This window comes from Adiantum capillus-veneris, chromosome 1, assembly GCF_014529385.1.
Source record: "Adiantum capillus-veneris isolate H3 chromosome 1, ASM1452938v2, whole genome shotgun sequence".
In the NCBI taxonomy this organism is placed as follows: Eukaryota; Viridiplantae; Streptophyta; class Polypodiopsida; order Polypodiales; family Pteridaceae; genus Adiantum; species Adiantum capillus-veneris.
Window position 1 is genome coordinate 100092274 of NC_140931.1, and position 144179 is coordinate 100236452.

At 43.1% G+C, this 144179-nt stretch overlaps 1 protein-coding gene and 1 pseudogene across 5 annotated transcripts; one reads left to right on the plus strand and one right to left on the minus strand.

Annotated features, from left to right (window-relative positions):
* Positions 1–47433: 47433 nt before the first annotated feature.
* LOC147465256 (serine/threonine-protein kinase CTR1-like) lies at positions 47434–113806 on the plus strand. Of its 5 annotated transcripts, XR_015189025.1 has the most exons (18): positions 47440–47757; positions 47987–48911; positions 49118–49419; positions 49528–49669; positions 76213–76316; positions 76394–76617; positions 76784–77158; positions 77239–77279; positions 108207–108275; positions 109197–109297; positions 109398–109482; positions 109580–109678; positions 109805–109873; positions 109959–110090; positions 111002–111096; positions 111449–111508; positions 111588–111663; positions 113476–113806. XR_015189025.1 is itself a non-coding variant. In XM_086519141.1 (17 exons), the coding sequence occupies exons 2-17, from the start codon at positions 48078–48080 to the stop codon at positions 111595–111597; spliced, it is 2742 nt and encodes a 913-aa protein (XP_086375267.1). In that variant the 5' UTR covers positions 47441–47757; positions 47987–48077; the 3' UTR covers positions 111598–111786. The 5 variants fall into 5 exon arrangements, 4 of the variants coding, with proteins under 4 accessions (XP_086375279.1, XP_086375277.1, XP_086375267.1 ...); XM_086519141.1 differs by lacking the exon at positions 113476–113806 and having other exon boundaries at positions 47441–47757; positions 111588–111786; XM_086519156.1 differs by lacking the exons at positions 47440–47757; positions 113476–113806 and having other exon boundaries at positions 48545–48911; positions 49147–49419; positions 111588–111786.
* Positions 113807–140607: 26801 nt separating this feature from the next.
* Positions 140608–142311, minus strand: LOC147465257 (uncharacterized; annotated as a pseudogene).
* Positions 142312–144179: the final 1868 nt, after the last annotated feature.

The following is a 144179-nucleotide window of genomic DNA, read 5'->3' on the forward strand; positions in this document are numbered from 1 at the left end:
ACTGTCAAGAGGATTTTCCGCTACCTTAGTGGCACTTTACATCTTGGCTTGTTTTATCCCAAGGGGGGATCATTGCCGCCAGACTTACATGCTTTTTCGGACTCAGATTGGGCTGGTTGTTTTGACACGCGAGTGTCCACAAGTGGTTTTTGTTTCATGCTTGGCAGTTCATGTATATCATGGTTGAGCAAGAAGCAACCTACTGTGGCCACTTCGAGTTGTGAGGCTGAGTACAGGGCAGTCTTCACAGCTACGGTTGAGTGTGTATGGCTGAGACGCCTTATGGCTAACTTGGGTGTTGGACAGGACACTGCCAACACTATCTACACTGACAGTCAGAGCGCATTGGCAATTGCGAGGAACCCAGTTTTTCATGCTCGCACAAAGCACATTGAGGTGCATTACCACTATGTCAGGGAGAGGCTCTCAGCAGGAGAGATCAGCTTGGCTTATGTGCCAACACAGGACAACCTTGCAGATCTTTTCACAAAGGCATTGTCTCGTGAGAAGCTTGAAGCTTTCCGCAAAGCTTTGGGCTTACTCCCCTTTGTGGACTGATCCTGTCCTCAGGGCATGGCACTTCCCTTTACTCATGTGCCAGCTCTCGTTCACCGCATCACTCCAGGGGGGATTTGTTACCATATACATGTGGTAGTGATGTGTGTGAACACACTAGGACCGCCGGGGCATTTTTTCCCTCTTTAGGAGGTTTTTTCCCCCGTGCATTGTATATACGCCCATCACTCTAGGGCTATCTATCTTTCCATTGCACACTAAGTAACACACTCTCTATTGTGTGCCTTGAGCTTCCTTCGTCTTCTCCAAGCTGTGTGTGTTTCTCTGCAACCCTAATTCCAACAGTGAAGATTCCAATTGATTATGAGAAGTGAGCGAGTAGGAGTAGAGAGCATCAATAATGTTCTTTAACTAATTAATGATAGTAACACCAATACGGCAAGGAAGCACATGTCTACAAATCATTGGATGCACTAATATGCATAGTGGGGTCATCGTTGATAAATTGCTACATGACATACATACATGCATGTGTATATCTCCATCTTTATCCATCTATCTACGTTCGAGTCCTTCGCTTCTAGATTGGCTTCAACATTGGGAATGTACTTGGCATTGACATCTTTGTTGTTCTCCTCTGATTTCTTGTAGATCTTTGTGCCTCTTTCTTGTGAGAAATTTGTGTTCTCTATAAGTTAGCCGTTCACGTTATCCAAAAATCTTTAGTAAAAACTTTTTGTGTAAGCGAGTATGATATGAAAAGATAAGGGTCTATAACCCCCAATGAAACCAATAAAGCTTTGATCAAAAGTTGGCTTGCTTCATGATTGGGACGCATTGGGCACTACATATTCATTGCTCTCTTTCACTTGCTCACACCTCCCTCACTCTTGCAAGCCAATATAGTAGCAATGCACATTTGTAGTAGATAGGTCATCCTCCCCTTAGTCTACTTAGGACAAAAATGCTACCAATCTAGTTGATACAAACTAACTATGTCAATAGGGTGTCAAAAGGTGAGGGCCCATATACACAAATTTGATCATAGAGGTTCTCGTGCCTAGGAGAGGAGTTTGTTCCAATCAGATCATAGAGTTGTGAGTTCTTGAGAGTGGAGTAAGCTTTCACAGTATAACATTGGCAATGAGCTTGGTCCTTAAACTCTCAGCTCTCTCAACCACTCCATGGACTCTCATTATCACCTCATATCCATAGTCCTCAAGCATTCAAAGTCATTGATCGACTCAACATAGAGCGTGAGACATGTTTTATTTGGTCTCATAGGTCACATTTGACCTTCAAGTATGATAATACAATCTCTCTCTCTCTCTCTCTCTCTCTCTCTCTCTCTCTCTCTCTCTCTCTCTCCAAAAAACGTAGTCGTTTTTGACATGGTAGACAAAAGTTTACTCTTTTGATCATAACTTCTTCATCCGAACTCCGATTTGGGCGATCTATAGCCTCAATCAAAGAGCACGATGCCCTCTGCGCATTGATGTAAAGGAAAAAAAAATCATAGTTATGAAAGGCGTTTTTGTAGTAGCATTTCTGAAGTGAACAGGTTCAAGAAAGTTGACTCTCATCTCTTATTTTACATACAATGTCTTCCGGCACTCGTAAGGGTTGTTCTTCTTCAACAAGGTCCACAACCATTTTGGAAAATGATCCAAAATCTCCTAAGCGTGGAGATAGCAACATAACCACCCAACCAACGATATCAAAACCCATGATCATGGCATACTTGGTATCGTTGCAAGAGATCGTAAATAAACAAGGCGAAGACTTACGGGCACTTGCAATGGAGAATGGCACGCTAAGGGTACTTGTGATTAAGAATGAGAATCTCAAGAGGACACTTGAGATGCAAACAACACGTTTGTTGCAAGTTGAAGAGGAAGTCAAGGAATGTAAACGCTCTCTTATGGACTTGAATGCTGTGAAGGAGCGCATGAGCAAAGTAGAGCATGACCATGTATTGAAAGAGGAGAAATTTGACACCATGAGCCGGGATGTATGCAACATGAAAAATGTGTGCACAAACAAGTCTTGGGTTGATGTATGTGGTAACAATGAGGTTCCTAATTCCTCACTCATGCAAGCTAGGGTTCAAACAAAGAATGTTGAGAATGTGGATGTGGAGGAGTTGAAGGAACGGGAGCGACGTTCCAAGAACATTGTTATTCGTGGAATTCCCGAAGAGAAGTTGGAGACACCTCCTTCTCTTGCCATTGTTATCAAAGATTTCTTTAAAACCCAATTTTGCATGTCCGGAGTTATGGTCTATGGAGCACATAGAGTGGGGAAGCAAGGAGCTCCTCGCTCGGGAGAACGGCCAATTGTATGCACCATGCCGGATGAGACCAAACGAAAGATTATCCTTGATAATAGTTGGATCTATTTGAGGGATACAAAATGCTTTGTATATGAAGATCTCACTATTAAGAAACAAAATATGCGTCGCAAGGCATATAAGAAAAATAATTAAAAGAACAAGGAGATCTCTCACAAAGAAAATGTACCCAAGGAGGAGGCAAGTCCCTCGAGCAAATAGGGATGCGTGACCTATGAGACCAAGTTACAATTGAAAATATGCTTTTGGAATTCTAATGGATATCCATGGAATGTGGAGTTGCATTTATGAACTAACAAGCAAAGCCGATGCTATACTTCTTGTTGAAACTTGGGAGCGTGATACACAAAGGATTAATGGCTTGGAGGATTACAATGTACATCCATTGATGTAGTCAAAGAATACCAAGCAACGAAGAGGGCAAGGAGGGGTAGCATGTATGGTTAAGAAAGGATTGGAGGATTCTATATCAATTGTGAAAGATGACAAGTACAAACGTTATGTATGGCTGAAAATTATGACACCAAAAAGAGCACCCATTTTTGTAGCCGATTGCTCCTCATCATGATTCCCCCTTTTATGCTTGCATAGATAGAGATCATCCATTTTTTGATTTAGAAGAGGACATTGCTTCTTTCAAAGGCGAAGGTGATGTTATTGTATTTGGGGATATGAATGCTCGCACAAAAACATTGCAACATGATACTCGACAATTTGTATGCCATACATTTCAAGGAAGTTGGAGGAAGTTCACTTGTATGATCGTACTTCAATGAATGAGAAAGATCCGGACCACCATGGAAAGTTACTTTTACACATTTGTAATAGCACGGGTATGCTCATTGCCAATGGTGTATCTTTGTGGAGTCGAACCAATGGATTTACATGTAGAAAACATAATGGGGATAGTGTGATTGAGTATATGCTACTCTCTAAAGCCATCATGTATCGCATAAAGAATTTTATGTTTGGCCAATGGACCCTGAAATCCGACCATCGGACCTTATGTATTGACCTTTATGTGGAGAAGCAACTAAGCATGATAATCTCAGCCACATGGAAGAGATTTCAAACGGGCACCAATGTACATTGGAATGGTTGAGCAAAAGTTATGGATGAAAAGCCTTCAATATGACGCACCATTGGAAACTAAATAGGAAGCTTTCAAGCAAGTTATATGTTATTGTGCCGAAGAATGCTTTGCCCAAAGCATCTCCATGGTATCGACAAAGATAGATCACGCAAAAGGTGGTTTCATAAAGAATGTAAAGATGCTCGAAAGTCCTTGATAAATCTTGATGCAACTATGGACAAGGACAACTATCAAAGTCATTTGCATACATACAATGCATTGATTTAAAAGAAGAGAAGAAGATGGGAAGTAAAGCAACAACTTTTTCAAGTCCAAGAAAAGGCACATGCATGTGGAGGATTTTGGAGAAACTTGAGAAGCAAGCGGGTTGAGAATTTTGGTAACTTGAGTTTTGTGAATATGTACACACATTGTAGGCAATTCTATGAGCGAGAAAATATTGAAAAAATATCATTTTATGGTTCACTCCCATATATGTCCTCTTTTTTTACTATTGAGATGTATGAGGTGAGCTTGAAAAGTTGGCCACTCGCAAAGCGAGAAATCTTCAAGGTATCAAGCCGGAGATGATCAAATGGACGAGAAATTTTACCCATGAGTGGATGTGTGATATGTTAGATCTTGTACTTCAACATGATATGCCTTATGATTAGTGTTAAGTATGGAGCCTGATTTACCCCTCGTAATTTTCTGTATTAAAAACGCACATTTGTAAGGCCCCATTATGAGGAGAAGCCATCGTCCATGAACAAAAATCACTCAATGAAAAACAAAAAGTTTTGTTCGTGAAGAAATATTTTTGCCGGAATATTATGGCCGAACGGCGGCCGGAAAGTGATCGAAAAACGGCCAGTCGTTTGGCCGGTTGGCCGGTGGCCGGGACCGGAGGTCGAAAGTCAATGGCCGATGGCTGATTTCAAAGGAGGACTTGTCTTCTCAAGGGCGGCCACACATGGGTAGATTGGAGGGTCTGATTAGGACTTATCTACACAAGGACGGCTACACATGGCTGCCTCTCATGAGAGAGGGCAACCCTTTTGGCCTATAAAAGGAGGCCATTCTACGCACATTTCACAGTGTGAAGTTGATGCAACTAGGTGGGTGTGAGGTGGTGAGAGTGAAGCAAGGTGGAAGCTCTATTAAGGGTACGATCCCTTTGTAACTTACTTCTTGTTTGAAGTACTAAAGCCATTAAGTGGCTGCTTTCTCATGGATGTAGCCACATTGGGTGAACCACGTATATCGTGTGCACTCTCTCTCTCTCTCTCTCTCTCTCTACTTCTCTCTACTCTATAATCTCTTGTGTGTGAAAATTATCTCTATCCATTAAGTAACCTACTCAATTATCTACTTAGCTACGTCATATTTCCTAACAATTAGTATCGAGCAAGATTTGCTCGTGGCTAAATTATCTCAACGAAAGAATTCCTTGAATTGAGTGGGAGTAATGGCAGAGGAAGGGAAGCTCAAGATCAAGAACTTTAACGGCAAAACCTACCAACATTGGAAGATGCAAATTGAAAACTATCTCTACCAAAAGGACCTCTATTTGCCACTAGGCGGTCTTGCAAAGAAGCCCGCAATGATGGCAGATGAAGCATGGATTGTATTTGATCAAAAGGCACTGGGAACAATCCAGTTAAGCTTGGCGTCAACGGTGGCCTTCGACTTTTCGGAGATCAAGACCACGAAGGACTTGATGAAGTCACTTGATGACTTCTACGAGAAACCATCGGCATCCAATAAGGTATTTCTCATGAAGCGCTTGTTCAATCTAAAGATGGCAGAGAGTGGTTTAGTTGCAAAAGACTTAAATGACTTTAACACCAACATAAGTCAACTTTGATCGGTGAAAATAAATTCCGATGACAAAGTGCGAGCTCTCCTTATACTATCATCTCTACCGGATAGTTGGGACAGCCTTGTGATGGCTGTAAGTAATTCTATTTCTCGCACAAGTACTCTTAAGTTTGATGATGCTGTGGGTGTTCTCCTAAGCAATGAAATGCAAAGGAAAAGCACAAGAGAATCATCAAGTGATGCACTATCAGTGGAAACAAGAGGAAGGCCTAAGGAGAGGTTCAAAAACCAAAAGGGTCGTGATCGCTCAAGACGAAGCAAGTCACGCACAAAGTCGGTTCTTGAATGTTGAAACTGCGGCAAGAAGGGTCACGTCAAGAAGGATTGATGGTCCAAGAAGAAGAAGGAGTCGGAGTCTCAAGACAACAAGCCAACATCGGACGCCAATGTGGCGGTAAATTAGAGCAAGACGCTCTAATTCTCTCATTAGACAATGTGTCTAATTCCTCGATAGTAGATTCTGGGGCTTCATTCCATGCGACACCACACAAGCAACATTTCCAAGATTACACCAAAGGTAATTTTGGGTATGTATACTTGGGAGATGATGAAGCTTTTGAAATTGTCGGCAAAGGTACAGTTTGTGTCAAAACTACTAACGAAAATGAATGGAAGCTGAAAGATGTTAGGCATGTTCCTTCTCTTTGCAAAATTTTGATCTCTACAGGACAATTGGACGATGAAGGTCACAACATTGCATTCGGAAGCAAACGGTGGAAGATCTCAAAGGGATCTTTGGTGGTTGCCAAGGGAGAAAAGGTCGGTACACTTTACTATGTACTGTTAGCATGCAATCTTCAACTTGTGCAATAGCTACGAAAGATGACAATGCAGTGTGGCACTATCGGCTTGGGCATATGAGTGCCAAAGGAATGCAGTTCCTTCAAACAAGAAGCTTCTACCAAGTTTGAAAGAAGTGGACTTAGAGTTCTGTGAAGATTGTGTTTATGGTAAACAAAAGAGGATAAAATTTCAAAATTCAAAAAATGAAAGAAAAAATAAAAAACTTGAGTTGGTTCATTCTGATGTTTGGGGTCCTGCAAGTACACCATCACTTGGTGGCTCATTATATTATGTAACATTCATCGATGATGCGACTAGGAAAACATGGGTTTATGTCATGAAGAATAATCCGATGTGTTTTCCATATTTCAAAGGTGAAAAGCCTTTGTGGAGAATGGAGTAGGTACCAAGGTTAAATACCTCAGATCCGACAATGGAGGTGATTATTGAAGCCAAGATTTTGAAAGCTTTTGTGCTAGCAATGGCATTAGAGTCAAAAGACAACCCCAAGGACACCTCAACAAAATGGGATTTCAGAAAGGATGAATAGGACAATCATGGAGCGAGCACAAAGCATGTGGCTACATGCAGGCCTATCGCTTAAACTTTGGGCGGAATCTATAAGTACGTCTATGTACTTAATCAGTCAGTCACCCTCAACGACATTGGATGGGGCAGTTATAGAAGAGGCATGGACAGATAAACCGGTGAATTATACATTTCTCAAAGTGTTTGGGTGTGAGGCTTTCATGCACATAGATAGAAGCCTAAGATCAAAGCTAGATGCAAAGCCCAAAAAGTGTTTCTTCATTGGCTATAGAGAAGGTGACTTTGTGTATCGCCTATGGAATCCTAAAGATGGTAAAATCTTTAGGAGTAGGGATGTAATTTTTAACGAACAAAATATGTACAAAGATTACTTGGAAAGAAAACAAACAAAAGAAACGGGTGATGAGTACATGGAGCTTGAGGACGGTAAAGACTCAAGGACTGCAAACGATGACAATATGCAACAACGTCAACCAAATAAAGAGCCTCAACCTATTCTCAAAAGATCTACAAGAGCAAGTAGACCTCCAGAAAGGTTCATTCCTTCCTTCAACCATCTCTTGATCTCAGATTTTGGAGAGCCAGAATCATACGAAGAAGCTATGCAACACGAATCCAAAGAAGAATGGATGAAGAGCACTCAAGTGGAGATGGACTCAGTACATCGCAACCAAACATGGGAGTTGGTTGAGTTGCCTAAAGGTAAGCGTACGCTTCAGAAGAAATGGGTGTATAAGCTGAAGGAAGAAGAAGGTGAGAAGAAAAGGTACAACTCTAGGCTTGTGGTAAAAGGGTTTTCTCAAAAGAAAGGTAATGACTCCAATGAAATATTCTCTCCTGTTGTAAAAATGAATTCAATTAGGCTTGTCTTAAGCCTTGTGGCTGCTCATGATCTAAATCTTGAGCAAATGAATGTAAATACGGCATTCCCTCACGGTGACTTAGAGGAGGAAATTTACATGGTTCAACCAAAGGGGGATGAAGTAAAAGGTAAGGAGAAAATGGTTCGCAAATTAAAGAAGAGCTTGTATGGTTTAAAGCAAACATCAAGACAATCGTACTTAAAGTTCGATTGATGGATGTCGGATCGTGGATTCACAAGATGCAACTCGGATCACTGCATCTACACAAAGAATTTGGGAGATAAGAAGTTCATCATCCTAATGTTGTATGTTGATGACATGCTGATTGCAAGTACCAACATGCAGGACATCAAAGATCTAAAAGAGAAGCTGTCTAAATCTTTTTCAATGAAAGATTTAGGTGCTGCAAATAGGATACTTAGTATGAAGATATGAAGGGACAGGACGAAGAAGACAATAAAGCTATTTCAAGAAGGTACTAGAAAGGTTTGCAATGCAAAATGCAAAAACGGTTTCTACACCTTTGGTTGGTCACTTTAAACTGACCAAGGATATGTGTCCAAAGACACGAGAGGAGATAGCCTATATATCTAAAGTTCCATATGCTGCAGTGGTAGGTTTTCTTATGTATGCTATGGTTTGGACAAGGCCAGACATTGCACATACAGTGGGAGTTGTAAGTAGGTTCATGGACAACCCAGGTAAAGAGCACTGGCAAGTTGTGAAGTGGATACTTAGGTATCTAAAAGGAACAACAACAAATGCTTCGTACTTTGGAGGAACTGATATTTTTCTAGAAGGGTATGCTGATGTAGATATAGCACGTGACAAAGATACTCGAAGGAGCACTAATGGCTATGTATTCACGGTTGGAGGCATAGTAGTAAGCTGGGCTTCAAAGCTACAGAAAATGGTTTCACTTTCTACCACGGAAGTAGAGTATGTAGCAATGATGGAAGCAAGCAAAGAGATTATGTGGTTTCACACGTTCTTAAAAGAGCTTGGAGTCAAACAAGACAATTGTGTCTTGTACAGTGATAGCCAAAGTGCTTTCCATCTTGCAAAGAACTCAGCCTTTCATTCAAGGACAAAGCACATTGAGGTGAGATATCACTTCATACGCACTCTTTTGGAAGAGGGACGACTAAAGCTAGGAAAGGTGCATACAAGTGAAAATCTTGCAGACATATTTACAAAGGTGGTCAATAAAGAGAAGTTGAGCTTTTTCTCATCTTCTATTGGCATTCAAGAATAAAAAGCCAGGATGGAAAGCAGTCACAGGTTTGGTTTGGAGATCAGTCTCCAAGTGGGAGATTGTTAAGTATGGAGCCTGATTTACCCCTCGTGATTTTTTGTATTAAAAGTGCACAGAAGCCATCGTGCGTGAAGAAAAATCACTCACCGAAAAACAATTTTTTTTGTGCGTGAATAAATTTTTTTGCCGGAATATTATGGTCAGATGACGGTCGAAAAGTGATCAGAAAACAGGCAGTCGTTTGGTCGGTTGGCCGGTGGCCGGTAGTCAATGGCCGGTGACCGGTTTCAAAGGAGGACTTGTCTTCTCAAGGGTGGCCACACATGGACGGATTGGAGGGTCTGATTTGGACTTATCTACACAAGGGTGGCTACACATGGCTGCCTCTTATGAGAGAGGGCAGCCCTTTTGGCCTATAAAAGGAGGCCATTTTTACACACATTTCACAGTGTGAAGTTGATGCAACAAGGTGGGTGTGAGGTGGTGAGAGTGAAGCAAGGTGGGAGCTCTATTAAGGGTATAATCCCTTTGTAACTTACTTCTTGTTTGAAGTACTAAAGCCATTAAGTGGTTGCTTTCCCGTGGATGTAGTCCACATTGGGTGAACCACGTATATCGTGTATACTCTCTCTTTCTCTCTCTCTCTCTCTCTCTCTCTCTCTCTAATCTCTTGTGTGTGAAAATTATCTATGCATTAAGTAATCTACTCAATTATCTACTTAGCTACGTCATATTTCCTAACAATTAGAGTACTAATTGGGTTAAGCCTTTGCATGGAGGAGATGTAAAGAATGTAAACAACTATCGGACTATAATGATCGGTTCTCTTATGGAAAAGTTGTTTGGGTGCATAATGGAGATGAAATTGAGTGATTGGACTGAAAAGAATGACAAGCGTGCAAAAGGACAAGCGGGTTTTTGTTGATGCCATAGCACCATTGATCATCTTGTCACTCTTCGTGTTCTTGTGGAGGAAAGCCAGTTGAAAGGCAAGCAATTGTATTGTTGTTTTGTGGACTTCAAGAAAGCCTTTGATATGATTCCATGTAACCATTTGTGGAGAAGGATGGAAGAACTCCATGTAACCATTTGTGGAGAAGGATGGAAGAACTCCAAGTGCGAAGTGAGTTTATGCTTGCGATTTCTCGAATCTATGAGAAGGTGATTTGTCAATTGCACATAGAAAGAGAAATTTCAAAAAACATTGTAAGCACTATTACGGTTGAACAAGGATGTCTGTTGTCACCAACTCTCTTTGGTCTTTGCATTGATCAATTGGAACAAATGGTACTTGACTTTATGCAAGAAGAAGGCATTGAAGAGGTCACTATTTGCAATGTGGTAATCATGCTTTTGTTGTATGCGGATGATGTAGTGCTTCTAGCACATACTTTAGAAGATGCACAAAAGCTTATGGTTGTCCTTTAGAACTTTTGTTTGCATAGTGGACTGATTGTTAATGAATCCAAAACAAAGGTTATGCGTGTGAAAACCAACCATAAGGCGAAGCCATGCATTGGGTAACAATAAGACACTTGAAGTTGTTGAGAGATTTAAGTACCTTGGCCTTGAGGTTACGTCCAATCACAAGTGGCATGAATGTACTATGCATCGTTTGGAATGGTTAAGAAAAAGTTATGGATGACAAAGCTTCAATATGACGCACCATTGGAAACTAAATGGGAAGCTTTCAAGAAAGTTATTTGTTCTTGTGCCGAAGAATGCTTTGCCATAAAGCATCTCCATGGTATCAACAAAGATAGATCATGAAAAAGTGGTTTAATAAAGAATGTCAAGATACTCAAAAGTACTTGGTAAAGTTTGATGTAACCATGAACAAAGATAATTATCAAAGTCATTTGCATACATACAAGGCATTGATTCAAAAGAAGAGAAGAAGATGGTAAGTAAAGCAACAACTTTTTTAAGTTCAAGAAAAGGCAGCTGCATGTGGAAGATTATGGAGAAACTTGAGGGGCAAGCAGGTTGAGAATTTTGGTAAGTTGAGTCTTATGGATATGTACACACATGTAAGCAATTATATGAGCAAGAAAATGCTGAAAAAATGACATTGTATGGTTCACTCCCATGTATGCCCTCTTTTTTTACTACTGAGGATGTATGCGGTGGGCTTGAAAAGTTGGCCACTCGCAAAGCGGGAGATCTTCAAGGTATCAAGACGGAGATGATCAAATGGACAAGAGATTTTACCCATGAGTGGATGTGTGATATGTTCAACCTTTGCACTTCAACATGGTATGCCTTATAATTGGAGTACTAATTGGGTTAAGCCTTTGCATAAAGGAGGGGATGTAAATAATGTAAACAACTACCGGACTATAATGATTGGTTTTCTTATGGAAAAGTTGTTTGGGTGCATAATGGAGATGAAATTGAGTGATTGGGCTGAAGAGAATGACAAGCGTGCAAAAGGACAAGCAAGTTTTTGTCGATGCCATAGCACCATTGATCATCTTGTCACTCTTCGTGTTCTCATGGAGGAAAGCTGGTTAAAAGGCAAGCGATTGTATTGTTGTTTTGTGGACTTCAAGAAAGCCTTTGATATGATTCCACGTAACAATTTGTGGAGAAGAATGGAAGAACTCGAAGTGCCAAGTGAGTTTATGCTTGCGGTTTCTCGAATCTATGAGAAGGTGATTTGTCAATTTCATATGGAAAGAGAAATTCCCAAAAAAAATTGTTAGCACTTTTGGGGTTAAACAAGAATGTCCGTTTTCACCAACTCTCTTTGGTCGATGCATTGATCAATTGGAACAAATGGTACTTGACTTTATGCAAGAAGAAGGCATTGAAAAGGTCACTATTTGCAATGCAATAATCATGCTTTTGTTATATGCAGATGATGTAGTGCTTCTACCACACACTTTAGAAGACACACAAAAGCTTATGGTTGTCCTTGAGAAATTTTTCTTGCATAGTGGGCTGATTGTGAATAAATCCAAAACAAAGGTTATGCTTATGAAAACCAACCATAAGGAGAAGCCATGATGTGTACAACAATGAGACACTTGAAGTTGTTGAGAGCTTTAAGTACATTGGCCTTGAGGTTCCGTCCAATCACAAGTGGCATGAATGTGCTCTGCATTGTTTGGAAGGGGGAAAGAGAGCATATTATGCATTTGAGAACATGTGTAATGCGGGCAACATCAAGTGTTGGGTTCTCAAGAAGTACATTTTTGATGCATTGGTGACATCGGTTCTTCTTTATGGAGTTGAAGTGTGGGGCGGGAGCATCTCAAAGTCTACTTGGAAAGAGTTTGAGAATGTCCAAAAGCGTTTTCTTACAAACTTTCTTCAAGTTAAAACACAAACACCATATATGCTCCTACTTCTTGAGTCGGGATCTCTTCCAATTGAGGTTATAGGCATGGAAAGGGTTGTGGAGTACATGATAAAGTTGCATCAAAACCTCTCTCATCAACTTCCTACAATTGCATTGGAAGCAAGCAAAAAAGTTCAAAAGATGCATAAAAGTAAGATCTTGAGCACGGGATGGATGCAAGACATAAAGAAGTGGTTTGGGAGATGGGATGCATTACACTTGCTACATGATGATTCAATTGACTCCCAAGTGAATGAAGCTTTTCTACAACTCCAATGTATTATGGCTTGGGAGAAATCTGGTGGGTCACGCTTCATATATTACACCACCCATACTTTCCCCAATTACAAAACCATGTTCTTCGTTGAAAGAGGAAACTGTACTCACACTTACATGCTTGAGCATATCCCCTTGTCGAAAATTTGCACTACCACAACCATTCGGCTTAGCTCCCATTCCTTTTGATGTAAGACAGGGCGTTGGGGCAATGGAGAAGACTCAATTTGACTGTGCACATTATGCTCATTGCAAGTTCGAGAGTCTATGTACCACATACTACTAGAGTGCTCAGCTTTTGGTAACAATCAAACTTGCTTCTCTCACATTTTCAACCATGACTTAGACCTACACACTTTCCTCTCCTAGCCACAGTGTGTAGGTCAATACATCCGAACTCACACTTACATGCTTGAGCATATCCCCTTGTCGGTGATTTGCATTGCCGCAGCCATTCGGGTTAATTCCCATTCCCTTTGATGCAAGACAGGGCATTGGGGCAATGGAGAAGACTCAAATTGACTGTGCACATTATGCTCACTGCAAGTTCGAGAGTCTGAGTACCACATACTACTAGAGTGCTCAGCTTTTGGTAACATCTGAAGTTGCTTCTCTCACATTTACAGCCATGACTTAGACCTACACACTTTCCTCTCCCAACCACAATTTTGGAGCATCGAGAGTCACTCATTAGCCATACACATACTTAAAATCTCTCTCTCTCTCTCTCTCTCTCTCTCTCTCTCTCTCTCTCTCTCTCTCTCTCTCTATATATATATATATATATATATATAAAAATAAAGTTTTGAGTTCACGAGTAGTTCTTTGTGCGGTTTATCGCACGTGTCGGAGACTAGGAACTTTCCAAATATCGTGTAAGAGCCACGAATGCCTACAAGAACACAACTAGACAATCCTAGAAAGATCAAAGAGGCAATGGTGTGTCACTCATCGCTCAATGCTTTTCATCGTAAAGGATCCTGTGCGGCGAAGAAGAAGGAGCCGCTATCGCTGTTGCAATGCTCTCTCTCTCTCTCTCTCTCTCTCTCTCTCTCTCTCTCTCTCTCTCTCTCTCTCTCTCTCTAGCATACACACACACACACACATCCATGAGCACACGAAGGAGAAAAAGATAGAGGTAGAGAAAGAACACTTCTTAGCATTCACCTCAAAGAATGAGGATTTCATGTCAAAATGGAACTTTTATAAGTGTCTGACCCATTCACACATGGGCATCCATAGTGGCCGATTATAGTAAAAATCATGTAAAAATGGGATAAGTGGTGCACCTCCCATCGGCGATCACCTACACACCTATTGGACCAACAAGCCCGGTCCATGACTCAAATAAATGATAAGGAATCCGTCGAAGGTGAGAGGGTGTCCGTGAGGGTTAACTTGCCACTCTTCCTAATGTAGATTCCATTCTCATAAGCTATTGAGATGAAGCCCGTTCTTCGAGGTGGAAGAGCATCTGAGATTGAATGTCCTTAGCCTTCTTTAAGCCCGAGGACTAACTAGAGCTTATAACTAGAAGACCTTCTAGTTAAGCTACGATAAAAGGAATTGCTTATGCAATCATCGCCTAAATATTCCCTTTGTTTGACCCCCCCAAGTGTTTTCCTTATTGATTCAATATTTGACGCGTGTGCTTATTTTGTATGTCTTGGGCTTTTTGCTTTTCAAAGAAAAGCGCCCACACTGGGAACCTCTAGGGCTCTAGTACCATAGGCAATACATGTGAGTGAAGTACCAAATTAAGATTTTACATTGTTGACACTTTGTTTTTTTCATTGCCTTTTAATTTTGTAACTTTGGGGGGTCATATTGACAGTGTTACCCTCCCAGTCTCATCACAATAGTAAACTCCTTTTATAATAGTTAAACTAAAGGTCAAGAGGGATTAAACCCACTAGAAAGCACTAGTACATTGCACACAATGTTGCTTAAATCGAATTAAGAACCTGAAGTAACCATTGACAAATATGAAGGCTTTTCCCATGGTATATAATAGAAGATCTCTAACGTCTATCTAGGTCAAACTAGCTTAGTCAGATTTCTTGATTCTTAAACCTAAATAAGAGATTATGACATAAAATTATATTGAATCTAATGTTTAATACTAAGAAAACGCGACAAATATTGTGTTACCAATCACAGTTAAAGCATACAGGCATGGATGCTCAAAAAGACAAGAGATAATGCTAATGGACAAGAAACACCTGATTGTGTTGATGATCACGTTCGATTCAAAGAGTGAACTAGAAAAGGATTGCACGAAGCTCAAAATCCCAACGACGGCAACACATTCCTGTACACACTAGAAAACATAAAGAATACCTATAGGAGGCACATTAGTGGGAAGAGGCATCAACCTTTATTGAACACAATTAAAACAACATAAGGAACCCTAATCTAATTATTTGCACCCCCCTAGAGAGTCAAGGGAACAGGATATTGAATAGATGGTGGGTAGCCCTAGGTCTAAACCCCTATCCTTGTTATCGTCGATAAAAACAAATTCATCATCCATGAGACCATACGTGCCATTCGTGTAATCATGTAAATCTTCCTCATCATTAGAGGTACAATTGTTCACTAAGAATGTCACTAGATGTCTATAGTCATCTTGGTCAAAAGGGTAAGGGTGTGCAATCGGAGAGATATTCTTTACTAAGTAGGGATCAGTCGTGGGTGGTCAAGAGGCGTATCAGCCATTCTAATTCCTCACAATTCTTGCCAAACGCTAGCGTATCTACCAAATCCCATTCACAGTCTAGCACCAGGTAGACTATGTGAAACACTTGTGAAAAGTAAAGAGGGTACCTCTCACGCAACGTAGGAGTGGATGACACTAGCATATTAGCCATATCTGTACGCACAGATAGATGTTGGTTAGTGTGAAAATATTATAAGAGTCATGTCAAAATGTCGTGTCCTTGTGCATAATGTGTTATTATGATTTTTGGGTCATGTACTAGAACTTGTAGGTTTTCCTTTTTTTGTTTGGTGGATCTTGCTCTTTTACTCTTTTTTTTCTCTTGAGTATAGGGATATATGTATACATTCCCTAAGATTGGGAGATTGAGAGGTCTTGGAGGAAGGTTAAGAGGGGAGCAAGTGAATGATGGATGTCAACAAACACTCCCCTCTTCCTTGGGTAGATCATACCTTTTGGAACGATGTTGTCACCTTTTGAAACCAATTGTTCCAAGTTGTTATGAGTGAAGACTTTGATCAATATTTTTTTACCACCCTAGGCGTTTTATCTAGTTGTACGGGTGGTAAGGTACTTTCCCATGATTTTACTTGCAACGTTGTTGTAGGTGGTGAACTTACAACGGGAGGTGCAAATTCTTTGTTGTTAGTATGGATATTTACAATGGTAGGTGGAGGTTGTGTCAAAGCTTGTATTTTCGTAGAAGAACTACATGAAGAGCAAGAAGCTCCATTTGTTTTTTCTATGTTTCAGCCGAGCGATACAAGTTGTTCTCGCTTGGGTACCCAATGTTGGGGTATAAAGCCCAATGTGGTCGCCCAGGTAAGTGGGCGGGCCGCCAGGTATGTACACATATTCTTTTGTAAAAACCTAATAAGAACTCACTATACTCTACACATTACAATAGAGCGAGTTCACCATATCGTCGTGATCTTCTTCTCGCACTCTCCCTCGTGTCGCACTTCCGCTCGTACTCCTTCAACTAGTATCAAGGCTCAGATCGAGGCTCGGGACAGCACTGCAAGAGGCTAGAGTCACCAGCTCAGATTGGAGTGAAATTCGACAGGCAAAGACACGGCCCAAAATCCTGTGGGCATGCCCGAAGCGCTCGGTGTTCTCAAAATTTCATTATGAGGTCATCTCGGCCACCGTTCGGCTTCGACAAAGTTCTGCATAAGCCATTTTCGACTATGTGGTCTCAGCAGGTGCAGATCCGACTCTGCAAATTTGGGGTTTTCTGCCTATGACTGCAGGTGCTGAGGATATCGACACTCCCAGAGTGTTGATTTGTGGATGTCTACACATCGAAGGATGGCTCACAGTTCTTGGAGGCGTGTCACATACGACACGGGCGCATCTACACACAGACTGTAGGCGACATCCACTAGTTCATCAGGTTGATATTGGTTCAGAGGTCAGTTTACACGGGGAACTCTGCCAAATTTTTCCCAGGAAAGTAAACTACTGTGAAGCGTACAATGGCTGGATCACAGGACACTGCTCTTTACAATATCAAGAAGCTGGATGGAACCAATTTCCCATTGTGGAAGAAGCAGATTTGGCACGTGTTGGTACAAAAGAAGCAGATAAAACCTATAAAGCTCAAGGGGATAAAACCAGAAGATATGGACAAAGATGAATGGAGCGAAATGGATGAATTGGCACTTTCTACCATTATGCTGACTTTGGCAGAAAGCGTTTACTTCAATGTAGCAGACGAGATGTCAGCTTATCAAGCATGGTTAAAGCTGAGTGATCTTTATGAGAAGCAGAGTGCAACTTCACAGGTATACTGGCTTAAGAAGCTTGTTGACTTGAAGATGAAAGAAGGGACACCTATGTCCAATCATCTGAATGAATTCAACACAATCTATAGTCAGTTGTCAGCTCAAGGTGTCAAGTTTGATGAACCTGTTAGAGCTATGTTCCTGTTGATCACATTGCCGGAAAGTTGGGACACTTTTCGCACAACTTTGAGTAATTCTGCACCTCCAGATGGTTTGAACATAGCACGTGTAGAAGGAAGTCTGCTTACTGAAGAAACCAATACAAAGACAATGGACAAAGGCAAAGGAATAGCCTTAGTTGTCAGGGGAAGGACCAAAGAAAAGTACAAAGGTGGAAAGAGGAATCAGTCTCGTAGCAAGTCCCGCAATGCTAAAGGCAAGAGTGACATAGAATGCTACCATTGTGGCAAGAAGGGTCACATGAAAAGAGACTGCAGAGAATGGAAAGCAGAAAAAGGCAAAGAGAAAGCTGAAGACCATGGTGAGAATAACAAGTCCTCAGTGAAGATTCAAGAAATAAATGTGACAAACACTGTTGCAGAGGATGACAGTCTAGTGTCAGGAGACATCTACTTCTTGAAGAATACAATGGACTCAGCTCTTCTTACAGCATCTGATGGAAATGCACTGAGTGACTCGATTATAGACTCAGGGGCATCACTTCATGTGTCTCCAAACAAGGAGTGGTTTACCTCTTATGTGACCACTAAAGATCATGTTCGGCTAGGCAATGGGCAGACATGTGAGATCTTAGGTGTTGCAGATGTTCAATTGAAGTTTCAGAATGGCTCTTCTTTTACGCTGAAGAATGTGAGACATGTTCCCGCAATTACAAAGAGCTTCATCAGCACAGGTGGAACATATCCAAGGGTTCTATGACAGTAAAGTCTGGAGGACTTTACATGATTTATGTATCAAATGTCTCTAAAAATGTAATCAATGTAACCAAGCAGCCGAACGTTTCTTTGTGGCATAGCCGGTTAGGACATATGTCCAAGAAGGGAATGGAAATCTTGTCTCGTTCTGGTTATTTGCCTGGCTTTTCATTTCATGATTTTGAATTCTGTGAACATTGTCTGTATGGTAAGCAAACACAGCAGCCACATAAGCATAGAAGCAGTAGAAGGGATACACAGTTGGCACTTGTTCATAGTGATTTGTGTGGACCTATGCCTAACCTATCTCTAGGGGGAGCTTCTTACTTTATGACATTTATAGATGATTACTCGAGGAAAGTATGGGTTTACTTTCTCAAGCACAAGAATGAAGCGTTTAGTGTTTTCAAAACGTTTGTGACACTTGTGGAGAATCATAGTGGCAAGAGGCTTAAATGCTTACGCACTGACAATGGTGGAGAGTATGTTTCAAAGGCCTTTCAAGACTTTTGTGAGTCAAAAGGTATAAAACGTGAACTTACTGCTCCTTACAATCCTCCTCAAAATGGTGTTGCTGAGAGGATGAATAGGACCATACAAGAGAAGTTCAGAAGTATGTTGTCTAATGCACAACTGCCAAATGGGTTTTGGGTTGAAGCTGTATCAACAATTGTTCATCTTATAAATAGATCTCCTAGCAAGGTTTTGCAGAAGGATTTAGTGGCAGAGATGGTATGATCAGGCAAGGTGCCCTCATACAAGCATCTCAGAGTCTTTGGCTGTGAGGCATATATTCACATTGCAAAGGAATTTAGGAACAAACTTGAGCCAAAGAGTAGAAAGTGCATCTTTCTAGGCTATGGTAATTCTGGTGAGATGGGGTACAGACTTTGGGATCTCAAATCCAGAAAGGTTATCCGCAGCAATGATGTTCACTTTAATGAAGCCAAATATCATTCTAAACCAGAGAGGGTTGAGGAGATTAGAAGAGAGTTCTTCCAAGAAGATGGACCTGCACATGCAAGACAAAATGTCAGGGCTCAAGAGGAGCAAGGACAGGATAGAGTGAAACCACAGGTTGTGGCTGAGCCTGAGCCACCTATTGTGCGTAGATCTGGACGTGTCACGCAACCTCCTGATAGGTTTGTTCCATCAATGAACTATGTCATGTTGATTGATTGCAATGAGCCTTCATGTTACAAGGAAGCAGTGCAAATGAAGGACTCCGGGAATTGGCAATTGGCCATGCAGTCAGAGATGACAGCTCTGCATAAAAACAAGACATGGAAGCTAGTTAAATTACCACAGGGCAAAAAGGCTCTACCTTGTAAATGGGTTTACAGGTATAAGATCACCGCTCATGATAGTCAGCCAAAGTACAAAGCAAGGCTTGTTGCCAAGGGCTTTAAGGCATTGAATTTGATTAAGTCTTCTCTTCGGTGGTCAAGATGAGTACATTGAGATGCTTTCTTGCATTGGTTACCATATTAGATTTGGTGTTGCACCAAATGGATGTCAAGACAGCGTTCTTGCATGGTGATTTAGATGTGGAAATTTACATACAGCAGCCAGAAGGGTTTGTTGAGAAAGGAAAGGAAGATTGGGTATGCCAGTTGTTAAAGAGTCTTTATGGCTTAAAACAATCACCGAGGGCATGGTACCATAAGTTCCACAAGTTTATGCTTTCTCAAGGCTACAAACGTAGTGAGTTCGATCATTGTCTATATACAAAGAGAGCTAAGGATGGCGGTTGGTTGATCCTTATTTTGTATGTGGATGACATGTTGATTGCTGGAAAGCACTTGGAAGAAATTTCAGCTTTGAAGTCAAAGATGGCAAAATCATTTGACATGAAAGACATGGGTGAGGCAAGTCATATACTTGGTATGCGCATTGAGAGAGACAGATCAAAGAAGTTGATTTGGTTATCTCAAATAGAGTATATTTACAAGGTTTTGCAACGTTTCAATATGGAGAAGGGAAAGGCATTGAGTGTTCCATTGCCACCATATGTGAAACTTAGCAAACAAGATTGTCCTGTGTCTGAGGAAGAACAGGCTGAAATGGATAAGATTCCATATGCTTCTGCAGTGGGTAGTTTGATGTATGCAATGATTGCTACTCGCCCAGACATTTCATTTGCAATGGGAGTAGTAAGTCGATACATGTCAAACCCAGGCAAGAAACATTGGGAGGCAGTGAAAGGAATATTGAGATACCTGAAAGCTACAAAGAGTATGCGCATATGCTATGGGAGTCAGGAGCTAAGTGTAAAGGTTTTTACAGACTCAGATTATGCAGGTGACTTAGACAACCGAAGGTCTACGTCAGGGTGTGTCTTTACATTGGCTGGTGGAGCAGTATCATGGCGTTCTAGATTACAAGATTGTGTTACTCAGTCTACTACAGAGGCTGAATATGTTGCAGCATCAGAGACATGCAAAGAATCAATTTGGGTTAATCGACTAGTAACAGATTTGGGAATCAAAGAAGAGATGCCTGTGTTATATTGTGATAGTCAAAGTGCTATACAATTGGCTCGCAATCCACTTTATCACTCAAAGACAAAGCATGTGGATGTGAAGTATCATTTCATCACGGAAATGCTCGAGGATAAGCAACTTCAGCTTGTCAAAGTTCACACCACAGAAAATCCTGCTGATCTACTTACAAAAGGACTTCCCTCATAGAGCTTTGCGCATTTTCGCAAGCAGTTAGGTGTAGGGTAGTACATCACTTCTCTACATCTCTTGTATATTAGCTTGTATAGTAGCTTCTCTCACACTTAAAGTACCACATTGGACTTTAAGTGGGAGGTTGTTGGGGTATAAAGCCCAATGTGGTCGCCCAGGTAAGTGGGCGGGCCGCCAGGTATGTACACATATTCTTTTGTGAAAACCTAATAAGAACTCACTATGCTCTACACATTACAGTAGAGCGAGTTCACCATATCGTCGTGCTCTTCTTCTCGCACTCTCTCTCGCGTCGCACTTCCGCACGTCCTCCTTCACCCAATTACATCTTATTAAAGTCACTCAACCATTTGAAAAATGGGGTTTAGAATTTGTAGACCCCATTAGTCCGACAGCTCGTAACACTCAATCTGGATATATTATTGTTGCCATTGACTATGTGACAAAGTGGGTGGAAGCCAAGGTGACACACAAGGCTAATGCAAGGTCAATTGCTAAGTTTCTCTTTGAGAACATTATTACGCGATTTTGTTCTCCCTTTGAAATTGTGAGCGACAATGGTACTCATTTTATAAATGGGGTGATAAAGGAACTCACGACAGACTTCATGATAGCCCACCATAAGTCTACACCTTATTATCCACAAGCAAATGGCAAAGCTGAGAGCACTAACAAGACTTTAATTTTTTATCTTGACCAAAATAGTGGAGGCTCATCTCACATATTGGGATTTGAAGCTAACATAAACTCTATGGGCTTATCATACTGCTTACAAAGTGGCTATCAATTGTACACCATTCAAAATGGTATATAGCCAAGAGCAGTTATGCTATGGGAGTTTGTAATTCCTAGTCTGTGGGTAGCTTCACAAGAAGGTTGGGATGGTAACCCTTTAGCTGAGCGTTTATATATCCTTGAGAGGTTAGACGAAGAAAGACAATTGGCTGTGCAAAATGCACTTGTGGAGAAAGATAGGAGGAAGAAATGGCTTGACCGTCATCTAAAGAACAAAGATATCAAGGTTGGGGATAAAGTCCTTATGTATGGAGTGTGTAACAAGAAGAAGGTACCGTTTGTGTGGAAACTCTTGATGGAGTTGAAACCATTGGACTCCTCAATGGGAGTAAATTTAAAAGATACTATGATCCTTTAATCTAAGAGGAGCTATGTGCCATCCATCAAAAAAAGGAAGCCAAGGCACAGGCACAATTGAAAAAGATATAAGCTCAAGCTGATGCTAAACAACTTATTAAACACCAACGAGAGGCCAACCTTAGAGTCACACACGTATTTCACATTGAAATAGAGGATGATTGGTTGGACTCTGACACACCTCTATGATACCCTATTGAGTTTAATATCACCTATGGAAAAGTGCTATATAACGCTTTATTGGACATGGGTGCTAAATATAATCTGTTGTCATATGGAGTGTGGTGTTAGTTAGGAAAGCCATCTCTATCTGAGAGTACCATCTAAGTCAAGGGTATCAATAAGAAAAAAACAAAGATTTTTGGAACCTGGCACACTTCTGTCAGCTATGACAATGGGGTTGTAGCTCAAGACTTTTTGGTCATGCCTGCTGGAACTATGGAAGGCAATATAAACCTAGGACGCACGTGGATGATAGCACTATTGATTGGGGGACTAGGAGTGTCACAACACAAAAATCAACTCTTAGCCCTGTCACTCAGGCAATAGTCCTTGAGATATCACCTCCTGAGGAAATACAACCTGAAACATTACATGTCCAAGAGGTTGAACCATCTGTACCTATGGCCCAACCTCCTAAAGCTTCAACTTCTGTAGCTAAAACAAAGCATGAGACACCCAAGACTCATCATAATATAACAAAGAAAACATACAAATGGGTCCCTAAAGCTTCTTTAGCAATTGTTTCTAATGCTAAAACACAGAAGCCTTGTAAGAAACGCCCCACTCGCTCCAAGAAATGTAAGAAAATGTTGCGTTGGATTCCTAAAAGACTATTGGAAGCCCAAAGCTACTACGAAGGGAATGATTTAATCTGGATGACTAAATGTAAATTGTGTTCTTACCTATCACCTATAGACCCATGTGAGTCAAATCCTGTGACGATAAAGTTGATTGAAGACCGTGGGAAGGGAAAGATCAAAGAACACTATACACCTGATCTTTCGTTGTGTGATCTTGTAACGTTGGTATTCATCACACCCTTTTGCAAAAAGTGATGCATCCTTGAATAAGGTAGGCCACCAATAGCCTGATTGCAACACCTTTCTAGCAATTAGTTCCCCTGAGAAATATCGTTCGGCTATACCCATGTGGGCTTCTTGCCGTATGTATAAATACTCGTCCTCCTGGGCACAACGTCTAAGAATATCATCCTTTCCTAGCTTGTAGAGAGTTCCTGCAATTAGAAAATAAGGTTCACGTTCCTTTAACAGTTTTTGAGCTATATCCTTACAAAGCTCTTTGGGTCGAAAACCATTAACTAAAAGGTTCACAATCTTCTCACTCCATTCAGGCATGGTCTCAACTAGGAACAGGGAAGTATCCGACAATTTCTCATTGACTCTAGTAGGGGGTTTACCATTGGGTATGCGAGACAAATGATCCGCCATGACATGTCTTTTACCAGGTCTCACCACAATAGTAAAATCGAACTCAAAAAGAATTAACAACCATCATATAATTCTTCGTGTGGAACAAGGTTTATTCACTAGATACAACAACACTTGATGATCCACATTTTAAAAAATCTTGTTGGCAAGAAGGTAGTAGCAAAATTTCTTTACTACATAAATCATAGCTAAACCTTCCCGCTCTGTAGTGGTGTAGTTCCTTTCAGCATCATTTAATTGACGACTTGCAAAGCTAATGGGGTAGTCCAATTTATGTTCTCCTGGTTGAGCTAGAACACACCCAATAGCAAAGTTCGATGCATCAATATGCACTTGGAAAATTACATTCCAATCGGGCACTTGTAGAATGGGAGCACTTGTCAAGGCCTTTTTTAATAACTCATAAGCATGGTCACACTCCGTTGTCCAATGGAACTCAATAAGAAGCTTGTACAATGGGCAAGCTATCTTGGCAAAGTTTAAAATAAACGGTCGATAATAACCAACATGGCCCATGAACCTTTGAACCCCCTTATAGTTTCTAGGTGGTGGAAAATTGGAAATGGCTTTAATTTTGCTCTCATCTGTGGAAATACCATTTTTGGACTCTATATGTCCTAAAACGGCTCCATGTTTAATCCAAAATTGGCATTTAAAAGGGTTTAATGAGATGCGATACAATCTGCACTATTCAAACACTTTTCGTAAACATGATAGATGTTCTTTCCAAGAGGAATAAACACAAAGGTCATCTAAGAAAGCTTCGCAAAACTCCCTCAAATATTCCCTAAAAGCGGTGTTTATCAATCTTTGGAAGGTAGCACGGGCATTGGTTAAGCCAAAAGCCATAACACAAAATGCGAACACTCCAAATTCGGTTGTAAAAGCAGTTTTAGCTTGGTCCTCTAGTGCAATTGTGATTTGACTGTAGCCAGAGTACCCATCTAAAAAAATCCTGCTAAAAACTGTCCAAAAAATGAACATTTAAAGCATCAAACACACTTTATACATTGTACATATAATCTCTCATCATCTTGCAAACTATTATCTTGCAAATTGTTATCTTGCAATGTGCTACATCGGATACTGAAGCCACTGTTGTTACTCCCCCCTTCCCATTTTGCGTCATCGTGGACGAAGGTTTTTGCGGTGTGCATGGGCAACAACAGCGTGTCTATGCATGGATGCGTAATGTGTCCCTATCATGCTTAGAGAAGAGATGCAATCGGAAACACTGTGCTATGTAAGATCTGGGTTCTAAACCAACTGTTCAGTGGCTTTTGCGGTTGAGGTTTCCTATTTTTTACATCATTCGAACAATAGTAGTTGAAGATGAGCTGACCGTTCCAAAATGGTTGGCCTGTTTGGTTTTTTTTGTATGGGTGTGTTCTCCACTCTTTGAGAAGGTTGTACTTTAGGGATCCACCAAGTTTTTGTTTTGGAGACTGCAGGATGGTTTGCGTATTTGGTGGTTTTGGTTTCCATTCCCATGTGACAGTCTTTGACTTGTTTTGCTTGTGGATTTTATTATTTGGAAGCCATTTGTAATCTTGATTGAAGTCCTTTCGGCAGTAATTTGAAGCTTTGCTGACTCTGTCACTAGGAAATTATTTGTACTTCGTAGTGAAGATTTTTTAGCCAACATTGTTTTTGGAATCCATATCTATTTTGGTTTTGATTCCAAAACTGATTTCGGATCCAAACTTTATGTACCCGTCCTTGATACTTACAGACATGTAGCTTTATTGTAGAAGTAAGCTATCCTTGCTTTGTTTTACTGTCACTTGAATTACTCTCAAGATGATGCGCTCGTTGAGATCTATATTAACCATAATATGGAACCTATGTGGGCATTGGTTTCCATCAATGTTAATTGAGACACTGACTTGTCCCAAATTAACCATGGTTTCCATGTTGGCCGCTTTTAGTTCAATCTTGATTGTTTCAAGCATGGATTCAAATAGTTTGAGGTATGTCAAATATTGCATAGTATTGACACGTGCTTCAGTATCCACAAGTGCTCTTTTGGTCGTGCCATTAGCTAGCCTGATGTTGATCCAAACATCTATTTCACCAAGCCAAGGTTGTTCGGCTTAAATTGTTGTGATAGGAGGTGGTGGTTGTTGTTTATTCTTTCTCTTCAAACTCCGTAATTTTGCTTCCTCTTGTGCCTAATATTTAACTGCTTGAACTTTCTTTTGTCGCTCCTTAGCTAAATGTATCCTTTCCAGCATGTCCAATGTGAGACGTTGGTGATACTTTTTCAATATGCACCTATTTATCCAGCTAGACATCACCTCTCCCTCTAATGTTGTGAGTTGGGCGGCTACACTTGGCGATATGTCATTGATCACAAAGGGGCCATCACCCCGCTTTTTAAGTTTCTTGGAATGTTGCTTAAGGGTATAGACTAACACATAGTTGCCCTTACAAAATTCCTTGTTTTTACCATGTTGGTCATGGTACTGTTTCAGCTGTCGTTTGTGAACATACATAGATCCAACAGATAGAAGTCTAGTCTCGTCTAACTGGATAAGTTGGTCCAATTTGTCAAACAACTCATGTCCCGTCCACTTCAAGTTTTGAGCTTTGTGTACTGTAGAAATCAAGAAATCAATTGGCACTATAACATTTATTCCAAACACTAAGTTGAAAGGAGCTGTATTTTGTGGTGTTTTATATGCTACCCAATATGCCCATATGGTTGAATATATCTTCAGTTCCCAATCTATCCTAGTTTCACTGACAATCTTTGTGAGTATTGTGCACAAAACTTTGTTGGTACTCTCAACCTGTCCATTAGCCTGCGAGTAATATTGAGCTGATTTAGAATGAATGATCATAAATTCATGCAATAGGAATTCAATCATGTCATTGAGGAAATGAGTGCCTCAATCACTCACAATTTTGATTGGAAGTCCATAGCACGTGAAAAGGTTCTCGTACAAGAATTGTGATTTGGTGCGAGCATCATTCCTTTTGGTTGCCTTAGCCTTGACCCAATTGGTCAGATAATTTGTTGCCACTATAATGTATTGAGCATGCACTCTACATGTTGGTGGAGAGATAGGCCCCACAAAGTCTAATCCCCACTTGGCAAAAGCGCATGCTCCCATCATTAGTCTTAGAGGCACATCATCTCGTCTTGTTGGTACTTTAGTACATTGTCACGAGTCACAATGTTTCACATAATTTTCCACATTGATAAATAGAGTAGGCCACCAAATTCCTACTAGGAGTATCGCTTTTATGATTTTTTCAATCGAAAAGTGTCCTCCTGCTAGACCAGCATGAGTCTACTGCAGTATGGGCAAGTACTCGACTTCCGTAGCACAAATTCTTAAGTTGTCATCCATCCCTCTCCGATAAAGTTGGTTTTCAATTATAGAATAATTTTTGGCTTCTTGTTGAATTGATTATACTTTGGCTCTGTTCAGGTTTTTTGGTAGAACTTCTTGTTTTAAGTACTCCACAGGTACTTCGCCCATTTGAGTGTTATTGCTATCCTGAACAATGTAGCATGCTCAATTGGCTTTTTGATTACGCAAACATTACATGAGCAAACATAGTCATGTACGATTTGTGCATGTTGGGCCAATATACCTCAAGTAGCATCAATATTTGATATGTTTGCTTTTTGGCTTTATGTATGCTTGTAATTTTCACATGAGCTTGTTTCAGATACAACTCTTTCTTGCATGGCTTGATGCATAACCTTAGTATGCCATTATATCCTCATTTATATAATTGTCATGTAATTAGCACTAGGTCACAAGATTTCTCAATGATTGATGATTGTTTCTCGATCTACAGTGAACCTATGGTGAGAAAAGGTATGACATGTTCGCTCCACCTTGGTACCATCTGGATGTTGAAAAGATAAGAGTTTGGCAAATCATTTTCAAATCCTACAAGAGCTTCCCCATGTAGCATTTGCGACAAATGATGTGCTCTCTGATGTGTAGTTTCTTTTTTTATCACCACTGTGAAATCAAATTCAAGCAATATTAGGAACCATCGGACAATGCGACTTGTATTGCAAGGTTTGTTGACAAGGTATCACAATGTCTGATAGTCCACAAAGAACACGAATTTGTTTGCGAGCAGGTAATGTCTAACTTTTTTACAGATTAGATCATTCCCAAGCCCTCTCTTTCTGTGGTAGTGTAATTTTGTTCCGCGCTGTTTAGTTGTTTGCTGGAGTAACAAATTGGAAAATCCATGTTGTTTTCTCTAGGTTAAGCCAAGATACAATCAATAGCATAAGCCGATGCATGAACATGGACATGAAAGATTTGGTTACAGACAGATCTTTCAAGATTGGAATAGAAATAATTCTTTGCTTTAATTGTTGAAATGCTTTCTCGCCCTCCTCATTCCACTCAAACTTAGTGATCAGTGCGTAGAGATGTTTCACAATGATTGCGTACATGTAAATGAGTCTGTGATAATACCCACAATGGCCCATGAAGGTTTTTACTTCTCTAACTTTTGTTGGTCGTGGAAAAAGCAACAATCACTTGTATCTTTTCAAGATAAGTAGAAATACCGTTTTGGACACAATATGTCCCACAATCTTGCCTTGTCTTACCATGAAAACACACTTTTCAGGGCTTAGACAAATATGATATGTCCTGCATTTCTCAAAGACTTTCTTTAGGTGCTCGACATGCTCATTTCTATGAAGAGAATGCATACACAGGTCATCCATATAAATCTCTAAGAGCTATCTTAGATATTCCTTGAATGCACGACTCATCAGCCTTTGAAATGTGACAGCCACATTGGTCAATCCAAATGGCATTACCCTATATGAAAATATGCGCCATTCTATAGCAAAGGCAGGTTTGTGTTGATCCTCTAGTTGATTGTGAGTTGATTATAGCCTAAGAAGCCATCTAGAAAGCTATAGGCTTCCTTTCCAACAACTCTTTCAATCACATGATCTGTGATGGGTAAGGGATAGTTGTCTTTGATTATAGCAGCATTGACTTGCTTCAGATTTACACACACTCGTAGTTTACTGTTCTTTTTAGATACAACAATTGGTGACACCCACTTCGTGTGTTCGATCTCATAGATAAACTCTACCTCTTTTAGTTTGTCAATCTCTTCCTTGATTTTCTTCTCAAAAGTTTATTGTAAGTGTATGGATGTTGTCGGTGCGGTTTTGTATCATTTTCCAGAGGTATCGTGTGTTGGAAAATACTAGGATCTACCCCTTTAAGATCCTTGTATGACCAAGCAAATACATATCTGTATTGTTTGAGGGTAGCTATCAATAGTTGTTCCTCTTCCTCAGTAAGGTTTGTAGCTATGTAAGCCGATTTTGGTTCTTCTCCTGGTTCTATCAAATCTATCTTCTTTGCGTTTGCAGGTCCAACATTTGATGTTCCCAGTTCTTTCGGCTCTTGCATCCATTGTTCTACCTTAATTCATCGATCCTGGATTGTTCATTTCTTGTAATGAGAGGGTGCGTCAAATTTTTCTAAGTTAGAGTTCCCCTCAGTTTCCATTTATGTAATCCAAACCTCCTTCAATGTTCATTTTCATTTCTGGTATTCGCTCTTGCGTTCTATTTTGGACATTTTTGGTGACTTTTTAGTTTTGTTTTTTGGTTGTTTCTTGTTCTGTTTTTTTTTTACTTTGCCTGAAAACTTATCAATTTCAATGGTTTTTGCGTTATTTTGTTTTGGACACAATCATCCGCTCCCACGAGCATAAGATATTGCGTTTTGGTCATCAACTTTGGTTTTTTTCCCTCAATTTTGATTTGTTGTTTCTTTGTTTGTTTTCTCTGATATCTCTCTTGTCTCAGTGTTTTTTGGTTAGGAAACTCGTAGAAAATTTCTCATCCTCCCTTTTCACAATTTTGTGTTTAGAATCACCCGAGCGTTCATCTTCTGCATCATTTTCTAATTCCTCGCTCCTCAAATCGTGGTATTCAACTTCATCATCACGTGAAAGGTCACATATAGAACCTCGTCCACTGTCTATTTACAGTTGCTTACCAATCCTGTTCCAGTAGTCTCCAAAAGGTTTTAGTTTTTTGGACCACCAAAACCATTAGAAAGGGTCTTATATCATAGCCATCTTTGTCGCAAAAGTATGGTGTTGGTTACCTTATTTACGCATACATCAAGAGTCGCCAATATTTGATCCCATCCAAAGGGTTCAAATAACTCCTCTGAAAATGGTCCCTTTATGTAGTGCTCGTCTTCTACTGCACACTCTACAGTGAAATCCTCCCTCTGAAGACTCCCACATTCTGATGCTCCACACATCCAAACATGAGCATCCTTCACTAGCCAAGCAGGTAATTGCGTTCCGTTGTCCGTAGTTACAACAAAGTCTTCTATCAGAGTTTGGTTTACGTCTCTGTAACTATGATCCTTGGTGTTCACCTTGGTGATAACTTCCTTGTGCCGGAACTAAAGATGGTCATAGCCCCAATCTTGAATCATTTTCAGTTGATGCATAAAAGGGTGCCCCAAAATAACTTCAAAGTTGTTGCCTTTTTCAAAATCTACGACTGCAAAGGTGTGCTCGTATTCTATCCCATATGAGGATACTATCACTTGTTCCAATATCCCCAAGGGTCTTTCCACATACCCATTAGCTGATTGCAATTTCATGCATGTTCTTTTGAGAGTTGGGGTCTTCCCCATGTCTCCTAGATTTCTTTTGTAGCGATGGCTATTCCCGCCCCATTGTCGAGTATTGCAACATTGACCACTCCCTTAAGTTTCAAAGGTAAGGTGGTGTTTCCATTTTCACCTTCACAATAATCACCTACCTTATTTATTGGTACAAGTTCTACTTTTGGTTTTTTCAGGATGGTTTGTTTTCTTGGTTTCTGCCATGAGTTTGTCTATTTACTAGACTTTTATCCCCATCTTCTCCAAGTTTTTGCTCATTTGTCCCCATAGGTAAGGGTTGATCTTCAACAGTTCCGCGAGAGTGATAGTGACCTTGATAGGAGAAGACAATAGATCGTGCAAGCTCTTTGTATCTGTCACCTATGGAATCAAATTCCACTTGGATGGCACAACCTTAATCTTGAATTTAATCTCATATTCCCCTACAAAGGACGGTGAGGTTCTTATGAATGCCGTTTGCTCTCTACTAGGACCTCCATTCTTGTGTCTCCATACAATGACTGAATATCTCCTGGATAAATCTCATGATCCATATTTATTTCAGGAATTGGTGTTGATATCAGAGTGGCACTTCCTTCTTTTCTGTTTTTGATCGTTTCCCATAATGATTGTGGCCATGGTTCGTCTACTTCTAGAATTGGTTGCATCTCCGGAGATCTATCCTCCTCTATTGTGTTTGCGACAATTCCTGTCATACGTGACTCCTCTTTGTGTGTTTCCACAAGTTTTATTTTTTAATCTAGATTATGAGCGCAATTCAGGAGTATTGATCTTTTTTGCATCAATCACAAAATCCTTAAATTTTGTTTTCTTCACCTGTGTTGGTTTCCCTATTTTTCTTGTGTTTTCTTTTCTCAACTCCTGCATTACCAGCTTAGAAGTTTTTGGAACTTCGGGTTGCAGTATGGCTTGAGCAGCTTCAACAAGTCTCCTGTATACTTCCACTCTCCTGGTTTCATCTTTTGGATGCGGGTAGGTCATCACCCTTTGCTCCAAAGTTTGGTTGTTATTGAGCCTTGTAGCATGTCCTTGAAATATTGCGTCTAAGTGCTCATTCACTTTCTCCACCAAGACCAAACCACCTGAGTCAGTCTTTGACTCTTCCGCTTCCCTTGCGTCTTTCTTGCTCATATTTAAGCCGTCCTTTAGTTTGGTTCAGTTCGGTTTCAAAACAATTTTCTCATGTAGCCTCTTCGCCTTCATTTTATCCCGTTTAGATTTCCAAGATTTTCTTTTAGTTTTGATTCATCTGTTCTCCAATTTGGTTTGTTCTGAAGTTTTAGATCATCTGCTATTGGTCAATTTTTTGCAGCTTCTTGAACTTGAGCTCTAGTCACCACTTTTACAAGAATTGTTGGTTCAAACTCTGATCCGCTCGTGCCTGATAATATCCCAATGACAGTAATATTTACTTTTCCAAAAAAGATGCTCTCTCCCACACCCATCGCAAAATCCAAAGATTGTCGTTCGTTGACCTTTAAAGGGGTGTCCCCTCGCCTAATGGGTAACCTCCACATTCATAACACGGGCCTTAAGTTTGACTGATGGTGGTGCTCATGAATTGGTTTCTAGATGTTTGAGCCACATACGAATGTTTAGTAGTTTCCTTGGCACTAGCCCAATATGGCCTTTCTTCTGGAGCGTAAGCTATTCTCTCTCTCTCACACACATGACTTTCAACTGGCTCTTTTTAATACACAATTGGTGGCATCATCGATTGAGTTACAAATGACTCTACAGGCTACGCATAATGCACAATAACTCGATTGTCGTGTGGTAAAATTGGTTGTTACCCCAATATTGGTCGCGGTTTGTCCCCTCCCTGTATCGCATTGTTATGTCCCATATGGTGCCTCGGAGGCGGCGATAATTTTTGCACTGGCAACGGTCCATACGGCCTTTCCCTCACATAGTGACAGTTAAAGAAACACTCGCTAGTGTCATGGTTTGTGTATTTTTGTTCTATGGCACACCACTTCAAAGTTCGTGGAGCATTAACTGCTTGTGGCTACTGCGGTCTCATAATAGGATTTTGCTTCTAGGTCTGACTCATTTTGTGGACCACTTCCTCGACTAACTGTTCCACATTTGTTGTGATTGCAGCAAGAGTACTCTGCTTTGCAGAGATCCCACTAGATGTAGAAGATGCACTGCTAGGATTGGTCTACGTCTTCCCTTACCTTGCCATAAGTCTTGCAATTGCCAACCAAGTATAAGGCTTCCTTGATGACGTGTTCAAACGTGGTATGCACGAAGTTTTGTTTGAGAACGATCAACAGTTGAGGGATTGGTCTGCAGATCAATTGAATTTTCACCGATGTGAAATCTCTCGTGTCCCAAAAGCAATGGCAATAACAATCAGCAAAATCATTTAATTTCTAGCGTAAAATTCAATTAATAGAATAGGCTTCCGTTATGTCAGTCAAATGTCATCTGGTATTATCTTCGATGAAGGAATGTTGATTGATAAGGTCCGCTCTAAAATTGTAATGGCGGTCGCCGAGAAAGCAAAGAATGGATGGCTGAGGGCTTTCGGAGATGGTCTGCAAGGATTGTAGATGATGGGCGAAAAAAAGTGGACATCGAAAGCTGTTGATGATGGCGACCAATTTTTTTATTTTTTATTTTGTTTTTACTGCTTGTATCTGCAGCAATTGGCCAAAGAGAGTGAAGGTGTGAATGGTTAAGGAGTGGCATTAAGGGTTCAAGGGGCAGTCGAATGATGTTGATGATAGGCAGCTTCTTGCGTTCGATGACCAACCAAGGAGTTTGAAGCTTTTTGTGGAAGGATGGGTGGGAACTGCCCCTAGAGGATATTTCTTTTTAACTTGTTGGGTGGGTGGCCGATCGAAGGTAGACCGAAGGTAATTTGTTTTTAGCCACACCTTTTTGAACTAAAAGTGTGTGAACTGTGAAGTCGACACACAGCGAGCAGGGAGGAGGACGACAACGCGAAGAAGGAAGTGGAAGATGGTGACCCAAAGAGAGTGCTTTGGCATGTGAGCATGAAGGCAAAAACTTTCCCAAGGCTAGGGCGCCTAGCTTGATGCAAGTTTTGCAAGGTTCTGTGACGATCAACTGAGTGGATTTTCTGCAACCAGGGCCGGTTCTCGCGGAGTATGGACTGTGGAGTTCCTAAGGGTTTCAATGTGCAGTAGTAGTTGGAAACCTTCGAGCTTCAAAGCCATTAAAATTCTTTGGAGCTTCAAGATATGTGAATCAAGTAGTAGCCATAGTGTTAATCCCGATTGAATAACTTTCTCGCTAGTCAATTTATTAAAAAAATTACCCTTCTTCTTTCTCTTTGTAAGCTAGAATCAGCCTTGCCGAACTTCTTGTTGAAAGCTGCTTCTTTCCTTCTCTCGTCCGTATAGCTTCACATATCCATTAAATTCAGCATTTATCTCAAATAAATGTTGCGCGCATACCCGTTTTTTACTGTTGTTAAGCCAAAATTTGATGGTCGATTGCCAATTAATTGCTTATTAATTCGTGGTTTGCAAATTGGATATTGCTGATTTGAAAATCTTTTGAAAATTTGAATTCCAGTGCCGATTAGCTTGAACCTGATTGCTCTGATACCACTGTTGGGAGAGGGGGAGACCGGTTGCTTGGACTATTCAACAATTCCTCACAGACATCACAATCAACATGTCACCTTCTCTCCCAAATCCAAGTACACACACACCTACACTAGACAACACACACACACACACACACACACACACACACACAAAGAGAATAGATTTGACAAAGACAGAGTGTAAGAGATTATAACAGATGTAGACTTGATTAGAGGGTACACAACATGATTTAGCATAGTTTAAGAGAGAAGAGCAGAGAATCTTGCAAGTGAATGGCCTAAAATCCTAGCCCCAAACTCCACTGGCTCCTCTTCTTGTGGACTTTGGTATTTAATTTAATATTTGAGTTTTGGGTGTCAAAATTAGAGGCCCCTCTTTTACATCTAATCCACTTTAGTGGAGCACATTGTCAGAATTTCATTCTGAGGTCATCTCGGCCACCGTTCGGCTTCGACAAAGGTCTGCGCAAGCCATTTTCGACTACGTGGTCTCGACGGGTGCAGATCCGACTCTGCAAATTTGGGGTTTTCGGCCTACGACTGCAGGTGTTGAGGATATCGACACTCCCAGAGTGTTGATTTGTGGCTGTCTACACATCAAAGGATGGCTCACAGTTCTTGGAGGCGTGTCACATACGACACGGGCGCATCTACACACAGACTGTAGGCGACATCCACTAGTTCATCAGGTAGCTTGTGTTTGCTGCTTGATATTCCAGATTTCATCCTGACATTGCAGGTACTTCCACATGGGATGTATTGTCAGAGATGATGTATGTCTGTTGAGGGTTTGCTGGCTGTGAGTCACACAGCAAACAACCGCCGCAGCGGTTACAGCATACAGTGGGAAATTTGTGGATGTATGACTTTGTGGGAAGTCTATGTACTGTCAGATTTACTGCAGCCTTTGTTCAGGGTCGAGTGAGGTTTTATTGAGCTGGGGGATTCTCGAATGTTGAGATCCTTTCGATGATACAGGTCTTGGAGCGATCCCTCGAGCACCCTTAGATAGGCAGCTGGGATGTATTGACTGTGAGTTAGACAGTTGGGATTGCATCTTTGCTTTACTGCCGTTGAGACATTGTCGCAGTCTATGCTTACAGGAAAGTGACAGGACAGTGAGAGACAGTACAGGTGCAGGACAGGTTTACCCGCAGCTTACAGTGTCAAAGAGACAGTGTTTTTTGGTCTGTTTTTTGAGTACACCAGAGCCATTTTACAAAGGAGACTCTGCCAAAATTTATGCAGAATCTGAAGCTTTCTTGGTTCATTTGACAGGTTGATATTGGTTCAGAGGTCAGTTTACAGGGGAAACTCTGCCGAATTTTTCCCAGGAAAGTAAACCACAGTGAAGCGTAGCTATGGCTGGATCACAGGACACTGCTCTTTACAATATCAAGAAGCTGGATGGAACCAATTTCCCATTGTGGAAGAAGCAGATTTGGCACATGTTGGTACAAAAGAAGCAGATAAAACCTATAAAGCTCAAGGGGATAAAACCAGAAGATATGGACGAAGATGAATGGAGCGAAATGGATGAATTGGCACTTTCTACCATTATGCTGACTTTGGCAGAAAGCGTTTACTTCAATGTAGCAGATGAGATGTCGGCTTATCAAGCATGGTTAAAGCTGAGTGATCTTTATGAGAAGCAGAGTGCAGCTTCACAGGTATACTGGCTTAAGAAGCTTGTTGACTTGAAGATGAAAGAAGGGACACCTATGTCCAATCATCTGAATGAATTCAACACAATCTATAGTCAGTTGTCAGCTCAAGGTGTCAAGTTTGATGAACCTGTTAGAGCTATGTTCCTGTTGATCACATTGCCGAAAAGTTGGGACACTTTTCGCACAACTTTGAGTAATTCTGCACCTCCAGATGGTTTGAACATAGCAGGTGTAGAAGGAAGTCTGCTTACTGAAGAAACCAATACAAAGACAATGGACAAAGGCAAAGGAACAGCCTTAGTTGTCAGGGGAAGGACCAAAGAAAAGTACAAAGGTGGAAAGAGGAATCAGTCTCGTAGCAAGTCCCGCAATGCTAAAGGCAAGAGTGACATAGAATGCTACCATTGTGGCAAGAAGGGTCACATGAAAAGAGACTACAGAGAATGGAAAGCAGAAAAAGGCAAAGAGAAAGCTGAAGACCATGGTGAGAATAACAAGTCCTCAGTGAAGATTCAAGAAATAAATGTGACAAACACTGTTGCAGAGGATGACAGTCTAGTGTCAAGAGACATCTACTTCTTGAAGAATACAATGGACTCAGCTCTTCTTACAGCATCTGATGGAAATGCACTGAGTGACTGGATTATAGACTCAGGGGCATCACTTCATGTGTCTCCAAACAAGGAGTGGTTTACCTCTTATGTGACCACTAAAGATCATGTTTGGCTAGGCAATGGGCAGACATGTGAGATCTTAGGTGTTGGAGATGTTCAATTGAAGTTTCAGAATGGCTCTTCTTTCACGCTGAAGAATGTGAGACATGTTCCCGCAATTACAAAGAGCTTGATCAACACAGGTTTACTTGATGATGTTGGCTACGTCACCATTTTTGGACAGAACATGTGGAAGATATCCAAGGGTTCTATGACAGTAGCACATGGAGTAAACTCTGGAGGACTTTACATGATTTATGTATCAAATGTCTCTAAACATGTAATCAATGTAACCGAGCAACCGAACGTTTCTTTGTGGCATAGCCGGTTAGGACATATGTCCAAGAAGGGAATGGAAATCTTGTCTCGTTCTGGTTATTTGCCTGGCTTTTCATTTCATGATTTTGAATTCTGTGAACATTGTCTGTATGGTAAGCAAACACAGCAGCCACATAAGCATAGAAGCAATAGAAGAGATACACACTTGGCACTTGTTCATAGTGATTTGTGTGGACCTATGCCTAACCTATCTCTAGCGGGAGCTTCTTACTTTATGACATTTATAGATGATTACTCGAGGAAAGTATGGGTTTACTTTCTCAAGCACAAGGATGAAGTGTTTAGTGTTTTCAAAACGTTTGTGACACTTGTGGAGAATCAGAGTGGCAAGAAGCTTAAATGCTTACGCACTGACAATGGTGGAGAGTATGTTTCAAAGGCCTTTCAGGACTTTTGTGAGTTAAAAGGTATAAAACGTGAACTTACTGCTCTTTACAATCCTCCTCAAAATGGTGTTGCTGAGAGGATGAATAGGACCATACAAGAAAAGGTCATAAGTATGTTGTCTAATGCACAGCTGCCAAATGGGTTTTTGGCTGAAGCTATATCAACAGCTGTTCATCTTGTAAATAGATCTCCTAGCAAGGTTTTGCAGAAGGATTCAGTGCCAGAGATGGTATGGTCAGGCAAAATGCCCTCATACAAGCATCTCAAAGTCTTTGGCTGTGAGGCATATACTCACGTTCCAAAGGAATTTAGGAACAAACTTGAGCCAAAGAGTAGAAAGTGCATCTTTCTAGGCTATGGTAATTCTGGTGAGATGGGGTACAGACTTTGGGATCCCGAATCCAGAAAGGTTGTCTGCAGCAATGATGTTCACTTTAATGAATCCAAATATCATTCTAAACCAGAGAGGGTTGAGGAGATTAGAAGAGTTGTCTTCCAAGTAGATGGACCTGCACGTGCAAGACAAAATGTCAGGGCTCAAGAGGAGCAAGGACAAGATAGAGTGGAACCCAGGTTATGGCTGAGCCTGAGCCACCTATTGTGCGCACATCTGGACGTGTCACGCGACCTCCTGATAGGTTTGTTCCATCTATGAATTATGTCATGTTGACTGATTGCGATGAGCCTTCATGTTACAAGGAAGCAGTGCAAATGAAGGACTCCGGGAATTGGCAATTGGCCATGCAGTCAGAGATGACAGCTCTGCATAAAAACCAGACATGAAAGCTAGTTAAATTACCACGGGGCAAAAAGGCTCTACCCTATAAATGGGTTTACAGGTATAAGATCACCGCTCATGATAGTCAGCCAAAGTACAAAGCAAGGCTTGTTGCCAAGGGCTTTAAGCAAGAACAAGGCATTGACTTTGATGAAGTCTTCTCTCCGGTGGTCAAGATGACTACATTGAGATGCTTTCTTGCATTGGTTGCCATATTAGATTTGGTGTTGCACCAAATGGATGTCAAGACAACGTTCTTGCATGGTGATTTAGATGTGGAAATTTACATGCAGCAGCCAGAAGGGTTTGTTGAGAAAGGCAAGGAAGATGGGGTATGCCAGTTGTTAAAGAGTCTTTATGGCTTAAAACAATCACTGAGGGCATGGTACCATAAATTCCACAAGTTTATGCTTTCTCAAGGCTACAAACGTAGTGAGTTCGATCACTGTCTATATACAAAGAAGGCTAAGGATGGTAGTTGGCTGATCCTTATTTTGTATGTGGATGACATGTTGATTGCTGGAAAGCACTTGGAAGAAATTTCAGCTTTGAAGTCAAAGATGGCAAAATCGTTTGACATGAAAGACATGGGTGAGGCAAGTCATATACTTGGTATGCGCATTGAGAGAGGCAGATCAAAGAAGTTGAAATGGTTATCTCAAACAGAGTATATTGACAAGGTTTTTCAACGTTTCAATATGGAGAAGGGAAAGGCACTGAGTGTTCCATTGCCACCATATGTGAAACTTAGCAAACAAGATTGTCCTATGTCTGAGGAAGAACAGGCTGAAATGGATAAGATTCCATATGCGTCTGCAGTGGGTAGTTTGATGTATGCAATGATTGCTACTCGCACAGACATTGCATTTGCAGTGGGAGTAGTAAGTCGATACATGTCAAACCCAGGCAAGAAACATTGGGAGGCAGTGAAAGGAATATTGAGATACCTGAAAGCTACAAAGAGTATGCGTATATGCTATGGGAGTTAGGAGCTAAGTGTAAAGGGTTTTACAGACTCATATTATGCAGGTGACTTAGACAACCGAAGGTCTACGTCAGGCTATGTCTTTACATTGACTGGTGGAGCAGTATCATGGCATTCTAGATTACAAGATTGTGTTACTCAGTCTACTACAGAGGCTGAATATGTTGCAGCATCAGAGGCATGCAAAGAATCAATTTGGCTTAATCGACTAGTAACAGATTTGGGAATCAAAGAAGAGATGCCTGTGTTATATTGTGATAGTCAAAGCGCTATACAATTGGCTCGCAATCCAGTTTATCACTCAAAGACAAAGCATGTGGATGTGAAGTATCATTTCATCAGGGAAATGCTCGAGGATAAGCAACTTCAGCTTGTCAAAGTTCACACCACAGAAAATCCTGCTGATCTACTTACAAAAGGACTTCCCTCAGAGAGCTTTGCGCATTTTCGCAAGCAGTTAGGTGTAGGGTAGTACATCACTTCTCTACATCTCTTGTATATTAGCTTGTATAGTAGCTTCTCTCACACTTAAAGTACCACATTGGACTTTAAGTGGGAGGTTGTTGGGGTATAAAGCCCAATGTGGTCGCCTAGGTAAGTGGGCGAGCCGCCAGTTATGTACACATATTCTTTTGTAAAAACCTAATAAGAACTCACTATGCTCGACACATTACAGTAGAGCAAGTTCACCATATCGTCGTGCTCTTCTTCTCGCACTCTCTCTCGCGTCGCACTTCCACTCGTACTCCTTCACCAAGTAGAAGTCAGATTTTCACTTCTTTGTTAATTTGGATACCAAAAAGTCAAAACCCCCCAACTTTAGTCTATTTCCAAGGTTTTGTGTATTTTTGCCTAATTTCTTGGATTTGATTGAGTTTTTGTGTCAATTTTTCCACCAAAAGTGTATTGTTGGAGCTTTGGAATCACTCTGTACCAATTCCTACCAAAAGTGTTACAGGAGGTCATGGATTGCGATCCATGTTCCTGCACCAATTTGCATGGAACTTTCCAGATTCACTCTCTGTGGTTTGGTTATGACTTTTTTACTCTTCTTTTTGAGTTTTGATCAGCTTTGGAGTTTTGACCATCAACTTTTTCAGTATTTCAGAGTTTTGGTTGTTTCATCTTTCGGAACAAATTTGATGGTGATAGTTTCTACTTACCCTACTCCTAAGTACTAAAATGAATCATGAAAGAAAAAAAGTCGAAATGGTACAATTTGAAGTTGAAACAAAAAACGGTACAACACTTTAAAAGTAATAAGAAAATCAGAGAATGAAATGCTTTTGGCTATCTCACTTACAACCCTCTTACCTCTCGAGAATAGATCTAGCAAGTCCTCGACTGCTAGACTCTACCAAGCACTAAACCTCGCATTTAGTTGGCTGACTACTAAAGTGTAAATGTAGTGGAAATCAAAATCGAAGTTTCTGAGTAAAAGCTATGACTCGGTCACTCACCACCTAAGGATCACTATCCCCAACAATAGTGCCAATGTTAGCGGGTCGTCAACGAGACGGGCGTCTGTAGCATAGCTTTCTGGCACTAACATAATGTAAATACTCGAGGAAACAACTCATATAGGGCACATAGACTCTTCAAAGGTGTTAATCTCGAGAAGTGAACCGACGTAATAACTCTATCTCTAACATATGCAAATATCTTTCTGTCAGTTCTGGCAATTTACCTATGTCCTATGTCACTCCACTCGGTCATCAACGTGTTTCGGCAATTGAAAAGAGTCCAAATGCTAGAAAACTTTACGAGGAGGTCAAGGACTACTCAGGGACACTAACCTACCAGGTTTGGTTGCATTTCAAGGAGGTACCAAAATCACGATCCATCATAATTTAAGTCTTAAAAACTGCAACATAACACATCAGAAAGGTCGCCCTAAGGCCTAGGAACACTCTCCTCTAGTTAGAATGTCAAAAACACTCATTAATGCACTCAAATCAGTAGATTTAGCCTACTAACACATATTCAAAAATCATAGCAAAATCGACAATGAGGATACTTGAATGAAAGAGTATCGAAGAAGGAACACATTACAAGTTTCAAAATTGAAATGTCATTACCAGAGCTCAAGATATGAGGATTACGAGTTGTAGGAAAGAAACCACTCTTAGCCGTACGCTTCAAACTTTTCAAAACTTGATAATGATCATAATGTGTTTTCCCACTTTACAACTTAGGCTTTATACCTAGGGCTCTCTTGGCTAGGGCCGACTATATAGGACTCATAATCGTTATAGACTTTATAACGCAACTTCTGAAAGCTTGTCCATCTTTTAATTAGAGATGATCAAAATAATTACAAGGCTTTCGAAAAAAGATGGGAATACATCAAAATTTTAGGCTCATGGAAGAAGGGATCGACTTGAAGGCAGCCTGTCTAACTTGATTGCCAACAGAGGCTTTTAGAGTAACGTCCAAATGGCCGACCGAACAACCCACACTCCCCTCTACTAACACTAAATCTGTTCTTTTTTATCAATAGAATAAGGAGTCAGTGAGCGATTGCTCACTATTGGACTCCACCCACATTGTGTGTCTCCCACTTCTCCATCGCACGCATTGCATGCACACTCCTTGCTCTCGCACACTCTTCGTGTGTAGAGCAACATGTGCATAAAATCAACATATGATATATATTAGAACCCACCTAAGACCACAAAGTGTTTAGTAGAGAAAAATTTGCATGATTAGAAATCTTGTAAAAAAGAAAAAAATGCTTGCATTATGTTGATTGTAGTAGAAATAGAGTCTAATCAAGGTTGGAGCGAGTTATTTCAAGTAAACAAAAAACTGAGCGAAAAAATTATATTTCTTAAGCAAAGTTTGAAGTGGAGGGGATCAAAAACTTGAGTTATCTATATGTGGATAAAAAGAAAGAGTAATCAAACACTAGTTTATATTAAGCCTATATCTATTCTTTAGTACACATTTATGTTATAAAAAAATGAGAATGTAATTATGAAACTTATAAGAATCACAAGGTGAAAAGGCAAGAAGGCCTGCTAAGGTAAGGCAGGAATGAGATTTATGGAAAGTAAGTTTAAATGAGTGCCTACAATCACATGAAATTTTTGTTGCGTTCTATATAATATTATATTATCCATTATACATATAATCACACATAATTTATATATTAGGAAAGGCCCCACTTAAATAATAAGGTGAAAGATGGACATTGCACATTATGATTTGAAAACAAAATTTAAAAGAAGAAATAAGTTAAAAATATACATTATATTATTTATTATACATACACAAGCTAGATTCACAAGAGCCTGCAACAAAAACCTCGCACTATTTCTTCAACCTCTCCCTTCATTCACAAGGGATAGAGTCAGCTCTATCAAATTTGTTCTGCAAAACTTTGACGTCCAATGAGCTCTAGTGTAGTGGTAGTGTTGTTGAGCACATAGCCGTTGGATTCAGTTCAATTAGACCGATCCATGTTTCGTTTTGAAAAGTGAAGAGTGACAACCTCTATGGTGGAGGCACGGTCCTTTTTTAATGTCTTTCGTCAGCTCTTGTCAACCCGACCATAATCATAGATGGTTTATATATTAGAAAAGGCTCCACTTAAATAATAAGGTGAAAGGTATACATTACACATTATCATTGAAAAACAAAATAAATTGAAAAAAAAGAATAAAAACAATTAAATAAACAAATACATTAAAAAACTAAAACAAAGGAATATATCAATACCTTCACAATAAAAGATAGATTTAATAAACATAGAGAATAATAAAACAATTTAACAATTTAATGGAATGAATCTTTGTTAAGTTTTTAAAAGGACTCTTGACAAATGAGAATATTAAAATAAAAATTGAATCAATACTTCACATCATGGATCAAATTCCTTTGAATACTCTTTAATACTTTGTTCTCTAAAGCCTTTTTCAGCATGCCACAAAAAGTGAAAGCAGCTTTGGGAAAGAGATTTAAAAGGAAATTATTTCTTTCTCTTCAACTTTCAAGGGACACATGTCAAGCAATTAGAATTGAACGACGTTCACCCATATGGATACTAAGGCCTTTAGCAGGCCAAAAATGTACAGCTCATATATTTACAATCACAAAATTGAAAATATAAACATGAAGGCCACCATACCATGAAATATAAAAATTGCAAGATCAACCTAATTACAAAGGTAGCCACTACAAAGCATGGTATTGCCTTTAACAAGTGAAAGGGTCATGGTGGCTTTCTAAAACAATAAGTAGGTGATAAAATCATTAGGTTGAGTTCGATTAGAAATTTAGTGTTCGGGAAAGGAATGCCTCAGCATAGCCTTGAGCCCTCTGAAATTCGAGACTAGCTGGTTGCAAACCATGGAAAGGGAAGAAAAATCGGTAAAATCTGTGAGAAAATAGTTCAACAATCATGTAAATTTTAAAATTTTGCTAGTATTTCTAGTTTACTTCTTTATGAGGAGGACACTCTGCCAAACGGTCACTTAATAAAGGGATTTTCTCAAATATTAACTAAAACTAAGTTATAGAATGCAAGAAAAGTCAAGCCTCACAAACAATTGCTTAATAAAAGGGATTTTCTTAAATATTAACTAAAACTAAGTTATAGAATGCAAGAAAAGTCAAGCCATGTGAGGCTGTGAAATGAAATGTGAAATAAAAAGAACTCATCAATATGTGTGTGTGTGTGAATATAAATATGTGTGTGTATGTATCTATAGAACTTACTAGAATTATGCAAGTTGAAGCTTCACTTTAACATTCTAAAACAATTGAATGCAAGAAAAGTCAAGACATGTCCGATGTGAAATGAAAGGTGAAATAAAAAGATCCATTTACTATTTTATAATTGAAATAACATTTAAAGTAAGTCTCAATTATCACTGAAAACATTGAAAGTATGCCTAACCCAACTCCCCTCTAAAGCTTCTTTTAGAAAGCCAAAAAGGTTGTAACAAGATTGAAACACGAGCAGTTATAGATGCAAGTAAAGAGATGTCCATATAATAACATGGAAGCCATCTCTATGCCTTGCTTGCAGGGCAAGTAAATACTGCATATAAGTCAATTTGCTATGCACACACACCTTGCAAGATGGAAGTTTGCTACGAGCAGAAACTCAACACTTGAGCTTGAGACAAAGATCTTGCACTTCCATCTCCACAAAGTACACCCAGAAGGTTTGATTCCTCTACCAAGCAACCCCCCACAATTCTCAGCCTATTGTAACGACCACCATTTGGGAGGTCGTTTTGTATAAATGCAAAACATGGAAAATTGTGAACTATATGAGGGATTTAATGGTTTTGTATTGCACTATTGCGTCCACAACAACCAAAAAGTTTAAAAGCGACCATCCATACGGGCCATTCTAACATTAGAGAGGGAGAAAAAGGCAAATTATCGACCCAAAAACCACTTGACACGGTGCGTGCCACCATGGAAACAACTATTGATTTGGGTTAATATTTTCTTTTTTCTCCCTCTCCCAAATCAATAGGGGTTAATAACCCCCTAAATCAATAGTCATTTGCTTGGTGACATGGATCGTTTTGGAGGGTTTTTGGGTTGATATTTTTCTTTTTTAATCCCTCTCTGGGTATGAATGCATAAACAACCCCACCAACATGCTTATGTGGCATTATCTCCCAAATGCCTTACAAGTCTTTACGGTGTCCTAAAAATTGTGGCGGGGTGTTTTGTAAAGGTGCCTTATGAATCGTTCATGATGTTGTACATATGCTCATGTATCTTTTCTATGTCTTCTTCAAGATCCTTAGCTTGACCTTCTATTTCCCACGAGTTATGCCGTAATTAGTGACCATACACACATCATCTTCACGCCTATCATGATTTTTGTGTTGACAACCTTTATGTGAAACCATTAACCAATTGAATGTTTTACGATCATCTATCATATTAAAAACATGTGGTATTGTTGAGATGTCGATGTCTGTGTTTTTCTTTTATTAACATAGTCCTGATTGTCCTCTATTTATTGAGAATTGAATTGGTTTGTTTTGAGCCGTTTAGGCAACATACTGCCTTGACTTTCTACAAAATAGGATTTTTATAAGACATTTTGAGGAATTTGTGTCTACTTGTTGAAATGAACACACACAACACATCTACATGACTGACCATAAGTTTTGTGCTTCTTTTGGTATGGCGTTCCCTTTCGTAGAACCTTGAGTGCAAGCGTTAGTCATGACAATGCTATATAATAATATAAAATATAGGAAAGTATGGTGTTGTTGGTATGTTTATGTCTGCATTTTGCTTTTTATTTACATAGTATTAATGTCCTTTCTTTGATATCAATTGAATGGATTTGTTTCAACAATATTTCATCTTTGCCTTTTAAGTGATCTTGGTGTAAGATAAGGTAGCTAAAGTCAACGTTAAATGATAGGAATACATTGGTGGGACTTGCTCGAAAGAGCTCGCTCACTTTATGAAACTCTTGTGGAAATGGAGGCCCAAATGAGTATGAAATAATTTTCTTTGAAAAAATTGAGCTCTATGAGCTCAGCTGAGGGATATGTTGCCCTATGAACGTTCATCACCAAATAACTCCTCAAAGTGAATAGGGAGGATGTTGGTATGTTTTCCAAGATCCCAAAGCATGCTTTGATACCAATTGTTGGAGATAGAGTTGTAGAATTGCACACAAAGATGGAGACGAAGAAGTAGCTCATGACACACAACACAAGAAGTGCTCTTAGTGAGTATGCTAATACATAGATGAAGGTTGCTTAAAATTGATGGGCACATATACAACTCAAGGGATAAAAACCTCCTAGCAAGGGAGAAAAGTGCCGCGATGGTTGTGAATGCGCTCACACACATCACTACCACATTGCTAATAGACTCACTACCTTCTCATCATCAAGTTAAAAACCATGATTGAAATAGTGAGAAGCTAATTAGCTGGTATTTTCTTAAAAATAAATTACCTATGACATGTCAAAATGATAAATGGCATCTTACCTATGAAAGCGAAAAGAAGCTAACTAGCTTGTATTTCCTTAAAAATAAGTTACCTATGACATGTCAAAATGATAATGGCATCTTACCTATACTAGTCTCCCACACTCATAATAGAGGCTAGAAGACCAAACCCTTGTTTTGGGGGGGGGCACCTTTAAGAACCCCCCTATATAACGTGCATTTTCAAGGTACTTAAAAAAACCTTCTGTTACAATGTTGACATGAATAGATTGACCCCTCTTTTTTAATGAATTAACTATTTTTTTCCAAAAAGGGTAAAAAACCCCCTCTTGTTATTGTATCTCTGTTGAATTGCTTAAATTTTAAAAAATAAAAAACCTCTCCTACTAAACTTAGGTGGTATATTAACATGATTATACAGTGGACCCCCTGAGACCAAACCTCTCCACATCTTAACTGATGACGTCAACATTGCTAGCAACTTATTGTACCAGTACACTTAAGTGTGTTTCTTCATGCTATATAGCACTCACCATGTATTGTAAATTGGAGTAAAAGTAAATTCAAAGCAAGGTTAGTAAATATAGGGTGGATGATTAGCTACCATGCCAAGGTCATCTACAATCGAGGCCTCCCCTTAGACCCGCTGCACATTGTTACGGCTATTCATAGAGAAGAGCCTCACTTTTGATCCACTAGTAGACTTTTCAATCAACCTACAAAAACATTCTGTGCCACAAGCATTGCTATGGTAAGAGACAACATAAGATTCATAATATGCCATTGGGTCCATCAAAGCACCTCGTATTCAAATTTCACAGAGTGGAACATGGGAAAAAGAACTTCCTCCACCACTAGTTCATAAGGGTTGAGTAGGAGTTGTAGTATAAGGCCATTGCTTTGGCATTGTAAATCATTACCACGTTGGCTAGGTGAAACAAGTTTGCTCCAATGGAGAGGCTTGGAAAGATTAAGGTTAGTGTGGATCCGACTACCTCTTTATCAACTTAGCATATGCCTTCATTGGAATGCAACCTTAGATAAGCCACAAGGTGCCTTTGTTATGTCCTCTCCTAAATTTACAATTTGTGCCAAATTTACCAATTCTATTGGAATTGACAAAGTGCAACGAATGGCCCTAATGCTCTCATTTGTTGATCCCATCCTCATGTGGCCCTTGTGATTTAGGAGGGGGGAGAGGAGCTACGTTCAAAGGTTTTGCAGAGATAGACAAAAAAGGACTTGGAACAACAACAAAATCACCATTTATTCATGGCTCGTTGCGTATTACATTCCTAGTCTTGGTAGCAAGGCGTAAACCAATCAGGAGTAAAGGGCATCGGATCATCGGCATGTCCAAACCTTGGCATCGACTTGGTGATGGTGGGCATGCATTTGAGCGTGTACAATTACACACTACCGAGAGGGTGCTCTGCACAACTAGAAATTGAAGCACGAATCTGAGTGGAGTTCGCTAGTGCTGCAGGCGCTGATTGGTTTTTGCAGCTTCTGCCATATTTGGGCAACCTAGAGGTGCCATCCAAAACCCTCGTAGCTTTGGGCGTGTGTTGTCTTCTAGGTAGGATATGACATCGACCTCTAGATGGCAGTGTGTTAGGTGAGGTAGCACCCAATTTGACGATTGGCTTGGCCAGTGGAGCCGACCGGGTAGTGTGTAATCAGCCTGACTCCTGAGCACGGAATTAGCAGCAGTTTACAGCCCAAAAAGTGTCATAGAGTAGCTGAGGCCTGAATTTCGAAACGGCAATTTTTTTTTTTTTTTTGCACGCGGTCCTTTTTGAACGGGAAAGGCTCCTGTCGCCATCGAAACAAGCACTACTTCCAAGTTCTCTCCTCTCAGTCCTCTGTCCAAGGCTTTACTTTCCTGGCTCGCCCTTCTCCTCCTCCTCCTCCTCCTCCTCCTCCATAGCCTCATCTACATGACAGAAGAAGGACTTCTCGTGTCCTGCTGGGGTCCTCCATCCGCTCTCGCAACGCGCAAAAGAAAGCCTTCGGGTACACATAAACTCGGAGCGGACTCAAAGCTCCATTCCTCCTGCAAAAAGCTCACATTTCGCTGGAGCTGAGGTCTTTATCAGGCAAGCAAAGCTCCATGTTCGACGGATGATCACGGTCATGGTAAAATTCTATGCTGTTTAATTGTACCTTTTGCTTGCACGCTCTCTCTCTCTCTCTCTCTCTCGATTATCAGCTTATTGTATCTAGCATTTTAGGAGTAAAGAACAGGTTTTATAAACTTTAGAGAATTTTCTAATTGCCTCTGTGAAGGCGTTGGTAGTTTCTGCTTTGTGCAATACTGCCCAATACGCTCACGATGACCAATCTCCACATCTTTTTCTTCATACAGGTTAATTGCCTTTGTGAGGAGTCCCACACCATGAGCTATCACGCTTCGTACTTGCATACTGAAATTGGCAGCTTCAAAGCAGTTTCTTGACATGCGTGCTCGAAGGGCAGACTACACAACATCTGTCCCGCTGAATGACATCCCTTACAGCTGTCTGGACTTAGATGAGCATCCAACAGCAGCAGGAACTAGGCCACCAACATTAAGACCTTCCATTGCAGTAGCTGAAAGCAGGAACCCTTATCTTGACAAAAGTTGGACAGCGAATTCCAAGGTTTCAGCATTAAGCAATCTTGCCAGCAGAAATTTGTGCCCAGAGAGAAAACCCCTTCTCGTGCCTGGAAATATTGTTTCTCCTATTTTGAAAAAGGAGCAAAATTCTCATTTCGACTGGAAATCTTGCGCTGGATTGGATAGGTTTGTTTCTAGTGACAAATATGATAGCAAATGTGGAGGGACGTTTGTTGCTGCTCATCCACCAGATCGCTTGCCGATTCGTGCAACAGGAGATTATGGGAAACCTCAGTGTTTTGAACAGAACGTAAAGGCAACAGATGGAAGTTTCTCTCTTCTGCAGAGGCAGTCTAGTGGCAGTAGCTTTGCAGACAGCCTGTTTTCCAGTGATATTCCATTGTCAACACGATCGCCTACCATCTCGCTTAGTGGTGGTGACTCAGGCCTACTGGGCACTTACTTAGATGATGTCTGGAGGCAGGATGAAGCTGCAGGCGCCATGCAAGCATGCTCTTGGGCTCAGCAAACCGAGCAAAGTTACAACTTGCAGCTGGCACTTGCTCTTCGGCTTGTCGCAGAGGCAGGACTCTCTGAAGAACCTCTTGTATTACCTTGCTTTTCAACAGAAAACAGGCAGGTCGTTTGTTCCACTGGCACCGATTCTGTTCAAGCAACAGCCTTCCGCTTTTGGGTGAGGATAAGGTTTTCATTATTTGCTATGGGTGTGGGAACTGATAAGTCTTTGTGCTTTTGTGCTGAAAATGCATGTTTAAATGGTATCTTTCCTTGCACAAAAGCATGAGAACTTACCTACAGGAATAACTGCATTGGGTTTTGCTGTATATGACTTTTGAGTGTAGATTAACCATATTGACTGCTCCACGAAAATATACACAGGTTAATGGTGGGCTAACTTATGCTGATAGATTAGATGATGGATTTTATCACATTTGGGGGATGCATCCACATGTTTGGGCTTTATGCAATCATCCTGCCGAAGGTGATGGTCGTATACCAACGCTGAACTCTCTAAAAAGGGTGAACCCTGTTCAGAATGCTATGGAAGTAGTGGTAGTGGACAAACATGGAGATTCTCGTTTATGTGATATGGAGAGTCAGGCCTTTAACCTTGCCTGTAAGGCAGCTGGTTCCAAGGAGCTTGCTGAACTATTGGGAAAACTTGTCTCGCAAAATATGGGGTGGGTATGCACTGCTTTATTTGCTTTCGTACTTATATTTTTCAAATGTCCAGAATTTTGCAAGATAGTATGTGCTGCTTCTTATACTCAATATATTCTTGCAATAAGGGGCACTGCTCCTGCAGAGCAGGAACTGATTTCCAAATGGCAAATGAGTAGTCTGGCACTTAAAGAGTGTCTTAACAGTGTAGTGCTTCCGATTGGTAGCATTTCTGTGGGGCTTTGCCGACATCGATCTCTGTTATTTAAGGTGAGCTTTATCGGATATCTTTGTGTTCTGGTGCTGTGTTTGTCAATTTATCTAACAGTACTGATTGAGAACGCTATTGTATAGAGTTTGTTTTAATCATGGAAGAAGATATCAAATGGAAAAAGTTATAATTAATGCTACTTGGGTGAAAAATACAATCACGTTAAGTTAGCGATACTACATAATTAATTAAAACATGCAATAATGAAGGCTTGCAATTATTGATGTGCATGTACTTTGTCAGCCTCATTCTAGTATGCATGTACAGAGACATCTAATTTCAACAAGTTTTGTATGGTAATTCCTTGTAAGGCCACAATCACAGTACAAGATATAGCACGTTTATTCATTAAGCACTGGTATTCCCTTTGTGGTTTTCTAAAGTCGACTGTATCAAATAGGGAGGCCAAGTTTACATCACATTTTTGGCAAGCACTCTTTTGAAAATTTTGGCACTAATTTGAATTTTTCTTCTGCATTTTATCCACAGTCCGGTGGTCAAACCGAGATCTACAATCTTAGCCTTCGATGTCTTGAAGTTATATGTGCATGATCAACAATCTCATTGGAAGCATTATCTCTCACTAGTTCAAGCAATTTTGAATGACTCCTATTCTAGTGCCATTGGTGGAACTCCGTATGAGGCAGCATTTTGCTGTCCATTCCAGTTTTTGTTTTTGTTGACTAGATCGATCAATTAGGAGCCAGTCCTTGGACGAGATTACTGAGAGTGTGAAGCTTCGGCTAAGCAAGGCTCATGAATCTTATTCACGACATGCTAATAAGCATCGTCAGGATGCTATTATCAAGGAAGGGTATTGGGTCTATCTTAGAATCATGAAGCAACATCTCAAGTAAGTAGGAAAGAAGTGTTCAAAGTAATCTTTTAGGATGTATGGTACATTTCTAGTTTTTAAAAAGATTAATAATGTGTCTGTGAAATTGCGGTTGCCTAATTCATGGTCAATGCACAACGTTTTCCATGTTTCTTGGTTGAAGTTGTTTCAGGGAGATCCTCCAAAGGACATTTGTGAAAAGGACGAACCTGAGATCATAGACAAAGCGGAAGTCATGGAGCCGGAGCAGATTTTGTTGCATCGTTTTCGCCATGGCTCAAAAAAGCAAGCACAACAATACTTTTTTAAGTTCAAGGATCGAGGCATCCACGAGGCAGTGTGGGTCGACGAAAATTTCTTCACAGATTATCGTGAGTTGTTGGCAGACTACAAGGAAGCCATTCAGCTCGATACCATTACCTCACCTTGAAAAGGGGGTGATGTCAGGTCCACATCTAACTCTATGTGTATGTGGACAAGCTAATTTCTATTTCCAGGGTTTAGGACAGCTTAGGAAGTGTTCTGGCACCCTTGTGAGCTTGTACGTAGGACGTGCATGTCCAGACACTTTAGAGTAGTTGCATGCCCTTTGATTGCACATGAGCACAACTGGTGTCTACTAGGTGTAGGCATTGGGGAGTGTTCCCATACAGTTGCATTAGAATTTAGTACCAAGCCTAGGTAATAGTTGCATGTGAACCACCGATTATTAGTAGTTTTCCAACTTATTATTAAGTGACATTTGAGCATCAACTTATAGAATCGTGGGACTCGGTATGGCACTGCTCGATCCAACTTTAATGTGATACATAAGTTACCTTAGGAGATCACCTCCAAGGCAAGTCAAGACCTGCAGGACCCGTACCAAGTCACCAGCGTTTCAGTACCGTCAGCACCCAAAAGAACCAGCCAGCATTTCCAACCTGAATCGCCAGCGTTTCTTTCCTTCAGATGTCAGTGTTTTCTGCCACCAGTAGGCACCGTTCTCAGCCTCAAAGCGCCAACATTTTCAGCCTCATCTCTCAGCGTTTTTTGCCCTCAACAGCCAATGTTTTTCCAGCTTTCCGTCCATTGCCTACAATGGTAGCAGAACCAGTCTGTGCTTTCAGCCCATAACCAGCGTTTGCCAATATTTAGCCTTAGTCTCAAAGTCTCAAACATTTATCGTAAGTACCTGTCAAACATCTCAACATTTAGGACCTTTGTAACAACATTTGTGCAATTTGAAGCAAATACCTCTCTAGCGATAGAGAGGGGGCTCCTTGGAGGGGGATTTGAGAACCCATTTGGTGCTAGTCTTCTCTCTCTCTCTCTCTCTCTCTCTCTCTCTCACGCACACAACCTTCACTCACAGTATCATACTCTTTTCTCTCTAGTCTATTGCACATCTCTCATGAAGTAAAAGGAACTCTCTCATTAATAAAAAGGAACTTTGAGTACGCACTGAGCATGCATCCTGAGCATACACCATCAATCACTTCAACTGCACATTACAAGTCTAGCTCTCTCAACGTCTTCTTGGAAGTGTCAAAGAAGGATGCATGATGGCATGTTGTCCTAGAATTGAAATCTCCGAGTAGGATGACATCTCCATCTCTCAGGAACTCCCGAATATCCTCATCTAGTATCATGTATGGTCATTGGATTGTATATTGATGAGATTTTTGACTATATTGAAATTGCAAGGAATAGAGGGGCACAATCGTCAAGTACATAGATATCTCTATTGCTTATGCTGATGATATTGTGCTTATTTCAGACTCTCCATGGGGTATGCCGAGACATCTAGATGCATTACATGCACATCACAGTGGGCTCTCCATCAACCAAGAGGTGATGGTATTTAATACTAAAGCACAATGGGTCAGGAGATCAACACCTATTTTTTAATTTGGACAAGAGATAGTGGAGTATGTAGACTCCTATACATATCTTGATGTTGTATTGAGTGGACCTCCTTTCTCCATGAGAGGTGTTGCATAGGCGAGATCGACAAGGGGATATGTAGCATTAGGAGGACTAGAGAGGATATGTTCACATGTGCAGTTTCAGGAGCCATGCACTAAGTTGCGGCTATTTCACACTTTGGTTATTTCTACCATGGTTTATGGAGTGCATATATGGGAGCCTAGCTTGGATCATCATAGTAGATTAGGGCGCACATATGACAAATGGAGATCCATGGAGAGACCACTTGTATCCATGATCTCTAGGTTGATTCAGGCGAAAGCCTCACTTCCACATGAGAGTATGAGAGCTGAGATGAGTGCACCACCAACTAATAAACTATGGAGGACATTGAGGCCATACTGTTGAGACCCGTAAGAGAGTTCATGAGATGATCACCATTGTATACTTTCTCCATTGTGCACCTCATTAGCACTCATGTGATTGTACCCCTTCGTGTATGTTTTGAGATGATGTATTTTGTGATGCTGCTACTACTGCTACCTACCCACTCTATGTACCCTCATTTATTTTTTGTTTTATTTTTATGTTCCCTCGACATTGTACTAGTTACACATGGATGTAAGCTTTTGGTTGCATAGGCCCCTCGGCCAGGATTTGCAAGTTGGCTCCGTTCTTCAGGGCTTTGACATGTCAACAGTTTGTGACATGTAGCCTGCCTGAAATCAAAATGTGGTCCTATAGGTCTTCATCAGTGATGAGTTCACCTGACACCACCTTCCCCTATGCAAAGACAGTTGCACGGATTCTGTGCAAGGAGAAGGCAAGCATGATTATCAACATTACCATCAGAATCTATTAGGGGAATTTTCCAGTGCATTAAACCTATTTTCCCTATTTTTGACATTTTTTCACTTATTTATTAAGTGACTTTGTTAGGAACTAGGTAAGGCAATTTTGCTAAGATAATATAAAAGCAAACCAAAGTTAGCACTTTCTGGCAGAAGAGGCATCAGGAGCGCTTGCTCATAGACAACTTCTCAGCAGGATCCCAAGTTTCTCTAGCGTTTTTGCATCACACTAGAAGAGTCACGTTTTTGGACAAGAACCCAGATCAGCCAGCGTTTTTGCATCTGTATCAGCTTGGCGACAGCAAAGGACAGATCAACACTAGCGTTAGTGGTTTGCACCGGCAGATCCACAAAGTGTTTGCAGCAGGACCCATTTTCAGTCCTAGCGTTTTTGGTTTGCATATCAACCCCCAACGTTTTTGCAGATCTTCGCGACAGAATCAGCCCTAGACTCAGCGTTTTCAGTTTTCAGCAGTTCCCGCAGTAGAACCCCCAAACCTTGCAAATCTCACCTTCCCGCAACAAATCTTCACTACACGGTCACATCCCGCGAAGTTTACAGTTTCAGCCCAGAAAACGCAGATTTCAGCATCTGCGTTTTCAACGCGTTGTCATCGTACTGTCGTCATCGACATCGTCACCGACATAGAGTCGGAATTCAGCAGATAAAGATTTGCAGATTTCAACCATTAGCGTTTTCAGATTTCAGCCCGTCTCGTCGTCGACCTCATCATTGGCAAGTCCAAGCATTGTAGAGATTTGTGTAATCATAAGTAGACCGCTCTCGCCATAGAGAGTGGGGCCTTCGGAGGAGGGTTTGTGTAGCGCGGATAATGTGTCGTGCTCTCTATAGTGGGTGGTCCTCAGTGCAACGTGCGTGACAATCTCACTCAAACAGACTGAAAAGAAAGGAAACAATAGACATTGACAGAGCTCACAAAGAGACAACAGCAGAACAGAACATATGGCTTGACTATCTCAAAGAACATGTACAGACTCTGGCGTGGCAGCACACTCAGCTCCAACCCAGGACTCACAGGTACAATGGGGGTGTCGAGGCTCAGATGTGTAGGGATGGTGAAGACGTGCTCTGTGTATAGACTCACTGCTCTCGACGACGATGCTAGACCAAAGGTGAAGAAGATGATAACGATCACCAACCGCTACTACTCATATGTACCACCATGAAGAGCCACCAACGGCTCATAAATGTCAGCCATGTGGTGACCTGGCCACGAGGTCCACTAGACCACCGTCGGTACCCTGCCACGTGTCACTCCCTAGGCCAGAGGGTCCAGAGGGTCCGCCTAGTGTGAACCAGCCTAGACCAACTGTACTAACTGTGTCCTGTGAAAGTGACATTGTAGTAGGCTACAGGTTGCCCGCCACAAGACCGCTCACCGTCTCGGTGAGAGGAATACTGAAAAAACTGTGAAAGAAAACCACTAGGTGCTGCATCCGTACATTTCTTGAAGCAGGTGCTAGGCCAAACCATGACCTTACATGCCTCAAAAGTGGAGTAAAACACTATCCTGCTTGCAACGCCTTAAGCCTTTGAATAGGCAAGAACCATAGTCCAAGAATCCCAACTGGAACAAGATGAGGCTCCACCACAGCAAAGTGATATGCTCACTAGGTAGCTAGGTAGGGGTGAGGGAGGGGGAGGAGAGACTAGGTAGGGGCGAGGGGTGGTTGGGGGGCTAGATAGGGGCGAGGGCAGAGAGAGGGTGGGTAGGGGCGAGTAGGGGGAGGGTAGGGGCGAGAGTGTGTGAGGGGGTGGGTAGGGGCGAGGGGAAGGGAGAGGGTGGGTAGGGGCGAGGGGGAGGGTAGGGGCGAGAGGGAGTGAGGGGGTGGGTAGGGGCGAGGGGAAGGTGAGGGGTTGGGCAAGGGAGGGTAGGGGCGAGGGGGAGGGACTAGGGCGAGGGGGAGAGGGGAAAGGAAGGGAGAGGGTGGGTAGGGGCGAGAGGGGGTGGGTAGGGGCGAGGGGGTGAGGGGGAGGGACTAGGGCGAGGGGGAGAGGGGAAAGGAACTAGGGCGAGGGCGAGGGGGTGAGGAGGAGGGACTAGGGCGAGGCGAGGGGGAAAGGGGGTAGGAGGCGAGGGAGTAGGACTAGGGCTAGGGGTAGTGCGGGGGGCGAGGGGAAGGGTAGGGCGAGGGCGAGGGGGAGGGTAGGGCGAGGGGTAGGGGGTGAGGTGGAGGGACTAGGGGCGAGGGTGAGGGACTAGGGCGAGTGGGTAGGTGAGGGGGCAAGGGCGAGTGGGTAGGTGGCGAGGGGGATAGACAAGCGATCATCATGCTTGTCCCTGTGGAAAGCGTGTCCCTGTGGAAAGCGACAATTTCATTTGCTGAACAACAGAATGCAGGAACCGGCACCAAGGGAGGATTCTGTATGAGCCAGCACCAATGGAGGGCCTTCCGCCAGGAGCCTACAGCAACAGGGGAGAACATTAGTGCCAGCTCTCTATTGTTTTGGTGACTCTCATGTAGATGATGGGAACAACAATGTTCGATGCTCTTGATGATCTCTTTGCCACAACTGTGAACCCGAAGGATGTGGGCATTTTGATTGTGGGTAAGGTCGAGGGGGTAAGGGTAGATAGGTACAAGTAAGGAGCAGACCGCTATCATGAGCAAGACAGCTATCAAGATCTTGGAGTTCATCTTGCAGGACGGGCTCTGAGAAAGGAGTTTGCTAGACACAGAGGAGAGCTTTCTTCTGGTCGAAGAAGAAAGAGACACCAAAGGGGTTGATCTTTGAGGGGGACTGAACTCCTGTAGAGGAGATTTTTTCCTGCTTCTTTGCTTCTTCAAAGGCTCAGGTGGCTCATTAAGTTTTGTAACTATGGAAACATTTGAAAAGGGTGCACCTTCAGGCAAACAGTGAATAGAGACTCCATAACAAGGCATAGACTTGGTAGCATCCAACCATTCCAACAGATCCTCATCCGACCTGTCAGGTGGAGTAGGCTGTTCATGTTCAGGGTTGGTTTCCATTGACAAAGAAACTTGCTGCACCACTGGATCCATACCTCCTCATCCGACCTGTCAGGTGGAGTAGGCTGTTCATGTTCAGGGTGTACCTTCAGGCAAACAGTGATTAGAGACTCCATAACAAGGCATAGACTTGGTAGCATCCAACCATTTCAACAGATCCTCATCCGACCTGTCAGGTGGAGTAGGCTGTTCATGTTCAGGGTTGGTTTCCATTGACAAAGAAACTTGCTGCACCACTGGATCCATACCTCCTTCTAAGAGAATCGGTTGCATTGGGGAGCCAGAAGTCTGTATCCACATTGCATTGTTTCCCCAATCGTGGAGTGCTTTAGTGTGTCGCAGCCATGGTCTTCCAATAAGCAAGGGAAATCCGCCCTCAACTAGGGAAGACGAACCACCACAAAATCCAAGTTAAAAGTAAAGTTTTGTACATGCAGAGGCACATTGTCCACGATGCCCACTGGGTATATTGTTCGTTGATCAACCAATGTAACTGTGAAGGGAGCAGGGCAAGTAGGCTGTAGACCTAGAGCTAACATAGTGAACTCGGGCATCAGGTTGATGCCAAATCCACCATCCACTATCACTCTTGAGAATTGCCGACCTAAAACAGACACTGTTAGGCGAGGGCTTCTATAATTAGTGAGTGGAGCAGTGGGATTTATCATATAGGACTCTGATGGTCACACTGGGAAGTGCCCGCCACTAGGACCTGCTCCAGGATAAAGTGACTGAATAACAACAAGGGTGTCACTTCTAAAATTTGCATCTAGCCGCAACATGTCATAAAGGGACACTTGTTGGAAAGTGTTCTTCAAGACTGTCTTTGCTGTAAGCTTCTCTTTTTCTACCTGTTGTTCCTTTGGTATCTTGATCTTCTGTAGATCGGAAATTGCTTCTAAGAAAGCTTCATCAATATCGGAGAGCAAAGATTTGGATTCATTCATGGCACTGGGGGATTGCTTGTTAACAGCTGCAGGCAGGGTATTCACTGGTGTGAGAATGTGTGGGGGAGTTGAACTTGATGGTATGCTAAGACCAAGAGCGGCTCTCTAGGCCCGGGTGAGGACGCCCGATGGCTCCTCTGCCAATTGCGGCGGCTTATTTTGAGGGGTAACCACGTGGGTAGAAGGGGGCGGCTGAGAAACAGTGCTAACTGCTATCAAATTGAGCTTGGGAAAGGCAAACTCATTCTGGCTTTGACTTGGGTTTGAAGCCGTGGATGCACGAATTTTATGGCAATCCTTATTGTAGTGATCCTTCGTTTCGGGGCAATGACGGCAGGGAGGGGACCCTTCTGGCAGGGGGCATTTACTTTGATAATGTCCATATTCCTCGCATCTGTAGCACAAAATGGGCCGATTCAAAGGGCGAGTCGAGGTGCGAGGTGGTCCTTGCTCCTGGTGCATTGAGTTGGAGGTGGAGGCATAGAAGCTTTGAGGAGATGAGGGAGCATGGGTATTATAAAAGCTCTGAGAGGAAAAAGTGCTCTGCATACCTTGCATAGGAGGGGCTGTCAGCAAAGGTGGCATATGGTGTGGATGGCCACAGGTAGAAACCATGTTGGATGCAGGTGCTGGCACTTGCTGAAGAGAAGGACCAAGACTTTGCTGTATTTGTCGCAATCCCTTGAGGTAGTAACAATCCTTATCCTCATGTCCAGATTTTTCACAGAAGTGGCAGTAAACCCGAAGGGGGCATTCCTGTGGAGGGTGCCCTGGAGAGCAGCATGAGCTACACCAAACCGTAGCCTTAGTCTCTTGTTGACACTTGAGCTCTTCTAGCTCGCGCTTAATCTGTTCCAATGCCTCGTGATGTGGAGGCTTCTCTTGTCTAAGAGAGAAGGACCTCTCCTCTTGAAGATCTCGCTGTAACTTTAGGGCTTCCAGTTCCGTGCGTAAAGAAGTTAAAGGATCAGAAGGACTTTCCAAAAACACAGAGGGGGTCTCTATGTGAGGGGGGTTGGTGAACAACTTCCTAGCCCCCTCTATCCTCGTAGCAGCTGCGATGAACTCCTCCAAAGTGGCGTCGTGTCGGAGACTCTCTCGTAGTTTTTGTTGAAAACTTTTGGGAAGCGCCTTCTCTACCCACTTCTTAACCATAAATTCACCTGGTTGCTGGGGAAGCTTGGCAACCAGAGACTTGGTTTTGGTCATAAGTTCTGCAAAAGTCTCCTTTGGCTGGAGCACCATGTTGGCTAACTCATCCAACACCTTCTCGTGGTAGTCACCGAGCTTGAAAGCTGCACGAAACTGTTGCCTTAAGGCTGTCCAGGTTGCAAAATGGTTCTCTGTAAACTGGTTGTACCATTTGTCAGCTAAGCCATCCATGGTGGATGGAAAGAGTACCAAATAAGCATCTTTCCTGTTAAGACCACAACCCCTACAGAGAGATACAAACCTCCTTGCATGGTCGTCAGCATCTTCTGAAGAGAGTCCTTTGATTGTAGGGAACTTGATGTTTACCTTAGCCAAAACGCTAGCCAACGCTCCATGGCCCCTTGCTGAGCCTGAGCCTGTTGCTCAGTAGCCTGCTGTAGCAGAACTGGAGAGAGCTTTACTGGAGAAGGTGTTTTGGAAGATGTGGAACTGGATGAAGGAATGGGTGATGTATGTGAAGGTATAGGTGATGAGGTTGATGGACTTCTAACAGGTTCCAAGGGTCGTCTTTTGTTGTAGTACTTCAGAGGACTCAGGAGTGCGCTTTGAGGCTCGACTGACCGCCTTGTATGGGTCATGCAGGGACCACCAAACCAAGCAAGCTTTGGGCAAGAAAACCTTGAACTGGTTGAAGACTAATCTACGCTCTACTAGACCAGGCAAGTGACTAGACCAGGCTGGACCAGGACGAGGAGGAGGAGGACTAGACCAGGGACGAGGAGGACTAGACTAGGGTCGAGGAGGTCTAGACCAGGGACGAGGGTAGGTTGGACCAATCCGAGAGGTGACTAGGGCTAGAGAGGACTAGACCAGTTGGACCAGGCGAGAGGAGAACAGTGCAAGGCAAGGTCGGCGAAGCTAGAGAGACCCAACTAGCTTCAAGATTTGCACCTCACAGAGTGAGATTTCAGTTGAGGTCCCACCGTGATCACCAAAATGAGAGCACCTGTAGCGCGGATAATGTGTCGTGCTCTCTATAGTGGGTGGTCCTCAGTGCAACGTGCGTGACAATCTCACTCAAACAGACTGAAAAGAAAGGAAACAATAGACATCAACAGAGCTCACAAGGAGACAACAGCAGACCAGAACATATGGCTCGACTATCTCAAAGAACAGGTACAGACTCTGGCGTGGCAGCACACTCAGCTCCAGCCCAGGACTCACAGGTACAATGGGGGTGTCGAGGCTCAGATGTGTAGGGATGGTGAAGACGTGCTCTGTGTATAGACTCACTGCTCTCGACGACGATGCTGAACCAAAGTTGAAGAAGATGATAACGATCACCAACCGCTACTACTCATATGTACCACCATGAAGAGCCACCAACGGCTCATAAATGTCAGCCATGTGGTGACCTGGCCACGAGGTCCACTAGACCACCGTCGGTACCCTGCCACGTGTCACTCCCTAGGCCAGAGGGTCCAGAGGGTCCGTCCAGTGTGAACCAGCCTAGACCAACTATACTAACTGTGTCCTGTGAAAGTGACACTGTAGCAGGCTACAATTTGACAACATTCTGGTGTCGTATTCTCTTCTCTCTATCCCTTAGTCTCAGCACCTTCATTCACAGTGTTCACTACTTTGTTTGTGTCCATTGCACTCTCTCACTAAAGGAACGGAAGGCTCTCCTTTCCGTAAGAAAAAGGAACCTTGAGCACAGTTCGGAGCACTCATCTTGAGCAAAGTTCAACATTCACTTCCGTTGCACCTTACATCGGTATCATAGCTTTGAGAGTGTTCTCTATCACTCAAGGAAAGAACCACAAGAACCACATAAATTTTTTTGCTTGTTGCGGTCGCACGTAACCCAAGTCTTCTTGGGCGTGTCGATTCCTAATCGTGTTTTTGAAGAGTGACAGGAAACCCAAGAAAGAAGGGCTTGTCCAGCCTCCCCTTGTCTCTCTTTTCACTCATTGAGAGCGGACCATGCACTTAGCGGCCGGCCAATCGACGTGAGATGGGAAAAAGCAGAACTCGGATGATGAGAAGATCCTTTTCTAACACATAGTGCAAGCGAAAGAAGAACCTCAAGAACCTCAAGAACTCGACCCCTAAGAACCCAAGAACCCAAGATCCACAAGAACCCAAGTTCCTCGTGAACTTAAAAACCACAGATCACAGTGTATGGTCATCACCCGAAGCGGAATGGATACTTCACATGGAGGTGATGGACATGAAAGTAGTGAAGAAGAATTTCCTCACCATGGAGGTTTTCCCGACCCTCCCCCTGTGCCATCTACGCAAGGGATTGCACCAATTCTTATGGAGGCTTTGGTGAAATCAATGATGGATATGATGGCACAACAAGAAGCGACTCGTATTGCCTTGAAACGCGAGCGCCATGCACGAAAAGAAAGAAAAGCACAAAGAAATAAGGCAGCCGAAGAAAGACGAGCAACTTTGGAGGCTGATCCTGAGGTTCAGAGAGACCTACGCACGCAAGAATTGGTTCGACCGATGACAGGTTCTCACCTCGAAGTCCGAGCCAGCCAAAGATGTTGGTAGTTCATCAAGTGTCGCAAGCCGAGATTTAGACTCCAACAACCCAGTCACAGAGAAGATCCAGTTCAGTAAGTATGATGGTAAGATGGATGCTACGGTTATTCATTCTTGGTTGCATCAATTTAATGCTTATTTTGCGACAACTAAGAAGACAGGAAATAGCAAGGTTTTGACGGGATCTATGTGCCTTGCCGATGATGCCATCAATTGGTACCACGCATGGCAAGAGGCAGTTAACCGCTCACCTAGAGGAAGCCGATGAATTCATGCCTCTTTCCTTCAATTTAGGCGTGGTTTATGCCACCTCAGTATCTCGCACGATTGAAGGACGATTGGCGCGATCTCAAGCAAAATGGTATGCTAGTTATGTCTTTCTCTAATCGTGTTTTGTAGCTCGGCACTCAATTACGCAAATCGGATGCGGAGCACAAGGAGGCATTCCTTTATGGATTAGACGAGTATATCAAGTACGATGTCGAGGTGCTCGATCCAATTGATCTCAACAAGGTGGTAGCGATTGCTCTCGCACAGGATATGAAGCATAACAAGGGATAGCCTAAGGAAAACAAGACTTTGACAAGTACCTCTCCGACTTCTCAGAACCCTCAGAACGGTAAGAATGGTAAGAAGGGCAACTCTTCTAACCAATCTTCCAATAGTCTCTCAAAAAAGAACTCTCAAAATGAACCTAAGGGTAAGGCTAACACAATTGCTAAACCTAAGCTCACTTCAGATGAAAAGGTAGCACAAGGAATTTTAGGAGGATACATCATGTCGGAAGAGCAAAGCACTTATTCTAAGGAAGGTCGTTGTTTTCATTGTCACATTAAGGGTCACATAAAAAGAACATGGCCTAAGCTTGACTCTAATGAATCTAAAGAATCCACAGAACCCACTTCCTCTGTCAATGCAATAAATGAGAACACGAGTGTGCCCCAAGTTGCTCATAACCCTCCCATTGATGAGTCTCTTATTAAATGTTATGGTCATATGACGGGGAGTGTTTTGTCATATTGTTTGATCTAGGTAGTATGATGTGATCAGTCCCTCTCTTGTTGAGAGAGCCCGCCTAGAGGTTAGTCAGAAATCTCCTCTCGAGGTCTTTGGCTTCGCTCCCGGTATGGACTCTCTCATCACGAAAGAGTGCCTTGATGTGTTGTTTACAATTTAACAAGCTGCTTTCCCTAGAAAATCTTTAGTCTCTTCTCTTTCAAGATGTAATATGCTTTTGGGCATTCGATGGTTTCGTGAGCATGATCCTCTCATTGATTGGGCAGAAAATACTTTCACTTTCAATGCCAAAAGTGACTCTCTCCTTGTCATTCGTGGAGAGCAAGTTGTTTATTCTTCATCTCTCATTTCTAATGTGCAAGGATTTAGGATTCAAGAGACTCTCTCAGTCTCTTTTTCTCCAAAACATGACACACAGGATTTGCATGATGATAAGCATGATGAATTGAATGATAATGATCCGCATGATGATTTGAATGGCAATGACAAGCATGATGATTTGCGTTGTTGGGGTAAAGCCCCATGTGGCCGATTAGGCCAGGTGCTCGTCCACTATACTTATTCATTATGTACATAATAGAATAAGGGGGCTCACATGTAGAGTGTGAGTTTCAGCCCCTGCAAACACAAGCTTCTCCTCTCTTCTCTGTCGCTGCACACACACACACACACACTCTCGCTCGCGCACTTCAACTAGTATCAGAGCTCAGGGATTGGTAGCACCATTGGAGCTCAGCGGGGAAGCAAGCAGAGAAGCAGCAAAAACTGCAGCACGTTTTTGCAGATTTGTTTTGGCCTATCAAAACGTCTTTATTCAAGCTGATTCTAGCTATTTCTGATCGGCTTTTTGTCCTCTTCAACTTTGCAGAACAAAGTTTTCTCAAAATCTTCACCAATTTTTAGATACGTCACTCAGACTGCCTGCACGTCTAGGGTACACAGGTGCAGATTTTCACAGATTTGTTTTGACCTGTATAAAGAGCCCATTTCAGGTCCATTCTCGCGCAGCCCAACCGTTTTCGCGTGGTCTACAACTTTGCAGAAGAAAGTTTCTGCAAATTCCGAGTGGTTTGGAAGATATCAGCTGACAGGCTGTAGGGTATTCGAAAAGTTGACGATTATGTATGCATATTGTGGTGGTTTGCTACATTCAGAGAGCTCGGATTGAGTTTTTAACATTCTCTTGTTTTACGCATTGATGTTTTATGCGCACACATTGAGAACACTTCGTGGATGTATGTATTCTTGTGGACTCTCAGGTTCGAGAGTGGCTTCATCACAGGTTATGTGCATTGACTTATGCGATTAAGCAGATTTCGGAAAGTGTGGTGCATAGATTTGCAGAGAGTTTTGCAAGTATTTTTGGCATGATTGTGAGCTGAATTTTTAGCTCATTTGGATGCTCTTTGATACACATTTGGTACATGCTTGATGCTAGTTTATATTGCCATGTGGATGCACATGATGTGCGCTTTTTGGCGGATGGTATTCTTCGCCATGCAATGGCATATGTGGGTCGATTTTCAGCTATTTTGAGCATCAATTTGTGTCATATTTTGGTTGGTTTGCATTCAAGTTTATGCTAGTATATGCTTCGCTTGTAGAGTGCGGTTGATGCACTTTGTGTTTTAAATTACATGATTGTTTTCCAAGTTTAAGGAGTTGAGACTTTGGGGCAGCTCATGTATGTTTGAGTGCGGATTTTGCGCATGATTTGCTCATGGTTTTGAGCATGTTTATGGCATGTATGGTTATTATGGTTAGATAGCCAAATACTGTCGAAACTCTGTCGGATTTTTCTTGCGAGTTTATTTGTTTATGCGCATGGTTTACAATCGTGTTTTGATTGCATTTGGCACTCAGTGGTTGCTTTGCCATAGTGTTTTGGCATCGCATTGTGAGAGTGTTTGCTCACCGGATTTTGTCATTTGACATACATGTGGTAATCTCTTCAGGAGGGAGATTGTTGATGATAGTTTCATAGATTACCACATAGTGCTCTTGGATTAGAGCGGGTGTTATGGCATCATTTGAGCGGTTTTGCTCACTTCTTTCGTTACATTGATCGCCATATTTGTTGACACTTCTCTTAGACAGCTTATGTTGTATTTTGACAGTACTTGGTGTATGAGTTAGCCAGGCTTTGGCTATTGTCAGTTGATCGATTTGGCATGTACATCATTGTCAGGGTTTGTGCTTTTCCATACAAAGTTTGATGGTTCAAACTTTGAGCATTGGAAAGCAGGTATGCATGATGCATTGACTCAGTTGAGCCAAGTGTTGCCACTACAGAGCATGGATGCTAGGCCAGAGTCTATGACTGACGATGAGTGGGAGGACTTGGATGAGCTTGCACGTTCGACGATCATGGTACACCTTGGTGAGTCTGTCTATCGCATTGGGTTGGATGCATGTACAACTAGAGAGTTATGACAAAGATTGTGCAATGCTTTTGGCACAAATGAGTCTAGAGAGATGCCTACAGTCAAAGGACGATCTTGTAGACATAGAGATGTTGTGTGTTGACATTGTGGTCATACAGGGCATGTACGTAGGCGTTGTTTTCAGCGGATGAGACAGCGTAGGAGACAACACAGGAGGGATGCTATCACTTTGGATGATGTTGGAGCAGATGTAGCGTATGTGGCTACACATGACGGAGATGTCGCATTTGCTTCCATGTTTACTCTTGACTTTCTTATGTCGATTTTTGACGACACATTACCTTCGCATTGGATACTAGATGTGAGTGCTATGTTTCACGTCACGCCGAGTCGTGAGTGGTTTAGCACATATGCTAGTGGTATGCTTGGACATGTGTGTCTAGCTGATGGTTCAGTGCATGACATAGTTGGTGCAGGAGATGTCGGACTATCGTTGCCGAGTGGTGCATCATATGTGTTGCGCGATGTACGCCATGTGCCAGGTTTGACACAGAGCTTGATCTCTGTGAGTCACTTACGAGACAGTGGATGCCAGGTAGTGCTGGATGAGCACAATTTCCGATTGCATCGTGGACAACTAGTCATAGCTAGAGGTGCTAGTGTTGGCACGATTCATGCGATGCGAGTACGTCATGTGCGAGACGGCACAGTTTTTGTGAGTACGCAGCCATGCAGAGAGACGAGGCATGTCTCCTTTGCGGATAGGTTGCATGATGCTCGAGTTTGTGAGCATGTTGAGCCAGTTGTGCAGCAGGGCATGTCATTCGTGGATACGATGACGGATATGGATAGCTTGAGTGCTGAGGATTCATTCAGTCATTCATGGATATGCTTAGGCCAGAGGTTGATGTATGTGAGTTAGAGCTAGGCATTGCTCTTACCACACAGGGTTCAGGACATACAAATGCTCTTGGTGCGCATGTGACATGCGATGGACACGAGGATGGATTCCAGGGATCGGAGTTCGGGTGTCAGGGTGATTTCCATGAGTAGAGTTCTGAGCCAGATTTGACTGAGATGGTCAGATTGACAGATATTGCTAGGATTGCATCAGCATTCGGTAGTCTCATGTACGAGATACTCATCTCGAGACCCGACATTGCATTTGCAGTAGGTGCATTTGCAGTGGGAGCAGTTAGTCGTGTAGTGACTGACGTTGGCCTTGAGCATAGGGGTACTTTGCAGCGTATGGTGAGATACCTGCAGGATGTGTGCGGCTTTGGTGAGGAGTATGGTGTCGATCGCTCTATACTTCCTCTACAATTAGAGCTGGATGCACACAGATTCAGTGAGCCAGTGGGCGTTGGATGAAATCATACTTGTGATGGCCTTGTACAAGTTTTGTACGGTTTTCTTTTCTCTCTCACGGCCACATTGGCCTTTACGTGGGAGGTTGTTGGGATAAAGCCCCATGTGGCCGGTTAGGCCAGGTGCCCGCCCACTATACTTATTCATTATGTACATAATCGAATAAGGGGGCTTACATGTAGAGTGTGAGTTTCAGCCCCTGCAAACACAAGGTCTCCTCTTCTCCTCTCTTCTCTGTCGCTACACACACACACACACACACACACACACACACACACACACGCTCTCGCTCGCGCACTTCATGCATGATGATCACGATGTGATTTCTCACAAGGATGATGATTTGTATGATCAAGACCGGATTGTTCGCAAGGATGATGGTTTAGTTGATGCTTTTTCTAGCGAAGCTAACCTCGTTGCAGATTTGATCAATCACGAAGAATTGATCTTGACTTTCGAGTCGAGGTCTACACCCCCCGAAGGCAGATTCAATCAAACACGACGAGCCGATCTTGGCTCTTGAGCCTAGGTCCAAAGAACCCTTACAGAAAGTACTATGTGTTCGGATGATTCGTCAGCACGCATTGTTCGAGTGTTTCATTCGTGATCGTTTTCTGTATTTTGGTCAGCGTCTTTATGTGATTCCTTTTTCTAGGCATGACATATTGTACATTGAGTACGTTTCACTCATGGATGAGCACGGATGTATGCGGATTATTCATGAAAAGCTGAAAAGTATGCTTTCAAGGAAGTCACATTCCATGTCTCTTCCTTGGCACGACACAGTTGTAGACAGAGCACAAGAAAGTATGTGGAGCACCAAGCATGGGCATTTGTGTTGTGAATTGCCACAGTTGATTGATTTAGATCAGCAAGACAAGATTCAATCTCATTGTTTGCGTGTGTGTGGTGAACGGTTTGGCACTCCGTCTATTTGTTCATCTACATTGCATGCACAGTCTTTGAGGAAGATGAGATTTTTTCCAGTCACTTTACATGAAATAGGTATGTTCATTTTTTGTATTGGAAGTGGTTTCAGGAATTTTCAGCCTTGGAGATTCTTGAAGAAGATGGACCTACGTCCATAGACAAAGTTGAAGCATTGAAGGAGCTACAGAAGACTGTGTGTCGCTTTCGACGTGGCCCAAAGAAGCAAGCGTTGCAGACCTTTATTAAGTTCAAGTATCGCACGATCCACACATAAGAGTGGGCCGGCGAAGAGTCCTTTTCAGGATTTCGGATGTTATTGGCGATCTCCCTCGACGCCATATAGTTCGGTACCAATACCTCACTTTGAAAAGGAGGGGATGTCACGTGACACATCCAAACCTATGTGTCCGTGGACAACCATCGGTTCAGTCAAGTCAGTTTAGAATAGGAAGTGATCTGACACTTTTGTGAGTCTGTTCGCAGACCATGCATGTCTCGATATTTTAGAGTAGGTGCATATCCTCCGGTTGCACACAGCATGACCATCAGCATTACCATCAGAATCCATCAGAATCCATCAAGGGAATTTTCCAGTGCATTAAACCTATTTTCCGTATTTTTGACATTTTTCACTTATTTATGAAGAGACTTTTGTTGGGAACTAGATAGGGCAATTTTGCTAAGATAATATAAAAGCAAACCAGAGTTAGCACTTTCTTGCAGAAGAGGCAGCAGGAGCGCTTGCTCACAGACAACTTCTCAGCAGGACCCCAAGTTTCTCTAGCGTTTTTGCATCATAGCAGAAGAGCTAGCGTTTTTAGACAAGAACCCATATCAGCGAGCGTTTTTGCAATCTGCATCAGCTTGGCGACAACAAAGGACAGATTAACACTAGCGTTAGTGGTTTGCACCGGCAGATCCCCAGCGTGTTTGCAGCAGGATCCATTTTCAGCCCTAGCGTTTTTGGTTTGCAGATCAACCTCAACGTTTTTGCAGATCTTCGCGACGGAATCAGCCCTAGACTCAGCGTTTTTAGTTTTCAGCAGTTTCCGCAGTAGAACCCCCAAACCTCGCAGATCTCACCTTCCCGCAGTAGATCTTCGCTGCATGGTCAGATCTCGCGAAGTTTACAGTTTCAGCCCGGAAAACGCAGATTTCAGCATCTGCGTTTTCAGCACGTCGTCGTCGGTACCGTCGTCGTTGACATCGTCACCGACACAGAGTCGGAATTCAACAGATAAAGATTTGTAGATTTCAACCATTAGCGTTTACAGATTTCAGCCCGTCTCGTCGTCGTCCTCATCGTTGGCAAGTCCAAGCATTGTAGAGATTTGTGCAATCATAAGTAGAACGCTCTCGCCATAAAGAGTGGGGCCTTCAGAGGAGGGTTTGACAACATTCTGGTGTCGTATTCTCTTCTCTCTATCTCTCAGTCTCAGCACCTTCATTCACAGTGTTCATCACTTTGTTTGTGTCCATTGCACTCTCTTACTAAAGGAACGGAAGGCTCTCCTTTCCGTAAGGAAAAGGAACCTTGAGCACAGTTCGGAGCACTCATCTTGAGCAAAGTTCAACATTCATTCCACTGCACCTTACATCGAGGGTGTTTGAAGAGAGTACTGGAAAGGGGGCAGCCTGTCCATGGTGAAGCCATGCATCTGAAACCATGATGTCATCTGTGCATACCAGCAAGAAGTCTCCCCCCTGAAGAGCTATCTGTCTGGAAGACTCAAGGGCCAGTCTAGCATATTTGTCTCTAGTAGTATCCCACAAGCTGTGCACAAAGCAGACTGATCTGGTAAGTGCCTCAATCTCCATAGGAGAGACAACTAGCTCTGCTTGAATGATAGCATGGGTACGGAGGCCTTGGCTCTGATCAGTCGAGAGATCATAGACACGAAGGGCCTCTCCATACGTCTCGAATTATCTTGGCCTACAGAAGGTCCCCATATCTGCACCGCATACAACATAGTTGAGGCTACTAAAGTATCAAAGAGCCATAACTTTGTCCGAGGTTCCTGGAATTGAACCTGCGAACACATTCTCTCCAAGCCTCCCAAGGCCGCATAAGCTCTAGTCAGCAGTCTAGTATTTGCTGCTCTCCCCAAAGAAAACCTCGGCCCAGTGAAGACAACCCCAAGGTAAGTGTATGCGTCTATATACTCTACAATCTCCTGACCATATGTGAAAGTCGGTGCTGATCTCCTGATCCATTGTGGTGTGGTGTTAAACACCATATAATCCACTATCCTTTGCAAAACTGTGTAATGCATCCAATTGTCGCTGCATACCCTCTGGTGAGTCAAAGATCAACACAATATCATCTGCATATAACAACAATGGGATCCACGTCCCTGCCAGCTAGGCACCTCTATCAGCCTCTGTCAATGTAATCGGACACCTCATCAACATACACACCAAATAGAGTAGGAGACAATGGGAAACCCTGTTTCACCCCAATGGTGGAGTGAACTAAATTAGATATCCCCTCCGGGGTGTGTACATGTCCCATCACTGATCTGTATAGAGCCATAATCCCCCAAATCAACACTATGGGTACCCCCATCTCCTGCAGTTTGCGCATCAATGGAGCTCTCGGTACCATGTCAAATGCTTTGTAGAAATCCACAAAGCTACAATAAACCCGTCTCCCATGTGACCTGCCCTCCTCAATGATGGCTCTGAGTGTCAGAATATGATCAAGAGTGGAGAAACCCCTCCTAAAACCAGCCTGGCTCTTTGCTCGTACGCCCTCACCCTCTGCCCAATTACTCAAGTGCTGCTCAAGAATGGATGCATACAACCGTGCCAATGTGTGCCCAACCATAATAGTGCAGTAATTCCCAGGCTCTGTAGGATCACCTGCCTTGAAGATAGGCTGTGTGAATGTGCCAGCTAATGCAAAAGGTGCCCAGTACAATGTGTAGAGCAATGAGAGAAGGGGGGGGGGGAGAAGATATGGTAGAGATCCATCCTCATTTGCACTCTGGACGTCGAGAAAGTATGGCTCGAATCCTTTGCTGTAGAGCAATGAGAGAAGGGGGGTGGGGGGGGGGGGGAGAAGATACGGTAGAGATCCATTCTCATTTGCACTCTGGATGTCAAGAAAGTATGGCTCGATATTGTGTAGCTTCTCTCCTCAATCGCGGTCGTCTAGATCTCCCTAGCTGCTCGGTCTACGAGAATGCCAGTAGTGGTAATATGAGTGCAGGCAGAGCTCTGCAATGGTGGCTGCTCCTCTCGTTGCTCCTCTGGGTGTCCAATATCTAGTGTAAAGAAATCTGTAATTTGTCTCTGGGACTGTCTCTCTCCAACTCTCCTCAGTAAAGTCCAGCTTGTAGTAGTTGTATTTTTTGTTTCAGTTCTTTTTTATTCCGGACATGGTATCAGATTCACTATGTTGTAGCAGCTTGGTCTTATAGGTCATTTTGGCCTTTTGAAAACGTTAATATATCATTTCATTTCATTCATTTCTCTCTCTCTCTCTCTCTCTCTCTCAGTTCCAGCTATCTGCTTAGTTTTGGCCTTTTGAAGACGTTTAATCTCTCTCTCTCTCTTTGGCTCTAGATGACATAAGCGGCATATCCTGCTATCTGTTGGTATCCCCCTGAATTTGCCAGTCTCAATCTCGAGCTGATGTGAGGATGTGCGTATCTGGCCAATGGCAGAACGCAAACCATGAGAAAGATGTGTGTCCATATAGCTAGGTCGAATCACAAACCCATCCCCTGTGAGGTGGAGACGATGCTCTCTATAGAAGATGCTCTCTCTCTCTCTCTCTCTCTATATATATATATATATATATATATATATATATATATATATATATATATATATATATATATATATATATATATATATATAGAGAGAGAGAGAGAGAGAGAGAGAGAGAGAGAGAGAGTATATATATATAGATAGATAGATAGATAGATAGAGAGAGAGAGAGAGAGAGAGAGAGAGAGAGAGAGAGAGAGAGAGAGAGAGAGAGAGAGAGAGAGAGAGAGAGAGAGAGAGAGAGATTAACGTCTTCAAAAGGCCAAAATGACCTATGAGACCAAAAAGTTACAACACGGTGAATCTGATGCAATGTGAGTATCAAAAATAAAAAAGGTACTGAAAAGTATGTATATAGATAGATAGATAGATAGATAGATAGATAGATAGATAGCGAGAGAGAGAGAGAGAGAGAGAGAGAGAGAGAGAGAGAGAGAGAGAGAGAGAGAGAGAGAGAGAGAGAGAGAGAGAGAGAGAGATTAACGTCTTCAAAAGGCCAAAATGACCTATGAGACCAAAAAGTTACAACACGGTGAATCTGATACAATGTGTGAGTAGGCAAAAATACAAAAGGTACTGAAAAAGGGGTACTATGGAATCCTAAAGTGTTAGATGTAAACTAAGCAGCTAGCTGGAACTGTGTAGGATATGAGTAGGTACTAGGGGGTCGAAAGTAGTGACTCAAGGCTAATACAACACAATGTGTGTGTGTGTGTGTGTGGGGATATAATGGGTAAGAGCTGATACAAAGGCTGATACAAGATGAGCAGGATGTACAATCCTCAAAAGAGCTAAATCACATGAGATCCATCATCGGTCGTTGGCGGATCTCATCAATCTCCTCCATGGTAAGTAGTTTGACTGAGCATCGTGCATGTCGGGCCAAAGTGATCCAAATCCTTTGATGCAGCCTTCGTCGATGCTGTGTAGTCCTTTGTGGTCGTGGGCGTCTAGATCTCCCTAGCTCGGTTGCTCGATCAATAAGCCTGCCTCTGGTGTGAGGAGAATGTGAGCTCTGTTGTGCTAGTCTCTCCTCTCATCAAGCTCTCTCTGTGTCTGCGTAGCTCGAGCAAAAACAGTCCCAGACATCTCTGGTCCTCATACCTCATGACTCTAGAGAGTGGCCAAAGCCTGGCTCCATGTGACATAGGGGACATGTCTTGGCCTGTGTTGGTACTTCCCTGTATCCACTAGTCTCGGCGTATATGTCCAATAGCACATCGTATCCCTTGAGATAAGTGGGTGTTCATGTATGTGGGCCTCGTCACAAAACCATCCTTAGTAAGCTGGGAGAAGATGCTCGCTATGGAAAGCCATTGTCGTGCCCAACTCCTGTGCCGCCTGTATCCAAGTCCTCCGGGTATCTAGGCGAGTCAGGTCCTGGCGGATGTGCTTGGTGATCTCGGACTGTGTAAGAGTCAAAGAGGGTGCATCCAATGAGTAGTGGAAGGGGGACAATCTGTCCATGCTGAACCCATCTACTTGAAACCATGATGTCATCTCCCCATACCAGCATGCTGTATCTCCCTACATAGCTATTTGTCGAGAGGACTCAAGTGCTAGGCGGGCATATCTATCTCTGGGGAGGTCCCACAAGCAGTGTAAGGAGATTGATTTGGTAAGCACCCTAAACACTAGTGGGGGGGGCAGCTAGCTCTGTTCGAATAATGTCATGTGGTATTGAAGCCTTGGCTCTAATAAGCCGTGAGATCATAGAGACCAGAGGCTTCTCCATGTCACCCCTTTGATCAGTGCGACCCGACCTCCCATGAGGGTCCAATGAAGGCCCCCATATATGAACTCCATAGAGCAATGTGGAAGCCACCAGAGTGTCAAAAATCCAGGGCTTCGTCCGAGGCTCCTAAAATTGAATCTGTGAACACATCCTCTCCAATCCACCCAGTGCTGCATATGCTCTGGTCAGTGACCAGTCTAGTCTCTGTTGCTCTCTTGAATGAAAATGCTGGTCGACTAAAGACCATCCCAAGGTAGGTGTAAGCATCTATATACTCCACTGTCTCATGGCCGTATGTGAATGCGGGTGCCGATCTCCTGGTCGAGTGTGGTGTGGTGTTAAACACCATAACCTTGGTTTTACCAAGGTTGACAGACAAACCATTGTCATGGGCAAACCTATGCAAAGCATCCAAGTGACATTGCATCCGACTCTGGAGAGTCAGAGATCAGCACAATATCATTAGCATATAACAACAATGGAATTCATGTCCCTGCAAGCTGTGCACCTTTATCACCCTCTCTCTCAATATAGTCAGAAACCTTGTCCACATACATACCAAATAGAGAAGGAGAGAGCGGGCAGCTCTGCTTCACCCCAATAATAGAGTGAACTAATGTAGATAACCCCTCTGGTGTGCGTACACGCCCCGCTAGTGATTTGTAAAATGCCATGATCCCCCAAATCAGCTCTGTGGGTACTCCCATCTCCTGTAGTCTGTGCATCTCTGTGGACAGCTATAGATCTGCTAAAGAGAACGGTAGATCTATGTATGTAGATAGTAGATCTAATATAGAGAGTCAAAGAGATGGTGGTAAAGATAGAGAGAGAGGGGGAGAGAAAAGGGTCCCAACCAACCCCCTTGCGGGCCCCTCACCTTGTTACTAGAGTAGTATTTGCTTTCAGTGCATAAACCAAATGTACAGAAGATGGTATATCTCAATGCATGGACTGATTGGACTCTTAGGAGATCACTACCGAGGCAATTCTTTGGAAAGAAGCACCTTCTTGTTTGATGTGAAGATGTCCGTATCTGACCAATGGCACATTGTAACCCATGAGATAGTGCATTGGGCTCAAAGACTGGCATCCCTTCCAGTATTTCTTTATTATTGCTTCACAGTGGTACAATCCCCGAGGGTCCAACTCTCCGCTACTTTGCGTCCAGATACCCTCAGAAGACTGGCCCCGGGGGCTCTTATAAACAGTACAAGGGATGCCCAAAAGCAGAGCCCCAAAAGCTCTCCTCCAAAAGCACTGGTTCAAAAACATCCGACCCCAGAAGCCTTGGGCAAAATTTGCATGCTATACAACACTGCCAGTTAGTGCAAATTACAAAACTGTACTTTCTTGCCACATCAGCAGTGAGTGCAATTTTCAGAATTTGCAGATCAGACTTTAGGGTTTTTGTCCTCTAGGGTTTAGGCCCCTCGGCCGGTGTATACGCCATGGATTTAGATAGAGAATCTTACAAGGAATAGAACGATGAGACGAATCAGATAAACAAGATTTTGGACAAGAATCTACCGATAAAGCAAAGGAGACTAACAGAGAAGCCAAAAAAGATCAAGTTGATCACGACAAGGATCAAGATGAGCATCAGGATGAAGATGATGAATTTGAGACCCAACATAGAACACCTGCATACGAGGGAACTCGTTGCAGGTGTTCTATGTACGAGGGAACTTGTACGGAGAACCGTGGTTTTGACTTGGCTATTGCACATTTCAAGCAGTAGCAAGCAAAAGTCCAAGCTTATACAAATCGACTTCTTAGTTTTACGAAGGATCCTTGTTATGCAAAGTGCATACAAAATACATTGCTAACAGAAGTTTACAAAAGGTTGCAGAATGTCAAACCCTAGTCTAAAGCGGGCAATGAAGGTCGGAGGAAAGTTGAAAGTTTTCAAGAATTCTCACACTCGCTTCTTAGTAGAGGACATTGAGAGGGAGGTAGAGCGCCAAGTGAGCAAGCTTATGAAGAGTTTGCGACATTCAACGACATGCAAGGGGCGTAAGTCTAAGTCCACGTTGGTTTTTGGCTATTTGGGCAAAAAATCTACTTTTCTCTATCTAGCAGAGAAGGGGTCAAGAAGAAAACACCATTGGCGGCCGCGGAAAAGAAGCATCGAAGAATTGACTCCTAGAGAACCAGAAGGCGTTGTAACAGTTCAAAAGAAGTGGATGATTGAGATGACAGATCCTCTACCTTTGGAAGAAAGCGGAGCCACATACTTCGACCAACCAAGTATGATGATTAAGAGCCACGGAAGGGCAAGAAAGAATTCAAGGATGGTGGTCAAATTGTCAAATTTGATACTTTGTCCGGATTTAAGGATACGAACAAAGCATTATTTTTCATCCAACATTTGACACTGCTTTTTTGGGATGCAGTTTATAGAGGCTTCCCAGGTTCGGAAGGTAGCATCCCACCTTAAGGGGAATGCATAGAGGTGGTGGTCAACTCTTTCTTGCATGGAAAGGCACCTTACCGTTGGGCGGGGTTTAAGAGATTGTTTTCATCTCATTGGTTGACACCATAGTATGAAGCGGAGATTTTGACTGCATGGAATCATGTGTAGATAAAGGAAGAAGATACTCTTTCTAGTTATTGTCAGAGATCTTGGGATATTTTCTATATGTAGCTTCCTTCCGGAAGGTCTCTCTTAAAGAATACATGGAGGGATATTGTTGCAGTCTACCGAAAGGACTTTAAAGATATTGCTTGAAACAAAAGTGTGTAATTTGCTATGAGTCTTTTGCCAAGAATCTAGTCTTTGAGCACACAGCACTCTCCTTGCATGGTTTGAGCCTCAACACCCGCATTGTACCTTGAGCACTTGGTCTAGAGCTCTGTGTGCTGCCGGTCAAATTCTGTAGTTGATACATTGAGAGTAGTCGATGCTTACACTGGGCTTGGAGTCTATCCTGTCTTGCTGTTTTGAGTACATTTATGTTCTATGTTTTATTCCGGTTATCCAGTTTGTGCTATGGAGCAAGGTTTCTTGCATACTGCACTGAGGAGCACCCACAATAGAGAGCATGGCATTGTTTTCGTGCGACACAGGAAGAAATCATTAGCTAAGTGAGCGACCTCTTAGAGAAAGGCTCGATTCAACGTAGTTCTTCCCCTTTTTGTCCACCAGTGCTACTCGTGTAGAAGAAAGACGGCTCTTGGAGGATGTGTGTTGATTAACGGTCTCATAATAAGATTACTATCAAGAATAGGTATGTGGCTGATTGCCCTTAGTGGTCTTTCAATTGAGACGTCAGACATGCCTTGCAGAGTTATGCAGGCCCGCTAGGTATGGTGAGCTGTCTGTTTGCTTTTGACAAGAGCTGGGAGGGAGTGGGTCGAAAACAAAGGATTACGGTCATGGGGCGACCAAACAATTTTCTTATGTGTAATCATGTAGTCTTGTTGAAGATTGCCCCAAAGCACCACAGGGATGAGAGTGTTTGGTCAAAGCAGAGATCAATCGTACCAGCCACAGGAGAATTGTAGCATTAGAAAGACAGCGGGGGTCAGAGCCAACATAGTCATATACATGGAAAGGTAGAGTCACTGAGCAGGCTCGGACATAGAGACAGGATCCTAGGTTCAACCTCTACTTAGACACACTATCAGCATCAAGTGTGACTCTCAAAGATGTGAAAGATTTTCAAGTATTAATTTTTGATTTGTGTTGTACAAGTTTTCAAGTTGAGAATGGTTGCCAGTTTATCACGTGACAAGGGAGAACCAGTGTAACCACAGCCTGCTGAAATGTTTTTCCAACGACTGCTTTCTATTTTTTAACCTGAGAAGTCGGTACTTTTTCCTTTATTGTCTGTAGGTACTAGGCTCTAACTAAAATGCACAAGGGGTTTTGCATTCGTTATGCTACAATTTCTGTTAACTTTTGTTAGTTGTTGCTTTTGCTGAAAGTATGTGACAGGTCATGGTAGCTTGCTGATTTCTTACTTATATCAATATTTGTTAGAACTTGAGTACGTTTAGGGAACCTCGATTGTTTTAGAAGGCAGTAGGAACAACCTCTAAGTTTATGAACATTAACCAGGAGTGCTTAGTTCTGGCTATCATTTTTCCAGGCACTAGCTGACAGCGTAAACCTTCCTTGTCGGATAACCCGTGGTTGTTTGCATTGTGGGAATGCTGATGGTTTCTCCTGCCTCGTCTTTTGTGAGGCTGAAAGGTGGTAATTCCTAAAGTATCCCAGTTGCAGTTTTCTAACTAGTGGTAATTACATTTATGACTTGAAGTTTTTCACAGGGAGCTACTCGTGGATCTAATCTGTAACCCTGGAGATTTGAGCAATCCATTCGTTTTTCTGAAGACCCAAAGTTTACCAACAATTACGTCACCCTTGCATCTACCAGAGTTGAATTTGGCTGGACAGAATGGACTGTGGTCATCAGGTTTCCCAAAGGAATTTGGAGCTGCTGATGGTTTTGGGTGTGAGCTTGATTGGCAGAGTCCGTCTGCTGTTGAACGAGGCAAGCCTTGATTGTTCAAGCCTTCTCCAGATGAAAGTTCTTTTAACATAATGTTTTGTGTTGAAAGGGTTTTAACTGCATGCACTGCTTTTTCTGTCAGCCTTTTCAAAGAACAAGCCTGACAGGTTTTGTCTTTGGAAGAACTCATCTAGCAATTTGTGTGCAGGAGGAAAGTTATATCAGCAAAATTGTGCAGTAGGTGGAAAAATGCCTTCTCAAGTTGTAGGGAAGATAGAAGGTGTTTATGGAGCACTCAACAGTGCATTTAGAGATCAAAATGCACACAAACATTTTCCTTCCGCAGTAATCAACATTGATTACATTTCACAAAATAGCACAATGCAAGATAAAAAATCTGGCCAAGCCCCATCTTTGCCTGATTCGTTTACAGAATTGGATATTTTGGATGAGAGGCAAAGAGAGTTGTCAGTGGAAAGTGGAGGAGCTATTATAAGAGCCAGGAATCTTGAACAGTCGTTGGCATTAGATGGTTTAGACATTGCCTGGGATGAACTTAAACTGAAGGAGCGCATTGGAGCAGGTGTCTTTTCACTCAGAACGCTTTCTCTTTATCACTTTTTGAGAATCATCATATAATTTCTTGAATGTGCAATATAACAGGGTCTTTTGGAACGGTGCATCGGGCTGATTGGAATGGTTCTGTAAGACAATTTTCCCCTTATCTCTTTTTCTTTTTACCTTGACAGTAGCAATGAACGTGAACATTTGGATTTTATGGTCAAAGATGATACTAAATGCCATCAGGATTTGCATTAACTTAGGCCTTATACATGTATATTGTACACAAATATGTCAACCGGAGGTGTGGGAAACGAAACGTGGAAGTGGAACGAAAACGGAAACGGAAACGCCAAAGTTTCTGAGAGTTGAAACGGGGAAACACCATGTCAGTAGGGGTGTGCTACTATCAATGTTTCAACAAGAAGAGATCTCTGTAATATGGTGGATAGTCCAATGAGGCATTCATCATTGTGAGAGCATCATAACAATAAGGAGTGAGTAGATTAGAGATAGTGTACTCAATACAATGAAATTATTTTGCTTGATTGATTAGGATAAGAGAGAGAGTACGAGTTTAGCATAGTTGCCTTATATAGGCTCAATGATGGAATGTGGAAATTAAGGCAAGAGGGATATGCACCACCGTTAGAAAGGGGCAAGTTGCATGTGGGCTACAATATGTAGCATGTGGTTGTAAAGTGTAACATGTGTGCATGGCATGAGAAGCACGTGTTAGAGATTCCTATGTAGGAGGTTGTATCCATGTACATGTAGCAGGAAAAGTATGTCGTGCTTTCTACTGTGGGTGCTCCTCAATGCAATATGCATGAAACCTCACTCCAATAGAATGAAAACACTATCAAGCAATGGAGCAAGCAATAAAACAATGGAACAACAAATTCAGAACTCAATGGAACTCAACTAACTCATGAAACTGATACAGACTCTGGTTGGCGGCACACTCAGCTCCAAGCCCAAGATTCACAGGTACAATGGGGGTGTCGAGGCTCCAACTGTGTGGGGAGAGCAAGGTGGAAAGGTACGGAGTGTACGGTACGTAATCAATACGTAAGGTACGTACTTTTGTATGGATCGGCCTTTAAGGTACGTGACCAGTACATAACATTTGTAACAACAAAAAGAATAGTGACTTTAGCCTTTTTCAGCCTATACATACTAGGAACTACATAGAGTCTAGACATAGATACTACTTCAAACATCCATTAGATACTGCTTCAATCTGGTTCCTAAAAACAATCTCAACGGCTGTGTAACGCACAACAACGTTTTCTTCATTAAGTAGCCATCCCGAATGGAATATCCCGCTACTACCTCCCCATTCTGTATTCGATTGAATACGTCTAAAATCTAGATACTAATGGCAAGATGTCCCTAAAAAACAAAAAAAACAAAAAAAAAAAAATTGTTGGGAGAAAGAAAAAAAAGAAAAAAGAAAAACGTACACTACCTATCCATACGTACAGAACCGTACCGTACGGTTGTACCGTACTGTACGGATCCGTACGTACGTACGGATGCAAGCTTTGGGGAGAGTGCAGATGTGCGGTGCTAGACTGAACACAAGACACAATACTCTAGACTAAATACAAGACACAAGACTCTAGACTCATAGAAAGTATGATGCCCCGACGACTAGAACCAACCAAGTATATATACAACCATAAAGAGCAGCCAACAGGTAACAAAATATCCTTGACAGTCCAGCTAGGCCTATCTCCAAACTGTGGTGGCGGTGAACTAGCCATGGTGTTCACTAGATCACCACTGCCGGTCTGTGCCACGTGTCACTACTTGGATTAGAGTCCATCCAATGTGAACCTAAGGATATCTACTGCCGTGATGCCGGATTTAGAGAATACTAAAGTGGAATTGTTCGAGCTTAAAGGAAGAGAAACACGTGTCAACATAAAGGCCACATCATAAGAGGTGTTTGCATCTTTAAGTGAGAAAAATGAAGCTAAATTGAATGAGCTGAAAGAGAGAGAAGCAATGGCATTGCTAAAGTAGAGGCTTTGAAATGGGAATTTTCATAACAAATCTGGTTTTTGAGGCAGCCTTAACACTAGAAAAGGTTGCAAGAGATGATGCAGACCAGCTCCACAGACCAGCTCCAGGCATCTTTTCAGTTCGAGACTCTTCCTGCAACTTGAGGTTTATTCAGAAGATAGCGCAGCGCATGATGATCTGTGATGATAGTGAAGTGAACCCCTAACAAGTAATGACGAAACTTTTGTAAAGAATACACCATAGCCAAACCTTCCCTTTTTGTGGTGCTCTAGTTGCGCTCAGCCTTTGTGAGCAGGCGACTGGCATAGTGGACTGGGCGATCTAGGTTGAACTCCTTGCTAGGCTGAGTCAAAACCGCGCCGACCGCAAATTTTCTAGCATCAGTATGGACATGAAAAGGAGTGGACCAATCAGGAGCAACGAAAATAGGTGCCTCAGTTAGGCGCTTTTTGAGATAGGCAAAAGCTTGGGATTCAGTTACAACAGCACTAGTCAGGCGAGTCAAGGGTTGGGCAACCTCTATATACATGCGAATGAACCTTTGATGATAGCATGTATGGCCTAGAAAGCTTTGAACACCTTTGGGATCAAGTGGAGGAGGCAATCTTAAAATGGCCACTATTTTCTCAGGGCCAGGTGCTAAACCTTCAACAGACACGACATGACCTAAAAGCGTACCTTGAGTCACCAAAAAGTGGCACTTGTTTGGATTGAGGTTAAGGCGCGCCTCGCGACACTTCGAGAAGACTGCAGAGAGTTGAGCTAGGTGCTCCTCCAAGTTTTCCACCGGTGTGGAACATTGGGCGCCAGAGAAGGTGGAAAAACTATCCATCTGAGATTGTCGTTGAGCAGGGGACGAAATACGATGTAGACAATACGATTGAATGAAGGAGGAGCGTTTTTCAGCCCAAAGGAAATTCTTTTGTACATAAAAATTTCCCATGGAGTGACAAAAGCTATCTTTCCCTGGTCGTCAAGATGTATTCCTAATTGATTGTAGCTGCTGAACGTGTCCATGAAACTGTACAGGACATGTCCAACGACATCTTCCATGACTCTCTCAGTGAAAGGGGTCGGAAATCCATCCGGGATTGTCACCTTATTCAGAGCCCGGTAGTCGACGCAAACTCGAATTTTGTTGGACTGCTTCTTGGGAGCGATAACCGTAGGTGACAACCATTCTGAGTGCTCCACTGGCACAATAATACCTGCTTCTTACATTTTTTCTAACTCGACTTTAACTGCTTCTGCATACTTGGGGTTGAGCTTGTAAGCTTGTCCTCTGACGGGCTTAGCCCCCTCAACCAGAGGGATTGTGTGGCCCTAACTTTGCTTGGATTCCTTCCAAATCGTGGTAAGACCAGGCAAACACATCCTTGAAAGAGTGCACGAAAGAGATTACTTGGTCGAGTAGCACGGGGTGGTCCCATAACCAAGCGACTAACAGGATGGGCTGATGGTTGTTAGGGGTGCCTATATTGACTTCTCTGACGGGGTCAGGCGGCGTAGTTGACGAGGATGTTTCAGGAGAGAAGACCTTGCCGTCTCTGTGAGCTTCGGAATATCATGAGCTGGCGTCTGATCGATATTGAAGTCGGCATACTCTTCTTGTAACCATCCCGGTGGAAGCCCGTTGAAGACATAGGATAGCTTGGACTTGGGTAGGGTATCAGACACAGGTGAGGCTGAGGGTGTGGCGTGGGTGAACTCTTGTAAAGGAGATTTCTTACCCCTTCGATGGTCTTTGATAGGCTCACCAAGTCCAAAGGCTTCTGCTGAGGGACCAGCTGAGCTATCAACCTCTGGGAGCAATGGAGTCGGTGCTTTGGGGTGAGCCATTGTAGCAACACTGGAAGATGGTGTATCCGCTGGCAAGGCTTGAATGGAGACCACATAGCAAGGCATAGAGTGGGTAGCCTCCAACCACTCCAGCAGGTCTGCTTCTGGTCCATCCGGTGGAGTAGGCTGGTTCAGTTGGGGAGTTGACTCCATTGATAGAGAACTATGATTCACCACCGGATCCATTTCCCCTTCAAGGCGAATAAGTTTCATTGGATAGCCCCGGCTACCTATCCACATTGAATCAGTTCCCCAATCATGTAATGCCTTTGTGTGTCGGAGCCAAGGTCTTCGAATGAGTAATGGAAATCCGTTCTCTATCTCAGGGAGGCAAACCACAACAAAATCTAGGTTGAATGTGAAGTCCTGTACCTGCAGAGGGAGCTTGTCTACTATTCACACAGGATAGACAGTCCTTTGGTCTGCCAAAGTCACTGTAAAGGGAGCGGGCCAGGTAGGCTGGAGACCCAATGCCAACATAGTGAATTCGAGCATCAAGTTGATATCCGACCCACCATCCACTATGACACCGGAGAAGTCGCTCCCTAGAATAGATGCGGTGAGACGAGGACTCCTATAATCAGTGAGCGGAGCAGCGGGAAATGATATCATATAGAACTCTAAGGGCTGCACTGGTAGGTGCCCGCCACTAGACCGTGCATCAAGATACAGAGATGGAATGACGGAAAGGGTGTCACTTCGAAAATATGCATCAAGTCGAAGCACGTCGTACAATGACACTTGCTGAAAGGTGTTTTTCAAGATAGTCTCTGTTGTAGGCTTCTCTCTTTTGGTCAGTGCTTGCTCTGGTATCTTGAGCTTCTGCAAGTCCTCTACTGCTTCCATGAAGGCACCATCAATATCTTAGAGAAGAGAGGTAGGTTGACTCTTGGCACTACGTGCTGGTTTGTCAGCTAATAGGGGAGGTTGACTCATTGGTGTGATTGGAGATGAAAAAGTTGGACCGTCAGGGAGGCTAAGACCAAGAGCTGCTCTTTGTGCCCGTGTGAGCACACCAGCAAGCTCTTCCACCTGCTTAAACCCATTTTGAGAGGCAACTACAAGAGTGGAAGGCGGGGCCTGTGGAATGGTCTTACTGTGACTAGGTTGATCTTTGGGAATGTAAACTCCTGCTGGTTCTGGCTTGTGCTTGCAGATGTGGGTGCGTGTTGTTTTGGGCAGTCCTTACTATAGTGATCCTTAGCTTCATGGCAGTGTTGGCAAGGAGGGGACCCTTATGGCAACGCACATTTGCTATGATAATGTCCATATTCCCCGCACATGTAGCATAAAATTGGCCTATTGGAGGGGCGAGGTGGTCTCGGCCCTTGTTGCATGGGAACGGATGCTGATGTGTAGAAGCTTTGGGGAACTGAAGGAGCATTAGCATGATAAAAGCTGGGAGGTGCAAAGTTGTTGTGCATACCTTGCATAGGAGGTGTTGTCAGCTGAGGTGGCATAGTGTTTTGATGACCATAGGGTGAAACCATGTTGGATGCAGGCGTCAACCATTGTTGAAGGTTGGGGGTGAGGCGCTGTTGTAGTTGTCGCATTCCCTTCAGATAATAGCACTCTTTGTCATCATGGCTAGTTTCTCGCAGAAATGGCAGTAAGCTCGAAGTGGGTAGTCCTGAGGAGGATGCCCTGGAGAGCGACAAGAGGTACACCACACCATCGGCAACTCAGTGTCTTGCTGTGCTTGGAGCTCTTCTAGCTCCTGCTTGATTTGTTCTAAAGCCTCTTGCTGTGGGAATTTTTCCGGTCTACGAGAGAAGGACCTCTCCTCTTGAAGTGCTCTTTGTAACTGCAATGCTTCGAACTCCTTGCGTAAAGAAAGCAAGGGGTAAGAGGGATTTTCTGTGAGTGTTGAGGCAGTCTCCACCTGAAGGGGGTCCTTGAATAGGCTCCTTGCTCCTCCTATTCTGGTAGCGGCCGCTATAAACTCCTCCAGAGATGCTTCAGGTCGAAGACTTTCGCGTAGTTTCTGCTGAGATGTCTTTGGAAGAGCTTTCTCTACCCAGTTCTTGACCATAACCCTAGTGGCTGAGGAAGCTTGGCAACCGGAGACTTGGTTTTAGGCATGAGATTTGCAAAAGTCTCCTCTGGCTGGAGCACCATGTTGGCCAACTGATCCAAAACCTTTTGCTGGAAGTCACCTGGCCTGAATGCTGCACATAATTGTTTTCTTAAAGCTGCCCAAGTGGGAAAGTGATTCTCTGCAAACTGACTGTACCACTTGTTTGCTAAACCATCCAAGGTTGATGGAAACAACACCAAATAAGCATCTTCTCTATTAAGAGCACGACCTCTACAGAGAGATACAAACCTCCTTGCATGGTCGTCTGCATCTTCTGAGGAGAGTCCCTTGAAAGTAGGAAATTTGATGTTTACCTTGGCCAAAACAATAGTCAACTCCTCCATAGCCTCTTGCTGAGGCGCCTGTTGCCCAATAGCTTGCTGTAAGAAAATGGGAGAGGGCTTTACTGGGGAAGGTGACCTAGAAGATGTAGAACCGTGGAGGAATGGATGATGCCGTATGTGGAGGTATGGGTGATGAGGTTGGTGGACTTCTACGGACTTCTACTCGGTACCAAGGGTTGACGCCTTTTGTTGTACTTCAGAGGATTCAATAGTGCGCTTTGACGCTCTAATAACCGCCTTGTATGTGTCATGCAGTGACCACAAACCCAACCAAGCTTTGGGCAAGAAGACCTTTAATTGGCTGAACACCGGTCTAGACTCTACTAGACCAAGGCGAGTGACTAGACCACATGGCTGGACCAGGGACGAGGAAGGACTAGATCAGGACGAGAGTTGGTTGGATCGGGGCGAGAGAGGACCAAACGAGCAGGGCGAGAGACTAGGTCAGCTAGACTAAGCTGTCTAGGGTGAACTGGACCAGACTAGCAGGCTGCACGGTGCAAGGTGAAGTAGGCGAGGCTAGGTAAAAACCAGCTAGCTCCTCGATTTGTACTCAATAGAGAGTGAGACTTCAATTGAGGTCCCACTGGGCGTGCCAAAAATGAGAGTATCTGTAGCGAGGATAGTATGTCGTGCTCTCTTGCTCCTCAGTGCAATGTTCGTGACATCTCACTCAAAACAGAATTGAAACACAGGAAACAACAGATAACAACAAATAAACACAGAGACACAGCAACATACCAGAACATATGGACTCGACTATCTGAAAGGAACCAATACAGACTCTGGCGTGGCAACACACTCAGCTCCAACCCAAAACTCACGGGTACAATGGGGGTGTCGAGGCTCAGATGTGCAGGGATGGTGCAGACGTGCTGTGTGTATAGACTCACTACTCTAGACGACGACGTTGGACCATATATGAAGACGATGATCTGTATGACCCAACAACTACTACTCATATGTACAACCATAAAGAGCCACCAACGGCTCATAAATTTAGTCATCTAAGTCTATCTCCAAACTGAGTGGTGGTGATGACCTGGCTTTGATGTCCACTAGACCACCGTCCGTATCCCTGCCACGTGTCAATGCCCAACCCAGAGAGTCTGTCCAGTGTGAAACAGACCAGACCAACTGTACCAACTGTGTGTCCTATGAAAGTGACACTGTAGCCTGCTACAGATAGAGTCACTGATGTTCCTTTGGGTTTCTTCAGGGATACTGATGGGCTGACAGTATTCTGCAGTTTGACTTTATGAACTGGAATTCCCAAAAATGAAACTGATTGATTTGTACTCGACTTGTTTGAGTGTAGGAACTGAAAGACGAAATGACTGCAACATTTCAGTCTCATAAATCTCTATAGACATGATTGCAATAAGGATTAGTTAATCGGGCATCTAGATGCAATTACTAAATACGTTGCCGATTAATCATGGTTTGAGATTTGGAATGAATTTGAATGTGATTTGTCATGTGATGCCATGTGATGTCTGGTGATGTGATTGTCGATTTGTACAAGTGCTAGATGTGTCGTGTCTAGTGCGTCGGTACTAACAATCAGTGTTTACTAAGACAGTTTATGGCCTCTGTCTGTATTGCAGGCGTAATCGAGGGCGATTACAATTCTTTCAAGAGGGGGGTATGTCACAAACTGGTGACGTGGTAACCATATAAGTTGTCCCAACTTATGGCCAAGTGACGAGGGGACCAAGGGGACACATTAAAATAAAGCAAAGGAACTTGCTGACGTGGCTGCCTTACAGATATCCGCGAATCACGTTGGCTGTACGGACCTCTGCGTTTTACATTGACTGTACGGACGGCCGCAAAACGCGCTGCATTCTCTGCAAATTACGCTGGCAGCTTTTGGAGGCTCTTGCTTTTGAGTTTGAGAAGCTTTTGGGGGCTTTGCTTTTAGCAACCCCATGTAACCTTTATAAGTGGCCTTAGGGGCTCACTTCTCAGAGCATCTGGACGTAGAGTTGAGAGTGAGTACCCGTGGGCCCTCTTTGTACTTTGAACACAGATTAATATAAAAAGAAATACCGAAAGGGGCGCCAGTCTTTGGGGCCAATACCTCTTGGCACAGAACTACGCTGGGCCGTGTCGTTTTTGTGAACTTTTTTGAAGTGAATCTTTGTTGTGTCGCGGTAGAATCTTGACTTGGGGTGTCCAAGTTTGTTACATAGAGACATCATGAGTTGGTGTTTGATGATTGATCAATGTTGAAATCTGCGTACGCTTCTTGTAGCCATTCTCAGGGAAGCTTGTCAAAGGATAGTTCATCAGACAGAGGTGAGCTTTGCCTTGGTCGAAGAGCTAGATATGGAGGAGGTTGAGATTTGGGCGAGCTTCTGTAAAGGAGACTTATGTCCTCTTCTATGGTCCTTTATAGGCTCACCAAACCCGAAGGCTTTCACTATAGGAGCAGCCGAGTCATCAACCTCTATGACCTTGACACTTGCTTCTGAGCTAGGTGGCACACTGGAGCCAGCTACTGTAAGTACATTGGAAGTTTGGGAATCCTCATGCAAACATTGAATAGAGACTACATAACAAGGCATAGACTTGTTAGCTTTCACCACTCAAGCAGATCCTCTAATCCGTTAGGTGGAGTGGGATGTTCCAATTCAGGGTTGGGCTCCATGGACAAGGAACTATGATGCCCCATGGATCCACCCCTTCTTCAAATGGTCCATGTCAAGAGAGCATGATCCACTGCTATGCCAGTGGGCTTGGGTCCAATCGTGAAATTCTGTTTATATGGGATAAAGCTTAGTTGAGCCATGACATAGTCCATTGTGCTAGCTCCATGTCTATGTGGGAAGCAAGTAAACCCAACTGTTGCAGAAAATTGTTGTAGGCCATTAAGTATGGCCAATCCATGTGTGGCCCCCATCTCCATCAGATATCTCTCGTACTCAGTGTACTCATGTGGTATATGCTGTCGTGGTGCCTAGTGTGTCTCTGAGTAAAAGACGATGTCTCTCCTTGTAAAGCTGTCCTCAAATGCCCCTACATCAAGATGAAGAGACCCATTACAATTGAATGCTGCCAATTTCGTCCCATAGATCTCGCACCGTCATGCAGAGCGTTGCTCCAATATCACCACCCTTCCATCTCGGTAAAATGTAATTTTACTTTGTTCCCTTGTTGCTCTAATATACGGCATTACCTCCTACAAATGAGCAATCTGCGAGAGCGTGAGGTCATCTCCAATAAACATACCCTCTTCTTCAGAATTGGTCTCTTCTTCAAAAAGTCCTTTACTTCTATGGAGGGAAAACGAAGGATAAGTGCCCTTACCTTTGAGGTTTCTCCCTTGCTTCCACTTTTCTTATTACCCACTCTCCAAGCCCTCATATGGGTCGGCTCATTAACCCCCATCGTAGTCATGAGTTCTTTTACCTCTTCATCAACATTATCTTGGTCTTTGAGGCCACAAATCCTCACATGTAAGGCATGCACACACCTCCTTTGCTCCTCTTCTAGTGCCAAGTTAATGATGGTGGGTGTGGGGGTTGTTTCCTTGCCTTTGCCTTTCCATTTCTCATCCTCGTGCACTTTGTGTTGGGTCTTTGTAATAACATCCACCCAAGAAGTCGTCATTTCTTTGTGTTGCTCCTCCCCTTCTTTGATGGCCCGCACTTGTTCTTTTAATCATGTTGAGTTCTTCAATTAGTGAGGATTGAAGCTCTCGGAGCTCTTCGAGTGTGTTTCGTGATCGCACCTTTGCAAGCTCCTTCTTGAATAACACGATCTCCTCATCTTGGGCCGTCACATGATCCTCAAGTGTGTTTATGGTGCTTTCTTGGATCGACATGTGTTCTTCGAGTGTCTTTATTGTGCCTAGGAGGTTGCGATTAATCTTGCTAATTGTCTCATGCATTTCTTCTTTGCATTTTTGAACGGCATCCTCGAGAGGGTCATCCTTGTCATTTTGCTTCTTCATGTTTGAGAACTACAATAGGAGAGGGAGAGGGAGAAATTCTGAAATTTCTGCACCGTTTCCCGATTTTTGCACTTAATTAAAAATTTTTCAATTCGTGTTTCTGCTTCCTGCAGAGCTCGTTGCTTAATCAGATCGTTATTTTGCTGTGTAAAGAGAGATCACATTGTTATTACTTCTTTTTGGTGTGTGGAGACTTTGGAAGAGATCATTGAAGTCAAAAAGCTGTGGACTGTGCAGCGCGAGAGAGAGAGAGAGAGAGAGAGAGAGAGAGAGAGAGAGAGAGAGAGAGAGAGAGAGAGAGAGAGAGAGAGAGAGAGAGAGAAATGAAATGTTATATTAACGTCTTCAAAAGGCCAAAGTGACCTATGAGACCAGAAAGTTACAATGTGGTGGATCTGATACAAAGTCAGAGTCAGAGTGACAAGATGACAACAATGGCAAAAATGAAATGACAAAGTCACTATGGAATCCTAAACTACTAGGTGTGAACTAAGCAGCTAGCTGGGATAGCTAGATCACAAGAGATCCAGCATCAATCTCCTCCATGGTCAGTAGTCTGATCGGGCGTCGTGCACGTCGAGCCAAAGTGATCCGAATCCTCTGATGCAGCCTTCGTCGATGTTGTGTAGTCCTCCGCGGTCGTGGGTGTCTGGATCTTCCCAGCTCAGTCGCTCGATCGATCAGTGTGCCTCTGGTGTGAGACGACGAGCTCTGCTGTGGTAGTAACTCCTCCGGGTGTCCAGTGGCAACTCTAAAGAAATCTGTGATCTGTCTCTGGGACTGGCTAGCCTCTCCTCTCGTCAGGCTCTCTCTGTGTCTGCGTAGCTCGAGCAAAAACAAACCCAAGCATCTCTTATCCTCGTACTGCATGACTCTGGAGAATGGTCCAAAGCCCTCTCTGAACAAAGCAACGGAAGCGGCCTCGTATCTCGTAGTAGACGGGACAGTGGCATGTGTAGTGCAACTGTGTCTCAGGCTCGATGTCACACAGGGGGCATGTCCTAGCCTTTGCTGGTACTCCGATGTATCTCCCAGTCTCGATCCGTAGCTGGTGTGAAGATGTACGTATTTGGCCGATAGCACATCGTATCCCATGAGACAAGTGGGTGTCCATGTATCTGGGCCTCGTCACAAAACCATCAATCGTAAGTTGGAGGAGATGCTCTCTGTAGAGAGCCATCTTCGTGGCCAGCTCCTGTGCTGGTTGTATCCATGTCCTCCTGGTGTCTAGCTGAGTCAAGTCCTGGTGGATGAGCCCGGTGATCTCGGACTGTGTAAGAGTCAGAGAGGGTGCATCCAGTGAGTACTGGAAGGAAGGCAATCTGTCTATGCTGAACCCATGCGCCTGAAACCATGATGTCATCTCCCCATACCAGCATGCTGTATCTCCTTGCATGGCTAACTGTCGAGAGGACTCAAGTGCAAGGCGGGCATATCTGTCTCTGGGAAGTTCCCACATGCGGTGTATGAAGGAGACCGATTTGGTGAGCGCCTCAACCACTAGTGGGGGGGCAGCTAGCTCTGCTCAAACAATAGCATGTGGTACTGAGGCCTTGGCTCTAATGAGCCGTGAGATCATATAGAGACCATAGGCTTCTCCATGTCCCCCCATCCATCACTGTGGCTTGTCCTCCCGTGATGATCTAACGAAGGTCCCCAAATCTCAGCTCCATAAAGCAATGCAGAAGCCACCAGAGTGTCAAAGAGCCAGAGCTTCGTCCGAGGCTCCTGAAACTGAACCTGAGAGAGAGAGAGAGAGAGAGAGAGAGAGAGAGAGAGAGAGAGAGAGAGAGAGAGAGAGAGAGAGAGAGGCCCGTGGGGCGGTAGACGTTAGCTTTCACCCGATTCTTTAACACTTGACTATATGACACAAAGCAATGACTTAAAACGAACCTGTAACTGGGAATGGGATTACACTTCAAAACAAAAGCACGGCTAGGAAGCTAGAATGTAGGGCCCAAAGGTTCGCGCCCCTTTCGGTATTTCTTTATTCTTTAACAGAGGAAATAAAACCTGTGATTTACTACAAGCTGTCCCGCACAATCTGGGCTGAATTCCATCTGTTCTGGCCCGATTTCAGCAGCATAACTGTACTAGGACGCTTCACAGTCAGTATCCCCACGCAATAGATGACTTCCCCGACGCATACGGACACTTTGCAAAACCTGGCGAGAATCTGCAGCACGCTGAATTCTCTGTTTTCTGCCCTGAAAATGCGGCAGATCACCTCTACAACAGTCCCCTCGTGTCCCCGAACCTCCTGGGGTATTGGGGACCGTTTAGGGCCGAAACTCTAACCTGCAAAAATACACAGCAGGCTGTAATTCCCTGTGTCGGGCTTCGTTTCGGGTGCCGGTCGCATCCGTAGCAAGTCCTCGAGCTCCCGCACATGTAGGGCTACTTGCCCTATGAATCGGACGAGATTTCTTACGTGAAACCTCTCTGAATTCACTTGTACCTGCGGGGATTAGCACTAGCTAATCCAGTACTTGTGCAAGAGGCTCTTGCCTCGGCAATCGCGCATGAACCCACACAATTGTACATTGGTCAAATGAGAAGCCCACTTGAGGGGCATAACATAACTACTCCTGGCACGCATTTTACATAAGAGGGAAAGGAAGCACTCCATAGCTCTTAACTTGTTGACAGAGACTTCAAAAATGAGCCTTCCAGCTATAAATTCAGCGCTACCTTCTCTTGCATGAGGAAAGTTAAACCAAAGGCTTCAAGGTAAAGCTGCAATACATTTGGTGACTCTACAGTTCACTCTCTTCCATCCACTTTGCATCCATAGGTGGATAGTTCTTGAACTTCACCAAATATCGCCTTATAACCTTGCCTTTGACTTTTCTTTCCTTGTGTGCCATGATCTGTTATGGGACCAAAATTTCATCAAGCTCTTCAACTTCTGGCTGCTCTTCAACTGGCATATCCTCTGGCACATCACCAATAAATGGTCTGAGAAGACTCATGTGAAAAGCATTGTGAATCTTCCAGTTCTCAGGCAGTTTCAGCCTATAACTAACGTCACTGATCTTCTCTGTTACTTGAAAAGGCCCATAGTAACGCATACTAAGCTTTGTTAAGAGACTTTCTTTACCTTTCGCTTCTTTAAGCGTGCCTTTTCAAACCGCAACAGTATCCAATCACCAAGTGAAAACAGCAATTCACGACGGTGGAGATCAGTAGCTTTCTTTTGCTTTGCTTGTGTCCTTTGAAGGGCATGCTTTATCTTCTGGTACATTTCATCCATATTCTGTACATATTGATTTGCCTAAAAGATCTTTTCCTTGGTATGCAAAATGGGAGGAACTTTCACATGACCTTCGACAGTTCCAAAAGGTGCTTTGCCTGTTGAAGAATGCACTGTGTTATTGTACGCATATTCAACCAACGGCAAATACTGCTCCCACTTCGCCTTGTGCTCTGACACATAGCACTTAAGCAGATCCAAGACAATAGAATTTGCCTCTTCTGACTGCCCATCTGTCTGTGGATGAAACGACAATGAGAACTTAAGCATAGTGTCCATATTCTCAAATATGCCTCTCCAGAATAGACTTGTTATCCGTGGGTCATTGTCATTGACAATCGATTGTGGCATACCATGGTACTTAAAGATATTGCACATAAAGAGACGTGCCATCTGATCTGGTTTTATCTTCTTCCTAACATGAATGAAATGAGCTTGTTTGCTGAATCTGCAAATAATGGTCCAGATCCCATCATTTCCTGTCTGTGTTCTGGGAAGATCAAAGATAAAATCCATAGCTATGCTTTTCCATGGTTTATTTGGAATCGGCAATGGCTGTAATAGTCCTGGTGCCTTTTGCCTGTCAAACTTGACCTTTTGGCAAATCACGCATGCTCGCACAAAGGCATCCACATCTCTCCTCAAGGTAGGCCAATAAAAGAATGTCTCAACCGCTTTCAGTGTAGCATCTATACCACGATGCCCTGCATACGGTGGGACATGACTCTCTACCATGACCTTATGTCGCAATGGCCTAGTGACACAGAGTCTGCCATGCATCATCATAAAACCATCTCTGAGGAGGTAGTGCTCATGACGTTGTCCTTCCTGTAGCTGTTTGAAGATCCTTGCAAAATCTTCGTCACTCGCATACTGTTCCTTCATGTCATCAAGCTCATGATGATAAGGAATTGACACAGCTGTGGCTTTCTTGATAACGCATCAGCCACAACATTCTTCTTGCCTTCCACATGCACAATCGGGAAGTGAAACATGGAGAGAATGTTTGCCCATCACATATGCTTTTTCGATAGCTTTGACTGTGTCAGAAAGTATCGCAAGGTCTGATGATCGGTTTAGACAACAAAATCAGCACCTAGCAGATAGTGTTTCCACCTTAAGAGGGCATGAATCACAGCCAATAGCTCTTCTTCATAGACCTGCATGGTCATCTCTGACCCTTGCAAGATTCTGCTCTCATAGGCTACTACCCTGCCATCTTGCGTTAGCACTGCACCAATGCTACTGCCACAAGCATCACACTAGTCCACAAATGACTTCCTGAGATCTGGCAAAGCAATGATTGGATCTGAAGTCATCTTTTCCTTTAAGAGATTAAAAGCTGAAATCTCTTTTTGGGTCCATCTGAAAGTGGCCTCTTTCTTTTGCAAAGCATGTAAAAATGAGGAACCGTGAAACCGGCCCATGGGGTGGTAGACGTTAGCTTTCACCCGATTCTTTAACACTTGACTATACGACACAAAGCAATGACTTAAAAGAACCTGTAACTGGGAATGGGATTACACTTCAAAACAAAAGCACGGCCATGTCTTGATTGCTTCCACGTTCGCAGAATCCATTCGGACACCATCCTTTGACACAATGTGTCCGAGAAAGTGGATCTCTTCCAAGAAGAACTTGCTTTTCTTGCATTGACGAGCAATCTGTTCATGCGCAACTCTTCGAACACAGTGGTCAAGTGATGCCTATGCTCCTGTTCATTCTTTGAATAGACTATTATGTCATCAAAGAATGTGCCAACAAAGTTCTGATATGGACGGAAGATCCTATCCATCATCCTATTGGACATAGCAGGAGCATTCGTAAGACCAAATGGCATCACTAAGAACTCATAGAGACCAAATGTCGTTCTAAACGCAGTCTTATGCACATCCTCATGCCTAATTCGAATCAGATGGTACCCACTTTGAAGGCCGATCCTACTGAAAATCACTGCACCCTCTAGGCGGTCAAGAATATCATCAATCCTTGGAATAGGAAACCTATTCTTGATGGTATTCTTATTCAGCGCGCACGGTAGTCAATACACATGCACCACGAGCCATCCTTTTTCTGTACTAAGAGCACTGGATAGCAATAGGGTGATGAGCTAGGCTGAATCAACCCTTTCTCTAAGAGCTCCTCCACTTGGCTCATAATCTCTTTCCGCTGCACCTCACTAACCCTATACGGTGGCCTATTTGGTGGGCTACAACCTGGCACCAAATCAATCGCACGATCCTCGGGCCTCTTCAACGGTAGTTGAGACGGTAATGAATCAAAAAAACAGCCATTAAACTTTTGCAAAAATGCTAATCTGTTTTTATGTAACACAGATTAATTTGACTGACAACTATCTGAAACATCACGTGCAAAAACCAAGTACGCAGAAAGATGATTCTTTATTAGCAAAAGTGATAGCAGAAGCAGATACAATAGGGATTGACTCTCCTTTTAGCTTACATCCAAGATGTGAGTTTTGCCCCTATGCTTTACAGTGATCTTTTTCTTGTAGGCATCCAAGACTCCATGCACTCGGCACATCCACGGGATCCCCAACAAGACATCACATCCTTCCAGCGTCATGATGTAGAACTCTTCTGTGTCCACATACAACTGAATATGCAGACGCAGCTTTCCAATGATGGGAGTCACGCACTCTGAATGACCAGGACTTGCCAATCTTGCCTCTGCGGTATACCCCATCTCTTCAGCTCTGATGCCCAACTTCATAGCTAATTCTGGCGTGATAAAGTTCGCTTTGACACCTGGATCAAAGAAGATAAGTGCCATCTGGTCTCTAACTTTACCCCACGCTCTGCATAACTCACTGGCATCTGTACTAGGCCTGTCGCCCAACATGTCTGGCACTAAACTTGCCGAGGGCATAGGCTTCTTTCCTTTCCTGTCCTCTTTGTCATCTGAGTCAGCTGGCCTTTTCTTTTGTGGACAATTGGTTGCAAAATGACCAGTTTGCTCGCATATAAAGCACTCGTTTTCAGCCATCAAAACCTTCTTTTCCTCGGGCGTCTTACGCATAAAAGGCTTCCTTTTCTGCTTCCTTGCCTGCGCTCTAGAAGTCTCGGCTGAACCCTTGCCTTTATTGAATTTCGCTGGCCCGTGGGACGCTTCAGGAGCCGCTTTCGTAAAGGGTTGCTTTGATGAATTTTTCTTTTGCTGCCCTCCTTTCTCGTTGCTCGGAAACCCACTGTCCTCTCCTTTCAACAAGGCAAGACCGGTGTTAGCAACTTCCATAAGCTGAGTGAGGCTAGCCACTCTGTTCTTGGTACAGTAATCGTGAAGCCCTTTAGGCAACCCACAACAATACTTCTCTATCTGCTCGGTCGCTCGGTCGATTAGTGTGCCTCTGGTGTGAGACAACAAGCTCTCCTGTGGTAGTAGCTCCTCTGGGTGCCCGGTGTCTGCTCTGAAGAAGTCTGTGATCCTTCTGTGAGACTGGCTAGCCTCTCCTCTCATCAAGCTCTCTCTGTGTCTGCGCAGCTCGAGCAAGAACATCCTCGTACTGCATGACTCTGGAGAGTGGTTTGAAACCCTCTCTAAACAAGCAGTGGAAGCGGCCACGTATCTCGTAGTAGATGGGGCAGTGGCATGTGTAGTGCAACTCTGTCTCAGGCTCCATGTCACACAGGAGGCATGTCCTGGCCTCTGCCGGTACTCCACTGTATCTCCCAATCTCGATCCGTAGCTGGTGTGAAGATGTGCGTATCTGGCCAATAGCACATCGTATCCCATGAGACAAGTGGGTGTCCATGTATCGGGGCCTCGTCACAAAACCGTCCTCTGTAAGCTGGAGAAGATGCTCTCTGTAGAAAGCCATCTTCGTGCCCAACTCTTGTGCTGGCTGTATCCATGTCCTCTTGGTGTCTAGTAGTTGAGTCAAGTCCTGGCGGATGAGCCTGGTGATCTCGGACTGTGTAAGAGTCAGAGAGGGTGCATCCAGTGAGTACTGGAAGGGGGGTAATCTGTCTATGCTGAACCCATGCGCCTGGAACCATGATGTCATCTCCCCATACCAGCATGTTGTATCTCTCTCCATGGCTAACTGTCGAGAGGACTGAAGTGCAAGGCGGGCATATCTGTCTCTAGGAAGTTCCCACATGTGGTGCATGAAGGAGACAGATCTGGTGAGCACCTCCACTACTAGTGGGGGGGACAGCTAACTCTGCCCGGATAATGGCACGTGGCACCGAAGCCTTGGCTCTAATGAGCCGCGAGATCATAGAGACTAGTGGCTTCTGCATGTCCCCCCATCCATCAATGCGACCTGTCCTCCGGTGATGGTCCAATGAGGTCCCTCCATAAAGTAATGTAGAAGCCACCAAAGCCAGAGCTTTGTCTGAGGCTCCTGAAACTGAACATGTGAACACATCCTCTCCAATATGCCCAATGTGGCATGGGCTCTGGCCAGTCTAGTCTCTGCTGCTCTCCTCAATGAAAATGTTGGTCCACTGAAAACCACTTCAAGGTAAGTGTAAGCATCTGTATACTCCACCGTCTCCTGGTCGTATGTGAATGCGGGCGCTGACCTCCTGACCCACTGTGGGGTGGTATTAAATGCCATGACCTTGGTTTTACCAAGGTTGACAGACTGACCACTTTCATTGGCGAACCTATGCAAAGCATCCAAGTGACGCTGCATCCCCTCCGGAGAGTTGGAGATCAACACAATATCATCAGCATATAACAATAGTGGAATCTATGTCCTTGCGAGTTGGGTATCTCTATCACCATCTCTCTCAATGTAGTCAGAAACCTCATCCACATACATACCAAATAGAGTAGGGGAGAACGGGCAGCCCTGCTTCACCCCAATAGTGGAGTCAACCGCTGTAGATAGGCCCTCTGAGGTGCGTACATGCCCCACTACTGACCTGTATAATGCCATGACTCCCCAAATGAACTCTGTGGGTACCCCCATCTCCTGTAATCTGCGCATCAATATAGCTCTGGATACTGTGTCAAATGCTTTGCAAAAGTCCACAAAGCTACAATAGATCCGTCTCCGATGTGATCTGCCCTCCTCAATGATGGCTCTGAGTGTCAAGATATGGTCAAGAGTAGAAAAACCTCTCCTGAACCCTGCCTGCCCGGCTACGCGTATCCTCTCTCTCTCTCTCTCTCTCTCTCTCTCTCTCTCTCTCTGCCCATTTGCTTAGCTGCTGCTCAAGGATGGATGCGTACAACCGTGCCAATGTGTGTCCGATCATGATAGTGCGATAATTCCCAGGCTCCATAGGGTCCTTGGACTTGAAGATAGGTACAATAGTAGATAGGCTCCAGGTATCAGGTGAAGGGGATTGGGGAGCACCACAGATGGAGAGTGAGAGAGAGAGAAGGAGACACACATACGATGTGGATGGGGAGACTGTGAAGTGGCAGCTCCCCCTATACAGTATACTCACTATAAGTATAGGGTAACAGTGGGCGGGCGCCCATGACCTGGGCGACCGGTCAAGGCACATAGGCCTTAACCCCAACAACCTCCCACTTAAAGGCCAATTGCCTTTAAGCAAGATCTACTAGTGTACAACTAATAGAAGGTGAGATATTCTCTCAACCTATGCCCACTGACTCTCGATGAGCTAGTGCATCCGGCTCTACTAATAGACAAACATCCCGCTGTGGAAGCCACGAAGCCACACAGAGCTAGCTCCAAGCTGTGCAAAGAGTCTACAAGAGCTCATGCACTCCTGCAAGTATCGGTCCAATACCTGCAAACCTCCCCTATGCTCTATGCCGAGATCAGTCATCGAACGACTGATCAACCCTGTTGCAAATTCTCCCACTGCAGCTGCTATGTCGGGCCTCGAGATCAGCATCTCGTACATGAGGACACCGAACGTTGATGCAACCCTGGCAACCTCTGCCACCTCCAACTCAGAACTCAACTCATGGCAATCCTGTCCCCTATCATAGAGACCATTGCACTCTGACTCCGAGCTCTGGAGTGACTCCTCGTGCCCACCACAGATCACATGTGTACCAAGAGTATCCATCTGTCCTGAATCTGCATCAAGCTCTGGCATAAGCATATCAAGAAATGACTCCACAATAGCCGACATCTCAGCATCCATGTGAGTCATCTCTGTCATCACCTCTGATGACTCATCCTGCTGTGACTCACTAGAGCTGTCCCGCTCTACCTGTGCATCCGTAGACGCAACCTGCACAACAAGGTCACTGCTCTGCACTCCATGCAAAGCATCCTGCAACCCACAAGCAAAAGAGACTCGCTTGCTCTCTCGCTCTCTACCTGGCTGCATGATCACAGAGACAACACCGTCTCTCTCGTGATCCACATGCAATGGGTAACCTGTACCACTCCTGGCACCTCTCGCAATCACTAGCGAACCCAAATGCATCACAAAATCTCGCTCTCGTAGCGAAATCTGACATCCACAATCTCTAAGCTGACCAATCGAGATCAAACTCACTGTCAAATCTGGTACATAGCGCACATGTCGTAACAAGTAAGATGCACCACTCGGTAATGACAGTCTCACATCTCCTGCACCTACTATCGCATGCACCGATCCGTCGGTCAAACGTACACTGCCAAGCATCCCGCTAGAATAGCTACAAAACCATGCACGATGCGGCGTGACATGAAACATAGCATTTGCGTCTAGCAACCACTGCGAAGGGAGTGCACTATCCATATGTATAGCATCTCGTGCATAGCTCGAGGTAAAAGTGACATCCCCGTCACTAGTATACTCCGACACTACATCTGCCTCAACTGTCAAAGCAACTGAGTCCATGGCATCACTACATACATCTCTGAGACTGCCATGTCTCCTACGATGTCGCATACGACGAAAACAGCGCCGTCTAACTTGTCCAGAATGACCACAATACCAACATATCACCTGTCGGCGTACTCGTGAATGTACATGTCTCACACGAGTCCTTGATGACTCAGATCTATCATACATATCATGTAATCTGCGCCAAAGTGCTCTTGAAGTAGTCTCATACATAACAAGAGCATATACAGATTCCGCAAGATGCAAAGAGAGCGTAGATAGTGCCATCTCCTCTAGCTCCTGCCACTGATCGTTAGACATGTTTGAAGGTCTACCTGCATCACCACTCAATGGTCGATGCAACCCTCGCTGTGTCAATGCATCAAGCATACACTCTCTCCATGCTGCAAAGTCTGACCCATCAAACATGCGCATTTCGGAGAGATCATAATTGAGCGATCACCTGTCTCTGCCATGAGCACAATGTAGCAAACTAGAAAGCAAAATCACCTCACCAACAACACCTGGAAACTGTCTACAAATATGGCCAGAAACACAATGTAAAACTTGTGAGACACACTCCAAAATAGAGCTCCCGCAATGTCAATACAAGCCTTGCATGCTCTAGTATCACACTGCAATCTGTGAGCTAATCACCAAGCCCACATTGTGCGGTATCGATGCATACACATGCACAAATCTCCCACCTGCAGAGAACACCGCACGCAAATGCTGAGTGCAACCCACAATCTCTACCTAGATCGCATAAATGATACGCATAAAACTCCTGGGAAAATTTCGCCAGAGTTTCGACTTACAATGGCTATCAACACAAAATAACCATTGTCCTGCAAGCTCAATACAATGAGCAATCAATGCGCATCAAACTACACTCAATATACATGCATAAGCTCTGCAAAACTATGGCAAACAATGCTCGAGATCACAAGACTCTCCCACGTGAGAGCAAACCACTGTCTCAAGCAAAGAAGGATACACAACTCCTCACTCTTGCGAGAGTGGATACAAAAACACAAAACTGTGTACAAACTGACAAAACCTGTCAAAGTGAGAGTAAACACTCGATCACAAACTATGGCGAGAATCTGGGAAAAATCCGACAGAATTTCCCCTCAAAACTGAGCCAAAAACTCAAGTACAATCTCTACCATAAACCATAACACTACTCAATGCCAATGAGTAGAAATGCCAAAATGGCTCCACATTTTCACATACAATGGCAATCCGCACTCAACGTACATCAACGGAGTGACCGCGCATAAGCAAGCGCCAAAATATTTGCAATCCGAAAACTTGATCAATGCGAAAACAATGCTCTCAAGAGAGCTCACCGGCACTTGAAAGTGCTCGCCAAAATGCATGTATAATGGGCATCAACCATGCGCCATAACCATATGCAAACCATCCGCAAAGACCATGAATCCAAGCACAAAATCACTGCCAAAGTATCCCGTGAAAACCAGTGAAAGAATCTCCACCTGTGTGCTCCAAAAGACTGTGTCTCTCAAGAGACCGCCTCGGTGGTGTGTAAACGCCTCCGTACTTCGTTGCCCAAGTCTACCAAAAAACCCTCAAACCACAAGCTTAACACAAGCTGCAATTGCGTCTTCAGCTCAAAATTTGTGCACTCAATTTCAAGCATCTCCCGTGCTTCCAAAAGTGCATCAAACTCGCATACAATGCGACAACAAAAAATCTGAAATTTCTGTATACAGTCAGTCTGAGCTAAATATCAGCAAAACGGTGAGGAATTTGCAAAAAGTTTCTTCTGCAAAGTTGTCGACCACGTCGAAACGGATGGGCATCGCGAACAGAATTCTCAGATCTGCATTCTACAAGGAGAAAAACGAATCTGAAAACAGTGATGCTGCGCACACAGTTTTAGGGCAGTACCTTCACTTACACACAATCTTCCACACTCCTTTCTGAGCTTCCACAAGAGCATACATAACTCTCAACTGAGCCCACAAGCTCCCATTGCATTCTCACAAAGCTTCCAAGCTTTCTTAATCTCTCCACCGCCGAGAGCGAGCGAGCTATCGTCTCGAAGCTCTCAAAGCTGTCGTGCTCTCCGCGGTCACCATAGCTCTGATACCAATTGAAGGGGATTGGGGAGCACCACAGATGGAGAGTGAGAGAGAGAGAAGGAGAGACACACACGATGTGGATGGGGAGACTGTGAAGTGCCAGCTCCCCCTATACAGTATACTTACTATAAGTATAGGGTAACAGTGGGTGGGCGCCCATGACCTGGGCGACCGATCAAGGCACATAGGCCTTAACCCCAACATCAGGCAAGCCCTCACACATGGCACGGTTAAACATAACTACTAGAAGTCTGCTAGTAGATCTCTGGCATGCATGAAGTGCTCAGTCACTAAGCCATCATGATCATATGCTCTCCTACTCCTCATTCTGTCAATGGCCTTCCTCACCATCTCAGTGGTGAAAAAAGCACACGTGTGGGGACGGGGGTCGGGAAGGGGCGGCTGTCCAGGAATTGTGTATAGAGATGATGCGTACTGGCCCAGGCCTCTGTAGAGGTAATGGCAGGGGGAGGGGAGTGCTCATGAAAGAGCCGCCATGCCTCCCGTGAGTCTTGACTCAAGAATCGTTGGTATAGGTCCTGCTCTAGGCGAGCCAAAAATGCCCTCTTCTTCCGTCACACTAGGCGCCGGAAGTCAATCTGTGACTGTTTGTGAGTGATTTCCCCCAAAAGCACCTCCCTCTGAAGTCTAGCTCTAGTCTTGCGGCACTCCTCATCATACCAGTTGTTTTGGGGCTCCTAGAACGGCGTCTCTGCTCAGGTTGGGTGTGTGGGTATGCCTCTGCTGCCTCTCCCACGTGAAAGTGTAGCGAGTAGGGGCTGCTGCTTGTGGCCTGTGTGCTACACTGAACTGGAAAGAGACGGTCAACGACACAAGAGCATGATCCACTGCCACACCAACATGTCTGGGTCCAACCGTGAGATCCTGAATACTAGAGATGAGACTCGGCTGTGCCATCACATAATCCACAGTGCTGGCTCCATGTCTGTGTGGAAAGCATGTGAAACCCCCCCGCATCGGGAAATCTCCGTAGGCCTTTCAAGATGACCAATCCATGTGCAGTCCCCATGTCTATCAAGTGTCGTCCATACTCATTATGTTCCCGATCTTGTGATAGTCTAGATAGGTCCGTCTCTGCAACATCCAGCTCTCTCAGTATCTGCTGTGAGGTATCATAAAAAACTGTCTGATGATGGGCAGTCCTAGCATTGAAGTACCCTAAAATGATGATGTCACCATCTCTAGAGAACTCCCAGATGTCATCATCCAAAATAGAATAGGGGGACTGTCCTCTGGGCGTTGCATACAGTGACGTTCTCGGGGGAAAGTAGCAAATAGCAATGTAAAGATATCTGTCTGTCTCTGCTCTCAGTCTCACCCATACCTGGCTTGCTCATCCCTGCGAGCTATATGTATCAATGGTTGCAACTCCTCCCTGAATAACACTGCCACTCCTCCTGAGCCCCGCCCTCTGTGCTCTGATCGTGTCTCCTGTCTACAGGTGGTCTCCCATCTGTCTCCACCATAGTCTGCCCAGGGGCCTGATGTGTCTCAGAGTAGAAGATGATGTCTCTCCCACTAATAGTTTCCTCAAAAGCATCCACATCAAGTCGCATAGATCCATTACAATTCCAGGTAGCATCTTTGAGTGTGGTCCCATAGATCTCACACCGTCATGTGGAGCGTGGCTCCAATATCACCACTCTTCCATCTCGGTGAAAAGCAATCTTATCTTTTTCCCTTGCCGCTCTAATCTCTGGCATTACCTCCTGCATATGAGCGATCTGTGAGAGGGTAAGATCATCCCCGAGAAAGATGCCTGTTTTCTTCAGAGTTGCTCTCATCTTCAAAAAGTCCTTCGTTTCCATGGAGGAAAAACGAAGGATGAGTGCCCTTTCTTTCGAGGTTTCCCCCTTGCTCCCGTTTTTCTTGTTGCCCACTCTCCATGCTCTTGAGTGCATCGGCTCATGACCCCCATCAAAGCCATGAGTTCTTTTACCTCTTCGTCCACATTGTCTTTGTCTTTAAGGCCGCAAATTCTCACATGTAGAGAGCGCACACGTCTTCTTTGCTCCTTTTCTAGTGCCAGCTTAATTATGTTGGGTGTGGACGTTGTTTTCTTGTTTTTCCCTTTCTTGGCAACCTCAATCCATTTCTCGGCCTCATCAGCCTTCTGTTGAGTCTTTGTAATGACGTCCACCCCAGAGGTCGTTATTTCTTTGTGCTGCTCTTCCCCCTCTTTGATGGCTTGCACTTGCTCTTTGATCGTGCCTCAACGAGCTCCCTCTTGAGTGACGCAATCTCTTCGTCTTGGGCCGTCGCACGATCTCCTAGTGCAATGATCTTGCTTTCTTGGGCTAGTACGCAATCTTCGAGCAGATTTATTGTACCTAAAAGGTGGCGGTTAATCTTGTTAATGGTCTCGACCATTTCTTCTTTGCACTTTTGGACTGCGTCTTCTAGGGGGTCGGGCTTGTCATTCTGCTTCCTCATGGTTGGTTGTTACTAACAGACGAGACGAGGCGAAATTGTTGCGGAGATCTCCACGCTCCCGGGCTTCCACATTATGCATACATGTTCCCGCATTAAGCATACGTGGCATATTCCATTTCTGCAATTTCCTGCAATTTTCTTAAAGTCTGCAATTTCTGAGTTTTGCTGTGTTTGAAATCTGTTGTTTCCTGCTATTTTCTGAGAGACTGCAGAAATTGGAAAATTGGAAATCTGCTCTGATACTTGAAAGAGACTGCCTGCTGTATTTGAATGACTGCTGAATTTTCAACTTGGACACTTTTTTGATTGCAGCGGGGGGGGGGGGTGGGGGGTGCGGGATTACAGGTTAGCTGGCTGGACAGGGGGGGAGGATGGTCTGACGGGGTGGCAGTTGGCGCGACAGTGTTGCAGGGGGCGCGCTGGGGTTGGGGAATGTCATGCTGCAGAAAACCTGCAGGGGGCGGGACCAGCACGCTGGCGCTGGGGCTGGGGAGTGCAGCTCGTAGCTTCAGCAGGTGCAGCAGGTCACGCCAGCAGGTCGAGAGAGAGAGAGAGAGAGAGAGAGAGAGAGAGAGAGAGAGAGAGAGAGAGAGAGAGAAATGAAATGTTATATTAACGTCTTCAAAAGGCCAAAGTGACCTATGAGACCAGAAAGTTACAATGCGGTGTATCTGATACAAAGTCAGATTAACAAAATAAATTAATGTGAGAGAGAGAGAGAGAGAGAGAGAGAGAGAGAGAGAGAGAGAGAGAGAGAGAGAGAGAGAGAGAGAGAAATGAAATGAAATGTAATGTTATATTAACGTCTTCAAAAGGCCAAAGTGACCTATGAGACCAGAAAGTTACAATGTGGTGGATCTGATACAAAGTCAGGGTAACAAGATGACAAAATGACAAAATAAAATACTATGGAATCCTAGATTGTTGGGTGTGGACTAAGCAGCTAAAACAGCTAGCTGGGATAGCTAGATCACAGGAGATCCAGCATCGGTCGTTGGCGGATCTCATCAATCTCCTCCATGGTCAGTAGTCTGACCAGGCGTCGTGCATGTCGAGCCAAAGTGACCCGGATCCTCTGATGCAGCCTCTGTCGATGTTGTGTAGTCCTCCGCAGTCGTGGGCGGCTGGATCTCCCCAGCTCAGTCGCTCGGTCTATCAGTATGCCTTTGGTGTAAAGCGACGAGCTCTGCTGTGGTAGTAACTCCTCCGAGTGTCCAGTGGTAGCTCTAAAGAAGTCTGTGATCTGTCTCTGAGACTGGCTAGTCTTTCCTCTCATCAAGCTCTCTCTGTGTCTGCGCAGCTCAAGCAAAAGAAACCCAGGCATTTTTGATCCTCGTACCGCATGACTCTAGAGAATGGTCCAAAGCCTTCTCTGAACAAAGCAATGGAAGCAGCCTCGTATCTCGTAGTAGACGGGGCAGTGGCATGTGTAGTGCAGCTCTGTCTCAGGCTTGATGTCACACAGGGGGCATGTCCTGGCCTCTGCTGGTACTCTGCTGTATCTCCCAGTCTCGATCCACAGCTGGTGTGAAGATGTGCGTATCTGGCCAATAGCACATCGTATCCCATGAGACAGGTGAGTGTCCATGTATCTGGGCCTCGTCACAAAACCATCCGCCGTAAGCTGGAGGAGATGCTCTCTGTAGAAAGCTATCTTTGTGCCTAGCTCTTGTACTGGCTGTATCCATGTCCTCTTGGTGTCTAGCTGAGTCCTTGTGAATGAGCTTGGTGATCTCGGACTGTGTAAGAGTCAGAGAGGGCGCATCCAATGAGTACTGGAAAGGAGACAATCTATCCAAGCTGAACCCATGCGCCTGAAACCATGACGTCATCTCCCTGCACGGCTAACTGTCGAGAGGACTCAAGTGGAAGGCGTGCATATCTGTCTCTGGGATGTTCCCACATGTGGTGTATGAAGGAGACAGATCTGGTGAGCGCCTCAAGCACCAGTGGGGAGGCAGCTAGCTCTGCTCGTATAATAGCATGTGGTACTGAAGTCTTGGCCCTAATGAGCCGCGAGATCATAGAGACCAGAGGCTTCTCCATGTCCCTCCATCCATCACTGCGGCATGTCCTCCCGTGATGGTCCAGTGAAGGTCCCCAAATCTCAGCTCCATAGAGCAATACAGAAGCCACCAAAGTGTCAAAGAGCCAGAGCTTTGTCCGAGGTTCCTGAAACTGAACCTGTGAACACATCCTTTCCAATTTACGCAATGCTACATGGGCTTTGGTCAATGTAGTCTCTACTGCCCTCCTCAATGAAAATGCTGGCCCACTAAGAACCACTCCAAGGTAAGTGTAAGCATCTGTATACTCCACCTTCTCCTGTCCCTGATCCACTATGGGGTGGTATTAAATACCATGACCTTGGTTTTACCAAGGTTGACGGACAAACCAGTTTCTTGGGCAAACCTATGCAAAGCATCCATGTGACGTTGCATCCCCTACGGAGAGTCAGAAATCAGAACAATATCATCAGCATATAACAATAGTGGAATCCATGTCCTCACCAGTTGTGCACCTCTGTCACCATCTCTGTCAATGTAGTCAGAAACCTCATCTACATACATACCAAATAGAGTAGGAGAGAGCGGGCAGCCCTGTTTCACCCCAATAGTGGAGTGAACCGGTGTGGATAGACCCTCTGGGGTGCGTACATGCCCCACTACTGACGTGTATAATGCCATGACCCCCCAAATGAGCTTTGTGGGTACTCCCATGTACTGTAATCTGCGCATCAATCTCGCTCTGTGCACTGTGTCAAATGCTTTACGGAAATCCACAAATCTGCAATAGATCCGTCTCCCACGCGATATGCCCTCCTCAATGATGGCTCTTGAGTGTCAAGATATGGTCAAGAGTAGAAAAACCCCTCCTGAAACCTGCCTGCCCGGCTGCGTCCATCCCTTCCCTCTCTGCCCATCTACTCAGCTGCTGCTCAAGAATAGATGCGTGCAACCGTGCCAATGTGTGTCCAATCATGATAGTGCGATAGTTCCCAGGCTCCATAGGGTCTCCCGACTTGAAGATAGGTACAATAGTAGATAGGCTCCAGGTATCAGGCAAGCCCTCACACACGACACGGTTAAACGTAACTGCTAGAAGCTCTGCTAGTTAATCTCTGGCATGCATGACATGCTCAGCCACTAAGCCATCATGATCATATGCTCTCCCAGTCTTCATCCTGTCAATGGCCTTCCTCACCATCTCAACGGTGAAAAAAACACATGTGTGCGGGCATGGATCGGGGGGGTCGGGAAGGGGGGGCTGCTCAGGAACTGTGTACAAAGATGATGCATACTGGCCCAAGGCCTCTGTAGAAGTGATGGCGGGGGGGGGGGGGGGGGGGGGGGGGGGGGAGTGCTCATGAAAGAGCCTCCACGCCTCACGTGAGTCTTGACTCAAGAACAGCTGGTATAGATCCTGCTCTAGGCGAGCCAAAAATGCTCTCTTCTTCCGCCGTACTAGGCGTCGGAAGTCAATCTATGATTGCCTATGAGTGATGTTCCCCAAAAGAACCTTTCTTTGAAATCTAGCTCTAGTGTCCTGGCATGCCTCATCATACCAACTGTTCTGGGGCATGCTCCTTGAATGGTGTTTGTGCTCATGCTGGGTATGTGGGTATGCCTCTGCTACTGCATCATGTAGTGTCTGAGTCAGTATAGTAGTAAGCTCCTCCAGAGGTCGCCCTGGCTCCTTTGTGCTCAGGCGTCTGTAGATCCCATCTATGTATACAGAGTCCGTCTCCCGCGTGAAGGTGTAGCGAGTAGGGGCTGCTGCCCGTAGCCTATGTGCTACACTAAACTGAAAAGAAACGGTTAGTGATACAAGAGCATGATCCACTACCACACCAACAGGTCTCGGTTCAACCGTGAGGTCCTGGATATTAGAGATGAGGCTCGGTTGTGACATACATAGTTCACTGTGCTGGCTCCATGTCTGTGTGGGAAGCATGTGAAGCCTCCCGAAGCAGGAAACCTCTGTAGGCCATTCAAGATGGCCAGTCCATGTGCGGTGCCCATGTCTATCAGGTGTCGTCCATACTCAGTATATTCCGTATCTGTGATAGTCTAGACAGGCCCGTCTCTACAACATCTAGCTCTCTCAGCATCTCCTTTGAAGTATCATAAAACGCTGTCTGGTGATGGGCAGTCCTAGCATTGAAGTCCCCTAGAATGATAATGTCACCATCTCTAGCGAACTCCCATATGTCATCATCCAAGATAGAAAAGGGGGACTGTCCTCTGGGTGATGCATAGACCGACGTACTTGGGGGAAAGTAGCGAATAGCAATGTAGAGATATCTGCCTGTCTCTGCTTTCAATCTCGCCCACATGTACCTAGCCTGCTCATCCCTGCGGGCTATATGTATCAATGGCTGCAAATCCTCTCTAAATAACACTGCCACTCCCCCCGAGCCCGGTCCTTTGTGCTCTGAGAGTGTCTCGTGTCTGTAAGCTGTCTCCCATCTGTATCCAATGATTTGAGGCATGGATTACCCAGGGGCCTGGTGTGTCTCAGAGTAAAAGATGATGTCTCTTCCAATAAAGCTATCTTCAAAAGCACCCACATCAAGACGCATGGATCCATTACAGTTCCAGTCCGCCACTTTGAGTGTGGTCCCATAAGTCTCGCACCGTCATGTGGAGCGTCGCTCCAGTATTACTACTCTTCCATCTCGGTAAAAGGCAATCTTGCCTTTTCCCCTTGCCGCTCTAATCTCCGGCATTACTTCCTTCATATGAGCGATCTGCGAGAGGGTAAGATCATCCCCGAGAAAAATGCCCGTCTCTTTAAGAGTTGGCCTTTTCTTCAAGAAGGACTTCTTCGCTTCCATGGAGGGAAAACGGAGAATGAGTGCCCTTTCTTTTGAGGTTTCCCCACTGCATCCATTTTTCTTTATGTTGCCCACTCTCCAGGCTCTTGTGTGCGTCGGCTCATGAACCCCCATCAAGGCCATGAGTTCTTCTACCTCTTCGTCCACATTGCCTTTGTCTTTAAGACCGCAAATTCTCACATGTAAAGCGCGCACACGTCTTCTTTGCTCCTCCTCTAGTGTCTGATTAATGATAGTGGGTGTGGATGTGGACGTTATCTCCTTGCCTTTTCCTTTCTTGGCCACCTCGATCCATTTCTCGGCTTCATCCGGCTTATGCTGAGTTTTTGTAAGAACATCCACCCAAGAAATCGTCATCTCTTTGTGTTGCTCTTCTCCCTCTTTGATGGCCCGTACTTGCTCCTTGATAGTGTTGATTTCTTCGATTACTTAGGGTTGCAATTCCCCCTCTTCCAGTGTGTTGCTTGATCGTGCTTCGACGAGATCTTTCTTGAGTGACGCAATCTCTTCGTCCTGAGTCGTCACTCGGTCTTCCAGTGCGTTTATCTTGCTTTCTTGGATCAGGACGCGTCCTTCGAGCATTTTGTTGTGCCCAATAGATTGCGGCTCATCTTGATAATAGTCTCCGTCATTTCCTCTTTGCACTTTTGAATGGCATCCTCTAGGGGGTCGGCTTTATCACTCAGCTTCCTCATGTTTAATCACTGTCCGGAAAAGAGCCACTATGCGCACATATGCATCCACACTATGCATACATTGTCTCCCGCATCAAGCATACATCCGCATCAAGCATTCCACGGCGGGTAAAGGTACAACCACAGCCCACTGTGGGCGTCAGCCTTAAAGCCAAAATAATGGAGGGGCCTTGCGCCCAATGTCCTGAACCCAAACCTGTCTAACGCTGTCCTGGATACACCACAAATCCGAACCTGTCCAAGCTGTCCCACACAACCAAAGCAGCCCTGGGTCTGCTCCTGTTCTAGCACCTGTAGGAGAATCCGCCTTTCTGATTTTTGTGATTTTCTTTTTGCTTTTCGATGGGCAGTGCTTTCCGCAGGAAAAATTAAAGCAAAGCAAAGCAATTTAATTTGTGCTTTAATGTTTGCTTTAGTCACGGTGGTGGTCACGGGCGAGGGTGATGGGAAGAGGGCGAGGGTGAGGAGATAGGGGGAGGGCGAGGGCAAGAAATGAAATGAAATGTTATATTAACGTCTTCAGAAGGCCAGAATGACCTATGAGACCAGACAGTTACAATGTGGTGGATCTGATACAAAGTCAGAGTAACAAAAATGACAAAATAAAATGAGAGAGAGAGAGAGAGAGAGAGAGAGAGAGAGAGAGAGAGAGAGAGAGAGAGAGAGAGTTTTGTCAATCCTTACATAATACATTAATCCATTTCTAGGATGTAGCAGTCAAAATTTTCACAGAACAAGATTTTTTTGAAGAGCGCTTCAATGAATTCATAAGAGAGGTATGTAATTCCGAGTTTTTGTTTTGCTATGAAGAACTTTACAAGTTGGTTGGTAGAATGTTGCCAAGCATCAAGATTTGGAATTTGAGATTTTGTCTCTGGAAGGGCTTCCGCTGTTTCCTCTTCTCTTTTTGCAGATAAGTCTCAGGCTATACAATCTTTCTAGGCTGTAAAGTAAACAAGCAAGCAGACATTGGGCTTTCTGTGTTGTCTGCTATGTTCATCTGACCATCATGGACATCATCTAGCCTTTTGAGTTGCGCTGTAGAGCAACTAAATCAGGCCTTGGCTTTCTGTAGTCTGCTGTGTTTGTGTTAGCTATAGTATTTATTACTTTTAGATACTTGACATCTGATGTTGGCCACATATCTCTGGAAATTGAAGATGCCAGTTGTAAGTGGGACATTTTGGAAGCTTTTGTGGGCGCTGAGTGACTCCTGCAATTCGATTGAGATATAGAGAACATAAGTGCGAGAGGTTTGGGGTCCCTATTGATCACATGTCTATTCTTTTACAGAATGCTTCATAATTACAACTGGAAAAAAGTCTAATAAAATAACATTTAATTTATATACGCCTGTGAACCCAAAGTAAGGAATTTGAAAGTTATCAAGCATGCACAGGAAAATTATAGTGATAAAGATGCAATAGATGACTAAGACACGTCACACAGCAAAGTCGGGGTACATGATGCAATCTATTTTGCATCTATCAATCCTTTTCACAGGGGCTTGTAGGCATAGATTAGTTTTTGGAACTTTTGTGAACTTTTCTTGCCAAACATATGTGGTTGTTTTTTGGCATGATTACTGTTCAGAGGTTCAATGTGATCAACAGGCCAATAAGTTTCAAATGCCTTCCGAGTGTCTTGAGGTCCTAAAGAATAAGATCGTACTAAATTTGCACTTTTTAAACTTTTAGGTAGCCATTATGAAACGCACAAGGCATCCCAATGTGGTGCTATTCATGGGTGCAGTTACTAAGCACCCAAATCTTTCAATCGTGACTGAGTTTCTTCCAAGGTAATAGTCCCATTAACAGGTGAAGGCTTCTAATGACTAACATAGGCAAGAATGATCACAAGTATTGATGTGCTTCATATCGTTTTGACTGTGATCTCAGAGGCAGCTTATTCCGATTACTTCATAGACCAGGTATGAAAGAACTGCTTGATGATAGGCGTTGCATTAGGATGGCACTTGACATCGTAAGTATTAATTGATTGGCACTCATCTTGTTTTTTTTCCTTGTAATTCTGCTTTAACTTTTTCCTTTGAAATGACCTTTTTCAATAAACCTGGCAGGCAAAGGGAGTGAACTATCTTCATAGGCTCAACCCTCCGATTGTGCACAGAGACCTCAAGTCACCAAATCTTTTAGTGGACAAGATGTGGACAGTAAAGGTAAGCTTTTGGTGTTTTGTCAACAAGATTTAGAATCCTTAAGTTTTATTACAGAAATTTCTGGTTTTGATAATGGACGGTGTCAGAATTAAAATTGAAAAGGTAATTTTACCTTATTGATTTCAGGTTTGTGATTTTGGCCTTTCACGGTTGAAAGCAAAGACATTTCTTTCTTCAAGATCTGCAGCTGGGACGGTAAAAATTATGTTTAGAATGGTTGACTGCAGGTATTGGCTTTTATTGTTACTTCCCATCTCAAAGCACTTGTGTTGTTTGTTAGGCTGAGTGGATGGCACCTGAGGTGCTTCGAGATGAACCGTCAAATGAGAAGTCTGACGTATACAGTTTTGGTGTCATTTTATGGGAAATATTCACCCTTCAGCAACCTTGGAGTGGATTAAGTCCTGCGCAGGTACATAAATTACTTTTTTGGTTTCACCATTTGAAAAAGGTAGATCTCGTTTGCCTTGAGGGGTTCCCCTGCTGCATGCACACTTTTGCTGAACACCCCTAACTTGTTGATTTGCGTCAAGCAGTTAATATTGATTGGATTCACAGTTTTTTTCCTCCTTAACAGTAAATGAATTTCTCAAGGGATGCACTTCGCTAAAAGAATCAAAACCTTCTGCAAAAGTTCTTCACTATGCAGTCCACATAACTCTTATGTGTTTGCACATAATAATCTCAGTTTTTCTTTTTAGATCAGCAGTGCCAGTTTTTTGTGGGGTCGTTGGAAATCTGTCCATTATTGTGTCAGCACAGGCAATGTTTAAGTTGCCATGTTTGCCAGTTTCAAGTACTCTTGAGATTTTTCCAACTTTATGGCAGCTTCTTGTCAAGACCTTTTTCTTAATCCTGCAATTTTTACACATGCTCATTTCGTGACTAGCATGGTGTTCGAATTTGCTTGTCCCTGAGAGAACTTGTGGAAAGCCTGAATGATAGTTGAGAAAGTTGGGGTTGTGAGTGCTCTCAAACCAGCATGTGTACCCTTCTTTCTACAATGTAAGCTGTGCTAGGTTTCTTCATCACGGAAAACCACTTTGACTGTAGTTTAAGGCACCTATGGGATCATTAATGGACAGAACGTTGATTTGCAATGCTCAGCCTAGGCCATGTTTGTATTGCTTGTTTGTAACAGTAAACTTTGAAATTACTATAACAGTAACCTTTAAAATTACTAGTCTTTGTGGCAGCATGCTGTGTGTGAGTACCGATATCCTTTGTATCGCCGAAAGTATATTCTTCCTGGAGAGATGAGTTGGGTGAGCAGTCAACTTGGAAAATATAGGGAAACTTTTTGAAGGTTGGTTGATTTTGTAGGTTGTGGGAGCTGTTGGGTTTCAACATAGAAGACTCCAGATGCCCAAGGACTTGAACCCGAATTTAGCAGCACTGATTGAATCATGCTGGGCCAGGTTTGTGTATATAAGTGCATAACTATTCAGTAATTTCCTGTAATGCTAGTGCAAGCACTTTGTACACACGCATATGCACGCATATCTGCATTCATGCAGCATAAGATGGCGTGCATGAGTCAATCTTTCGGAAACTTATGCATTTTGTTTGTAAATTTGTGCATTATTGGGTGTGCAGTGCAACTACAGTTATGCATGAATGTGTGCATGAGTTTGTGCATGCATTAAATTGGGAAAAACACTTACATTGATGTGCTAGGAGCCCCAGCAACGATTCAACACCTGCAAACAACATGTCAAGGTAATTGATATACATTTTGTGATTTTGTCTGACATGACATTCTTGTTGCAGCGATCCACGGCAACGTCCAGGCTTCACAGCAATCATGGAGTCCTTGAAGCAATTGCTAAGGTCTGATGCATCTGTGGAAGTTACCAATCCTTGAGCTGCTTTTACTCTGGTTCTGAATCTTCTGTTTGATATTTATCAGCGTGGACTGATTGCTCGTTAGCCACGTAGAAGGTCTTCTCTTTCAGATTTATGTGGGGGTTGCATTCGTCTTGAAGGTTAACTTCTTTCAGGAGCTGCTTCTTGTCGATTTGAGCTAGGGATTTAGTTATAAGGATACTTCGGAGATTGTTTCCTGTTCTACTCTCATGGTTAGATATCAATATATCTTTCTTACCTTCGTTCTTCTTCATGTGATGGAGTCCCAACATATTTGTGGTTCCTTAGGTTGTGCTGGTTATTATCTTAAATTGGTAAGAAATTTCTCTCATAGCACTTTCTTTCAAAGCTACATAGATCAGTTACGGTGCCTACAATACCGTTGACCATCTGTGTAAGAGCTCTTGTTATATGGGAGGAATCAACTTTTCTGTTTGACACTATCGTGCAATATCGGTGAATGCACGAAGGGAGAAATATACAATAGTGCAGTCATCGGCAACTATACTGAAGTCTAATGAGGTTGGACAGTTGCTTGTTGTACGGCTACCATAAATTCTGAATGAGAACCAAATCAGCATTTAGCCACCGTCAGGTTTTACAAAATATATCTCCATACACTATTGATGCCTATATGGATTTTGGTTTCTTGAAATCTATATAGCAGATAGTGTACCAAGTGTGCATGTACGCATGCCAGTGTGCGCGCCTGCCCTCTGGTTTCCTGTCAGAAAAACCTCTTCAATGTGTGGTTTTAAGTATTGGGAAATTATCAAAATACTCCTGAAATTTTGTGGAAATTCCTAAAATACCCCTCATGTTTGACAAATTTTGCCAGAAAATGTCAGAAGGCTCTTAACACCTTGTGGATCTTTAAAACATGTCTAAAAGCATTGTTGTTTCGAGCTCTTTACAGCAAGATCAGTTCTTGCTCAATAGAAGATGGTAGAGCTAGGATTTTAGATGGTTTTGTGAGCTCTTGGAATTTAAACACAATTGCCATTGCTTGTGAGCTCATTTTGTCGGAGGCACCTAAAAGATAGATCTCTGCTATCAAACGGAATGTATCATGTGAAAATTGAAGCAATGTATCCTAAATTTGTACATGGGTGAATGTTTGAAATGTGGGGGTATGTCGGGACCTCAACTATCATGTGAAGAAGGCATCTCCCTACTCGTTAGATTTTCTCGGCAATAAACATACATGTCATTGTAAATAAAATGCACACATTTTCTTCAGCACAAAAAAACTTTACATATTGGTAAAAATGGTTTCCCTTGGCTTCAAAACAAGCATATCATTGTCCTTGCAAAATCTGTAGAAGAGAGATTATTGTGTATGTTCATTGCCTGATACATGGAGAATGTGAAACACAAGTGTGCTCCATATCATGCATCTTGTCCTTATTAAGAAATGGCAACCATTCCCTTCACTCGCATATCTATTGCTATTGTGTTAGTTCTTGTGCTTCCAAAAGCAAGGCATCAGTTTTCAAGATGTGCTTCTCGGCCCTCCATTGATTTCAATTGCACAAACACATCCAATACTATAGTCACTCGTTCCTCAAACACTTCCATTGATTACTCCAATAATTCATTGCTTGATTACTTCCTATAGTCCTCATAGGGCACATTGTAATGTACTAGTATTGTCGGCGGCCTTCGGTTGCCTCTCTCTCTCTCTCTCTCTCTCTCTCTCTCACACACACACACACACACACACACACACACACACACACACACACACACACACACACACACACACACTCACTCACTCATCAGTGCGTTGGGCGCTTTCTATTAATTGAGACACAACACTCATTTTAGTTGTACTCCACATATTTTAAGGTAGTTTTGCTATTTGCTTTGAATGTTTTATTGCTTGATTTATCTTGATATCACATGATTTTGTTATGTGTCATTGATTGCAGAAGTTGACAACATGGGTGTTTACTCGGCATTTGCCAATGTGCGATTTGCTGCATGAATATGGCCTCCATGGAATGGACACTATAATAGGATTTAAGGATGAAGACATGGAATTTGAGAGTTGTCATTAGGTTATTAACCAAGCATTGGGCAAAAGCACCATACCTATGGTATCCCAATATTGGGAGGTATGAAGGAAGATTTTGAAGCTCTCCCTCGATCACTTCACAAAAATATTTCTTTGGGATGATAGTTGGGAGAGAGATGGTCCTAGGTTTGCATTTGCTTTTTGTTAGTCTTTGAATATGGATAAAAAGTTGGCCATTTTCTTGATGGTGCTTGCTTCTAGGAAAACCTCTTCCCAGGTGTCCAACACTATTTGTTGTGGAAGGTCTATTGTAATTGTGCTTAATGCAAACAATTTCTTGTAGGTTTGAACAAAGCAATAACCCAATTATCTTGCAATCTTCGCAATATAAACCAATTGATGATGGATCTTTCTAAAATGAAGAAAAATTTATGAACAAATTGCAATAGCGAGTAATCCACATGAAGGTAGCTCCAACATTATGATGATATAGAACACATGAAGTGGCACATTTTCAAAAAGTTACAAGAGAGACTCACTGTGCAAACTCACTACAAGAGAGACTCACTACAAGAGAGTTACATTTTCTACAAGAGAGACTCACTACAAGAGAGTTACATTTTCGGAGAGCCTTACAATGCATTCAATAAGCCATGCTCCTAGTAAACTTGCATAAACATTTGTCTCCTCTTTGTTTTAATTTACATACTAATAGAAAAGCTTCTAAAGGTGCGAGCATATCATTGTTGCACTTACTTCGTCCTCCTACATGGCTACATAAGTTCTAAGAATTATAGGGAGCTTCTGTCTCTACTCTCTTTAGTTTCTATATTGTTGGGTCTTGGATAATACTTCAAGGAAGCTTGAGCATTTATCATCGATGTAGGATGTCTCAAACTCTACTTATTTCTAGTTTCTTGTCCACCGGGTGGTGGGGTATAATTTATATTTTGTTCGCAAAAATATACATGCTTTTTTGGGTTTTTATGCCCACAATAGCAACAAACTTTTTCTTTGAGTTTGACGTCATTGTATATAATTTGTAGAGTATGTAATTGCTACATCATTCACCAAGGCATTTTGCTAATATAAGCCCCTTCATTAGGAAGTAGAATTCTTCGCAACAGCCAAAATTATTACCATTCGAGGATTTTCATTGAGAAGGTCCTCTAGATTTAGGTTATTTGGCATATAAAATGTGAAAGTTCTTTCTAATAGCAGAAAATAATTTCTTAATTTCTTTTTAAAATGTATTTGTGGTAGAAGAATTGCTTTTCTAAATGAGGTAGTATCACACATGGAATTCAATATCTTTGTGGAAATTTATGACATTTAAAGAATTTTTACTGATAGGCTTGAATCTTGAATCTACTTTGAAAGTTGGATGTGAAGAACCAAACAGTTTTTGAGAAAGCAGTTAATGAAGAAAGCTAAAATTTATGATTAGAAGTTGAAGCTGATCAACACTATGCGTCTTGGCATTTGGAAGTAGTTTTTAAGTTAAAAGTTATTTCTTTGGTTACTGGTACTGAATAACATAAATTATTTTGGTGCCTAAGGATGGAGGAGTCCATTTCTACTTTGGGAAATGTAATAACAATTTTTTATTGAACAGCTTAAGCTAGCTTCATGTAAAAGAAAGATTAAATTAATTAAGCAGTACGTTGTGGTAAAGATTAGCTTGGTGCTACAGTTGTACAATTAATGAGGCACAAGGCTTAAATATGGTGGTAGAGAGAAAGAGTGCATGCACACAAGTATGTGTCTATTGTGTATTCAAAATAGAGCTCTTAAGTAGAAGAACATGCTTCTTGTACTATTTCGGCCCTCTGTATTTCTTCGTTCAGTGATTCAAGTTCTTTATGAGAAGAGTTGTACAATCTCTCTTAATGTATACAATTGAATAGATTTGTGAGAATGCACGCAATGTGCAAAAGCATGTGTATATCATGGTCTTTTTTAGTGTTCTCACATAAGCTAAATCATATTCTTAAGAGGCTCCATTCCAACAATATATACCATTTTTGCATCAATTTCTTGTAGGATGCTATACATGAAGGAGCATACAATGTGCTTGTAGCATACATTAATGCTGGAGAGATAAATGCTAAAGTAATCTTATTGTTTGTTCAAGTGGAGCCCCCAATCTCAGACAAATAAAAATCCTCTCAAAACATTTCAAATGCATAAGTGAAGGGTAACTTCAAGAAATGAAAAGCTCCATTAAAATGGTAAGTCAAAAGACTTCCCATCTTCATATAAAGAAGTGATCAAGTGCTTTTCTACTTCATTACCTTTCCATTGGCCTTTCCTTCTCTTTTGAATTGCCTTGCACTATGTAGGTAGAGTTTAATTGCACTATGCAAGAAATGAATTTATTAAATTTAAAGCCATTAGGAAATGTTTGTATAAGTGTAATCAATTTTGTGTCTTTTCAAGTAGTTTATTGTAATTAGGGTAGCTGAATTTGTGATTTTCAATCTTTTTATCTTTTGTAACTTCACACCAATTGAAAAGATAAAAAGATTGAAAGATTAAAAGTAACTTTATACCAATTTTGAATTATTTTTAATTTTTGTACCTCTTTTTCTCTTGGAAATATGTTCCATGTGCTTCAAGGGAAAGGTGATTGTAGATAGGAGCCTACTAGGCTCTACGGCATATAAAGTACAATTCAAAGGAGGCAACAATTCATATTTTTTCACGGGGTTTTTGTGTGCCTATCTCTCATTTATGTATGCATACAGAAAAAATTCTTTCGTAAGGTTATTGCATGCATAGGTAATATTTAAGACTCATTAGGATACTTAGCGGACATATGATAGGAAAGACGTAAAGAAAAGCAATTACTTTGTCAATTGTACTTACTCCATAAGCATGGATCGTTTTGTTACCATGGTAGTGACGTGTTTGCACCACACACATGAGAACACTTTTCACTTACTAAAGTTTCTCCCCCTTGGCTTATATGAATACCCATACCCTAAGGCATCACTTATTTGTACTTGCATATTAAGTAAGGCTGCTTCATGTATTGTGTGTCCTAAAGTTTCTCCTTCTTGTCCAAGCTTTGTGTGTGCATTCTTGCAATCCTAAATTCAAATGAATGGTGTTAAGAGCATCCATTGTGAATATAATCTCGTCTCACTCTCTCATATTGAATGATAATTGGTGATGGTTATATAACCTTTGATAAATTTGATAGAAATTTCCTAAAAAGATCAATATGCTCATTTTAAACTCCAAATTACTTATTGGCAACAATGCATAGATAAGTTTGTCCTTTGTATTGTAGGTTTTAGTTATTACATATTTCTACAAAACATGCACTTTATAGTCTTCAATGGGTTGTGCTATATAGCACATGCTGGTTTTGTCAAAAAAATTCTCTACATAGTTAACTTTTGCATAATGACTACACATTGGCAATGGCTAATAGCATTGATGTATTTCACAAGTGTCCATTGAGGAAAAGTTGGATGTGGACAACTATTCAACATGGGCATATATTGTGCAACATGTTCTTGTTGCAAAGGACATATGCGACATTTTGGAGGGTCATAATGTACGACGGGTGTTTATGGGTTTACAATCTGTAGAGGATGATGTATATTCTAGTAGTCCTATTGCTAGAGGTATTGTATGCACTATTGAGAAAACCACGTTAGAATGGATGAGATGCGAAGCTCATGTATTGATCGTGATCTCACTTAGGCATTCCACTTCTCCACTCATTTGCTCAATGACAACAACATAGCATGCACGAGATATCCTTGCATAGAGAATTAGAATCCACTCCTATGTTAGAGAAAAATGGTATGTATGTATTTCTTGCTATGATTAAATATATTGAATAGCAATTGATTGTCATTTATAAGGCCATCCGAAAAGTTTCCTTGTGCAGACACTTCTTGTTGCATTATCAATTTCTTATCCATCTTCCCTCCACTTGGAGACCTGTGGTAAAGAGTGCACCCAAGGCTATAATTTTTGATGCTCTTGCCTCTAAATTGCTACAAGCGGCTCAATATATAAAAAGAGATCTAAGTATCATAGTATTGATCAATAATTTTTGACCACTCAAAAGAGGGTTGCTACGGTTGCCACCTATAATATTCCTTCTTCATGTACATGCTTGTAGTTGCTTCTTTCTCACATGAATAAATTTGAGGAAGCATTGAGATAAAGGCAAGAAAAACTTGAAATGTAATTAATATCATCTCATTAAGTAATGTCCTAAGCTAAAGGCTAAAGAGGCACTTTTATTAAGGTATGATCCTTCTCCTCATGATACATTTATGGTAGTGATTGAAAACTCTCAACAATAATATTTTGAGAATGGTGATACACACACCAAAATATGTCTCATTGTGATATAGTATGTTAAGGATGTCCTTTATGGATATTGGTTGAGACTAACACAACACAACCTTTGGACTAACAATGTTTAACAATGCCTCTTATCTAGCTAGGGGTTGCATGCATTTGAAAGCGGGGACGAAGACCAAAGATTTGATACCACTTTGTGAGCATGCTAGGTGCGGAAGCGATTTGTGGTGCATGCGGAGTGCGAGGGAGAAGAAGCAAGAGACGCGGTTTAGGTGGAGTTGCTCACCACAATGTGAGAGAGCCCCTTCTTCTTCTATCTAGTAAATAATAAGGTCTGAGTACAAATGATGGGTGGTCGGATGCCTTTGGCGAATCGATTCAAGGTAAAAGACACATTGCCTTTACCCCAACACGACGGGCTCATGGACGTGGTTCACATATGCATCACAAAGGCGTCACATAAGTGACGCTTATTTACTTTCAAATTTAAGAAAACTTAAGCATTGCAAAAGTGACAATGTGCATGACGCTCGACACGTGGCCTTCTCCTTCTGCTTTCCCCTCTACACAGAGGACTCTCACATCTGACTTGATTCGGCTTTTTTTTTTAATAGAAAAAAATGGGTACCCCTTACTTAATTCACTTCCGCTGGAAGGCTTGGATGTTGTGCCTGGATGAGCACCTCTAGGTATAACCATTTCTTGACAACAAAGATAATGGGGATGGTGTGCTAGTAATAGGGAGGTTTTTCTTTTTGTGGAAATATGTGAGAATTATATTAGAAAAGGCAAAGGGTTACATTTACACGAGACAGAGCTTGGTGCAATTGGCATAGGGGTACAAAATGATAGAAATTTATACATTTAGTACTTGGCTATGACACTTTCAATCAGTCATGCATACATTGCAGCAACTTTGTTTAGGTGTTCTTAGATGATGTCGAGCTCAACTCCAATAGAGCTTTCAATGTATGTGCAAGTTCACCGTCCCACTCATGGATTGGTTTGAGGAAGGCTTATCCATGATTACCATTCCCTTGGCACATTTCTTCTCTTCTGCTGTCACGTATCTTTCAAGGTGTCCTAGGCGATTCAAGGTCTAGTTGTGGAGTTGGGTCTTTGCTTCAGAGGCTTACAAAATAGAATTAGTAAGCCATTCATTGTGCCAACTAGCTGAAAGCGGGAGAAAACCATATTACATTGTTTAGTCCAAATATGCCACAAATATTCTGCTTGAATGGCATTTTTGAAGAAAGGTGGGAAAGCTTATAAAGTCTCCTATTAATATATGCTACCATAACAGAGAGATGCACTTAAAGCTGCAATTCTGATTAAGAATAAACAAATCTTTTTTGTTATCCTCGCAATTAATAAATAGATGAAAAATATACTCTGGTTCGGTTTTGCATCTTGGACAGATCTCATCCCTTATTCCAAATTTATGGACATGATCACTTGTCCACACACTTTTATGAAGAATAAGCCATAGCACTATTGATTTTTTTTGGAGAGAGTGGTCTGACCTAGAGTGGGGAGAATCCAATTCCACTGACAGGCATCTTTGTAGAGGGATTACCTATAATGATAATGGCCTATGAACTTTGAGAGTAGCGAAATTAGGAACTTAGGTGAAGCACTTTTGAGAGATTACTTTGTGAGCATAGCGGGTGAACTTAATTGATGGTAGCAACATAAACATGGTACTTAGTTAACTTGGCATGAACAATACTTTTGCAAGAGAGAGAGTTTAGAGAACATGACAATAGTCGAGGATCGGATTCATATGGAGCTGGTCCCCCCATCAATAGGCATTTGTATTATAGTTTCTCCCATTAAGAGAGAATTGGTACATTACAATCTTTGTGTTCCTTCTGACCTATGTGATGCAATGAAGATGGAAAGCTTCATGCATCACAAGCATAACATAAACTTGTAGAAAGAATTAACTATCCCAAGCCTCAGGCCCAAGGCCTCAAACACCTTCGAAGGTGGAGAGAGCTAGCGATGACTTCCATGACATAGGCTTTTAGTATATCTCTAATCGTTAGATTAGTTATTTCGCTTTGGTCATCTGTTTGTGGATGATAGGCCGAAAGAGAAATTTAATCTACTTCCTAGATTTTCAAAGAGGCCCTTCTAGAATTTACTAGTCATTCCAGGATCTTTGTCCGACACTATGGGTTTTGGAAGTCCATGATGCTTGAAAATTTGAGATTTGAAGAGGGTTGCCATTTCATGTGCCTTAATAGTCTTTTTGACAAGCATAGAGTGTGTTTTTTTGTTAAGCCTGTCGACTGAAACAATCGTTGCTTCCCTCGATCAAATTTCAACTTTTGGTATACCACACATTTTGAAACATACTCTTATATGTTTACTTTTCATGGTAGACCAACAGAAATACATTGCTACTTCTCGAAGAGAGACTATGGAATCCCTCTTTGCCCCGCATAAGGAGAAGTATTGGATTCATACATGACTTTCTTATTGTATGGGTGAGTAACACATAGCCTATTACCGTTTGGTTCTTTTTTCTTCCCTAATGCAACGGCTGTAATTACATACTTAAAGTCTCAGTCAGTAGCATAGTCATCTATCATAAAAGATAGATCATTGTGGGTTGCTATAGACACCTCATTTACCCTTGGTCGTTGTGAAAGTGCATCGACCACTTGATTGTGCTTGCCAACAATGTGAGCAATATGAAATTTAAATTGCAAAAGAAAATTTGCCCACCTCATTTGTTTTTCGGAGAGCTTGCTTTGCATCATGAAGTTCTTGAGGCTTTTTGATCCATTTGTAGGATGAATGGAGTCCTCAAGAGATAGTGTTTCCACATGTTTAGGGCATATAGAATAGCTAGTAGCTGTTTTTCATATTTGCCCAATACTCACTTATCGAAGTTGAGTCTTTGACTCTCATATGCTATGGCATGCCCTTCATGAAGCAAAATAGCTCCAAGGCAATTACCACAAGCATTACATTGGACCTCAAATGGCTTTGAGAGATCTAGTAGTGTGAGCACACATTGAGAGATAAGATTCTCCTTAAGCTTCTTCAAAAGCTTCTTGCACTTTTGCAGTCCATGAATACTTAACGTTCTTTTTTGTTAAGTCATGTAATGGGCACACATACCTACAAAGCTTCATACCTCTTGTAGATTCCTTCGATTAAGCCATCTTTCTATTACCTCTAACTTTGTTCCATCCATACAGGTGCCATCTTTAGAGATAATGTGACCTAAGTATTGAATCTCTTGTACGAAAAATTCACTTTTCTTTTGATTAATGAAAAGCTTATTCTCTCTCACAACTTAAAAGATTACCTGGAGGTGTTGCTTGTACTCCTCAAGAGAATTTGAATGGCATGAGGATTTTTGTCTATCATGAGTTTGAATGTGTCTGGAGCATTTGTCAAGCCAAAACTTGTAAATTATCAAACAGATCTTCTACGTGCGGCACGGGAAATCTATTTTTGATAGTAATCTTATTTAGTGCTCTATAGTCGGCACACATGTGATATGTGTTGTCTTTCTTTTGCACTAAAAGCAATGGTGAACAAAATGGAAAGGAGCTAGACCTCACCATCCCTTTTTCCACCGTTTCATGCACTTGCCTCATGATCTCCTCTTGTTGAGCTTGTGAAACTCGATAAGGAGGCTTGTTAGGCAGTGAGCTTCCTGGTAGGAGCTCAATTGCATGGTCATCATCCCTCATTTTAGAGGTAGCTCACTAGGGATGTCATCAATGAGAACATCTTGGGATCCATTTAGGAAATTAAACAACTCTAATTCCTCTTGATTCCCTTTATTTCAAGGATATGGTGTTTCCCGACTCATTAGCATCTATGTACATGCTCTTTTCCCTCTAGGTGAAGTAGATTCTCCTTTCAAGGAAATTAATGTTGGAAGCCATGCGGTTAAACCATGGTGCCCCAACGATAACATTCTCATGTTTGAGAGGGGAGATGAAGAAATCCTTTTTGTCCACATAGCTTTGGACATGAAGCCTTAATTTTCCAATTAAGGGAATAACTGAGATGTCTTGTCCCTTGATAGATCCATCGGCATCTCCCATCTCGTGGGCTTGTATGCCTAGCTTGGTGGTCAACTCCGTAGGTATGAAGTTGTGAGTTGAACCAGGGTCAAACAAAATAAAGGCATCATGCTCTTACATCTTTCCCCAATCATAGGAAAGGAGAAATTCTTGGGAATGAGCATCCTCTTTTGGAGCTTCAAACATAGAGGCTCTAGGAGCCTCATTGCGGGCAATTCTCTTGGGGTAAGGACGATAACCATGGCCTTGCTCCCCACACTTAACACATTTGTGGTCCTTACTAAAAGCTTCTAGCTCTTTAGGAGAGAGTTTATATTTATCTTTGTAAACTCCCTTCTCCTTGGATTGATAGTTGTTGTTGGAATAGCCTTGGTAAGAATTTTGGGCATTGGTTTTCCTCTTGGCATCACTTTTGTCTTTATTTTCCATGGGCTTGACATTCCGTCTAGCCCCTTGTTGGAAATTGATGCGCGAGGCAACCATGGTGTGGTGGATTACTTCAATGATAGAACCAGGCCGTTGAGAGTTGACATACTCGGCCATCTCTTCGGGTAAATCCCACACATAATTGTTGCTTTTCCTCGGCAAAGTCTATCTTTTGAAAGATAGTAGCCTTGAGATGTAAATCCCAAAACTTGTCCACATAATTATGGATAGACTCATGAGAGAGAAGCCTCAGACTCCACCATTCGGTGAGAACTTTGTCCTTTGCATCGCTTGCAAGTAATTGCTTCATGATGGAAACTCATAGAGTTTTCCATGTCTTTGGGGCTTCGCCATTGCCACGAAGGCTAGCCCACCATTGACGAGCCGATTTTTGGAAGTGCATAGCTACATGGCATAGCTTGGAGGACTCCGTGATTCCCTCACCTCCAAAGGCCCATCAAATTGTTGGATGAAGGCCAATACTTTGTCAGTAGCACCAAAGGTGCCATTATAGGTGAGAAAAGAGAGATACTCTTTCCTCCCTCTTTGAACTTCTTGAGCTTTTGTGACCTTCGCCATGCACGGTAAGATTTGCGATGTCCTCCCCTCTTATATTCTCTAGGATAATAGCCATAGCTTTCATTGGTAGAGGAGGAAGGTGAAGAACAAGGAGAAGAGGGTGACCTCTTTCTTGCCCTTTTCTTCCTTGGTTTCCTCTCTTCCCTTTTGGAGTGACCAAGAGAAGGACTATGGGTTAACCATTTCCTCTTGGGAGGATTTGGCGATCTTTTAGTCCGCCTTCTTCATGGAGCCACATCTTCGGAGGAATTTAGGGATTCATTGCTTTTTTGATCTTTGGATTTCTCCTCTCGTATGGGAGAGAGTCTTCTTTTGGGGGTCTCTTCAAGAGGCCTCGTAAGCTCTCTCTCCTCTTGGAGAGGAAAGGAAATCCCATAAGCACGAAGTTGTTGAGTAACTTTGTCTTGCAAAGTGGGGTTGCCCATAGCTTGTTGAAACCTAGTGACAAGATAATTAACAAACATGGGGACATCATCATTGGCACCTTCATGTGCAAAATCAAAGTTATCAATGTTCATTCTACTCCCTTGGTTATTGTCAGCCATGTTAATTAAACTTATATGTTTACTTAGTGTATGCTTTGGCAATTCAAAATCCTAGTTGCTACTCCTCTTAGCCTTTGAAAATAGGCACTTAAGTATCTACACCCACGACTTGAACTGGTTAATTATAGAGAGTAGTGGAGTGAGTCTAACATAGCTCCTTTCGGACTTCTTATGGCTAAATAATGGTAAAGCCGTAGGCAAGTCTAAAAAGACTCCATTATTAAGACCAAAGCTCCCGAGGTGTGCACCATATCCCACATAGTGGGCTCAACAAAACCGATAATAGATCCAGTCCCACTTACCCTAATATAATTAACAAAAACAACCATTAATAGGCTACTTAAAGACCTCTCTTCTTAAGCAAGAAAAGAGAAACCAAATGCTCTAATACCAATGTAATGATAATGGCCTATGAACTTTGAGAGTAGCAGAATTAGGAAATTAGGTGAAGCACTTTTGAGAGATTACTTTGTGAGCATAACGAATGAAATTAATTGATGGGAGCAACATAAACATGGTACTTTGTTAACTTGGCATAAACAATATTTTTGCAAGAGAGAGAGTTTAGAGAACATGACAATAGTTGAGGACCGGATTCATATGGAGCCGGTCCCCCTCCAATAGGCATTTGTCTTATAGTTTATCCCATCAAGAGAGACTTGGTACAATACAATCTTTGTGTTCCTTGTGACCTACGTGATGCAATGAAGATGGAAAGCTTCATGCATCACAAGCATAACATAAACTTGTAGAAAGCATTAACTATCCCAAGCCTCATTCCCAAGGCCTCAAACAACTTCAAAGGTGGAGAGAGCTAGCGGGGAATGAGGGTAGGGAAGAGGAAGAAGAAACATTCCATAGGAGAAATAAATAGTTCCTCACTTATCATTAGTCTTCTTGCTAGCATACATAATAGCATAGTATTGGAGATGGAGAAGATGGCAAGCTTAAGCATTGAAGCATGGCTCTTGGTTGGATTTGCATTCCATAGCCAAGAGTGTTGATGTAGGCTCTCACTTCTCACAAGCTTGGAGAAGGAGGTGGTGTTCCTCAACTTTCACCAAGCGAGAATACCCTTGCAAATGAGTGAGTGTGTGGAGTATATCCCCCTAGCACCCCCCTTGCTTGCTTGGGGCAAGTTGTGACTTTTCCACATGCTGCAAGCTCATTGGACCCCTCTCTCCCCTAGCCAATCACATGCAGCATGCAGTCAAGTACATGGGTAGTCTTTTGACAAGTGTCCTCCTTACCCCTTAGAGAGAGAGAGCTTGAAAATATCTAGATATTTGTTGGATGGAAGTAGAAGCTCATTGGACCCCTCTTTAGCCCAACCAATAGCATTCAAGCACACCATGTGGTTAAGCTTAGTGAGAGTCTGACATGTGTCCCATGTGCCCTTTTAGAAAAGGGGTGCCCCTTGGGTGAGTGGAAGGTCAGGTCAAAGATTCCCCTAACTTTGGGGCTTTTATGTATAAGAAGCTTCTCAAGCAACTTCCTCATTAAGTGTGTAGGGTCTTTTTTTGACTCCAGGATCTTACCCCCATACATAGGAAGCTTCTCAAGCAACTTCCTCATTAAGTGTGAAGGGTCTCTTTTTGACTCAAGCATCTTACCCCCCATGCATAGGAAGCTTCTCAAGCAACTTCCTCATTAAGTGTGTAGGGTCTCTTTTTGACTCAAGCATCTTACCCCCCATAAATAGGAAGCTTCTCAAGCAACTTCCTCATTAAGTATGACAAGTACCTCAAGTACCTTAGTCATCAAGCATGACAAGCACCTTAGGTGGAGTTCCCACCTCAAGCTCAGCCCTAGCTTGTCTAAGGTCAAAGGCAAGTTTAGGTTGGGTTCCCACCTCAAGCACAACCCTAAGTTGCTTAAGGTCAAAGACGAGTTTAGGTCGGGTTCCCACCTCAAGCTCAACCCTAGCTTGTTTAAGGTCAAAGGACTTTTAACACTAACCATTGGAGGTCTTTAATGAGGCTAACCCTAAGGTATTTTAAGCTCCATTAGTTAACCTTGCTCTTTGACAGGCCATCTCTCATTTGGGCCCCTTTACCATTGGCCCCGTGTTGAGATAGAACCGTAAGCACATGTCTATATTCTAACTCTTGTTCCCGTTTATTCTCCCACATCAAATGATCAGTTTAATATGAGAAGATCATTTGGGTTGGTTAGATATTAGATATTTAATGACATTACCTTTTATTTAGCTTGATGTGTAGTGGGACTGACACGGAAGAGGGGAATTTTGAGAAGGGGCTGCCATCCTGGCCATAGCAGACACCTTAAGTCTAGGGAGCTGCCACACCCTATTTTCTAGTTCTGCCCATGATGAAATAGTGAGGTGTGTTGGCAAACAAAGGTGGCCTTATTAATTGATATGCCAAAATAAGTGTTGAGCCCCTTTGGTTATCAAAATGTGCTTTTGTCTTTGTTCCATAAATCTTGCTGAGTGCAGACACCCTTCTGAAATGTCTTGCGAGCTTTTTGAAGATCTTGAGGGGTGAGGGGGGGATGTTCAATGCAAATCACCACGAGCAATCAAATTTAGTATTTCTCCATTGAGCTTACACTAACTCCGAGCCTTTGCACTTGATAGGGAAGGGCACAACAAAGATGGCTAAGGTTGGGAGGTGATTCCATGAGGTAGTTTGCTTGAAGGATAAGTGACTAAGTTGTTGATGGATGAGCTATGCCCAATCACTATGAGAAGTGAAGAAAGACGTCACAATCCATTTACCCGTGAGCTCCTCTATAGCGACATAGATATCTATAATCCCTAGGCCTCATTTTTATTTAGATAGGGTGCATAATTCCCAACTAACTTTAGCCTTTCCTTTTTTTTGAGGGGTCTCTCTTCTAGATAAAATTTATGTAGACTTTGTGAATTTTTGTAGAGCCGACTAGGGAGGGTGCCAGCAAGATACATAGAAAAGTAAAGAAGCCATAATAAAATGGTTAATCACCAGGACACAGTTTGGTAAATTGGAGAGAAATCAATCCCATCCATTTTTAAAGATTGGCTAAAAACCTGTTGAGGACTGAGTTCCACCCTTGTTTCTGGCTAATTAAAAAACCCACGGGGATACCAAAAATGGAAAGGCACACCCTCCTCTATTTCTTGGCATCCATATGCCTTGAGCTCATGAGAGATTACGTTTGTGGATGAATAGATACCTGCTTTTGAGTGGCTGATTACCGAGTCTAAAGTGATGCAACATCTCCAAAATTCTGCAATGGATTGATCATCATTATGGAGAAGGCCTATAGTGCCATCAACAAAGAGTTGTAAGCAAAGTTGATCACCTTTAAGAAGAGCGATCCCTTTGATTTTTCCTTGCTGAATTTTGTCTTGTATCAACCAAGTAAGACCTTCCGTTACGAAGCAAAAAGAAGAGGGCCAGTGGACATCCTTGTCTGATTGATTGCATCACATTGATTGCTTCTGAAAGCTCTCCATTGACACAAACCCGGGAGTTGGCACTTCTTAAAAGAGCTAAAATAGCCTTGATCATACCCTAAACTAAGCTCATATCCCTCAAGGATTGGGGGATAAATTCCCATTCTATACGATCATAGTCCTTGTTAAAGTTGACTTTTACAGAAAGGAATTCTTGATTATTATTTTTGGCATATTCTAGGCCCTCCCATAGAGCAATAATGACATCCAAAATGAATTTTCCCTTGATGAATCCTTTATGTAATGGACAAATCCAATTCTAAAGGTGATAATGAAGTCAAAGAGCTATGGCGTTGGCCAGAATCTATAAGAACGAGAGAGGAGAGTGATGGGTCTCCAATTACTGATGATGTCATGTTCTTGTTTATGTGAACTAGCTTGATTGTACCTCTGTTGATGTATCTCCGAGCGCTTCATATCAAAGAGACTCCTCCCAAAGGAGAAGGATCTTAGGAGCCAAGAGGTCTCTAAAAGTATGGAAGAACTCAGATGGGAGGCTATCATAACCAGGGAATTCAGACTTGATCGTTGTCTTTGTATCTTGGAAATAGAGATAGGAGAGTCCAATTGTTGAGCTAGAGAAGTAGGGGCAGTCTTAGACCTACACTTGGTGATTTCTTTCTGGGCTTCTGTCTTGGCTGCGCAGTGGGGAGGCTGCAAAAATAATACTGAAGTATTGGTGAATAAAGGATACATTACCTTGAGTAGATGAGCAGACTCCATTCTCTTTGCCAAGCAAGGGGATGATATTCTTGACCTCTTCCTTCTTAAAAGTTTAAGCAATTCTGGGAAGGGCCTATCAACCTTGGGTAGCCGCAAGTTTTTGAAGAAGAAATATTTTTAAAGGATTTTTTTTGGTTGAGCTCGTGATGCTTAGTAGCAGCTAGGTCTTATCGGAGCTGTCTTATTTCCTCTTGAGCTCGGTCCCCTGAAACAGCTTCTAAAGCCTCTAGTCTTTTGTATCTTTGTAGCTTGATGGTTCTATGAATTTGTTTCATCTTCTTGCTGTATGTGGAAAAACATTACTGCGTAGCCTTAGTGGCTTGCATCCAAGCTTTCGTTGGAGAGTGGAATTTAACAAAAGCATCCTCCCAGATAGAATGGATTTCTTCTTTCATAAGAGAGACTTGTAAGAGTGACATATCAACATGAAAACACCCACTAGAAGTACTTGTAGACTCTCTCATAGAAATAGTCAAGGGATAATGATCCGAGACACAACTTGTTTTGGAGATGTGTGCATTGGCACCCAGGAAGGAAGGAAGCAAGCATGAGAGAAGATGTAGCATCTATCTAGCCTTGTGACACAACTGGCCTTTGCTATAGTTTTGCCAAGGAAAAGTCACCAATATCTCCTATATCAATCAAAATCGAATGTATCTAAAAGATTTTGTTACCATATACATGTGGTAGTGATGTGTGTGAACACACTAGGACCGCCGGGGCATTTTTTCCCTCTTTAGGAGGTTTTTTCCCCCGTGCATTATATATACGCCCATCACTCTAGGGCTAACTATCTTTCCATTGCACACTAAGTAACACACTCTCTATTGTGTGCCTTGAGCTTCCTTTGTCTTCTCCAAGCTGTGTGTGTTTCTCTGCAACCCTAATTCCAACAATTGGTATCAGAGCAGGTCACGTCCTCCCGGGCTTACTCGCCTGCTGCTCCAGCACACGCCTGCTCACTTTCTTCGATTTCAGTGAGCTTTGGCAAGCGTTCGCAGGTCGAAATTTTTTTTGAGTAAGCTCGAAAAGCTGGGTCTGCTCAGAATTTTGATTTGGGCTCATTTCGGCCTCCGTTTCCACTACAGTAGTACTGCACAGGCTATTTCGTCATTTTGTACAGAATTTCTGTCAGTGCCGTTTTTTGCATAACAGATGCCTTCTAGTCTTCTACGGTTTGTGCTATATAGCACAGGTTGTTCCTGCTCTGTTTCTCCTATTTTTGGGCAGTTTTCACATCAGGTGCAGCATTTACCATGGCTGACAACAACAACACAGATGTGTTCAAGATGTTTGCTGCTGAGGACAGGTTGGATGGGGATAACTACCCTATGTGGGCTTATATGATGCAACATGTTTTTGTGTAAAAGGGTGTCTGGAACATTGTGCAGGGCATTGATGTACGTCCTGGTTCTGAGGATGTAGGCGATGTTGAGGATGTTGCACGTCTTGCTGCAAGGATTGCAACTGTTATAGTTGTTTTGCCTACGGCAAAACAAGCTCGTTGGGATGTTAAGGATACGCAGGCTCATGCATTGATTGCGTTGTCTGTGAAGCGTACCATTGTTCCTCACATCCGTTCAGCAAAATCTGCAAAACAGGCTTGGGATATTTTAGCAGGTCTTTATGCAAGCCGCAATGAGGCTAAAATTGCTTTGCTGCGTAAAGAGCTGGAGTCGAAGATTATGCACGAGGAAGATGATATGGACACTTTCCTTGCTAGTGTCAAGGATATCAATGAGCAGCTTATTTCTGCAGGTGAAGCCATTTCAGACAGTTCCCTTGTGCAGACTATTCTTGATGCCTTACCAGATTCCTACCAGACTTTTGCTAGTACTTGGAGACTGATGACCCAAGGAAATCCTGAAGTTGTCAAGTTTGATGCATTATGCACATTGCTGTTGCAAGAGTCACTTTCTAGAAAAAACAGGACTAGGCAGCGTGCAGTTGAACAGGCTTTTATTGCTTCTCAAAGAAAGGGTGGTAACAGTAATGCAGCCACTTCTTATGGTTCTGCTGCGAGTGGCAAAAATTCTGTTCCTAATGCTTCTGCTGGCAGTACTTCGTCTGGAAATTCTGGTGATAAGGGCAAAAAGAAGATGCGTTGCCATTATTGTAAAGCCAATGATCACTTGATCAAGTCGTGTCTTAAGTTGAAGGCCAAAGAGGCTAAGAAGAAAGAGGGTGGTTCCACTGCAAATGCTGGTTCCACTACAAATGCAGCCATTGTTGAGTCTTCTGTGAAAGGAGACTGTGTTGCTGATGTTGATGCAGAATGGGCTTTTAGCGCAGAGTGCACTTACAATCCTGCTGTCCATGATGCATGCTTGTCAGTTGTTGCAGATTCACATGTGTGGTATTTCGACAGTGGTGCTACAAAGCACATTACTTCACATCGTGAATTGTTTACCTCTCTCGAGTCTCTCCCTCATGGGAATTCAGTCACTTGTGCCAACAACGCCTCTTATCCAGTTCAGGGAGTTGGAAACATTGTGCTCACTACTGCTAATGGCAGTTCCTTCACACTTGTTGATGCACTTTATGTATCTGGGATCAAGAAGAATCTCTTGTCTGTATCCGCACTTGCTGGACTTGGACTTGTAGTCAAATTTGTGGATGACAGATGTACAGTACATGATCTCAGTTTTGGTGATGAAATTGTTGCATTTGGGCTTTTGTGCTGTGGGCTGTATAAGCTCACTTTGTATGACAAGTGTGGACAAAATTTTGCAAATGCTGTTGCAGCTTCAAGGGCTATTTCAGTAGCAAAACTTTGGCATGCACGTTTTGGTCATCTGAGTTTGCTGCGTTTGCAGAAATCTGATATGGTTGCTTCTTTGCCACCTCTTGAAGCACCAGTCAAACATGTTTGTGAAGGCTGTATTTTGGGTAAGATGCAGCGTTCTAAGTTTCCAAAGGATGGTTCAGTTCGGGCCACATGCAGGTTGCAGCTTGTGCATAGTGATGTTTGTGGGCCCATGCAAACTCCGTCCTTGAGCAATTACCTGTACTTCGTGACTTTCATTGATGATTACTCCATGCATGCATGGGTATTTCCGCTTAAAGCGAAGTCCGAAGTTTTTATGTGCTTCAAACAATTTCTGGCTATGGCTGAAAATGTCTCGAAATGTACTATGGGTATCCTCCGTTCCGATCGAGGGGGGGAGTATATGTCTCGTGAATTTAATGCATTTCTGGCTAGTCGTGGGATAAAACACCAATGTACACTGCCTTATACACCTCAGCAAAATGGTGTTGCTGAGAGGAAAAACAGGTCACGGATGAAAATGGCACGATGTATGGTCAAAAGTCAAGCTTTGCCGCATTCTTTTTGGCTTGAGGCCATTATGTGTGCCACTTATGTACTTAACAGGTGTCCTACGAAGCTTTGCAGTCTATTACTCCATATGAAGCAAGGCATGATAGAAAGCCTTCTATTGAGCACATGCGTGTTTTTGGTTGTTTGGCATATGCTTTGGTGCCACAAGTGCAGCGCAGAAAATTGGATGATAAGGCTGTCAAATGTATTTTTGTTGGTTATAGTGCTGAAAGCAAAGGTTACAGGTTGTATCATCCGCAAACAAAACGTATTCTGGTTTTGTGGAAGATTCTGTTCAGCCCTTGCTGTCATGTACTAGAGACAGTAATGTAAGCTCACAGGACATTTATGACACTTTGTTGCCTCTTTTCAGTGGTGGAAATATGAATGTAAGTTCCAATGAGGCAAATGTACAGCATATGGGGGTTTCTGAAAATGTTCTAGATCAGCCTATTACTGATGCAGATGTACATGATGTACTTGATGAGGAAAGGGCTGAAAATGAGCAGGCTAGAGGTATGACAAAATGGCTGGTGCATACTTTGCGTGACAGTAAATTGGATGCACCTTTGTCTAGTCGTACTCGTTCAGGCTCTCGCAATGCATCTTATGCATCTGATTGTTATGCTTTGGCTGTGTCTAGCTTACATGATGTTGAGGAGCCTCTGAATTTTGATGAAGCACAAAATTCAGAAAATTGGATGGCTGCCATGCAATCAGAATATGATGCACTTATAGAAAATGACACATGGACTTTATGTGATTTGCCTCCTGGCAAAAAGGCCATTGGTACGAAGTGGGTTTACAAGTTGAAATGCAAGCCGGATGGTGAGATCGATCGCCATAAGGCTCGACTTGTTGCAAAAGGTTATGCACAGCAAAAAGGCATAGTCTATGAAGAGACTTTTGCTCCCACTTGTCGTATGACTACTGTGCGTTTTCTATGTGCATTGGCAGCTCATTTTGGTTGGGATGTACATCAATCAGACATTGTTACTGCTTTCTTGAATGGTGACATATTTGAGGAAGTTTATGTAACGCAGCCTCGCGGTTTTGTCATAAAAGGACAAGAGGACAAAGTGTGCAAATGTAACAAGGCTTTGTATGGGTTGAAGCAATCTCCTCGTGCTTGGTATGAGAAAGCTGACACTCATTTGGTCAAACAAGGCTTTCGTAACAGTCCAACAGAAAGCACATTGTATGTAAAGCGTGAGGATGATGTATTTCTCATTGTGGTTCTTTATGTTGATGATTTGCTGATCACTGGACCAAATGAGAGACATATTGCTGAATTTAAGGCTGATTTGAATGCTACTTTCAAGATGAAAGATTTGGGGCTGTTGCATCATTACTTGGGTATACAGTTTAAGCAGTGTGATGGTGGTATTGCCTTGTGTCAAAAAATTTACATAGAGACATTGCTATGTAAGTTTGGACTTGAGGATTGCAAACCTATTGCCACTCCCATGGAAACAGGTTTGAAGTTGAGTCTACATGATGCTGGCGATCCTGCTGATCTCACTCTTTACCAAACTGCTGTTGGCTGCCTCATTTATGTATGCAACACGAGGCCGGATATTCAGTTTGCAGTCTCACAGGTCAGCAGATTTATGCATAGCCCAGGGTCTAAGCATTGGCAGGCTGTCAAGAGGATTTTCCGCTACCTTAGTGGCACTTTACATCTTGGCTTGTTTTATCCCAAGGGGGGATCATTGCCGCCAGACTTACATGCTTTTTCGGACTCAGATTGGGCTGGTTGTTTTGACTCGCGAGTGTCAGCAAGTGGTTTTTGTTTCATGCTTGGTAGTTCATGTATATCATGGTTGAGCAAGAAGCAACCTACTGTGGCCACTTCGAGTTGTGAGGCTGAGTACAGGGCAGTCTTCACAGCTACGGTTGAGTGTGTATGGCTCAGACGTTTTATGGATGATTTAGGTGTTGGACAAGACACTGCCAACGCTATCTACACCAGTCAGAGCGCATTGGCAGTTGCGAGGAACCCAGTTTTTCATGCTCGCACAAAGCACATTGAGGTGCATTACCACTATGTCAAGGAGAGGCTCTCAGCAGGAGAGATCAGCTTGGCTTATGTGCCAACACAGGACAACCTTGCAGATCTTTTCACAAAGGCATTGTCCCGTGAGAATCTTGAAGCTTTCCGCAAAGCTTTGGGCTTACTCCCCTTTGTGGACTGATCCTGTCCTCAGGGCATGGCACTTCCCTCTACTCATGTGCCAGCTCTTGTTCACCGCATCACTCAAGGGGGGATTTGTTACCATATACATGTGGTAGTGATGTGTGTGAACACACTAGGACCGCCGAGGCATTTTTTCCCTCTTTAGGAGGTTTTTTCCCCTGTGCATTATATATAAGCCCATCACTCTAGGGCTAACTATCTTTCCATTGCACACTAAGTAACACACTCTCTATTGTGTGCCTTGAGCTTCCTTCGTCTTCTCCAAGCTGTGTGTGTTTGTCTGCAACCCTAATTCCAACAGAGTCCTAAGAGCTTCAAGTTCTAAGCCTTTGATCACAGTACCTCAACCTTTGTATCTGTCTTGTTTGGTTTCTGAAAGAGTACGAGCAGAAGTGCGACGCGAGAGAGAGTGCGAGAAGAAGAGCACGACGATATGGTGAACTCGCTCTACTGTAATGTGTAGAGCATAGTGAGTTCTTATTAGGTTTTAACAAAAAAATATGTGTACATACCTGGCGGCCCGCCCACTTACCTGGGCGACCACATTGGGCTTTATACCCCAACAACCTCCCACTTAAAGTCCAATGTGGTACTTTAAGTGTGAGAGAAGCTACTATACAAGCTAATATACAAGAGATGTAGAGAAGTGATGTACTACCCTACACCTAACTGCTTGCGAAAATGCGCAAAGCTCTCTGAGGGAAGTCCTTTTGTAAGTAGATCAACAAGATTTTCTATGGTGTGAACTTTGACAAGCTGAAGTTGCTTATCCTCGAGCATTTCCCTGATGAAATGATACTTCACATCCACATGCTTTGTCTTTGAGTGATAAACTGGATTGCGAGCCAATTGTATAGCACTTTGACTATCACAATATAACACAGGCATCTCTTCTTTGATTCCCAAATCTGTTACTAGTCGATTAAGCCAAATTGATTCTTTGCATGCCTCTGATGCTACAACATATTCAGCCTCTGTAGTAGACTGAGTAACACAATCTTGTAATCTAGAACGCCATAATACTGCTCCACCAGCCAATGTAAAGACATACCCTGACGTAGACCTTCGGTTGTCTAAGTCACCTGCATAATCCGAGTCTGTAAAACCCTTTACACTTAGCTCCTGACTCGCATAGCATATACGCATACTCTTTGTAGCTTTCAGGTATCTCAATATTCCTTTCACTGCCCCCCAATGTTTCTTGCCTGGGTTTGACATGTATCGACTTACTACTCCCACTGCAAATGCAATGTCTGGGCGAGTAGCAATCATTGCATACATCAAACTACCCACTGCAGACGCATATGGAATGTTATCCATTTCAGCCTGTTCTTCCTCAAACACAGGACAATCTTGTTTGCTAAGTTTCACATATGGTGGCAATGGAACACTCAGTGCCTTTCCCTTCTCCATATTGAAACGTTGCAAAACCTTGTCAATATACTCTGTTTGAGATAACCAAATCAACTTCTTTGATCTGTCTCTCTCTATGCGCATACCAAGTATATGACTTGCCTCACCCATGTCGTTCATGTCAAACGATTTTGCCATCTTTGACTTCAAAGCTGAAATTTCTTCCAAGTGCTTGCCAGCAATCAACATGTCATCCACATACAAAATAAGGATCAGCCAACTACCATCCTTAGCCTTCTTTGTATATAGACAGTGATCAAACTCACTACGTTTGTAGCCTTGAGAAAGCATAAACTTGTGGAATTTATGGTACCATGCCCTCGGTGATTGTTTTAAGCCATAAAGACTCTTTAACAACTGGCATACCCAATCTTCCTTGCCTTTCTCAACAAACCCTTCTGGCTACTGCATGTAAATTTCCACATCTAAATCACCATGCAAGAACGCTGTCTTGACATCCATTTGGTGCAACACCAAATCTAATATGGCAACCAATGCAAGAAAGCATCTCAATGTAGTCATCTTGACCACCGGAGAGAAGACTTCATCAAAGTCAATGCCTTGTTCTTGCTTAAAGCCCTTGGCAACAAGCCTTGCTTTGTACTTTGGCTGACTATCATGAGCGGTGATCTTATACCTGTAAACCCATTTACAAGGTAGAGCCTTTTTGCCCTGTGGTAATTTAACTAGCTTCCATGTCTTGTTTTTATGCAGAGCTGTCATCTCTGACTGCATGGCCAATTGCCAATTCCCGGAGTCCTTCATTTGCACTGCTTCCTTGTAACATGAAGGCTCATTGCAATCAGTCAACATGACATAGTTCATAGATGGAACAAACCTATCAGGAGGTCGCGTGACACGTCCAGATCTACGCACAATAGGTGGCTCAGGCTCAGCCACAACCTGTGGTTCCACTCTATCCTGTCCTTGCTCCTCTTGAGCCCTGACATTGCACATGAAGGTCCATCTCCTTGGAAGACAACTCTTCTAATCTCCTCAACCCTCTCTGGTTTAGAATGATATTTGGATTCATTAAAGTGAACATCATTGCTGCGGACAACCTTTCTGGATTCGGGATCCCAAAGTCTGTACCCCATCTCACCAGAATTACCATAGCCTAGAAAGATGCACTTTCTACTCTTTGGCTCAAGTTTGTTCCTAAATTCCTTTGGAACGTGAGTATATGCCTCACAGCCAAAGACTTTGAGATGCTTGTATGAGGGCATTTTGCCTGACCATACCATCTCTGGCACTGAATCCTTCTGCAAAACCTTGCTAGGAGATCTATTTACAAGATGAACAGCTGTTGATGCAGCTTCAGCCCAAAACCCATTTGGCAGTTGTGCATTAGACAACACATACTTCTGACCTTCTCTTGTATGGTCCTATTCATCCTCTCACCAACACCATTTTGAGGAGGATTGTAAGGAGCAATAAGTTCACGTTTTATACCTTTTGACTCACAAAAGTCCTGAAAGGCCTTTGAAATATACTCTCCACCCTTGTCAGTGCGTAAGCATTTAAGCTTCTTGCCACTCTGATTCTCCACAAGTGTCACAAACGTTTTGAAAACACTAAACGCTTCATCCTTGTGCTTGAGAAAGTAAACCCATACTTTCCTCGAGTAATCATCTATAAATGTCATAAAGTAAGAAGCTCCCCCTAGAGATAGGTTAGGCATAGGTCCACACAAATCACTATGAACAAGTGCCAACTGTGTATCTCTTCTACTGCTTCTATGCTTATGTGGCTGCTGTGTTTGCTTACCATACAGACAATGTTCACAGAATTCAAAATCATTAAATGAAAAGCCAGGCAAATAACCAGAACGAGACAAGATTTCCATTCCCTTCTTGGACATATGTCCTAACCGGCTATGCCACAAAGAAACGTTCGGCTACTCGGTTACATTGATTACATTTTTAGAGACATTTGATACATAAATCATGTAAAGTCCTCCAGACTTTGCTCCATGTGCTACTGTCATAGAACCCTTGGATATCTTCCACATGTTCTGTCCAAAAGTGGTGACGTAGCCAGCATCATCAAGTAAACCTCTGCTGATCAAGCTCTTTGTAATTGCGGGAACATGTCTCACATTCTTCAGCGTGAAAGAAGAGCCATTCTGAAACTTCAATTGAACATCTCCAACACCTAAGATCTCACATGTTTGCCCATTGCCTAGCCGAACATGATCTTTAGTGGTCACATAAGAAGTAAACCACTCCTTGTTTGGAGACACATGAAGTGATGCCCCTGAGTCTATAATCCAGTCACTCAGTGCATTTCCATCAGATGCTGTAAGAAGAGCCGAGTCCATTGTATTCTTCAAGAAGTAGATGTCTCCTGACACTAGACTGTCATCCTCTACAACAGTGTTTGTCACATTTATTTCTTGAATCTTCACTGAGGACTTGTTCTTCTCACCATGGTCTTCAGCTTTCTCTTTGCCTTTTTCTGCTTTCCATTCTATGCAGTCTCTTTTCATGTGACCCTTCTTGCCACAATGGTAGCATTCTATGTCACTCTTGCCTTTAGCACTGCGGGACTTGCTACGAGACTGATTCCTCTTTCCACCTTTGTACTTTTCTTTGGTCCTTCCCCTGACAACTAAGGCTGTTCCTTTGCCTTTGTCCATTGTCTTTCTATTGGTTTCTTCAGTAAGCAGACTTCCTTCTACACCTGCTATGTTCAAACCATCTAGAGGTGCAAAATTACTCAAAGCTGTGCGAAAAGTGTCCCAACTTTCCGGCAATGTGATCAACAGGAACATAGCTCTAGCAGGTTCATCAAACTTAACACCTTGAGCTGACAACTGACTATAGATTGTGTTGAATTCATTCAGATGATTGGACATAGGTGTCCCTTCTTTCATCTTCAAGTCAACAAGCTTCTTAAGCCAGTATACCTGTGAAGCTGCACTCTACTTTTCATAAAGATCACTCAGCTTTAACCATGCTTGATAAACCGACATCTCGTCTGCTACATTGAAGTAAATGCTTTCTGCCAAAGTCAGCATAATGGTAGAAAGTGCCAATTCATCCATTTCACTCCATTCATCTTCGTCCATATCTTCTGGTTTTATCTTCTTGAGCTTTATAGGTTTTATCTGCTTCTTTTGTACCAACATGTGCCAAATCTGCTGCTTCCACAATGGGAAATTGGTTCCATCCAGCTTCTTGATATTGTAAAGAGCAGTGTCCTGTGATCCAGCCATAGCTACGCTTCACAGTAGTTTACTTTCCTGGGAAAAATTCGGCAGAGTTTCCCCTATAAACTAACCTCTGAACCAATATCAACCTGTCAAGTGAACCTAGAAAGCTTCAGATTCTGCATAAATTTCGGCAGAGTCTCCTTTGTAAAATGGCTCTGGTGTACTCAAAAAACAGACCAAAAACAGCTCAAAAAACACAGTCTCTCTGACACTGTAAGCTGTGGGTAAACCTGTCCTGCACCTGTACTGTCTCTGACTGTCCTGTCACTGTCCTGTAAGCATAGACTGCGACAATGCCTCAACGGCAGTAAAGCAAAGATGCAATCCCAACTGTCTAACTCACAGTCAATACATCCTAGCTGCCTATCTAAGGGTGCTCGAGGGATCGCTCCAAGACCTGTATCACCGAAAGGATCTCAACATTCGAGAATCCCCCAGCTCAATAAAACCTCACTCGACCCTCAACAAAGGCTGCAGTAAATATGACAGTACATAGACTTCCCACAAAGTCATACATCCACAAATTTCCCATTGTATGCTGTAACCGCTGCGGCGGTTGTTTGCTGCGTGACTCACAGCCAGCAAACCCTAACAGACATACATCATCTCTGACAATACATCCCATGTGGAAGTACCTGCAATGTCAAGATGAAATCTGGAGTATCAAGCAGCAAACACAAGCTACCTGATGAACTAGTGGATGTCGTCTACAGTCTGTGTGTAGATGCGCCCGTGTCGTATGTGACACGCCTCCAAGAACTGTGAGCTGTCCTTTGATGTGTAGACAGCCACAAATCAACACTATGGGAGTGTCGATATCCTCAGCACCTGCAGTCGTAGGCCGAAAACCCCAAATTTGCAGAGTCGGATCTGCACCCGTCGAGACCACGTAGTCGAAAATGGCCTGCGCAGACCTTTGTCGAAGCCGAACGGTGGCCGAGATGACCTCAGAATGAAATTCTGACAACACCAAGCCCTTCGAGCTTGCCCACGAGATTTGGGGCCGTGTCTTTGCCTGTCGAATTTCACTCCAATCTGAGTTGGTGACTCTAGCCTCCTGCAGTGCTGCCCCGAGCCTCGATCTGAGCTCTGATACCAGTTGAAGGAGTACGAGCGGAAGTGCGACGCGAGAGAGAGTGCGAGAAGAAGAGCACGACGATATGGTGAACTCGCTCTACTGTAATGTGTAGAGCATAGTGAGTTCTTATTAGGTTTTAACAAAAAAATATGTGTACATATCTGGCGGCCCGCCCACTTACCTGGGCGACCACATTGGGCTTTATACCCCAACAGTTTCCACCATGTTAAAGTCTCCCAAAAGAATGAGAGGCTTGTCTGTATTAGCGATGGTAGATTTCCAAAGGACGGTTCTTTGCGGGGTCGCCCCCCTGCATAGCAAGAGATAGAGTCGAAGTCGAAGTTACAATATCCAGCCTTAATATTTGAAGTCCGTTGAAGTAGGGTTAAGGTTGGGTTTGATGAGTCCCTCTAACTAAAATGTGGGGTGAAGATCCAAATGAAATCGTGAGCTATTGATATAAGAAGATCGCTAATTGAGACTTTGAGAGAGATGAAGTCCACAATCTTACCAAGTCCTTGATAAGAAGGGCCCTAATATTCATGTATTGTAAGGGCCGGTTTAGAGTAGGTGGAGGAAGAGAAATGCATAGGGACATCAAGGCTCCATGTCAAAATTTGATTGGTTGGAGTTGAGCAGTCTTCCACCGAGCCCTCCATTTTTCTTCCGACCCCCGTACCCCCCCCCCCGCCCCTCCCCCCCGGAAAAGTTGATGGCCTCTCTCAGTCCCCCTTCTCTTTTTCCTCCAACATTGTTCACACTAGGCGGTGGCAGATTTGCGTAGAGCTGTCTCTTCCGCCGGTTCAGTTTGGACCCAGCCGGCCCCATAGGATAGGCCATGGCCCATAACCCTAACGTGCCCACTGTTGTTGTTATGTGGAGGATTTAGCTGTCACGGCAAGGACTCACGGAGTGATGAGCGTCTGTGCCCAGGAAGTGTCTTGAATCCCCTTCCGCTTCGGTGTGAGCAGCAGCTTGGTTGACATGTAGGCCAAGTATGACCCTCTACTTGGCAGCACTTCTGCCGAGTATCACAATACAAAGCCGCTTTGGCGTGCATGTCGACCAAGCTGCTGCTTAATTCTTTTCAATCAGATAGAACCTGCACAGATGAGCGACAGACGCATTTCTTGTAACTCAGGCATGGAGCAGGGCTTGCGTATGACTGGGAATCCATCTTGCAGGTACGTGCTTTGAGTGTTTCTCGCTGCATGCCTGCATAGCAAGATTGGGCTGCCTGGCATTTTCTTCTCTGTATTGGTAACCCATTGGGCACTAACGGTGTTTGTGTGACGCTGCCGGAGAATTTGGTCTGTCTATGCATGCTGGAGCCACTTATTATGTTGCCTTTATCTTGCGGGGGGGGGGGGGGGGGGGGGGAAAGGAGATCCATGTGTTGGCAGTCGGGAGGCAAGGTTTCCACCGCCGAGCACTGTGAGCGGCCCATCTGACGTGGGCCATGGAGATTGATTGCCAGCAAGCTCTCGTTTGTTGTCGCTGCGCACTGTGAACCTGGCCTATCTTATCTTTTTAACATAACTTTTTGATTTTGATAGAGCTCTTTGGGTTTTCACTGAGTGCTAGGATTGGACTTCATCCTCATGTGATTTTTTCTTATTTGGCTTATCATTATTATGTAACTCTCTTATATTTGGCTATCCAAAACATAGATAGTCACTGCATACCCTCAATCTTCACAATTAAATGCAGGTAATTCTCGCGCATCTCAATGCTAAAAGATGTGAGCACAGGCACTATTGTGGATGCTGGAATAGCGCGAAGAAGTTATAGGAACTCTTTCTTGTGAACAGAATCTTGGTTGACATGTATGCGTATTCTTAATCCTTGAGAAAAGCTCAAGAAACATTTGACAAGCTCCTGCATAGTTATTGGTTGGATTAAGACCATTTGGTATTATCTTAATTCCTTAGTTGATGCTATGTGACTTCCTATGTTAAGCTTCCATTGTAGAAAGTCGGGCGGACTTGCTTCTGTATCGCTTAAGAGGTAAGTGGAGGAGTAAAGTCACCACTCTCTACAAAGATCGGGGTGACTTGTGTTTCCTTCAATAGGGAATTTATTGATGTCGCTTCTTTCTGCAACTATTCTGCATTGCGATTAATGAGGTCTGTTTGGCCCTTAGTTCGGTGCTTTGGGATTGTATACAGAAAGACAATGCAGGTTTTTGCCATTCTGTATAGCAGGCCTACATGTACGGATTCCTTAGCATGGCCAGGAGGGTTTGATGACATACTGGCTATGTAATGAAGGTTAAGTGTTCTCTTAGTCACGAGAGAGGTCCATGTTTCTGTTTTCCGAGAGGACTTGGCTCCTGCTTCAAATTGCTCAGGCCAAGGCCTTTTTGATTATAATAACCATATCTGTGGGCTATATATTATCTTTTGGCATTGTTGGCCTTGGTAGTGGCTTGTTGATGGTTTCTATTGGAATGGTACATGATGGGGTAGGGAATGGACAATGAGTGTCCTTTTCCCGTTAAAAATAGCGACCCATTGGTGATCGGTGGAGGCCGGGAGCTATAGGGAGCTATTTTTACGAGGGAAAGGACAGTGAGGAGGGAAAGGACACTCACTGTCCTTTCCCGGCCGTCACAGTCGGGGGGAGTGGGGCCAGCAATTGTGAATGAGTGCATGCAGTGTTTGGTCCCTTGCAATGCTCCTGCAGTGTTTGTGTTTGGTCGCCTGTACTGCTGCTCCTGCAGTGTTTCTGAACGGGATTGGTTGACATTCTGCATGCTGAGACGGCAGTACCTCAAGCCATTCCACATGCTGATGTGGCAACACCCCATGCCATTGTGTGGTGATGTGGAGCTTGCTCATTGCATGCAGCTGACGCACATTCCAAATGCTGAGGTGTCAGCAATCGGAGAGCTGCAGGCTGTATTCCCGTTAGGAATGGAGCGTAGATAGCGGTGTGGATGCAGTGCCCCACGACCCCGATTGTGACGGTATATATGATTGTTCTTTGTATGGCCACTGCAAATAGTTTTGGCACATCGAGTCTCTCTCGGTTTGCAACACCCATGGTGTTCTCTTGATTTAGTATGAGTTGGTAAGGTATTGCAAAATTTCAGCTAGACTTTGTTAAGAATAGAGAGGTGTTGACCTTGTAGGATGGTAGTATTGTTGGCACGACCTGGACTTCGACGTCAGGAAAACTTTTTGTCCTGCCTTGTGATGGCGTATGCATCATGCATTGAAAGGCTGCCTTGTGAGATGGCCTATGCATCATGCATTGAAAGGTAGGTTAGTTGTGCATTTCAAAAGTGTGCTAGAGACATGTCTTTGGATGGAACTTGTAACAGGCTTGGTCACTCCAAGTGAGAAATCAACAGCAACACACATGAGAAATTGCCACATTAGAAATAGAGAGAGAAGAGGAGAGTTGACTCGAAGCGGTCAAGTTCCACTTCCAGATGCACTGGCCCCAAAATCTGGTGCCCCTTTCGGTACCTGCTTCGCAGAGGTTGCGTTTGCCCTGCTTTCGCTGCAACTCGCTTCCATGTAACTGGATTGCCAGAGAGATTCCCGAGCACATATTTAAATAAAGACCCCTGGCCTCGGGAAGCATCCTTATGAAAAGCCCAAATAGTGGCACTCCCAGGCTGCTTTTACATTCTACGGAAATCCATATAGCTGCCACATCAGAGTGGTGATAGCACAGCTCTCAGATGCTGAGCCTAGCCGTCATTTGCCAAGCCAGACGTCACTGGTGGTATGGTCCTACCTAACAGATTAATGACTTCAGGGGTTGATTTTATGGAAACTTAGTCCAATGCCATGAAAAACAACACAGTCAGATAATTGCAGCTTCTTAGCAGGGTGCTCATTGGGTTTAGTGTAAGAAGGTCCTTGAGATACTTGCCATGTGCACTGGTTAAGCAATATCATGCTTCATTTTCCTTCTCAAAGAATATTTGCTGTTTATAATCATACTTCACTTTTTCAATATGGTTGGGGCTGTGATATTTTTCTAATAGATCCTTGGCATGGATCTCTTGCCTCGACCAGCCTGCCTTGTCTGTGCCTGCTCACCCTTGTGTGGCATCTACAACTGCTACGCTTGTGGAAGCTACACTGTCTTTCAATTTCAACTAGGTGATTTACAGTTCGGAGAAGGATAATATATATGACATTGTTAGGTTTGTTCAGGAAATGCTACTATTAATGTACTTTATTGGCTAAAAAACTAAAACTCTAGCTAGCATTTCAAACTTATCTAGGAAGAAAACCCACAAAATTTCAGCGTCACTGGTGGAAAATCCTACAAATTTTCACACAACAGTGTGTTATTTTTCTCTTTGGTTTTTGTAAGTATTTGGGCACTACGATCATGATTGTGAAGGGGTTAGTTTTTTTTAAAAACAATCGATATGTATGCACAATGGCACTGCCATGCGAACTAGCAAAAGAGGTTTTAATTACAGGTGATTGTATGCGTAGGGACACCCTAATGCTGAAGCTTCCTCAGGCATTCAAAGACTCAAATTCTAAAGTGTCGGCTTTCCTCTTTATGAATTCAATACACTTTCTTGGCTTGCCCATTCTAGGCATACCCCCTTCATAGGAAAAATAATCAAGAGAGGCTCTCACAGCACAGTCTTATGATGGCAGCATGTCATTGCAAATGGAGAGAGGCCTTCACTTTGCATCCTCTCAATGCACTTCAATGCTTCCTTCCTCTACTTTCCCTTGTAGAGAATAGCAGACAACATTCCTAGCAATATGCTTCTTAGCTATTTTGTTTGCTTTTGAGAGCATCAACTTTCATACAATGTCTTTAAGCACGATGTCTCCTCTCAATAGCCATGGCTGACAGTCGAATCATGAATGCGTGTCCCAATGTCAAGGCTGATTCATTGAGAAAACAAATCGAGATATTGCATGCAGAGGATGTCCTCAGATGCATACATTGAAACAACGTGAAGCTCCCTCAATCATGCCTTACCTATTGAAACATTCGAAGAGGCAAACTTTGGCATAAAGCCGTTGCTCTTCAACCATTTTAGACAATTGCCTGAGCTATTTTGTTTGCTTTTGAGAGCACATCAACTTTCATACAATGTCTTTAAGCACGATGTCTCCTCTCAATAGCCATGGCTGACAATCGAATCATGAATGCGTGTTCCAATGTCAAGCCTGATTCAGTGAGAAAAACAAATCCAGATATTGCATGCAGAGGATGTCCTCAGATGCATACATTGAAACAACGTGAAGCTCCCTCAATCATGCCTTACCTATTAAAACATTCAAAGAGGCAAAC

Coding starts and splice junctions, on each gene's coding strand:
- LOC147465256 (XM_086519141.1), top strand. CDS start 48,078: ATGCGTGCTCGAAGGGCAGACTACACAACATCTGTCCCGCTGAATGAC. Junction 76,618..76,783: donor TCCGTCTGCTGTTGAACGAG/GCAAGCCTTGAT, acceptor ATTTGTGTGCAG/GAGGAAAGTTATATCAGCAA. Junction 77,280..108,206: donor GGGCTGATTGGAATGGTTCT/GTAAGACAATTT, acceptor ATCCATTTCTAG/GATGTAGCAGTCAAAATTTT.